At 44.0% G+C, this 144,179-nt stretch overlaps 1 protein-coding gene and 1 long non-coding RNA gene across 2 annotated transcripts in view; one reads left to right on the plus strand and one right to left on the minus strand.

Moving 5' to 3' along the window:
• Positions 1 to 11,076: 11,076 nt before the first annotated feature.
• LOC126106731 (serine protease 44-like) lies at positions 11,077 to 100,307 on the plus strand. Its single transcript, XM_049913109.1, has 3 exons — positions 11,077 to 11,381; positions 81,062 to 81,203; positions 99,972 to 100,307. The coding sequence occupies exons 1-3, from the start codon at positions 11,077 to 11,079 to the stop codon at positions 100,305 to 100,307; spliced, it is 783 nt and encodes a 260-aa protein (XP_049769066.1).
• Positions 100,308 to 138,515: 38,208 nt separating this feature from the next.
• LOC126106613 (uncharacterized) overlaps positions 138,516 to 144,179 on the minus strand; it is a 22,134-nt gene continuing 16,470 nt past the window's right edge. Inside the window, exon 3 of the long non-coding RNA XR_007523378.1 lies at positions 138,516 to 140,061. This is a non-coding gene — a long non-coding RNA (uncharacterized LOC126106613). The remainder of the gene's footprint in view (positions 140,062 to 144,179) is intronic.

Genomic DNA, 144,179 nt, shown 5'->3' on the forward strand with positions numbered 1-144,179 from the left:
AACTGCTTTTATATGTGAAGCTGAATTTAGAATGAAAACCTGACAGCATGTCGTACTGTTTAATGTAACAGTTAATCTTTTGAAGAGACGTGGGATTTTGTTTACGGTGCAGACAACACTGCCATCGCATATCCTCAGTTGTTAATCGATCGTCAGATGCGTCACTGCTGCTTACTGCGAAGTTTAATCTTTGGCGATCATACAAAACAATATCTGCGCTAAGCGATGAGAGAGTATCTTTGATGCGAAATCTAAAACTAATTCTGTAACTGTAATTTTTTTAAAATCATGATCAGAGGACTCTTGAAATTATTAAATATTGAGTACTTGACCGTCATAAAATAATTAACGTAACAGTGGAGGGAGTAACATCTTCATAGTTGTAGATTGCATGATTATTTCGTTTATGTCCGGTCACAGCCGATATATAGGGTGTCTATAATTGAAGTTCCAGTTTTAAAACTCTGTATAAAGAGAACCACTGCTCAGAATCTACATCTACATCGATACCCTGCAAATCACATTTAAGTGCCTGGTAGAGGGTTCATCAAACCACCTTCACAATAATTCACTATTATTCCAAACTCGCACAGCGCGGGGAAAAAACGAACACCTATATCTTTCAGTGTGAGCTCTGATTTCCCTTATTTTATTTTGATGATCGTTTCTCCCTACGTAGGTCGCATCAACAATATATTTTCGCATTCGTCGGAGAAACTGGTGACTGAAATTTCGTGAGAAGATTCGGCCGCAACGTCCGTAGCTCGTGGTCTTGCGGTAGCGTTCTTGCTCCCCGCGCAGGGGGTCCCGGGTTCGATTACCGGCGGGGTCAGCCTCGTGATGACTGCGTGCTGTGTATTCTTCATCATCATTGACTCTCGCAAGTCGCCGAAGTGGCGTCAAGTAAAAAGGACTTGCAATACGGCGGCCGCACTTCCCCCCATGGGGCCTCCCGCCCGACAATGCCATACGATCATTTCATTTTTCTCCGCCGCAACGAAAAACGCCTTTGTTTTAACAATGCCACTCCAATCCTGAATCATTTCAGTGACACTCTCTGCCCTATTTTGCGATAGTACAGAACGTGCTGCCCTTCCTTGAATTTTCTCGATGTACTCCACAATCCCGTCTGGTAAGGATCCCACACCGCTCAGCAGTAATCCAAAAGAGGACGGACAAGCGTAGTGTAGGCGGTCACTTTAGTAGATCTGTTACATTTTCTAAGTGTTCTGCCAATAAAACGCAATCTTAGGTGTGCCTTCCCCACAACATTTTCTATGCGTTCCTTCATAAATTTGAAGGAACGTAATTGTAATTTCTAGGTATTTAGCTGAATTTACGGTCTTTAGATTTGACTGATTTATCATGTAACAGAAGTTTACCGGATTCCTTTTAGCATTCACGTGGATGACATCGCACTTTTCGTTATATAGGGTCAAGTGCCTATTTCTGCACCACACAGATGTCTTTTCTAAATTGTTTTGCAATTTGTTTTGATTTTATGATGACGTGACTAGACGATAAACGACGGCATCATCTGTAAACAACCTAAGACGGCCTCTCAGATTTTTGTTTATATAGATAAGGAACAGCAAAGGGTTTATAACACTTATTTTGGGAAAAGCCAGAAATCACTTCTGTTTTACTCGCTTTCCGTCAATTACTACGAACTGTGACCTCTCTGATAGGGAATCAGGAATCCAGTCACATAATTGAAACGTTCCATAAGCACTTAATTTCTCTACAAGCCGCTTGTGCGGTACAGTGTCAAAAGCGTTCCAGAAATATAGAAATGGCCGACCTATGTGGCCGAGCGGTTCTAGGCGCTGGTACCGCGTGACCGGTATGGTCGCAGGTTCGAATCCTGCCTCGGGCATGGATGTGTGTGATGTCCTTAGGTTAGTTAGGTTTAAGTAGTTCTGAGTTCTAGGGGACTGATGACCTCAGATGTTAAGTCCCATAACGCTCAGAGCCATTTGAATCATTTTTGAAATCTAGAAATACGGAATCAATTTGAAATATCTTGTCAATAGCACGGAACACTTCATGTGAGAAAAGAGCAAGTTGTGTTTCACGAGAACGATGTTTTCTAAATTAATGTTGACTGTGTGTCAATAGATCGTTCTCTTGGAGGTAATTCATAATGTTCGAACACAACATATGTTCCAAAATCCTGCTGCATATCGACGTTAATGATATGGGTCTGTAATTTACTGGAATACTTCTACTACCTGTCTTGAATACTGGTGTGACCTGTGCAACTTTCCAGTCTTTGGGTACGGATGTTCCGTCGAGTGTACTATTGTGCATGATTGTTAAATATGGAGCTATTGTTTTAGCATATTCTGAAAGGAACCTGACTGGTATTCAGTCTGGACCGGGGACTTGCTTTTCTTAAGTGATCTAAGTTGATTTACTACTGCAAGGATATCTACTTCTATGTTACTCATGTTGGCAGCTGTTCTTGATCCGGATTTTGGCTCATTTACTTCGTATTCTTAGGTGAAGGAATTTCGGAAGGCTGTATTTATTAACTCTGCTTTGGCAGCACTGTCATCGATAGAACTTCCGTTGCTATCTCGGGGAAAGGGCATTGATTGTGTCTTGTCGCTAGCATACACTATTGGCCATTAAAATTGCTACACCGCGAAGATGACGTACTACAGACGCGAAATTTAACAGACAGGAAGAAGATGCTGTGATATGCAAATGATTAGCTTTTCAGGGCATTCATACAAGGTTGGCACCAGTGGCGACACCTACAAAGTGCTGACACGAGGAAAGTTTCCAACCGATTTCTCATACACAAACAGCAGTTGACAGGCGTTGCCTGGTGAAACGTTGTTGTGATGCCTCGTGTAAGGAGGCGAAATCCGTACCATCACGTTTCCGACTTTGATAAACGTCTGATTGTAGCCTATCGCGATTGCGGTTTATCGTATCGGACCATTGCTGCTCGCGTTGGTCTAGATCCAATGACTGTTAGCAGAATATGCAATCAGTGGGTTCAGGAGGGTAATACGGAACGCCGTGCTGGATCCCAACGGCCTCGTACCACTAGCAGTCGAGATGACAGGCATCATTTCCGCATGGCTGTAACGGATCGAGCAGCCGCGTCTCGATCCCTGAGTCAACACATGCGGACGTTTGCAAGACAACAGTCTGCACGAACAGATCGACGACGTTTGCAGCAGCATGGACTATCAGCTCGGAGACCATGGCTGCGATTACCCTTGACGCTGCATCACAGACTACGATGGTGTACTCAACGACGAACCTGGGTGCACGAATGGCAAAACGTCATTTTTTCGGATGTATCCAGGTTCTATTTACAGCATCATGGTGGTCGCATCCGTGTTTGGCGACATCGCGGTGAACGCAAATTGGAAGCGTGTATTCGTCATCGCCATACTGGCTGGCGTATCACCTGGCGTGATGGTATGGGGTGCCATTGGTTACACGTCTCGGTCACCTCTTGTGCGCATTGACGGCAGTTTGAACAGTGAACGTTACATTTCATGTGTTACGACCCGTGGCTCTATCCTTCATTCGATGTCTGCGAAACCCTACATTTCAGCAGGATAATGCACGACCGCATGTTGCAGGTCCTGATGGGCCTTTCTGGATACAGAAAATGTTCGACTGCTGCCCTGGCCAGCATATTCTCCAGATCTCTAACCAATTGAAAACGTCTGGTCAATGGTAGCCGAGCAACTGGCTCGTTACAATACGCCAGTCACTACTCTTGATGAACTGTGGTATCGTGTTGAAGTTGCATGGGCAGCTGTACTTGTACACGCCATCGAAGCTCTGTTTGACTAAATGCCCAGGCGTATCAAGGCCGTTATTACGGCCAGAGGTGGTTGTTCTGGGTACTGCTTTCTCAGGATCTATGCACCCAAATTGCGTGAAAATGTAATCACGTGTCAGTTCTAGTATAATATAGTTGTCCAATGAATACCCGTTTATTATCTGCATTTCTTCTTGGTGCAGCAATTTTAATGGCCAAAAGTGTATTATAAGCATCCCGCACTGAAGTCCGCGCTAAATTTCGAGTTTCTGTAAATGATCGCCAATCTTGGAGATTTCGCGTCCGTTTAAAATTGGCATGTTTCTTCGTTGCATATTGTTGACGCAGTGGGACATGTGGTGTCACCGCCAGACAGGTGGTAGCTTTAAATCGGCCGCGGTCCGCTAGTATACGACGGACCCGCGTGTCGCCACTGTCAGTGATGGCAGACCGAGCGCCGCCACACGGCAGGTCTAGAGACACGTCCTAGCACTCGCCCCAGTTGTACAGCCGACTTAGCCAGAGATGGATCACTGACAACTACGCTCTCATTTGCCGAGACGATAGTTAGCATAGCCTTCAGCTACGTCATTTGCTATGACCTAGCAAGGCGCCATAGCATTTGATATTGAGATTATAACATGTACCGTCAAGAGCGATGTACACCAATTGTGGATTAAAGTTAAGTATTATATCAACTACGTACTTTATTTGCTACTATTAATTCCCTTAACTGTTCCAGACCTCACGCCAGTCAGCGTGTAATTAAACGCGTGCATTTCGGCCTCCTCTAGCAACACAGTGTTGGCTCTTCTGCCAACACTTCAGGACACATCATGGAAAATAATTTTAACAAAAATTCTGTCATATATGGCGCTTTAAGGTCAGAATATGCACACCAAAGGGCGGGCGGCACACGGCTGTTCCTCAGTTTGTGTCCGAGACGCTTAACATGGCAGTCTCCATAAATAATCCCGCGCTGCTGGTAAAGCTCTTTTACAAGAACGCTGACGGTGAGCCAGTAGACCTGCAGAATTTCCAGTCACCCAAAGGTATGAAATATGTCATTGGTCCTAAGTCTGCTAAGGATCTCGAGAAAATGAAAACAGAATTCGAAAAGACAGGCAGAAGTGCAATATGGCAGACAGAGGAATGCAGTTGATCTGACGTCTGTCGAAGATGTGGCCACAGCAGTGCAGGAGGCATCGAGCGATGCTTGCGAGCACAGTGCCTGAAATCCTACATTGCTATCCACATAAAGTCACCCGTGTTCCGGAGTTCCATCCTGCACGGCTGCCAGCATAACATACGTTCGATCTGGAATATCTTGCTCGTGTGGAAATGGACAATGAATGGTCATGGAACATTCTGCGGACAGACAAAGACCGATTTTCATCCGAACACTCATAACTGCTTGATAAATGCAGCGGAAAACACGCACGCACATCATACAGTACTACTTCATTCTTCACAGGCGACTGTGTGGTGCGAACTGATGGCATCGTTTATCGTAGGGCCGTCCTGTTACTTCTATCGTCACTGGTAAATGCTATGCGAGTCTTTTAAGCACTAACGTCCATCCAACTTTTGAACAACATGGATGAGTGGGTATTCTAATACCGCGCGCCGCGAAATTTGAATCAACTCCAGACGTCATGCACATCGAAGACCCCTAGAGGTCTCTGCACCATCGCGCCGTAAGCTGTGGCGGCGCGCGTCTCCTGTCCCGCTTTTGGTGTGAGGGCGCCACAGTGGAACACGTGGTTGCAGCGACCAATAGCGACGCGACGTCCCTGATAGAGTACTTAAGCACCTGCCTCTCGCTCAGCCAGCACCACCTCCGCCGAAACCACCTTCTCCCCAACACCCAATGTGGCTTTCGACCTTCCTTCTCTGGCGATGACCAACTCCTACGTCTCACTCATCTCCTCTCCCTCCAGCTTAACTCCCGTCGCTCCGCCATTTTTGCCTCCCTCGACCTCGAAAAGGCCTACGAAGGTGTCTGGCATCCCGGTCTCCTGTTTAAACTCCAAACCTACGTCCTTCCTGTCAACTAAATCCGTCTGATGGCCTCCTTCCTCTCCCGCCGCCCCTCCTATGTTACCATCCATAATGCCAATTCCCACACCTTCTACCCCTCTGCAGGTGTACCCCAGGGGTCTGTCATCTGCCCTTTCCTCTACCTCCTCACCTCCTCTACACCTCCAGTACACCTCCTGCAGTATGCAGATGACACCTCATTCCTTGCCCTCGCTCCTATCCTCCTACGGTCCCAACGCCTTCTCCAGAATCACCTTCACCTTTTTGCCGCATGGTGCCACTAGTGGCTCCTGATATTCAATCCTTCCAAGACCCAGGCAATCATCGTAGGTCATACCACTCGCTCCTTCTGGCTCCTGGATTTCTCCCTTACCATCTGTGCCCGTCCTGTCCGCCTCTCCCCCACCCTCACCTACCTTGGTCTCACCATTGACCGTCACCTCACCTGGATCTCTCATCTCCGCTCCATCCAATCCAAAGCCCACAACCGCTCCGACTCCTCAAACTTGTCTCTGGCTGGACATGGGGGTTGCACCCCTCTATCACCCTCCACACCTACAAATCCTTAATCCGTCCCATCCTCTGTTATGCCAGTGAAGCCTGTATATCCACCTCCTCACCCCCAAATTTTATAAGTCCCTCCAGATCCTCGAGTGCCACGCACTCTGCCTCGCTTTCCGTATACGCCTCCCGTCCTCCACGCGGATAGTCTATGACCTCATTCCTTTCTCCCATCTGCTGCTTTTCCTCGAACATATCAGCATACTCTACACCTCCCGCCGCCTTGATCCCACTCACCCCCTGGTTGCTTCTCGGCTCTCCAATCCGCGCCCTCTGTCACGCTTTTACTGTTTTGTTCCCCCTACACTCCATCTCTACACCCTTCATCTCCTTTCCCAAGGTGGCTTCCGTCAACTCCCCCTCCCGGATGATGCCCTCTCTCCCTCCATTTATCCCTCCTATCAACTCTGATCCTCACACCCTTCCTTTCCTGTCCTTTCCCCATGCTCCCCCCTTCCATTCTGTTTTCTCCCCACCCAACCTCTCTCTGCCTCCTCCCCCCCCCCCCCCGAGTCCTTTTGAATACCCATCCTCTGCCTTTCCCCACTCCCTGTCGTGTCTGCCCAGCACTCGCCCCCCCCCCTCTTTTGGGTCCTCGTCCTCCATCGGCTCCTTTCCCCCCTCCCCACACTTCATTCTTTCCTCTCCTTCCCCCCATTTCGCTCCTTTCCCCCCTCCCCACACTTCGTTTTTTCCTCTCCTTCCCCCCCCTTTCCTTTCCCGTCCTCTGTCCAGGTTCCCCCCCCCTCATTGCCTTTGGTGTGGTATATCATATTTGCGAAAATTTTTTCGTGCAGTGTTCAAGTGAATGTTCAACGTTGTCCGTCTTTCCAAAGTGTTGCGAACAGAAACCATGCTGTCGCTGGGTGTAAATTTTATAACTCTTGCGAACAGAAACCAGACTTAATTGTATGTCTATTCCTTTACCTGTTTGCTTCATATATATTTTATTAGCATCATTAACCCTTTGTTTTATGCTTTAATTTCCACGATTTTCCGCCATTTTACCATTTAAGTCACCGATTTTATCGCCTGTTAATCTCGCGTACGTCTGTGGACACATCGCCCCGCGTTAGACGGCTTACTTTCTTTCTTGTTCTGTGTACGAGTGGACGTGTTTGTTAGGTTTCCTTGTGACTTTGTTTCGATCTTGTTGTTGTTCGTTCTGTCCTCCGTTGGTCGTGTCCGTACTCTTCCGTTGTGTTGTTGTTCGCGGGCCTCTCCGTGGGTCCCGCCGCGCTTGCCGTCATTTCATTCTACATGTTTGAAAGTTTTAGAGTGTGTAGATACATCCTTTAGGAACAATATTTTCATTTCTCCACATAATTTCCATCCCTCTCAAGTGCATTACGCCATCTTGGAACCAGCGCCTGTATACCCGCACGGTAAAATTCTGGACCAACCTCTTGGAGCCACTGTTTGGCAGCGTGCACAAGGGAGTCATCGTCTTAAAACTTGGTTCCACGAAGAGAGTCTTTCAGTTTCCCAAAGAGATGATACTCACATGGAACCAGGTCAGGACTGTAAGGCGGGCAGTTCATTGTTGTCCATCCGAGATTTCTGATAGCTTCCATGGTTTTCTGACTGACATGTGGCCGTGCATTGTCGTGCAACAGCAAAACATCCTGTTTTTGCCGATGTGGTCGAACACGACTCAGTCGAGCTTGAAGTTCAGTGTCGTCACATATGCATCAGAATTTATGGTGGTTCCACTTGGCATGATGTCCACAAGCAAGAGTCCTTCGGAGTCGAAAAACACCGTAGCCATAACTTTTCCAGCAGAAGGTGTGGTTTTGAATTTTTTTTTTTTTTTTTTTCTTGTGTGAATTTGTATGATGCCACTCCACTGATTGCCTGGCTCAAATGGCTCTGAGCACTATGGGACTCAACATCTTAGGTCATAAGTCCCCTAGAACTTAGAACTACTTCAACCTAACTAACCTAAGGACATCACACACACCCATGCCCGAGGCAGGATTCGAACCTGCGACCGTAGCAGTCCCGCGGTTCCGGACTGCAGCGCCAGAACCGCTAGACCACCGCGGCCGGCACACTGATTGCCTCTTCGTCTCTGGTGAAAAATGATGGAGCCATGTTTCATCACCTGTCACAATTCTTCCAAGAAATTCATCTCTACCATTCTCGTACTGTTCAAAAAGTTCGCTGCATACCGTTTTTATTGTTTCTTTGTGAGCCACTGTCAACATCCTGAGAACCCACCTGGCACAAACCTTTTTTTAACGCCAACACTTTCAGTATTCTGCAAACACTTCCTTCCCCTATCCCAACGTAGCGTGACAATTCGTTAACTGTGATGCGTCTGTCAGCAGTCACTAATTCGTTAACTCTAAGCACACTGTCTGGAGTGTGTGCAGCACAAGGCCTGCCGCTGCGAGGACAATCCTCAATATTGCCGTGCCCGCTTTCGTCACGTAACCTGCTTGCCCACCGACTAACTGTACTGCGATCGACAGCAGCATCTCCGTACACCTTTTTCAACCTCTTGTGGATGTTTCCCACTGTCTCGTTTTCACAGCACAGGAATTCTATGACAGCACGTTGCTTCTGACTAACGTCAAGTGTAGCAGCCATCTTGAAGACATGCTGTGACGGAGCCGTTCACGGGAACAGGTTGAACTAAGTTTGAAAACAAGCGGGAAGGATGTATCTACACACTGTAAAACTTTCACGCATGCAGAATGAAAACTGTTTTTACAAAAATAGTGTGCATTTCTTTTGGAGTGATCCTCGTGTATGAAATTTTTCACGTGTAGAAACACGTCTATCAACTTTCATTTTTATTTCACAACTCCTTCTTGATGTTACAATTTTTCTTCCGTCATTGTATTAATACCCTGTTGTCGCAAAATTTTCGTCATTCATCTTGTTTTGGATCTGAGGGCCAACATATTTTTACATGATATGTATATAATGACACTTATCATTCAGCGTGTAATATTTGGAGATAAATAAACACTTTCAAACACAAGACTTTTCGCATCTCCTTGGTAACGATATCACTCAACAGCTTCAGCCTGTAGGTTCACTTGCCGGCCGCGGTGGCCGAGCGGTTCTAGGCGCTTCAGTCAAGAACCGCGCGACTGCTATTGTCGCAGGTTTGAGTCCTGCCTCGGGCATGAATGTGTGTGATGTCATTAGGTTAGTTAGGTTTAAGTAGTTCGAAATTCTAGGGGACTGATGACCTCAGATATTAAGTCCCATAGTGATCAGAGCCATTTTTATGTTCACTTGTTTACTCTGAAAAACGTGTTTGCATATTTCTTTTCTTTGTTTGTATATGTGTGTGTGTGTGTGTTTTTTAAACACCTTTAGTTACGGAACGAAATATTACTTTGAAACCTCCTGGCAGATTAAAAGTGTGTGCGGGACCGAGACTCGAACTCGGGACCTTTGCCTATCGCGGGCAAGTGCTGTACCATTTGAGCTACCCAAGTACGACTCATGCCCTGTCCCCACAGCTTCAATTTTGCCAGTACCTCGTCTCCTACTTCCAAACTTCACAGAAGCTCTTGGCAGAGCACTTGCCCACGAAAGGCAAAGGTCCCGTTTGTCTATCTTTCACTGAAATCAAATGCTGCACAAAGCTTCACAATTGCAGTAAAGGGACGTTAAATGACTGCCATAAATTGAACAGTATTCCAGTGATCCCTGTCAGTGGATGCAGTCAGCTGATCGAGATTTTGCTTTCAATATAATGACGTCTTGTGCGGTCTGTATCATCTATGGTCTAAGCCATAGTCATCAACGTTCGAGATAACCCTTATTGTGATGATCGACTACATACTTTCTGAATGTAAATTGTATCCAAACTAGAAAATCGTTTTCACACATCAACTAATATCATCAGCAACCATCACTAACTCCTAGGCGCTACAGTCTGTAACCGCGCGACCGCTACGGTCGCAGGTCCGAATCCTACCTCGGGCATGGATGTGTGTGATGTCCTTAAGTTAGTTAGGTTTAAGTAGTTCTAAGTTCTAGGGGACTGACGACCTCAGATATTAAGTCCCATAGTGCTCAGAGCCATTTGAACCATTTTGAACTAACTCCTATACCAACTACCCTTCATCAAAATAATATCGCAGTTTTAAAACTAATTATTAAATTCATTGATAAATGCAATCTTAATCTGTAAATCGCCAAAATATTGAGAAATGGCTATATATGATCATAAGGCCAAAAGCGAAAATTGGTAAATAAATAAATAAATACGTACTATGCTCACTCCATAGAAATTCCTACCCGTGAATGGGACCAGGACCAAAGATGTTCCATGCTGCCATGCCAGAGATGTTACTCTGTAGAATGCAATGCTGGCATCAGTCGACGATATACAGAGAGTAAACAATAAATAACGTGGTGTTGCCTCCGATATTGACAAAATTCTGTGTAGCGCTTATGCCGGCAGTAAGTTTGTGGTTTTGTGGAGAAGAGTGAGATAAATCGTATCGGCGAGTCTGCTCATATATTCAATTTGGAAAGCGCATCGATCATAAAATTTTAGAGTGACGTCGAATGCAATTTTTACGTAGCAGTCTCTATAAAAATAGCATCGGTTGAAGCCAGTGACGGCAAAACTCTTTTAATGTTTTTGTCGGTCGTCCGAGAACGAAACTTGCCGTAATATCCGGACAAAAGGTATCGTGCGTCATACATGTGGCGGCATGGAGCTAGTGCATCGAGTTGTCGTGTGGAGCTCTGTCGTCGTGTCGATCCGGTGCGGCCTTAACACGCCGGAGGAACTGCGGGTGGGGAGGCAAGCCATCGAAAGCTGGCGCTCCACGAAGAAAGACGCCGCTCGGCCTGGTGACAGGCTGTTCGGCGGATTCGCGCCCCACATCGGCACCTACCCCTTTGCCGTCTTCATCATAGGCATGGAGCCCGGCAGGACCTGGGAATGCTCGGGCAGTGTATTGGCGCCCCAGTGGATCCTAACCGCGGCGCACTGCATGGGCATCACGCAATACTGGTATGGTGAGTACTCCTCTAGACGCACCTTTGTTTCCCAGAAAGAATATTTGGGTCTAGTGAAGCAGGGGATACAACCCGTCGGCTTTGACCAAGGACGTCTTACATTAGTCATAGATAGTAATGTCTGCATTTCGAGGCATAGATAATAAAACAGTTGTGTGTTCCGGATAAGCGCTATCATTGAACATTAAAATTATATGCAATGAGATTGAGGTAATTTGGAGTATTAGTTTGTTATTGTAGCATAATTTATACTGTCTTATTTTCGTTTATAGGAATGGATTTGTCTGTTTGTGGGTATGTAATTTTCGTTACTGTCTGTCTAGGCCAGCTTCGGTTATTCCCCGATATTTCTGTGTGGTAAGTTCACTTTTCCATTTGCTTCTTTCACTGTATTTCACTATTGTGACACATTTCACTGTCTTAGTCCACCAATATGTATATTTTCGTGTTGTGAAGTATGTAATAGAAATTTCTCAGCTGTCGATCTTCTTCCGTTTCCCAGCACTAGTATCAGTACGACATTTTCGAATGCCAACTAAAATTTGTATCCCGTCCTTCACTTCGCCTTTACACTGACACTATATACGCATACAAATTCTACATGTGTCGTCTTCTTGTCTCCGTGTAGACTCAGTTGTGGTACAGGTCGCAAATGTAACTTAGAGCCTATTTCCACCTTTTCGTTACCAGTGTACATATATAGAGGTCAACGGAAATCTGGTAGACATATATTACATACGTAGGTCCTTCTGTCATCAGTAGTACTGATATGTACGTAAGAAAAGACTGTTAGCAATAGCGGGGACGAAATAAACAACACATCTACAATTTGTATCCCGTGTTCCACTTAGGGTTTACTGAAGCGGAGGATACATCGTTCAAGTGAAGAACAGGACAGTAATGCTAATGAAAACGAAGAAATCGACTTACGACAAACTCGTATTTTGTACTGTACTTAAGCAACACACTTCGAGCGAGCTTTTAATTTGTATCCGGTGTTTCATTTACGGTTTAGTAAAGCAGGGGATACATAGTTCAGGTGAACAACAGGACAGCAATGCTAGTTGAAACTAAGAAATCGACGTACGCTGAACTTGTATCCCGTACTGCACTTAAGCAATACAGTTCTAAAGAGTTTCGAGATACAACTGACATACATGTAACGTGATGTATTCTTTGCTAGTAATATATTTCATTCATTTCTTTCCGTTGTATTTTGCGGAGAAATACTAAGATACAAACACGCGATATCGTTAACGTGAAAATACTACTGGCCCTTACATATGTGAAATAAAGTTTATCTCTCGCGCATTCCTTTGTTTCTCAACATTCTCCTCAGCTCTTTCATCTTTGTAAGACATGCTCTCTGGCGACTTGTGACGTCATTGTTCAAAGCCGACGGGTTGTATCCCCTGCTAAACTAGACCCGATATCGTTAACTTGAAAATACTTCTGGTCCTTGTATATGTGAAGTACAGTTTTTCTCTCTTCCATTCCTTTGTTTCTGAACATTCTTCTCAGCTCTTTCATCTTTGTAATCCATGGTCTCTGTCCAATTCTGACATCATTGGTCAAAGCTGACGGGTTGTATCCACTTCTAAACTAGACCCGAATATTTGCCTAAATTCGGTAATTTCCAAGAATGATGGCCTATCGAAGCTGGAACGCTCCAAACGATACATATCGAAGTTGCGGTAGTAAATCGATTATGGAGGTCTCGTGGCGCGCGTTACTAGTATGTTTCAAGTTGTCGCTAGAGAACGACAAAAGAAAAGCGTTAGAGAAGCACTGGTAAATTGAAAGGAGCCGACTTAGTCGCCGTCGGTGTTATCGTCTTGTGAGAGTCCGCTCGATGTATAAGCTGCAGGAACAACTACTTTTTTGCCATACCCGGGGTATACTCTACCAATAGTGCGTAGGAATATCGGCAGAGTGTCGCATGCGTCGACTTTCCCCTGGAGACGCAAGTTGTGAAAGTATAGGTACTGGACGGCCTTCTCATTTTATAGTTGACTTGACAGACTTCCACGGGCGTTCTATGTTCTGGGTATAGACACTGGCGTCATCTGAAGAGACAAACTCGACAGAGTGGTTCACAAATTCGTGCTCGCACCCTTCAGCTTTGAGACTCTGGTATGACTGAAACCCGTCGGTGATGACTTTTGTTCCTGGCAGTATGAAATGCTTTATAAGACCCACTAGAGCCCCTTATCTCGTGACTATACCCTGACAACGAAACATTTGTATGACTCCCTTTCTATGCCACCAAAAACCCAAATATGATCTACTTCAGTTTTAATAGGCCGCCCTTTCTGATTCTTTCGCCTAGCAATGTGAGACTCTCCTACTTCCACTATTTTATGCAGTCCACCAATTGGCACTATGACGTAGCACACTTCTCGGCAAAATCCGAAGTAATCACAGACGGTATTCGCCGATAGCCCAGTTTCTGGTGCTGTGGCTTGCGGAGTGTAATCACGAATCCAGCACGACACGAGAATTATGCTCGTCTCAATCGATAATTTAGAGGACTCGAACCACGTATTTTTCCTGGTGCTGGTTCGCTTTCCACGAAGCCTGCAATGAAATATTGCAATGGAATCTCTGTGTCCGCACTCCTCTTACCCAGTTTCACAGACTTGGCAGCACCACAGTCAGTATAGTCTCCCGTGATTTCGTCGGGCAGAAATCCATAGTTCCGGGAAAAAGTCAAACATTTGTCTACACTGCTTATGCATGGGATGAGAGTTCTCCATGTGAGGCAATCCGCAGACGAAACTTGAGAAGCAGCACTCACTACACTCGCTATGAAGGGAAAATGTCACAAACAATTATGGCCGGAACGTAATTTACTGAAACTGAAGAAACAACGCAAAACTGATACAAATGACGATCACAAGTAATTTATCATAACGCGCGCCACGAGACCTCCATAATCGATTTACTACCGCAACTTCGATATGTATCGCTTGGAGCGCTCCAACTTCGATAGGCAATCATTCTTGGAAATAACCCTAAATTCTCCAAACTGTACTGATCGCGGCACACAGCAGATCATTAATATGTCAAGTTGGCTAATAAATTCTAGTGCCCGATTCCACTCGTCAGCTTTGACCAATGACGTCATACCTCAGCCCAAAACGCGAGATAGAGGTGCTATTTTAGCACGGAGCTAAGAAAATGAGGGAATTGTCATTATGTCTCAAAGTTGAAGCCAACGTCCGCCGTCTTATATAGATCAAAACATTGATTGATTGATTGATTGATTGATTGATTTTAACAAGGGAGCTAGAACAGCTTAGGTCTGATCCGCCACTGCCCGCATCGAAACTAGGTTTGTTGTGCGGTATCGCTCCCTGTATATCTAGTAATCCTTGGGTAACAGAAGAAATATTGAATTTAATTGATGAAAGGAGAAAATATAAAAATGCAGTAAATGAAGCAGGCAAAAAGGAACACAAACGTCTCAAAAATGAGAACGACAGGAAGTGCAAAATGGCTAAGCAGGGATGGCTAGAGGACAAATGTAAGGATGTAGAGGCTTATCTCACTACGGGTAAGATAGATACTGCCTACAGGAAAATTAAAGAGACCTTTGGAGATAAGAGAACCACTTGTATGAACATCAAGAGCTCAGATGGAAACCCAGTTCTAAGCAAAGAAGGGAAAGCAGAAAGGTGGAAGGAGTATATAGAGGGTCTATACAAGAGCGATGCACTTGAGGACAATATTATGGAAATGGAAGAGGATGTAGATGAAGATAAAATGGGAGATACGATATTGCGTGAAGAGTTTGACAGAGCAATGAAAGACCTGAGTCGAAACAAGGCCCCCGGAGTAGACAACATTCCATTGGAACTACTGACGGCCTTGGGAGAGCCAGTCCTGACAAAACTCTACCACCTGGTGAGCAAGATGTATGAAACAGGCGAAATACCCTCAGACTTCAAGAAGAATATAATAATTCCAATCCCAAAGAAAGCAGGTGTTGACAGATGTGAAAATTACCGAACAATCAGTTTAATAAGCCACAGCTGCAAAGTACTAACATGAATTCTTTACAGACGAATGGAAAAACTAGTAGAAGCCGACCTCGGGGAAGATCAGTTTGGATTCCGTAGAAATACTGGAACACGTGAGGCAATACTGACCTTACGACTTATCTTAGAAGAAAGATTAAGGAAAGGCAAACCTACGTTTCTAGCATTTGTAGACTTCGAGAAAGCTTTTGATAATGTTGACTGGAATACTCTCTTTCAAATTCTAAAGGTGGCAGTGGTAAAATACAGGGAGCAAAAGGCTATTTACAACTTGTACAGAATCCAGATGGCAGTTATAAGAGTTGAGGGACATGAAAGGGAAGCATTGGTTGGGAAGGGAGTAAGACAGGGTTGTAGCCTCTCCCCGATGTTATTCAATCTCTATATTGAGCAAGCAGTAAAGGAAACAAAAGAAAAATTTGGAGTAGGTATTAAAATCCATGGAGAAGAAATAAAAACTTTGAGGTTCGCCGATGACATTGTAATTCTGTCAGAGACAGCAAAGGACTTGGAAGAGCAGTTGAACGGAATGGATGGTGTCTTGAAGGGAGGATATAAGATGAACATCAACAAAAGCAAAACGAGGATAATGGAATGTAGTCGAATTAAGTCGGGTGATGTTGAGGGTATTAGATTAGGAAATGAGACAAAGTAATAAAGGAATTTTGCTATTTGGGGAGCAAAATAACTGATGATGGACGAAGTAGAGAGGATATAAAATGTAGACTGGCAATGGCAAGGAAAGCGTTTCTGAAGAAGAGAAATTTGTTAACATCGAGTATAGATTTAAGTGTCAGGAAATCATTTCTGAAAGTATTTGTATGGAGTGTAGCCATGTATGGAAGGGAAACATGGACGGTAAATAGTTTGGACAAGAAGAGAATAGAAGCTTTCGAAATGTGGTGCTACAGAAGAATGCTGAAGATTAGATGGGTAGATCACATAACTAATGAGGAAGTATTGAATAGGATTGGGGAGAAGAGAAGTTTGTGGCACAACTTGACCAGAAGAAGGGATCGGTTGGTAGGACATGTTCTGAGGCATCAAGGGATCACCAATTTAGTATTGGAGGGCAGCGTGGAGGGTAAAAATCATAGGGGGAGACCAAGAGATGAATACACTAAGCAGATTCAGAAGGATGTAGGATGCAGTAGGTACTGGGAGATGAAGAAGCTTGCACAGGATAGAGTAGCATGGAGAGCTGCATCAAACCAGTCCCAGGACTGAAGACCTTAACAACAACAACATATCTAGTAAAGCCAAGCAGTGCCCTTAAATAGTGCAAGGAGTCCCTCTACCAGTTTTTTGTTAGACACAATTTTTTAAGGTCTAGTTCTCCCAAAGATTCTTATCTTTTACTCTCCAATGCCATGCATTGGAAGCTTAGGTGTGATGCAGTTTCTTCACCCTCATCACAGATCCTACATCTAGGGTCCTCTTCCGTTTTGCCCATTGTGTGTAGGTGTTTTAGCGGCCGGAGTGGCCGAGCGGTTCTAGACGCTACAGTCTGGAACCGAGCGACCGCTACGGTCGCAGGTTCGAATTCTGCCTCGGACATGGATGTGTGTGATGTCCTTAGGTTAGTTAGGTTTAAGTAGTTCTAAGTTCTAGGAGACTGATGACCGCAGCTGTTAACCCATAGTGCTCAGAGCCATTTGAACCATTTTTTTCTTGAAACATTCAATAAGTTGGTTGTCTTGGTTACTGACGCTCCAGCTAATCGGGCCCCCACAATCTGCCCTCTTTGGAACTCTGTTAGGTCTTTCATTGGATGTCGACCTCGGCCTCTTAATGCAAATACGAGGTGTGCACTACTCGTACAAAACCTGCACTGATGCCCAGTCCGTACTGAACACACACAGTCCAGTGCGAAACTGGCCTTACCTGCGTTGTTGATCGTCAGATACAACCATCCCATTATTACCACTGTCCACATTATTTTGCTGATCCCTTGTACGTGAATTATGGTTACGCTGTTTACTTTGTTTTATCCAAACCGCAAACGCTCGGACATCCGAGTCACACTGTATCAATAATCTCGTCCCCACACAACACCGCGCTGAATGTTGGTTCACCATCTCATGCCCTAAATACCTACCGCCGAGAATTATTCATTGTTCACATTCCTCGTTCTGGTTAGAACAGCCACAGACAGGGGTAATGTGTGTGTGTGTGTGAGTTTTGTGTGTATGGTTACATGAATTTGTGTGTGTGTGTGTGTGTGTGTGTGTTCTTCGCTTCCTTTCTGAAGACTTTAGCCGAAAACTTAATGAACACTCTTTTCGTCGTGCCTGCTTTCTGCTCGGCGTGTGACTGGCATATATCCGCTTCACAGTACAGTTATTTCCTCATGAAGTTTGTTGCAAACAATTCACTGCACTTCAAGAACAAGAGTGATGATGATGTTTGGTTTGTGGGGCGCTCAACAGCGTGGTTATCAGCGCCCGTACAATTACCCAATCTTTGCTCAGTCCAATTGCGCCACTTTCCTGGATGATGATGAAATGATTAGGACAACACAAACACCCAGTCATCTCGAGGCAGGTGAAAATCCCTGACCCCGCCGGGAATCGAACCCGGGACCCCGTGCTCGGGAAGCGAGAACGCTACCGCGAGACCACGAGCGGCGGACAAGAGGACAAGAGTGAAGCATATAATTACAATACCAGCAGAAAAAAATGACATTCATTAAGCCACGTTAAGGTTGACTGTAGCACAAACAGTGTTTTATAATGCTGCAACCAAAAGTTTTAATCACTTTCCCAGTGACATAAAATGCCTGAAAGGTCTAAAACGTAAAATTTGAAATTAAACTGAAAACATTTCTTTTTGACAACTCCTATTTTGCGGAAGTCTGTCCATTATAATAACGTGTAAACGTCGATGGATAGGAATTATTGACTAACATCTGGGTTTAATTAAAAAACAAATGATCAGTACGGTCTATTTATAAAAAAAATATGTTAATATAAAATGACTTGTTCCACATCATTATGATTTATGGTGGAAATGATATATGGAACCATGAAACGAACTTTTAGTATATCATAGCCCGCATCTCGTGGTCGTGCGGTAGCGTTCTCGCTTCCCACTCCCGGGTTCCCGGGTTCGATTCCCGGCGGGGTCAGGGATTTTCTCTGCCTCGTGATGGCTGGGTGTTGTGTGCTGTCCTTAGGTTAGTTAGGTTTAAGTAGTTCTAAGTTCTAGGGGACTTGTGACCACAGCAGTTGAGTCCCATAGTGCTCAGAGCCTTAGTATATCATAAAGCATGGTATAGGCACTTAGGTGCCGATACGTCCTCATGTCGAAAACATACGAATTCGTTACCTATATATATATATATTTCACATGAATGACGTGATGAGATATATATACACACACACACACACACACACACACACACACACACACACACACACATATATATATATATATATATATATATATATATATATATATTGCTCATCACGTCATTCATGATGTGTGTGTGTATATGTACATATAACACACACGGACTTCGCAGCCCGATTACTCACATAGTAGCAACACAAAAGTCTCCCACAAAATTTCGTCCCCGGCAGTAAATAGACGGTAAGGCTGGCAATCTGGCAACACTATTATCAGATGTACTGTGACTACCTCTGTTAACAACTAGTGGCACTGTTATGTAGTTGGTGCAATGGATAGTGTTTTGGGCTAGCATCCACAAGGTTAAGGGTTCGATCCTAGGTCGAGATGGATTTGTTTTTTATTCGCTAAATGTCGTCAGCGTGGTACATTATCTAGTGTCTTAATCGTTGTACAGCGATTACAGTGGGTCTCCTATAAAACATGTGCACTTACACACTGTGAACACAGAAATGGCATACAATCGTCTTCACTGGTCACCTTTTAAAGAAGCTTTGTTCCATTACAGCACTCGTGGCTGCCGCATCGCAATCGCGAAGTGGGGCCGACACAGTTTCAGATAAGTTTTTACAGTCTGCGATAATTTATGGATTTGTAGTTTTAGCTTGACGATGTCCACTATGAGCAAACGGTAGTTACATTTATTCTGAAGAAGGTTGGGTTATCCCGACTGAAACCTAGGTAAATTCTAGGTAAACAGGGCAACTGAGTCTGTTGGTTATTAAAATTAAAATTAATATTTATACAGTTGCTGACAGGGCCGCGAAATGCTGAAAATTTTTCAAGAAGCCTTTTGCATGTCGTAAACGCGAATTGTTTCACGCCACTGCACCTGTTGTTGTTGTTGTTGTTGTTGTTGTGCTCTTCACTCCTGAGACTGGTTTGATGCAGCTCTCCATTATACTCTCTCCTGTGCAAGGTTCTTCATCTCCCAGTACTTACTGCAACCTACATCCTTCTGAATCTACTTAGTCTTGGTCTCCCTCTACGATTTTTACCCTCCACGCTGCCCTCCAATACTAAATTTGCCTCAGAACATGTCCTACCAACCGATCCCTTCTTCTTGTCAAATTGTGGCACAAACTCCTCTTCTCCCCAATTCTATTCAATACCTCCTCTTTAGTTATGTGATCTACCCATCTAATTTTCAGCATTCTTCTGTGGCACCACATTTCGAAAGCTTCTATTCACTTCTTGTCCAAACTAGTTATCGTCCATGTTTCACTTCCATACATTGCTACACTCCATACAAATACTTCCAGAAACGGCTTCCTGACACTTAAATCTATACTCGATGTTAACAAATTGCTCTTCTTCAGAAACGCTTTCTTTGGCATTGCCAGTCTACATTTTATGTCCTCTCTACTTCAACCATCATCAGTTATTTTGCTCCCCAAATAGCAAAACTCCTTTACTACTTCAAGTGTCTCATTTCCTAATCTAATTCCCTCAGCATCACCCGACTTAATTCGACTACGTTCCATTATCCTCGTTTTGCTTTTGTTGATGTTCATCTTATACCCTCCTTTCAAGACACTGTCCATTCCGTTCAACTGCTCTTCCAAGTCCTTTGCTGTCTCTGACAGAACTACAATGTCATCAGCGAACCTCAAAGTTTTTTTTTCTTCTCCATGGATTTTAATACCTACTCCGAATTTTTCTTTTGTTTCCTTTACTGCTTGTTCAATATACAGATTGAATAACATCAGGGAGAGGCTACAACCTGTCTCACTCCCTCCCCAACCACTGCTTCCCTTACGTGCCCCTCGACTCTTATAACTGCCATCTGGTTTCTGTACACTGCACCTACTAGATTCCAAACCTGATTTCTGTATACCCTTCCCCAACGGCCCCATCGATTAGTACCAACCGTAATTCTTGCCACGTTCAGGTGCATTACATTTCGTTGTGGTTGGCGTCGGGCTTTGCAAATATTTCCAAACATGTACTATGTAAATGTCAGAAACATGTGGCTTAAGAAACGGTGTATACTACAGTATAATACGCCTGGACGCACAATCGAAACCTCGACCTCCTGTATGCAAACCCAAAAACTATCTACAACAGATATGCACTCTGGTGCTTCTACCTGCTGACAGTTAGTTCCCGTACATGCGATTAAAGTGTTGCCAGATTGCCAGTGTTGTAACTGCGACCAGGACGGTCGCGGGTTAGCAATGGCGGAAAGCGCGGAGAGGCCCGCAAACAACAACACAACGGGAGAGGACGGACACGACCAACGTAGGACAGAACGAATACAACAAGACCGGACAACAGAGTCACAAGGAAACAAACACGTCCACGAACCAGGAAGTAAGCAGTCTAGCGCAAAGCGAGGTGTAAACGTAAGCCAGATTAGACTGACTGGCTGAGTTCTTTTTCTTTTTTTTTCCTTTATTGTATTTCGATTCCCCTCGAGGGGGGGGGGGAGGGTTAGCAGCAGCTTATTACGCTGCTCTGCAGCCTACAGACTTTTTAAAATGTAAGGAGAAGTTAAGAAACAGTAAAAGCAGGCGATAAAACGGGGACGTAAATTGTAAAACGGCGGAAAATTGGGGAAAGTTAAAACATAAAGCAAAGGGTTGGCAAAGCGAATAAGAATACACAGGATGCAGACAGGTAACACAGTAGAGACACAATTAAAAAACATGGTGACAGTCTGGTTTCTGTTCACAAGAGATATAAAATCACACCCAGCGACAGTATGATGGCCGTTCGCAACACTTCGGGAAAGACACACAACACTGAACACTCACTGTAAACACAGCACTAAAATGTCGGCACAAAGAGGACACACCATAGCCTAGGGCAGATGGGGGGGGGGGGACTGGGGGACCTGGACAGATGAGAGGGAAAACAAGGAGGGAGAGGAAAAACGGAAAGGGGGGGACCAATGGAGGGAGAGGACCCATAAGGGGAAAAGGGCACGGCAGACGCGAGAGGGAATGGGAAAAGGCAGAGGAGGGAAATGCAAAAGGAGTCGGGGGAGAGAAGGGGGGCAGAGAGAGCGTAGGTGGGGAAAAAAGAAAATGGAAGGGGGGTAGAGAGAGCCCAAGAAAAGGACGGAGGAAAGGAGGGGGGGTGAGGATCAGAGTTGATAGGAGGGATAAATGGAGGGAGAGAGGGCATCATCCGGGAGGGGGAGTTGATGGAAGCCACCTTGGGAAACGAGATGAAGGGTGTACAGATGGAGGGTTGGAGGGGCACAACAGTGAAGACGTGGCAGGGGGCAGGGATGGGAGAGGAGAGGAGCAACCAGGGGGTGAGGGGGATCAAGGCGGCGGGAGGTGTAGAGTATGGGATATGTTCGAGAAATAGGAGCAGATGGGGGAAAGGAATGAGGTCATAGAGGAGCCGCGTGGGGGACAGGAGGCATATATGGAAGACGAGGCGGAGTGCATGACGCTCAAGGATCTGGAGTGACTTACAGAATTTGGGGGGGGGGGGGCAGATATCCAGGCGGGACTGGCATAACAGAGGATGAGACTGATTAAGGATTTGTAGGTGTTGAGGATGGTAGAGGGGTGCAACCCTCATGCCCGGCCAGAGAGGAGTTTGAGGTGTTGGAGGCGGTTGTCGGCTTTGGATTGGATGGAGCGGAGATGAGGGTTCCAGGTGAGGTGATGGTCAATGGTGAGGCCAAGGTAGGTGAGGGTGGGGCTGAAGCAGACAGGACGGGCACAGACGGTAAGGGAGAAATCCAGGAGTTGGAAGGCGCGACTGGTATGACCTACGATGATTGCCTGGGTCTTGGAAGGATTGATTTTCAGGAGCCACTGGTTAAACCATGCAGCAAAAAGGTCAAGGTGATTCTGGAGAAGGCGTTGGGACCGTTGGAGGGAAGGAGCGAGGGCAAGGAATGAGGTGTCATCGTCATACTGCAGGTGGTGTACTGGAGATGTAGAGGAGGTGAGGAAGTAGAGGAGAGGGCAGATGACAGACCCCTGGGGCACACCTGCAGAGGGGTAGAAGGTGTGGGAATTGGCATTATGGATGGTGACATAGGAGGGGCGGCGGGAGAGAAATGAGGCCATCAGACAGATGTAGTTGACAGGAAGGGCGTAGTTTTGGAATTTAAACAGGAGACCGGGATGCCAGACACGGTCGTAGGCCTTTTTGAGGTCGAGGGAGACAAAAATGGCGGAGCGACGGGAGTTAAGCTGGAGGCAGAGGAGATGAGTGAGGCGGAGAAGTTTTTTTTGTGGTTTTTAGGGCGCAAAACTGCTATGGTCATTAGCGCCCGGTCCGTGACTTAGGAAACACTAAAAAACCGAAAATGGAAATCAGCAGCAATGGGAACGAAAGTCATAAAATTGGAGAAACTAAAAACAGAAGGAAGGCTTAAAAATCCTCTACAGAAAGGGGTTGGTTGTCCCCAAAAAAAGCTTCAAATGACTGACGTCATTTCACTGGCACTAATTAATTCGAGAACGCGATCGGCTGAGCGCGTGTCATCTGCTAAAATCGACGATATATCAGGTGACAGCTGTAGACGGGAGCGTAACGGATTAAAATAGGGGCACTCAATTAAAAGGTGTCTTACCGTCCACAGCTGAGAGCAGTGGGGACAGAGTGGGGGAGGATCGCCACTTAAAAGATGTCGATGGCTAAAAAGACAGTGCCCTATCCGGAGTCTAGTTAAAATTACCTCCTCCCGACGACGCGTTCGGGAGGAAGAGGTCCAAGCACAGGGAAGAGCTTTCACGTCCCGCAATTTATTATGGGGAAGTGTCGACCAATGTGCGTGCCATAAAAGAACAACATGACGACATAAAACGCTCCGTAGATCGGCGACGGGAATCGATTGAATAGCTGGCCGGAGAAGAGAGACTACAGCCTTGGCCGCAATATCGGCCGCCTCATTTCCACAGATACCAACGTGTCCCGGGAGCCAGAGGAACGCCACCGAGACGCCCCCCAAGTGGAGCAAGCGCAGGCAGTCCTGTATCCGGTGGACCAGAGGGTGCAAAGGGTAAAGAGCTTGGAGACTGAGGAGAGAGCTGAGAGAATCGGAGCAGATAACGTACTGTATCCGCTGATGGCGGCGGATGTATTGGACAGCCTGGAGAACAGCGTAAAGCTCCGCAGTATAGACCGAACACTGGTCTGGAAGCCGAAAGTGATTTGGGGTGTCGCCAACAACATAGGCACTCCCTACACCTAACGATGTTTTCGAGCCATCGGTGTAAATAAATGTGGCTTCCGTCATTTGTGCACATAGAGCAGCAAATGCCCGACGATAAACAAGTCAAGGGGTACCATCCTTGGGAAATCGACAAAGGTCACGGATCAGGCAGATCCGGGGACGGAGCCAAGGCGGTGCTGTACCCCAAGTTGTCAAGAAGGTTTTAGGAAAGCGGAAGGAAAGAGAATGGAGCAGTTGACGGAAGCGGACTCCCGGTGGTAGTAGGGAGGAGGGGCGGCCTGCATACCCTACATCAAAGGAGGCGTCGAAAAATATGTCATGGGCTGGATTAGCAGGCACGGAAGACAGATGGCTAGCATAACGACTCAGAAGGACTGCTCGCCGATTGGACAGCGGAGGTTCAGCAGTCTCAGCATAAAGGCTTTCCACAGGGCTGGTGTAAAAAGCTCCAGACACTAAACGTTATCCACGGTGGTGGATAGAGTCGAGACGCCGAAGAATAGACGGCCGAGCAGAGGAGTAGACTATGCTTCCATAGTCCAATTTCGAGCGCACTAAGGCGCGATAGAGGCGGAGAAGGACCACTCGGTCCGCTCCCCAGGAGGTACCATTCAGGACACGGAGGGTGTTGAGGGATCGCAGACAGCGAGCCGAAAGATACGAAATGTGGGAGGACCAGCATAGTCTTCTGTCAAACATAAGACCCAAGAATTTAGCGACGTCTGAAAACGGAAGTTTGACAGGTCCTAGATGTAAGGACGGTGGAAGAAACTCCTTACGTCGCCAAAAATTAACACAAACGGTCTTACTGGGAGAAAAACGGAGGCCGGTTTCGATGCTCCAAGAGTGGAGGCGATCGAGACATCCTTGAAGACGTCGTTCAAGAAGGCTGGTCCGTTGAGAGCTGTAGTAGATCGCAAAATCGTCCACAAAGAGGGAAACCCGAGACATCAGGAAGGAGACAATCCATAACTGGATTTATGGCAATGGCAAACAGTACAACACTCAGCACGGAGCCCTGGGGTACCCCGTTTTCTTGGGAGAAAGTACGGGAGAGAGTAGTGTTCACCCGCACCCTAAATGTGCGCTCTGCCATAAATTCGCGAAGAAAAAGGGGCAGCCGACCTCGAAAGCCCCAAGAGAACAGTGTGCGGAGGATGCCTGTCCTCCAACAGGTATCGTATGCTCTCTCCAGATCAAAAAATATTGCTACTGTTTGGCGTTTCCGGAGAAAATTGTTCATGATATAAGTGGAGAGAGTAACAAGATGGTCAACTGCAGAACGATGCTTTCGGAATCCGCATTGGGCAGGTGTTTAAAGACTGCGGGATTCCAGCCACCAAGCTAAACGGTAATTCACCATACGCTCCAAAACCTTACAGACACTACTCGTGAGAGAAATGGGGCGATAGCTAGAGGGGAGATGTTTGTCCTTTCCAGGTTTCGGAATAGGAACGACGACAGCTTCCCGCCATCGTCGGGGAAAAGTACTGTCGGTCCAAATTCGATTATAAAGGCGAAGGAGGTAACGCAGACTATGGGTTGATAAATGCAGCAACATTTGGACGTGGATACCATCCGGTCCTGGGGCGGAGGAGCGAGAAGAAGAGAGTGCATGTTGGAGTTCCCGCATGGAGAAAACAGTATTGTAGCTTTCGCGATTTGGAGAGGAGAAAGCAAGAGGTCGCGCTTCCGCTGCACGTTTCTTCGGGAGAAACGCTGGCGGGTAATTGGAAGAGCTCGAAATCTCAGCAAAGTGCCGACCCAATGAGTTAGAAATTGCGACGGGGTCCACTAATGTATCATGCGCGACAGTGAGCCCAGAGACCGGGGAGAAACTAGGCGCGCCTGAGAACCGTCGAAGCCAACTCCAATCTTCCGAGAAGGGAGTGAAAGTGTTAAATGAGCTAATAAAGAATTTCCAGCTTCTTGCTATCGCGGATGACACGACGGCATCGCGCACGGAACTGCTTATAGCGGATACAGTTGGCCAAAGTAGGATGGTGGCGGAAAACGCGAAGAGCACGTCGCCGCTCACGTATTGCGTCACGGCATGCCTCGTTCCACCAAGGAACTGGGGGGCGCCGGGGCAATTCGGAGGTGCGTGGTATTGAATGTTCCGCAGCTATAAGAATAACGTCGGTAATATGTGTGACCTCATCATCGACGCTGGGAAAGTGACAGTCATCGAATGTCGCTAGAGACGAAAAAAGTGTCCAATTGGCTTGGGCAAACTTCCAGCGTCGCGGGCGCATACATGGCAGTCGAGGCTGCAGTCTAAGGACACATGGAAAGTGGTCACTCGAGTGTGTGTCATCAAGGGCGAACCATTCGAAGCGCCGAGCTAGCGGAACAGTACCGACCGCAAGGTCCTAATGAGATAAATTTGTCGTGGAGGCAGACAAAAATGTAGGGACCCCAGTGTTGAGGCAAACTAGATCCACTTGGTGGAAGACGTCTAGCAATAGTGAGTCACGTGGACAAGGATGTGGAGAACCCCAAAGCGGGTGGTAGGCATTGAAGTCCCCAACCAGCAAATACGGGGGTGGAAGCTGACCAAGAAGATGAAGGAGATCAGCTCGCGCCATTGGTGTGGACGATGGAATGTATACAGTACAAAGAGAGAACGTGTATCCAGAAAGGGAAAGACGGACGTGGACAGCTTGGAAGGAGGTGTTTAAGGGGATTGGGTGATAATGGAGAGTATCATGGAGAAGAATCACGAGTCCTCCATGGGCTGGAGTGCCTTCAACAGAGGGGAGATCATATCAGACGGACTGAAAATGAGGGAGAACAAAGCGGTCATGGGGACGCAGCTTTGTTTCCTGAAGACAGAAGATGACCGGCGAGTAGAATCGTAATAGGATCGACAATTCATCCCGATTGGCTCGAATGCCGCGGATATTCCAGTGGATAATGGACATAGGGTGAACAGAAAATGGAGGAGTGTGACCAAGGTTGCTGTCAACTCAACGACTGCTCAGAGCTTGCGACCGACAGCATGGAATGGCATTCAGCCGAAGGCAGAAGATCCTGATCCATAGGTTGTTCAGGAGCAGCTCCTGCCACCAGCGATCGGCCGGTTGATCGGCCGCCAGCAGTGCGCCTCGACGACACAGAAGACGGCCGAGGGTGATTTCCGCCAGGTGGTGCTGTAGATGGGGCACGCCTTGGCGGAGAAGGAGATGAACTGGGTTTCTGTGTAGCCTTCTTGGAATTATGATGTTTAGATGAAGGAGGAACCGATGGTTGTGAAGTTGGGGTACGTAAAAAATCTTCACGAGTATGCTCTTTTTTCGAAGTCTTGGTGTCTGACTTTTGGGCTCGAGATTTAGCAGAACCCGATGAAGGGTGAGCCATAGAGTGGGCAGGCGAAAGTGGTGAGGTTGAACGGGCGATCTTTGCACTGGCCGATCTGACGACCGTGGCACTAAAGGTGAGGTCGCAAGTCTGCGTGGCCGCCTCCTTTGTTGGCCGAGGAGAAGCAAGGACAGTGCTGTATTTTCCTGTCTGAGGCACGGTGGGCTGTCGACTGGCGAATAATTTTCGAGCAGCAAAGGTCGACACCTTTTCCTTCACTCTGATTTCCTGTATGAGCTTTTCGTCCTTAAAAACGGGGCAATCTCGAGAGGAAGCAGCGTGGTCACCCATACAGTTGATGCAGCGAGGGGACGGAGGTGGACAAGCACCCTCATGGGCATCCTTGCCACACGTAACACATTTGGCCGGATTGGAACAGGAGTGGCTGGTGTGATTGAACCGCTGACACCGATAACAACGCGTAGGGTTTGGGACGTAAGGGCGAACGGAAATTATCTCATAGCCTGCTTTGATTTTCGATGGGAGTTGAACTTTGTCAAATGTCAAGAAGACAGTGCGGGTTGGAATGATGTTCGTGTCAACCCTTTTCATAACTCTATGAACAGCCGTTATGCCCTGGTCAGACAGGTAGTGCTGAATTTCTTCGTCAGACAATCCATCGAGGGAGCGTGTATAAACGACTCCACGCGAGGAATTTAAAGTGCGGTGCGCTTCAACCCGGACAGGGAAGGTGTGGAGCAGTGAAGTACGCAGCAATTTTTGTGCCTGGAGGGCACTGACTGTTTCTAACAACAAGGTGCCATTCCGTAATCTGGAACAAGACTTTACAGGACCTGCAATTGCGTCGACACCTTTCTGAATAATGAAAGGGTTGACTGTGGAGAAGTCGTGACCTTCGTCAGACCGAGAAACAAGGAACTGTGGCAACGATGGAAGATCCGTCTGTGGCTGAGACTCAGTATACTTACGCTTGTGAGCAGACATAGTGGAAGGTGAGGAAACCATTGCGGAAGAATCCCCCATGATTACCGGCGTCTCCGATGGCGCGATCCTTCCTTGTGGGTGCCCTCTCTGAGGGCACTCCCGCCTTAGGTGATTGTTCACACCTCAGGTCACACCTCCAGACAAACGGACGGAGGGACCAATCGGCACTTTCGGAAGGTATCAGCTCGGGTAATCACCCCTCCCTGGGCCTGGCCGTTACCAGGGGGTACGTACGTGTCCTACCTGTCTACCCGGGGCGGGAAATTACGCATTACCCCGTCACCGGCTACGCACAAAAATGCGTGGGTCGGCCTTCAGACACGCACAGGGAGGAAGAAAGAGAAAGGGAAAGGAAAGAAGAGGGGGTCTCAAACGCGGCAGCGGAGAAAAGGGTAAAGAGAAGAGGTAAGGAAAAGAAAAGGACAAAGGAAGGAAGAAGACATATAAGCAAAGAAGGCGAAGAATGCGTTACATTTTCGAGCGTCTGTCTCTGGACGTAGGCACAAACCATACTCCCAGATGGGGAGAAAGGGAAAGAAAGAGCCAGAGGTGAGGGGAGGAGGGGTGAAGATGGGGGATGGGGAAGGATGCGGAAAGGGAAGGTATGCAGCCCGGAAAGGAAGGAGGGCCACATATCCACAAAAGAGTTGTGGACCCCCTGGGGGGGGGGGGCGGAGGAGTTGGTCATCGGCAGAGAAGGAAGGTCGAAAGCCACATTGGGCGTCGGGGAGGAGGTGGTTTTGGTGGAGATGGTGATGGATGCGCCGGGAAACTGGCTGAGCGAGAGGCCGGTGATTAAGTACGCTATCGGGGGCGCCGCTATATGCCGCTGGGACCACGTGTTCCACTGTGGCGCCCCCACACTTAAGCGGGACAGGAGGCGCGCGCCGCCACAGCTTACGGCGCGATGGTGCAGAGACCTCTAGGGGTCTTCGACGTCCATGAAATCTGGCGTAGATTCAAATTCCACGGCGCGCGGTACCAGATCCAGTCCTTAATGTTCATTTGCTGCCGGAAACATGCGTTGGACGAAATTTTGTAAGACATATTTTTGTATTGCTACTGTGTGAGGAATCGCACTGAGAGAAGTCGGAGTGCGCGAATTTTTCTTCGTCCTGTATATACAGAAATGGTCAGGCGCAATTTCTTTTGAGTTTTGGCAGACTGGGAAGAGAGTTAGCAGTTGTCACGTTATGCAGGGGCAGACATTTACTGCTGTGAGAGAGAACAGAGCGAGAGGGCAGTGGTTCGCAACACTACAGCCCGCAGGAACCCCATAGTGCAGACAGTGTGGGTGGGAGGTTGTACTCTGGTGGGACAGAAAAAAAATTTCAAAATAGCGGTCCTGACTGAAGAGCATCAGGTGCAGGGTAAGGTGAAAAGACATACCTTTTAGACCGAAGGAATGCGCGGTATCACAGACGGTGGTCACGAGCTGACCTCTGAAGAATCTTCTCACAGAAATCGCCTAGGCATGCTTCCCACTGAAAAGCAGAGACTCATATTTGCTTGGATGTAGGAGGTGTAAGGTGTCAGGCAAATCCAACACCTTCCATGAAAACCCTGACATGATAGCAAATCCGGCAATATGTCACATAGCTCCGAATAAATCCTGAAATTAAATTAACCAAAGTAATACGATCAACGAGTGAGCAAATTGAATACCACAAACTAACACAAGAACGTCTAAATGCACGTCATACCTTCCCACCATGAAACAGACGCAGTTCCGAGGGGAGAAACGAGAACAGAAGCCGAGAGCAGAGCTGTGTAGGCTAGAAGGCCCTACGATAAGAGTGGGACAATGAGACACCCGCATCTGACCGCTGACCGCTAACAAGGGGAGGCCACAATGTTGGAATACCAGTTTCTTTGGAGCTACAGTGTATGTGTAGGTACTTGGTAACTCCCTATTACTGTCATCTAAGAAAAAAAAACTTCATCGGCCTTTTTTTTAGCCTCCCCCACATGATATATCTATAATTTTGCGGTCTTGCCCTCCCATGTTGTGAATAATGGTGAGGTGGCTCCAGCAGAATGCTTCCCATACAGATATGTCACGCGCAAAATTAGAGCTGGAACGGTACCTCTCCAGGAGAAGTCCCATTTCTGTGGGCCAGGGATATATCGTAGAGGATTCTTTCTACATAAAACTGTAGGTATTGCCTTCATAATCACGAAAATATGACATATCCATATAGTGTCAAAAAGTGGAAAAGTGCTGTTTTTGCAATATACGATTCACACCTTTTGCACGTAGGCGCTAACTTTTTTACCCCAAAACCTCTAACTAAAGACCTGAAAAAGCTAATCTGTAAGCTATGACTTACGACTTTATACTGATAGTGGCTGAAAGCCTAGAATAAGCTTTAGGATCATTCCATGGTTAAGTGTGAAACATTTGTGTAAATTACACTGCAGTATTAACATGAAGATAATGAAACCGATAGACCTGAATATGGCACTATACAGGATGTCCCAGAAATCTTTCGACGAACTTCCAATCTTTCGACGAACTTCCAGTGGTGGAAGAGAGTCTCTTGAGGAACAAACTGGAAATAGGATTCCATGTCTGGAAACGTCTAATGACATTACTGAGACCGGAAGTTATGGGCGCCAGCGCTTGCCCCTAATACAGAAACCTCTAGATGTCAGATACTCAAAAATGGTTGGTTCAAATTGCTCTGAACACTATGGGACTTAACATCTGTGGTCATCAGTCCCCTAGAACTTAGAACTACTTGAACCTACCTAACCTATGGAGATCACACACATCCATGCTCGAGGCAGGATTCGAACCTGTGACCGTAGCGGTCATCAGACACATCTGTACCAAACATTATACACTACTGGCCATTAAAATTGCTACACCAAGAAGAAATGCAGATGATAAATGGGTATTCATTGGACAAATATATTACACTAGAACTGACATGTCATTGCATTTTCATGCAATTTGGATGCATAGATCCTGAGAAATCAGTACCCAGAACAACCACCTCTGGCCGTAATAACGGCCTTCATACGCCTGGGCATTGAGTCAAACAGAGCTTGGATGGCGTGTACAGTTACAGCTGCCCATGCAGCTTCAACACGATACCACAGTTCATCAAGAGTAGTGATTGGCGTATTGTGACAAGCCAGTTGCTCGGCCACCATTGACCAGACGTTTTCCATTGGTGAGAGATCTGCAGAATATGCCGGCCAGGGCAGCAGTTGAACATTTTCTGTATCCAGAAAGGCCCGTACAGGACCTGCAACATGCGGTCGTGCATTATCCTGCTGAAATGTAGGGTTTCGCAGGGATCAAATGTAGGGTAGAGCCACGGGTCGTAACACATCTGAAATGTAACGTCCACTGTTCAAAGTGCCGTCAATGCGAACAACAGGTGACCGAGACGTGTAAGCAATGGCACCCCGTAACATCACGCCGGGTGATACGCTAGTAAGGCGATGACGAATACACGCTTCCAATGTGCGTTCACCGCGATGTCGCCAAACACCGATGCGACCATCATGATGCTGTAAACAGAACCTGGATTTATCGGAAGAAATGACGTTTTGCCATTCGTGCACCCAGGTTCGTCGTTGAGTACACCATCGTAGTCTGTGATGCAGCGTCAAGGGTAATCGCAGCTATGGTGTCCGAGCTGATAGTCCATGCTGCTGCAAACGTCGTCGAACTGTTGGTGCAGATGGTTGTTGTCTTTCAAACGTCCCCATCTGTTGACTCAGAGATCGAGACGTTACTGCACGATCCGTTACAGCCATGCGGATAAGATGCCTGTCATCTCGACTGCTGGTGATACGAGGCCGTTGGGATCCTGCACGGCGTTCCGTATTACCTTCCTGAACCCACCGATTCCATATTGTGCTAACAGTCATTGGAACTCGACCAACGCGAGCAGCAATGTCGCGATACGATAAACCGCAATCGCGATAGGCTACAATCCGACCTTTATCAAAGTCGGAAACATGATGGTACGCATTTCTCCTCCTTACACGAGGCATCACAACAACGTTTCACCAGGCAACGCCGGTCAACTACTGTTCGTGTATGAGAATTCGGTTGGAAACTTTCCTTATGTCAGCACGTCATAGGTGTCACCACCGGCGCCAACCTTGTGTAAATGCTCTGAAAAACTAATCATTTGCATATCCCAGGATCTTCTTCCTGTCTGTTAAATTTCGCATCTGTAGCACGTCATTTTCGTGGTGTAGCAATTTTAATGGCCAGTCATGTATAGAGTACATTTGTGTAGATAGGTGTGGTGCTCTGCCGGACATGTGCGACAGAACAGACATCACTCGTGATGAAGCAGCTAGTGCATTTGAGTCTGACAGAATAATCATAAGCAGTGGAGCAGTAGAATAAAGAAACAACTGCCTCACACGTCCACATAATAGTTTGACGCGTAATACAGTAAAAAAAAAAAATCTGTCATTGGAATTTGAATCCAGGTCTCTTGGTACGACGCTTAAACGCTCTACAAACTTCGCCACGGAAGCTATACGTATTAGCTCCTCATAGTTATGCTTTTCCTGTGGTCCGTATTTCTGAAATTACGAGGGTCATTCAATAATTAAAGAGAAATTGGTCTAGAGAAAAGAGCGTTTATTTTTACAAAACAATAATTTTTCTACTTTTCAGCATAAACCCCTTAAACATTTACACACTTGTTCCAACGGACTACGAGCTTTGTTATTCCGGCTGCAAAGATCTCTCTATCTTGATGTTTGAACCAATTTCCCATAAACTTTTTCACGTCCGCGGGTCTCTTGCCACATAATGCCTGCTTCTGTGCACGAAACGAATGTAAATCACTAGATGCTAAATCAGGACTGTAAGGGGGATGAGGCAGTTCTTCCCAGCCCATCTTGTCGATGGCTCCACGGGTTAGTTGAGCAATGTCAGGACATGCGCTGTCTTGCTGGAGATCACACCTCCCCTCTGAGATCCACGACGTCTCTCTCTCATGGCTGGTTTCACCTTTTTTAATAGCAAATCCGAGTAGTACTGGCTGTTCATTGTACGCTGCTCTTCGAGATAATCTCAAAAAACTGGACCTTCAGCATCCCAAAACACCGGCAACATGACTTTTCTTGCTAATGCTTGGGTTTTGAATTTTTTTTCTTGGCAGGTGAATTGCTGTGCTTCCACTCCATGCTTTGTGTTTTTGATTCTGGCTCATAATAGTGAACCCAAGTTTCATCACAAGTTAAAATTTTGTTAAGAAAGTGCTCACCTTCTCTTTCATAACGTTCCTTTAGCTCTGTGCACACTCTTAACCTTTTTTCCTTGTGTAGCCGTGTCAACTCCATTCGTACCCATCTTGCTCAACTTTTGCGGCACTTGAGATTGTTACAGATAATTTTATGAACTGTACCAGTACTAACTTGAAGCTTATCAAATAACATTTCCACAGACACACGGCGGTCAGCACGGATAATGTCATCAATTTGAGTTTTAAGTGAGGGAGTTGAAACTGCAGCTGGTGGGCCAGAACGATGTTCGTCGGTCACAGAGTCGCGGCCGTTTTTGAACTTCTCTACCCACTTGTAAAAGTTTACACGATTCATACAACCTTCACCATAGACTTTACACATTCTACAGTATATATTCAATGGTTTCTCGCCTTCAGCAAGAAAAAAACGAACAACAGAACGTTGTTCAACTAACGTGGACGTTTCAAGCGGACTCGCCGTCTTGAAATGTATTTTTGAGGTTATAAACAAAACAATATTGCTACATCAGCTAATCAGGGCTCATCCCAATGATGCCAACTTAAAGCCATAAAAGTACCAAACTTGCCCTACCAACAGTTTTTTCTCCGGACCAATTTGTCTCTTCAATTATTGAATGACCCTCGTACTTTTAATTAACGTTTACGCCCGTTATGCAGAACGACAGCACACAGTACGAACTAAATCGGAGTTTTGGTTGATTCTCTATCGACATACAACGTTCGGTACCGACCTGAGTTTTTGATATCTGGAGGTTTGGGTGTTAAAGCCACCCCTTCGGCAGCAAACGTGACTTTGTGCGCTGCTGGACCATAGGCGTAACGTCTCGCAAATGTTTGTTATGGAGTGATTACCACTGATTGCCGCAATCGCTAGTGTGTGGAAAGGCCTTGCCTCCTATGAATTTGATGCTCTGTTGCCTTGGAGGACGAAGGTATCGGACAAGAGGTTCCTTCTACTGTTTGGTTTTCTCCTTGAACTCTCTAAAGCAGGGCTTCACAACATACGTGCTCGCGGAGCAAGCTGTGGAGCAGAGCGAGCACGCTACCCCCACTACCGGACCAGAGCGGAGAGTGGGGAAAGTCACGTGGGGCACACTACAGCTGCCGCCAGTCAACGTAAATCCGCGGCCACCTGCAGGGATATCACTCACGAATTATTACTGCGACAAATGAAACCAATAAAGGAGCATGTACACATGCCACATAATTTTATTAGCTTAGTGTATGCCTCTACATTCGCATTAATTTGTGAACTGTTACACAATAAAAGGTGTCACTGAAGTGTGGGATTCTCGGTTATCTTGTACTTTTTGCCCTTTACAATTGCGTCTATGTTCGGAGTAATTGTGCTTGTGCATTTTAGGCGCAGCGTGCAGTTTAAATTTCGATCAGACAATGCATTTCTCAGGCGCGTCTTGTTACATTTCATTGCAGAGAACAGTTGTTCACAAACATATGTGGAACCGAACATTGATATTGTAGCCGCCAGTTTGTACAAACGAGGAAATCTATCCTGAGGGAAGTGTCTGTAGAATTCCAAAATGTTTTTCTTGTTCTGAAATTTGTCTCTGTATTCTCTGTCACACTGCAGGTCAATAATTTCTTGCTGCAGCTCAGGACGAATCTCTTAAATATTCGCTGAATATGGAGAGAACAGATCAAAATCACTGTATAGTGCTGTCAGATCTTGAAAGCGCTGATCAACTTAACTATGTGAATAACGTTCACAGTCTTTGTGAACATCTTGTACGGATGATAATTTAGGAAAATGAGCTAGGTTTCCTGTTTCCAGCTGACTCACCCAAAGTGTCAATTTCGTTTTAAAAGCTCGTATTCGATCTATGAAATGAGTAATTAGCAGATCTTTACCTTGTAGTAAAATGTTCAAAGCAGTCAGATGGCTAGTTAAATCTGCTAAGAACGCGAGATCACGTTCAAACGTGCGCGCGCATTTCCCCTCCCTCCCTACTCTGGGTCCTTGCACCTGCTCGCGAGCACGTGCCTGAGCAGACGCGAGTACTCGCGCTCAAAACCGGCCAGTTGTTAAGCCCTGCTCTAAAGTCTACGATGTTTCTCGACATACAGGAGAAAAATAAACTGCAGGTAGAAGCCAGTGTCAGAAATCATCATCCACCGATGAAACAGAGCACCACATTACAGAGGACAATGCCTGTCTAAGCTGGCTCCATCTTCTCCACGGGCGATCGTGGCAATCAGATGCGATCACTGAATAACAAACAACACTGCGAGACGCTCCGCCTACGGTGCGTCAGCGTACGTGGGTGGTTGGAAAAGTTCTCGGAATCACCACGAGAGGTCGGTACTAGCGCAACGAGCTGTTCACGTGATATTCATTGGACTGTTGCCTGTAAAGACGTGCCACGTCGGTGCCCTTGGAAGAGAGCTGTGGCGGCGATGTGACTCTGTTGTTCCCGCGTAGTGATTTGCGAAGAGGGAAAAAAAAATCGAGATCCGAGCAGTGATTAACTACTTCGTAAAGAAAGGTGTGAAATCAAAGGACATTCACGCCGATTTCCAGAATACACTGGGGGACTCAGCTCCTTCACATTCAGCTGTTGCCAAGTGCACAAATGAATTTAAATTTGGTCAGGAGAGCTTAGATGATGATCCGCGCAGTGGTCGGCCAAGATGTGTCACTACTCCAGAAATCACTACAAAAGAACACAAAATGGTCATGGAGGATCACCAACTGAAAGTGGGTGAAACTGCTCACGCTTTGCAGATGTCATCTGAAAGGGTATATCACATTTTAACTGAAGAATCAGAAGTGAAAAAAATTATCTGCAAGATGGGTGCCGCGACTCTTGACACTGGATCAAAAACGCACGAGAATGGACATATCGGGACAATCTGTGGCCTGTTTCAGGAGAAACGAACTGGATTTTTTTGCGCCGGTTTCTTACCACAGATGAAACTTGGGTGCACTGCTATACCCCAGAGATTAAACAACAGTCAAGGCAGTGGAAACATGATGAGTCTCCGCCAGCAAAGAAAGCAAAGACAAGTCCTTCAGGGGGAAAGGTCATGGCATCAGTATTCTGGGATGCGAAGGGGATCCTGTTTGTTGATTGTCTCCCCACTGGGCAAACAATTGCTGGAGAATACTATGCTAACCTCCTTGACAAATTGCAACAAAAGATACGCGAAAAAAGGCCACGTTTGGCAAGGAGGAAAGTCATCTTTCATCAAGACAATGCGCTTCCGCACACAAGTGCCGTCGCCAAGGCATAATTACACGAACTGAGGTATTAATTGTTGCCACACCCGCCTTACTCACATGATATGGCTCCGTCGCACTTCCATATCTTCCCAAAACTGAAAATTTTCCTTGGTGGACGAAGATTCACTTCAACTATTTTGCAGGCCTGGAGGAAACTCATTTTCGAGATGGGATCAAGGCACTGGCACATAGTTGGACCAAGCGCATTAGTCTACAAGGAGACTATATTAAAAAATTAAAAAAGCTTATGTCATGTAAGTACACTACTGGCCATTAAAATTGCTACACCAAGAACAAATGCAGATGATAAACGGGTATTCAATGGACAAGTATATTATACTAGAACTGACATGTGGTTACATTTTCACGCAATTTGAATGCAAAGATCCTGAGAAATCAGTACACAGTACAACCACCTCTTGCCGTAATAACGACCTTCATACGCCTGGGCATTGAGTCAAACAGAGCTTGGATGAACTGTACAGGTACAGCCGCCCATGCAGCTTCAACACGATACCACAGTTCATCAACAGTAGTGATTGGCGTATTGTGACAAGCCAGTTGCTCGGCCATCATTGACCAGACGTTTTCCATTGGTGAGAGATCTGGAGAATGTGCTGGCCAGGGCAGCAGTCGAACGTTTTCTGTATCCAGAAAGGCCTATACAGGACCTGCAACATGCGGTCGTCCATTATCCTGCTGAAATGTAGGATTTCTCAGGGATCGAATGAAGGGTAGAGCCACGGGTCGTGACACATCTGAAATGTAACGTCCACTGTTCAAACTGCCGCCAATGCGAACAAGAGGTGACCGAGACGTGTAACCAATGGCATCCCACACCATCACGCTGGGTGATACGCCAGTATGGCGATGACGAATACAGGCTTGCAATGTGCGTTCACTGCGATGTCGCCAAACACGGATGCGACCATCATGATGCTGTAAACAGAACCTGGATTCATCCGAAAAAATGACGTTTTGCCATTCGTGCACCCAGGTTCGTCGTTGAGTACACCATCGCAGACGCCCCTGTCTGTGATGCAGCGTCAAGGGTAACCGCAGCCGTGGTATGCGAGCTGATGGTCCGCGCTGCTGCAAACGTCGTCGATATGTTCGTGCAGGTGGTTATTGTCTTGCAAACGTCCCCATCTGTTGACTCAGGGATCGAGGCGTGGCTGCACGATCCGTTACAGTCAAGCGGATAAGATGCCTGTCATCTCGACTGCTAGTGATACGAGGCCGTTGGGCTCCAGCACGGCGTTCCATATTACCCTCCTGAACCCACCGATTCCATATTCTGCTAACAGTCATTGGATCTCGACCAACGCGAGCAGCAATGCCGCGATACGATAAACCGCAATAGCGATAGGCTACAATCCGACCTTTATGAATGTCGGAAACGTGATGGTTCGCATTTCTCCTCCTTACAAGAGACATCACAACAACGTTTCACCAGGCAACGCCGGCCAACTGCTGTTTGTGTATGAGAAATCGGTTGCAAACTTTCGTCATGTCAGCACGTTGTAGGTGCCGCCACCGGCGCCAACCTTGTGTGAATGCTCTGAAAAGCTAATCATTTGTATATCACAGCATCTTTTTCCTGTCGGTTAAATTTCGCGTCTGTAGCACGTCATCTTCGTGGTGTAGCAATTTTAATGGCCAGTAGTGTACTTTTTTCTATTCTGTTCAGAGAACTTTTCAAACCAACCTTGTACAAAGACATGTTTGTTTCCAAAGTGATGACCTAGTGGAATTCGCCGGTTTCTATAACTTGGAAGCTCTGTTGCGTCGTTGGATGACGTTTCTGGACAGGAGTTCCTATTTTCGTTTTGTTCCTCAAGACGCCCTCTACAACCTCTCGCAGTTTGTCGCAACGTTTGTGAGACACCCTGCCTACAGTGGAGGTTTGATGACGTGAGATGTGTTGATTCGCCACCAAAGAAAGGAACATCAAGTGTTACAGGCGCAACAAAACCTTCCATTTTCATGGAATGACTCTTTACCACCGTAACGTTGCTTTCTCATAATCCTTTTTCCTTTTCCACAGGGGTCATTTTCGGCGGCGACATAGACTTTTCAACCGACAGAGTCTTCACTAAGTACAACATCCAGATCCGACTTCTCCAACAAGCCTATCAGTACGTTGTGAACGACACCTACACTAATGACATCGTGTTGTTTAAACCTTTCAGAGGTTTCACCTTAGAAAGGGGATTCGTCGAAACCATTCCTTTGACGGATCAGAGAACGTGAGTAATGACGACATTTGTTTTCACAGTAGATAGATTGTGGCTGAACTGAAGAATGCGATACTGCTACCGGTTCTTGACTTTGCAGACAACATTAACAGTAGTCCATTAAATTTCGGGCATGTAGCCGCGCAAATAAAATTTATTCCACTGATATTTCGGCCGTGTATCGTCCGGCCATCCTCAGGGTGAGTCACAAGACAAGACAAGATGCCAACTGCGGCTTTACATGCTCCACCGCGGCGGACATGCCGTATATTGGAAGCCAACACACACAAATCTATACCTACATGCCAATACCTGCCGTCACCCTTCACTGATCACAGGTGTCCTTAATACCTTAGCGCACAGGGCGCACTGTATATCGATAAAGATAATTTGCAGGAAGAGCTCACATACCTCAAGAGCGAATGGATTTTCTCCGCAACAGATTCGTAGAGCATTCAATGCAAAACCTAGAATGCAGATATGTGATGGGGAAGAAGACAGTAATTCCTTCAGATCAAGTGGGTTTTTGCCCTATGTGGGCACTCTTCCCTCGAAGATAGGCCGTATTCTCGTGGAGCACGATTTTAAGGTGATCTTCTGGCCTTCCACGAAGGCTCTGTATAGGAGATTTATTGCTCCGAAAGGCGATTGCTTGCGGAAATTGTGAGAAATCGTACATAGGTCTGTAAGAGGTCCATGACTAAGGAATTTGTTGCTAGCGCACTCGACCAGATGTAATTTGGATGGATTGCTCACGGTCTGCCTGCGATATGTAAGCAATAAGAGAAACTCTAAAGGAAACAAAAGAAAAATTCGGAGTAGGTATTAAAATCCATGGAGAAGAAATAAAACCTTTGAGGTTCGCCGATGACGTTGTAATTCTGTCAGAGACAGCAAAGGACTTGGAAGAGCAGTTGAATGGAATGGACAGTGTCTTGAAAGGAGGATATAAGATGAACATCAACAAAAGCAAAACGAGGATAATGGAATGTAGTCGAACTAAGTCGGGTGATGCTGAGGGAATTAGATTAGGAAATGAGACACTTAAAGTAGTAAAGGAGTTTTGCTATTTGGGGAGCAAAATAACTGATGACGGTCGAAGTAGAGAGGATATAAAATGTAGACTGGCAATGGCAAGGAAAGCATTTCTGAAGAAGAGAAATTTGTTAACATCGAATTTAGATTTAAGTGTCAGGAAGTCATTTCTGAAAGTATTTGTATGGAGTGTAGCCATGTATGGAAGTGAAACATGGACGATAAATATTTTGGACAAGATGTGAATAGAAGCTTTCGAAATGTGGTGCTACAGAAGAATGCTGAAGATTAGATGGGTAGATCACATAACTAATGAGGAAGTATTGAATAGGATTGGGGAGAAGAGAAGTTTGTGGCACAACTTGACCAGAAGAAGGGATCGGTTGGTAGGACATGTTCTGAGGCATCAAGGGATCACCAATTTAGTATTGGAGGGCAGCGTGGAGCGTAAAAATCGTAGAGGGAGACCAAGAGATGAATACACTAAGCAGATTCAGAAGGATGTAGGTTGCAGTAGGTACTGGGAGGTGAAGAAGCTTGCACAGGATAGAGTAGCATGGAGAGCTGCATCAAACCAGTCTCAGGACTGAAGACCACAACAACAACAACAACAACAAGAGAATCTCAGACCAGAGAGCAGTGTTGTATGCAGTAGGAACTGTGTGGCAGTAGCAGTAAGTAGTAGCTAGCAGTCTGGTGTATCGAGTTGGCTGGGCCGGTCGTGGTGGAGCGATGGCGGAGTCGGAGCGTTGTAACATAAGGTAAAAGCAGCCTCGCGCATATTTAGTATTGTTATATCAAGTCCCATGTAAATGTTTTTAAAAAATATCTTAATAATAATCTTTCTTATAAAAAAATTACTTTTGACAATCATTCATCTCAATTTAAAGATTTTATTAATTTCTCCAATCCATGGTCATCACGATTATTGTAAAGAATAATCAGTTTCTTTTTATGCATGACAAAGCCGTCGATTAACATTACACTGAGCTGTGCCAGAAAAATTTCTTATAGGAGCAGATATGTATGAGGTATCCGGCGACCTTATTGAGGTAAGAATTTTCATTTATTCAGTAGGATCTTTCAGGGCCATGACGCAGCACTCCTGACGTCCAAATTTACCAGTTTAGATTCACAGTCAGTTAATTATTGAAAGTTTATAAGTAAGCCACAATTTTATTGAGAGATTAGTCACATTGTATTATTGGTACGTTACGGAAATTTTTCTGTCGGGAGGTCAAGTATATTTTTTTTTATAAGAAAGATTATTATTAAGATATTTTTTAAAAACATTTACATGGGACTTGATATAACAATTGTACATATGCGCGAGGCTGCTTTTACCTTATACTAGATCGCTCAGGCACCGCCATCGCTCCACCACGAGAGGCCCAGCCAACTTCATACACACGACTGCTAGCTACTACTTACTGCTACTGCCACACAGTTCCTACTGCATACAACACTGCTCTCTGGTCTGAGATTCTCTTATACCTTACATATCGCAGGCAGCGCGTGAGCAGTCCATCGAAATTACATCTGCTCGAGTGCGCTAGCAACAGATTCCTTACAGGTCAAACAACACGCACCGTTCACGAGATATGTGTGGGGCAACGAAGATACACACGCTTATCACAGCCAGACAAGTCAGCTGTGGCTGAACATTGTATTGATTCAGAGCATTCCATGAATTACAGTGATATAAACATTTTAACATCCACCTCTTCCTTTTGGGAATCTGTCTACAAGGAAGCTATAGAGATTATATTAGCTACTAATTTAATAAATAGAGATAATTGTTTTAATACGGACAAAGAATGGAATCCGGCTCTTGGGGTAATTAAAGTGGAGAGAAGTCGTCATGGTGTCACCGCCGCCGATCATACATCGATAATCGAATCGAATGTCTGTACGCCTTCGGCACAGGCGGCGCATGTGTGAGCGTATTTCTCTGCCGCCGACCAGCATCTGTGACCCGCACACGCAATACCGCTGCGGTGGAGCGTATAAGGCCGCGCTTGGCATCTTGTCGTCAGTCTTGTGACTCACTCTGAGAATGGCCGGACTGTACACGGACGAAATATCAGTGGAGGAAATTCTATTTGCGCGGCTGCATGGCCGAAATTTAATGGACTATTCATTACGCCGTGAGAAGTTGAAAATACACAACAGTAACTTCACACTTTTCGCATGCGATGCAATTAAGGTACCTTTAGCGTAGTGCTTTCTAAAAAATTATACTCAAATATTCAGTGAGATGGTGATAAGGATTAGAATTGGGACACTGCTTTAGCTGTTCAGAAAGGTAAAATTGTGCACAAAAAGAACAAAAACGTAGCACGTTATGACTCCGGTATCAACGAGTCACAACAGAATCCTGTCAACTCATACAGAGAGCGGCGGTTGGGAAAAATATGGAGAAACAGCGAAAAATGCCTGTTTGAACATACACTACTGGCCGTTAAAATTGCTACACCAAGAAGAAATGCAGATGATAAACGGGTATTCATTGCACAAATATGTTATACTAGAACTGACATGTCATTACATTTTCACGCAATTTGGGTGCATAGATCCCGAGAAATCAGTACCCAGAACAACCACCTCTGGCCGTAATAACGGCCTTCATACGCCTGGGCATTGAGTCAAACAGAGCATGGATGGCGTGTACACGTACAGCTGCCCATGAAGCTTCAACACGATACCACAGTTCATGACGTGTAGTGACTGGCGTATTGTCACGAGTGAGTTGCTCGGCCACCATTGACTAGACGGTTTCCATTGGTGAGAGATCTGCAGAATATGCCGGCCACGGCAGCAGTCGAACATTTTCTGTATCCAGAAAGGCCCGTACAGGACCTGCAACATGCGGTCGTGCATTATCCTGCTGAAATGTAGGGTTTCGCAGGGATCGAATGAAGGGTAGAGCCACGGGTCGTAACACATCTGAAATGTAACGTCCACTGTTCAAAGTGCCGTCAACGCGAACAAGAGGTGACCGAGACGTATAACCAATGGCACGCAACACTATCACGCCGGGTGGTACGCCAGTATGGCGAGGACGAATACACGCCTCCAATGTGCGTTCACTGCGATGTCGCCGAACACGGATGCGACCATCGTGATGCTGTAAACAAAACCTGGATTCATCCGAAAAATGACGTTTTGTCGTTCATGCACCCAGGTTCGTCGTTGAGTACACCATCGCAGGCGCTCCTGTCTGCGATGCAGCGTCAAGGGTAACCGTAGCCACGGTCTCCGAGCTGATAGTCCATGCTGCTGCAAACGTCGTCGAACTGTTGGTGCAGATGGTTGTTGTCTTTCAAACGTCCCCATCTGTTAACTCAGAGATCGAGACGTTACTGCACGATCCGTTACAGCCATGTGGATAAGATGCCTGTCATCTCGACTGCTGGAGATACGAGGCCGTTGGGATCCAGCACGGCGTTCCGTATTAACCTCCTGAACCCACCGATTCCATATTGTGCTAACAGTCATTGGGTCTCGACCAGCGCGAGCAGCAATGTCGCGATGCGTTAAACCGCAATCGCGATAGGTTACAATCCGACCTTTATCAAAGTCGGAAACGAGATGGTACGCATTTCTCCTCCTTACACTAGGCATCACAACAACGTTTCACCAGACAACGCCGGTCAACTGCAGTTTGTGTATGAGAAATCGTTTGGCATCTTTCCTCATGTCAACACGTTGTAGGTGTCGCCACCAGCGCCAACCTTGTGTGAATGCTCTGAAAAACTAATCATTTGCATATCACAGGATCTTCTTCCTGTCGGTTATATTTCGCGTCTGTAGCACGTCATCTTCGTGGTGTAGCAATTTTAAAAATGGTTCAAATGGCTCTGAGCTCTATGCGACTCACCTTATGAGGTCATCAGCCGCCTAGAACTTAGAGCTACTTAAACCTAACTAACCTAAGGACATCACACATGTCCATGCTCGAGGCAGGATTCGAACCTGCGACCGTAGCAGTCGCTCGGCTCCAGACTGTAGCGCCTAGAGCCTCACGGCCACTCCTGCGGCCTAGCAATTTTAATGGCCAGTAGTGTAAAAGAAGATGACAGCCAAGCCTAGAGGCGACGCTATTGTACTTTACCACCAAGGACATTGAGCAATGCTCTTACTACACTCCTGGAAATTGAAATAAGAACATCGTGAATTCATTGTCCCAGGAAGGGGAAACTTTATTGACACATTCCTGGGGTCAGATACATCACATGATCACACTGACAGAACCACAGGCACATAGACACAGGCAACAGAGCATGCACAATGTCGGCACTAGTACAGTGTATATCCACCTTTCGCAGCAATGCAGGCTGCTATTCTCCCATGGAGACGATCGTAGAGATGCTGGATGTAGTCCTGTGGAACGGCTTGCCATGCCATTTCCACCTGGCGCCTCAGTTGGACCAGCGTTCGTGCTGCACGTGCAGACCGCGTGAGACGACGCTTCATCCAGTCCCAAACATGCTCAATGGGGGACAGATCCGGAGATCTTGCTGGCCAGGGTAGTTGACTTACACCTTCTAGAGCACGTTGGGTGGCACAGGATACATGCGGACATGCATTGTCCTGTTGGAACAGCAAGTTCCCTTGCCGGTCTAGGAATGGTAGAACGATGGGTTCGATGACGGTTTGGATGTACCGTGCACTATTCAGTGTCCCCTCGACGATCACCAGTGGTGTACGGCCAGTGTAGGAGATCGCTCCCCACACCATGATGCCGGGTGTTGGCCCTGTGTGCCTCGGTCGTATGCAGTCCTGATTGTGGCGCTCACCTGCACGGCGCCAAACACGCATACGACCATCATTGGCACCAAGGCAGAAGCGACTCTCATCGCTGATGACGACACGTCTCCATTCGTCCCTCCATTCAGGCCTGTCGCGACACCACTGGAGGCGGGCTGCACGATGTTGGGGCGTGAGCGGAAGACGGCCTAACGGTGTGCGGGACCGTAGCCCAGCTTCATGGAGACGGTTGCGAATGGTCCTCGCCGATATCCCAGGAGCAACAGTGTCCCTAATTTGCTGGGAAGTGGCGGTGCGGTCCCCTACGGCACTGCGTAGGATCCTACGGTCTTGGCGTGCATCCGTGCGTCGCTGCGGTCCGGTCCCAGGTCGACGGGCACGTGCACCTTCCGCCGACCACTGGCGACAACATCGATGTACTGTGGAGACCTCACGCCCCACGTGTTGAGCAATTCGGCGGTACGTCCACCCGGCCTCCCGCATGCCCACTATACGCCCTCGCGTCAACTGCACATACGGTTCACGTCCACGCTGTCGCGGCATGCTACCAGTGTTAAAGACTGCGATGGAGCTCCGTATGCCACGGCAAACTGGCTGACACTGACGGCGGCGGTGCACAAATGCTGCGCAGCTAGCGCCATTCGACGGCCAACACCGCGGTTCCTGGTGTGTCCGCTGTGCCGTGCGTGTGATTAATGCTTGTACAGCCCTCTCGCAGTGTCCGGAGCAAGTATGGTGGGTCTGACACACCGGTGTCAATGTGTTCTTTTTTCCATTTCCAGGAGTGTATGTTGCAAGCGTCAGTCGGGGTTATAGCAGTGTTCTGTGTACACGTCGCAACTAAGTGCATTCGACCGTGCGCAAAATTGTTGGTGGTCGGATGGTGGGTGCCTTAGTAAGCAAGGTAGTAGAAGTGTATGGTGTTTCAAGAGGCACCTCATCGAAGAGTTGTACCGCATACAGGGAAAGCGGAAAAACACCCTGTAACAACTCGGACGAAAGTCTGTTTTTGGGTGATCTTGACGAATGGTCATTGAACAGTATCGCGACGAAAAATAAGAGGACGACAACTGCAATAGTCACTGCAGAACTGAATGTCTCACTCACGAAACCTGTCAGCATCAAAGTGAACAAAGCTTCATAAACAGCGAATTGCAGGGCGATTTGGAATTCCAGAACCACTCATCAGGGATACAACTGGCCGTAACAGGGAAACGCGGTGCCGAAGTCGAGTACTGTTTCACGCTGTTTCCAACTTTTGGCCCAGTTTACGTCCAAAGACGACTTTGAAAGCCATATCGTGGTATTCTGTGGGCCCCATAGTTACTATGCAAGGTCGCATTACTGCCACAATTTGAGAGATCATTTTGGCTGATCAGGCCCATCCCATGATACAGTGTTTGTTCCCCAGTTGTGGTGCTAAGTGATATGTCTGCGTAGCAGAAGAAACTAACGATCAAAGTCCGAAAACAATTTATTGGACTGTTCAATTAACCAAAACAAATTCTCAAAGTATAAAACCATCACAAAACAGTGATCCGTCTTCGAATCATAACTACATACAAGAATAAGGTAGAAAACAACTGAAATAATTTCCTACTAGTCTCCGTCAGAGACTTCTCCGATATACCAAGCCTAATCCAGAGATCAGCGAGAAGATCCGAGCCGGGCTGCCGGGGCGGCAGCTATCCAAGTCTGCTGGCGGTCGTTGAACTGCCGATGTGCGGCTTTTTTTTTCCTTTATTGTAATTTTAATCACCTGATACAGGCGGGCTGGCAGCAGCATGGTACGCTGCTCTTCAGCCTTAAGTGGAACAATTATATGACATATACGTGATACAGACAAGACAGTAAAAACGGCGGGCAAAAAAAAGGAGATACAAAAAAAAACAATAAACAAGAAGCCGTTCACGCTGGACGCGAAAAAACAGTAACACTTGGGGACACGGCGCACAGAACACGGATGGCGGCGATGGCACACGTGAACAGTTGAGGCGTGACGGTGACAGAAGACTAAACACAAATCGAGGCACACACACAACACACAGATGGCGATGATCTCCGGCGCGCGAAAGTCCACTGAGCATGTACGAGTCCGGGGACCTGCCAAGAGTGGAGGAGGAGGAGGAGGGGAATGGGAGAGGGGAGAGAAGAGATTCCATGGGCAGAGGAGAGAGGGGGAGGGAGGAAGGGGGAGGGGAAGCCCGGGGGAAGAGGGGAGGAGGAAGGGGGAGAGGAAAGAGAAGGGAAGGGAAGGGAAGGGAGGGAGGGAGGGTGCCTGAAGGAAAGGACACAGGAAGTGGGGGGGAGGGTCAAAGTCGATAGGAGGGGTAGATGGAGGGGAGGAGGACATCATCAGGGAGGGGGAGCTGGCGGAAGCCACCTTGGGAGAGGGTAAGGAGGGTGGGGAGATGGAGACCGGGTGGGACGTGGGAATACAGGCGCGGCAGCAGGCGGGGGTGCGAGAGAATCGGGGAGACGAGCGGGTGAGGAGGATCAAGTTTATGGGAGGTGTACAGGATCCGCATCCTTTCAAGGAAAAGGAGGAGGTGGGGGAAGGGGATGAGATCGTACAGGATCCGCATGGGGGAGGGGAGACGGATGTGGTAGGCAAGGTGGAGAGCATGGCGTTCAAGGATTTGGAGGGATTTATAAAAGGTAGTGGGGGCGGAGATCCAGGCTGGATGGGCATAACAAAGGATAGGGCGGATGAGGGATTTATAGGTGTGGAGGATTGTGGAGGGGTCCAGACCCCACGTATGGCTAGAAAGGAGCTTGAGGAGACGGAGGCGGGAACGTGCCTTGGCTTGGATTGTCCCCAGAGATGGGGAGTCCAGGAGAGGTGATGGTCGAGGATGACGCCAAGGTACTTAAGGGTGGGAGTGAGGGCGATAGGACGGTCATAGATGGTGAGATAGAAATCAAGGAGGCGGAAGGAAGGGGTGGTTTTGCCTACAATGATCGCCTGGGTTTTGGAGGGATTGCCCTTGAGCAACCACTGGTTGCACCAAGCAGGGAACCGGTCAAGATGGGATTGGAGAAGGTGTTGGGAGCATTGCAGGGTGAGGGCAAGGGCAAGGAAGGCGGTGTCATCGGCAACCGATGTGCGGCCGAGCGCCGGCCTTTATAGCGCTTCGGTGGACGAGTACCTCGGAACTATTTTCTATCACGTGGTTTGACGTGTGAAAATAGTTCTTGGATCTGCAGCGACCTCTTCCTTATGTTTATGTGGGCCGGTAGTGGCCCCTGGTGGCCGCTGGTGCCTCTTCTGTGTTGTTGTTGTTGTTGTTGTTGTTGTGGTTGTTGCTGTGGCCGTTCATCAATACTGCCTGTCGGTTGTGTAGTGCTTCGGTGTGCCTGCGAGGCGGGCATCCCGCCGCCACAGCCTGTCAGTTTGGTTGCTGATACTCTAGGCGCCGTGATGTCTGGTGGAGAAAGCCACAGCACTAAGTTTCCAAGACAAGATGGCCCTTTTCACACACCTTCCATCACGCTGGACTAGTTTTTCGAGTACGAGGATGAACTGTCGCACCTGTCTTGACAACTACAGTCACCAGATCTCATTATTGGTGGGCTTTTGTGGCCTACTTTGGAGACAATGGTGCACAGTCACTGTCTACCTCCATCGTAGCTACCTAAGTCACAACTACATTGCAGGAAGAATCGTATGAATCCCTGGAAAACCAGGCAGGGCCAGTATTTACCCAGTTGGAGAGGACTGAGAACTATTTTTAATGCCAACGCTTTTCCTACACCGTATTAGGCACGGCAACGTGTAGCGTTTTCGGTGTTCCCGTATTTTTGTCTACCCACTGTACCTAAGTGTATAACACTATACCCCAACAGAACAAATAGTCCTGTTACGGGAACAACCACGTAAAACACTATTATAATGGGAATTATGCGTGTAGTACATACTTCATAAATGTTCCTACTTTCCACAACTGTCGCATAATGTTACCCCTTTTTAACCGTTTAATAATCTCGTGAACTATACTTTTCCTCATGTTCACTATTGCGGCAATTTCCCTGCAGGTTTTCCCCTTCGCGTGATAATGAACGACAAGTGGCCTTTCCTCGAACGTAGGACACTTCCCTCTGCGTCCCATCGTCGACCTGCACAGGCTCGCTATACGTGTTCGCTAATCATCGCTATCGTCTCGCGGAAATGTCGGACACACTGCAGTCGCTTCACCCTCCGTGCGTCTCGGAATGAACTATTCCCTCACGTTGTCCGTTTTTGTCCGAATACTTTTGTTGCACCTTCCCATGCCGTTTTCAGGAAATATTACGTAACAGACACATGTCCGACAACAATTCTTCGTATTTGACGCGTGTTTCACGTTGCGACATCGTAAGAGTCCCAAATACATTACGAAGTGCAATTTCTGTATTTGTTCATGCGGCAAACTGCAAAATTAGCGCCGTTACGTGTTGTGTGAATACTTTTGCGACTCAGTGTATGCAGGGTGAGTCACCTAACGTTACCGCTGGATATATTTCGTAAACCACATCAAATACTGACGAACCGATTCCACAGACCGAACCTGAGGAGAGGGGTTAGTGTAATTGTTTAATACAAGCCATACAAAAATGTACGGAAGTATGTTTTTTAACACAAACCAACCTTTTTTAAATGGAACCACGTTAGTTTTGTTAGCACATCTGAACATATAAACAAATACGTAATCAGTGCCGTTTGTTGCATTGTAAAATGTTAATTACATCCGGAGATATTGTAACCTAAAGTTGACGCTTGAGTGCCACTCCTCCGCTGTTGGATCGTGTGTATCGGAGAGCACCTAATTACGTAGGGATCCAAAGGGAACGGTGATGGACCTTAGGTACAGAAGAGACTGGAACAGCACATTACGCCAAATTACGTCCACATGCTAACACCTTTTTATTGGTCTTTTTCACTGACGCACATGTACATTACCATGAGGGGTGAGGTACACGTACACACGTGGTTTCCGTTTTCAATTACGGAGTGGAATATAATGTGTCCCGACATGTCAGGCCAATAGATGTTCAATGTGGTGGCCATCATTTGCTGCACACAATTGCAATCTCTGGCGTAAGGAATGTCGTACACGCCGCAGTACATCTGGTGTAATGTCGCCGCAGGCTGCCACAATACGTTGTTTCATATCCTCTGGGGTTGCAGGCACATCACGGTACACATTCTCCTTTAACGCGCCCCACAGAAAGAAGTCCAGAGGTGTAAGATCAGGAGAACGGGCTGGCCAATTTATGCGTCCTCCACGTCCTATGAAACGCCCGTCGAACATCCTGTCAAGGGTCAGCCTAGTGTTAATTGCGGAATGTGCAGGTGCACCATCATGCTGATACCACATACGTCGACGCGTTTCCAGTGGGACATTTTCGAGCAACGTTGGCAGATCATTCTGTAGAAACGCGATGTATGTTGCAGTGCACTCCGATACACACGAGCCAACAGCGGAGGAGTGGTACTCAAGCGTCAACTTTAGGTTACAATATCTCCGGATGTAATTAACATTTTACAATGCAACAAACGGCACTGATTACGTATTTGTTTATATGTTCAGATGTGCTAACAAAACTAACGGGGTTCCATTTAAAAAAACGTAGGTTTGTGTTAAAAAACATACTTCCGTGCATTTATTTATGGTTTGTATTAACCAATTACACTAGCCCCTCTCCTCACGTTCGGTCTGTGGAATCGGTTCGTCAGTATTTGATGTGGTTTACGAAATATATCCAGCGGTAACGTTAGGTGACTCACCCTGTATAAAATTACAAACACGAACATTTTCATTTTATTAGTTCGTGGCAAAATATTATTTAGTAAATTATACGTTTCAAACATTTCTGTATATAAGTTACAAACATGTATTAGCAAAGCACTCTAACGTCACATACACTGGTAGACCTGCCTAATATCATGTAGCGTCCCCACGAGCTCGCAGAAGTGCCGCAACACGAAGTAGCAAGGACTCCACTAATGTCTGAAGTACTGATGCAGGCAACTGACAGCATGAATCCTGCACGACAGTCCATAAACCCGTAATAGTACGAGGGGAAGAAGATCTCTTCAGAATAGCACGCTGCGAGGCATCCCAGATATGCTCAATAACATTCATGTCTGATAGGTTCAGCGGCCAGCGAAGCTTTTAAACTCAGAAGAATGTTCCTCGACCCACTCTGTAACAATTATGGATGTGTGGGGTGTCGCATTGTCCTGTTGGAATTGCCCAAGTCCATTGTTTTTACCAGTCTTCTGGAGGGAGGCTGTACCGTACACGAAGCGGTGCACAAATGGTGTGGGAGTGCTTTCCAAATTCGCATTTGGTAGTTTAAGCTTCTAGGCGCAAAATTCCACTAGGAGCTTTCTGAGGACTTGCGTACAGTGTGAGGAGCAGAGGATTGGATCGTTTTGGCGGAGGAGACCAAACAGCGAGGTCATCGGTCTCATCGGATTAGGGAAGGACGGGGAAGGAAGTCGGCCGTGCCCTTTCAAAGGAACCATCCCGGCATTTGCCCGGAGCGATTTAGGGAAATCACGGAAGACCTAAATCAGGATGGCCGGACGCGGAGGAGCAGAGGTTCAGAACGTGAACTGCAGAGGTGTGAGGTTGAATTTAGGCGTGAACTGAGGAGGTGATTTGGTTTTGGATTTGGAGTGTGAAAGCGAAGATGGATCTAGACAAGAGGAACAGAATGCCACCTGACCCGACGCCGAAGCAAACTGGCTGCTACGTTTCTAGTTTTCTACATGTGTATGCTGATTTGCAACACCAGCACTAGAAACCTTTAGAGTGAATTTCTCCTACTTTAATGTATGCCCACCGTAGCAGCTGTTGTTGTCCGATTTAAATGCGTTATGGTACTTTGCTTCAGGGTTCAGTTTGTGACACCATTATCGATTGTAATTAATTTATACAGTGTTGTTATGTATATGTAACTATGGAGTGAATTCTCTGTACTAGTTAAGATCTTTGAATTGTCAGAGGAAAAGTGGAAGCTTGTGATGTATATATTGTAAAGATTTACTAACGTTTAAAAGTAATGAAACTTTGTAAAACATGTATGCTCGTAAAAGAGAAATTGTACTGTGGTGTCTCCGCCAGACACCACTCTTGCTAGGTGGTAGCTTTTAAATCGGCCGCGTTCCGCTAGTATAAGACGGACCCGCGTGTCGCCACTGTCAGTGATGGCAGACCGAGCGCCGCCACACGGCAGGTCTAGTGAGACGTACTAGCACTCGCCCCAATTGTACAGCCGACTTTGCCAGCGAAGCTACACTGACAAATACGCTCTCATTTGCCGAGACGATAGTTAGCATAGCCTTCAGCTACGTCATTTGCTACGACCTAGCAAGGCGCCATTACCCGTTATATTGAGATTCAAATTATGTACCGTCAGACCGATGTTCTCCAATTGTGGATTAAAGTTAAGTATTCCAAGAGCTTCGTACTTTATTTACTAGACTCAACTCCTTTAACTGTTCCAGACCTCACGCCATCCTGCGTGAGCTTATAGAGTGCATTTCGGCCTCCTCTAGCAACACTGTGTTGGCTCTTCTGCGAACACTACATGTACTTTACTGATTAATATTTAGGGAAGTTGTATTATATTAGGGAACCCCATCCACTGCGGAAGGGGCATGGCGCGCGGGAATAGGTGGATTTGGCGGTCAGTCTGGGTGGCAAGAGAGAGAGAGAGAGAGAGAGAGAGAGAGAGAGAGAGAGAGCACATTACGCAGTCAGTGGCCAGCGATTGTACAGTCAACACTGTAGGTGCCAAGTGAGGCATTCGGAAGCTGATTTATGTTGAAATTGCCTGAGATGTGGTTTCGGCTGTAATATGGTGCTCTCGTCTTATGGAATGGTTCTGAAATGATTAATACGTCGCCAAGAAGAAATTTGAAAAGAGACTTAAACTGCAAGAGGTGAGGCCAGATAGCCGCCACGTACTTGCACCAGTATTGCCCACTGATCGCCAACTTCACGAAATCAGATATGTATCTTAGTATGGACCAGTAAGTTGGTGTGTGTGCTTTTTCAATAATAATTCAAGTGATAAAAACACGTGTGTGAACTTTGAAATTGTCGTGATCATAAAACCGTTTTAGGGTCCTATCCTAAACGTGCAAAAGACCGAGTATCCTGTTTCTGAATAACCATTGAATTGTTTGTAATATGAATGTGCCACAGTTTCAGTGTTAAAGTGTATAAACGTGGCTAGTTAAACCACCTGCTTCACAGGTAATGAAAAAGGCACATAATTTGATTTACAGGAAATTTGATTTTGTCTTGACTATTACCATAAACTAATTTGTGAAGTTTTATTTGAGAATAACATTTGAGCAAATTGCTATATAGTCTGAAAATATAAATAAATTCAAGTGGCGTTAGAAATCCACATTAGTGTAGTGCAATTTGTCTCTGGAATAGTTACAGAATTTGCCTGTAGAGTAAATGACAGTTTATGGGCCCCACTATATTCTTCTCTACAATGAGAAAGTTAAACTAAATATTGCTTTTGCTAAAGGAATCTGAAGTATTTCCATAAAAGAGAGAGTACGAAAAAGTATTTATTTTATTGCATTTGTGATGTTTATGGGTTAGTTAAACCAGGACTCTTGTCATGCTTCACTTAGTCTCGTGAAGTCTTTGATAATATTTTAGTGTTGAATTAATTAGTGATTGAGAAGGTAATTATCAATAGAAGTAAAATGCCATTTATCTTACTGTGATTGCCAATTTATGCAAATGTTAACTACTGCTGTACACTGTTCAGTTCGTCTGGTAATCATGTGTGTTTATTACACTTTACAAAGAGAAAAAGAATGAAAATCCCTTTTACAAAATTATATTTAAATTCATTGAACTTTATGTTTCAAAATTATTGTGCCTAACTAGGCTGGCGACCGTTTATTATTTCATTCACGAAAACTTTCACTACTTTCATTATTTCCAAAATTAAAGTCTTTCTACTAATTGCCATTTATACGAAATTCATGTTCGATACCCTCTGTCCATTAGGTAAACACACGGTAAAACCTCAAAATTCCTCACAGAGGGTAACGCTTATTGTATGTTAAGGTCATATTTGGCACAAAGCGCATATATGTGTTATGAGTTCACAGCTAATGTCATTTGTATTAATCACAGTTGGATCAGATTATGCATTTTTTTAAAAGGCAAAACTAAAACCAAGTCACCACCCTTGGTTCAATATTGTTAACTGTCTATCAAAACACCTTACTTCACTAACACGAGGTAGGATATGATCAATGTGTTATGTTGACTTACGTTCCATTTAACTCGTATTTTTTGAATAACTCTCACAGTAATAAAAGTGACAAAGAAGTCTTTCGCGACGACCCTGATATGAAAAATATTCTCGCTTTTCTTGCCTCGTCGATTTGGGATAAAATCTCAAGCTTACGACGATAGCCTCCATCGTCATCATCAGGAGCAAATGACTGTCTTCAAAGCTGCTGTGGTGGTCTTTTATAGCCCGTGGACGGCTTCTGATTGGTCGGCTTTTGATTGGTCGGCGATTACGTACTGCTGTCGCCGACGGTGTCAATGTCTGCGCTGGTGGCGCCACCGCTTCCGTGGGACCGTAAACCCGCCTACGACTGTCTCTGCTGCTTCTCTGCATACAGCGCTCGTTTCCATGCACCACTCAGATAGCATCCGCTATCACAGTTAAAGTTCTTCTCGCTCATTCTAATTTCAACAGCCTCCTTAATAACAGAACCCCAGTATGTGGAGGCATGGGACAAAACTTTTGTTTCGTAGTACAGTATTTTATATTTGTTCGTGAGGCTGTGCTCCGCAACTGCCGATTTCATTAAAAAAAAAAAAAAAAGGTTCAAATGGCTCTAAGCACTATGGGACTTAACATCTGAGGTCATCACTCCCCTAGACTTAGAACTACGTAAACCTAACTAACCCAAGGACATCACACTCATCCATGCCCAAGGCAGGATTCGAACCTGCGACCGTAGCAGCCGTGTGGTTCCGGACTGAAGCGCCTGGAACCGCTCGGCCACAGCGGCCGGCTGATTTCTCCAGTTCTCTATTTTTAATATGCCGTTGGTGTTCTGCACAGCGGTTGTAAACGATACGAATGGCCTTACCTATATAATTGCTTCCACACTCACAGGAGGTATTATAAATTCCAGAGACCCCGAGGCCGATACTGTCCTTAACAGGGCGAATCATCTACACTACTGGCCATTAAAATTGCTACACCACGAAGATGACGTGCTACAGACGCGAAATTTAACCGACAGGAAGACGATGCTGTGATATGCAAATGATTAGCTTTTCAGAGCATTCACACAAGGTTGGCGCCGGTGACGACACCTACAACGTGCTGACATGAGGAAAGTGTCCAACCGATTTCTCATACACAAACAGCAGTTGACCGGCGTTGCCCTGGTGAAACGTTGTTTTGATGCCTCGTGTAAGGAGGAGAAATGCGTACCATCACGTTTCCGACTTTGATAAAGGTCGGATTGTAGCCTATCGCGATTGCGGTTTATCGCATCGCGACATTGCTGCTCGCGTTGGTCGAGATCAAATGACGGTTAGCAGAATATGGAGTCGGTGGGTTCAGGAGGGTAATACGGAACGCCGTGCTGGATCCCAACGGCCTCGTATCACTAGCAGTCGAAATGACATATCCGCATGGATGTAACGGATCGTGCAGCCACGTCGCGATCCCTGAGTCAACAGATGGGGACGTTTCCAAGACAACAACCATGTGCACGAACAGTTCGACGACGTTTGCAGCAGCATGGACTATCAGCTCGGAGACCACGGCTGCGGTTACCCTTGACGCTGCATCTCAGGCAGGAGCGCCTGCGATGGCGTACTCAACAACGAAACCTGGGTGCACGAATGGCAAAACGTCATTTTTTCGAATGAATCCAGGTTCTGTTTACAGCATCATGATGGTCGCATCCGTGTTTGGGGACATCGCGGTGAACGCACTTTGGAAGCCTGTATTCGTCATCGCTATACTGGCGTATCACCCGGCGTGATGGTATGGGGTGCCATTGGTTACACGTCTCGGTCACCTCTTGTTCGTATTGACGGCACTTTGAACAGTGGACGTAACATTTCAGATGTGTTACGACCCGTGGCTCTACCCTTCATTCGATCCCTGCGAAATCCTACATTTCAGCAGGATAATGCACGGGCCTTTGTGGATACAGAAAATGTTCGAATGCTGTCTTAGCCAGCACATTTTCCAGATCTCTCACCAATTGAAAACGTCTGGTCAATGGTGACCGAGCAACTGGCTCGTCACAGTACGCCAGTCACTACTCTTGATGAACTGTGGTATCGTGTTGAAGCTGCATGGGCAGCTGTACCTGAAACGCCATCCAAGCTCTGTTTGACTCAATGCCCAGGCATATCAAGGCCGTTATTACGGCCAGAGGTTTTCTTGGTGTAGCAATTTTAATGGCCAGTAGTGTACTTCATTTTCTTAGGAGGACGAAAAATCGGTCTTATACCTCGTCTACTCTGGACTCTTCTGATTTTTCTGGATATAGCACCACAAAAAGGAAGAACCGTAATCGATGTTTCAGCCTGTGAGTGTGCAGCATTTTCACGTTTCCTTTTCTTGGAGAACGCTGCCTTTATATCTCGTGCACCATAGCCATTCTTTCGGAACACATACTTCATATGATTAATTTCAGAGTTCAAGTGGTCCTCGTCAGCTACAGTTTTTGCTCCATATACCAACGTGTTCAAAGCGGATGTCTTCTGAACAGGATGATAGATACTTTGTGCAAAAAGGTATAAATCTGTATGCGTCGGCTTGCGGTACACGGAGTGGCAGAGGCGCCCGTCCACTGTCGTTGTACTAAAACGTCTAAGAAAGGCAACCATCCTTCCTTCTCCATCTCGACAGTGAACCGGACGTTCGGATGTTTGCTGTTCATGTGTTCCATGAACTGCTCGAGTGCTTCTGTCAGTCAGTTCCTCCTGACGATGACGATGGGCGCTTTCGCCGAAAGCTTGAGATTTTTATCCCGAATTGACGCGCCAAGAAAACTGAGAATGTTTTAAATAACAAAACCCACTGACTATTATGCTGTGGCCGAATGTATTTCACCTTAGAACCTAAATTTCATCCCGATCTGCGGAGGACATTTTCAAGGGGATCGTAGCTTCGTTGAATGTCCAATTCACTCCGTGGCTTGCTACGTATTACAGCAAAACTCCGCTTGCGCGTTCCTCCGCACAGGGGCGTGACGTCACATTCTTTGAATACGAGGTGCGACACGTTTTGACTCTTGGAAATAGAAAAAAGTCCTATAAAGAGATATCAGGTGAATAAGGTGGCTGTGGTAGTACTGAAATTTGTTTTGAGGTTAAAAATCGCTGTACTTACAGAGCAGTATGGGATGGCGCATTATCGTGCTGCAGAATCCAATTATCAGCAATGTCGACACAGACATGAAGAACTCTTTTACGAAGTCTTTCTAAAATTTCTTTGTAGTAGTATTGCTTACCTGTTTTTCCAGGAGGCACCCACTCTTTATGAACAATTCCCTTGGAATCAAAGAGGTTGATGGTCATCCACTGCGGTCTTCATCTTCAACATTCTTTCTGCCTTCACTAAACATTTTATGCCAACGAAAAACTTGAGTTCTTGACATAACCTCCTCTCCCAAAGCCTTCTGAACCTTACCGTAAGTTGTCGTTGCGTTTTCACCCAATTTAACGCAAAAAGAAATGGCATACCGTTGCGCAACATTATGCAGTTCAATTTCCGTGACGAGAGACACAAACACGTGTTAACTTATTACAGCACAACTCACGACTGAGCAGTTGCATCGATGTGCTGCTTGGACTAGAAGCAGCTTATAGACCGAGGTCAAAGATATTGTGACTTCGCAAGCCTGCATGGTTGTCAGTCTCATTACTTTATTGTTGCACCTCATACGCGAGCGCAACTGACCGTTGTCGATTGCTGTCATCCGCTGTTGCTATCACCTTATAGTGGAAGACTGGTACACATCTTCTTCAGCACCGGAATCCAGATATCATTCAGTTTCGTGCCCTCCTCCTTCCTACTGAAATTCCTGGGGTGTTTTACTATCTATATGGCTTGACCGTATAGTCTTCCATGGTGTCTGTTAGTACTCGAGTCCTATTAAAATGAATATGGTGGTCTCCTGGCTGCAAAGAGTGTTCTGCAACAGGTGATGCATCGATCTCCCAGCTTCAACAACTGCCATTATGCTCTTCTACTCATTTTCTGACCGTTGATTTTGTAGTACCCACGTATATCTCTCCACTACTAAACTACTGGCCATCAAAATTGCTACACCACGAAAATGACGTGCTACAGAAGCGAAATTTAACCGACAGGAAGAAGATGCTGTGATATGCAAATGATTAGCTTTTCAGAGCATTCACACAAGGTTGGTGCCGGCGGCGACACCTACAACGTGCTAACATGAGGAAAGTTTCCAATCGATTTCTCATACACAAACAGCAGTTGACCGGCGTTGCCTGGTGAAACGTTGTTGTGATGCCTCGTGCAAGGAGGAGAAATGCGTACCATGAAATTTCCGACTTTGATAAAGGTCGGATTGTAGCCTATCGCGATTGCGGTTTAACGTATCGCGACATTGCTGCTCGCGTTGGTCGAGATCCAATGACTATTAGCAGAATTTGGAATCGGCGGGTTCAGGAGCGTAATATGGAACGACGTGCTGGATCCCAACGGCCTCGTATCACTAGCAGCCGAGATGACAGGCATCTTATCCGCATGGCTGTAACCGATCGTGCAGCCACGTTCGACCCCTGAGTCAACAGATGGGGACGTTTGCAAGACAACAACCATCTGCATGAACAGTTGGACGACGTTTGCAGCAGCATGGACTATCAGCTCGGAGGCCACGGCTGCGGTTAGCCTTGACGCTGCATCACAGACAGGAGCGCCTGCGATGGTGTACTCGACGACGAACCTCGGTGCACGAATGGCAAAACGTCATTTTTTCGGATAAATCCAGGTTCTGTTTACAGCATCATGATGATCGCATCCGTGTTTCTCGACATCGCCGTGAAAGCACATTGGAAGCGTGTATTCGTCACCTCGGGCGCTAATGACCACTGCAGTTGTGCGCCCTAAAACCACAAAAAAAATCTCCATATTGGAGTATCACCCGGCGTGATGGTATGTGTTGCCATTGGTTACACGTCTCGGTCACCTCTTGTTCGCATTGACGGCACTTTGAACAGTGGACGCTACATTTCAGATGTGTTGTGACCCGTAGCTCTGCCCTTCATTCGATCCCTGCGAAACCCTACATTTCAGCAGGATAATCCACGACCGCATGTTGCAGGTCCGGTATGGACCTTTCTGGATACAGAAAATGTTCGACTGCTGCCCTGGCCAGCACATTCTCCAAATCTCTCAGCAATTGAAAACGTCTGATCAATGGTGCCCGAGCAACTGGCTCATCACAATACGCCAGTCACTACTCTTGATGAACTGTGGTATCGTGTTGAAGCTGCATGGGCGGCTGTACCTGTACACGCCATCCAAGCTTTGTTTGACTTAATGCCCAGTCGTATCAAGGCCGTTATTACGGCCAGAGGTGGTTGTTCTAGGTACTGATGTCTCAGGATCTATGCACCCAAATTGCGTGAAAATGTAATCACATGTCAGTTCTAGTATAATATATTTGTCCAATGAATACCCGTTTATCATCTGCATTTCTTCTTGGTGTAGCAATTTTAATGGCCAGTAGTGTACATCGAGTACTATAAGTTGCTACTTTTCCCAGCGGTTGGCGAGCGTCCTTAGCAAATTTTAGGTGTTCTTGTATCTTCCACGTCGGTTTGTAGATTACTGTGATGTTCTGCTTTTTCAAGGTTTTGCCTAAGTGGTCAGTAACGTCCTTAATGAAAGGCAAGAAAACTTTCAATTTCACTAGCGCTTGAGCATCGTTATGATTTCTCCACGGTGGTCTTAACACTCTTTTCACCGCAGCAAACGAATAACCATTCCTGAGCAGTACATTGGAGAGATGTTTTAATTCTGTGTCGTGCAGCTCTGGTTCGTAGATTTTCTTTGCTCTATCCGCCAACGTTTTCATGATGCCTCGCTTTTGTTGTTGCTGGTGGTTCGTCTGCGGGTGTAGGTAACGGTAACCAGAAAAGATTATACAGATAGGCCATAGAAAGTGTAAAACCCCAGGAATTTCAATAGGAAGGAGGAGGGTGTGAAATTGAATGACATCTGGATTTCAGTGCTGAAGAAAATGTGTACCAGTCTTCCACCATGGGGTGATAGCAACAGCAGACAATGGCAGTCGACAACGGACAATTACACTAGTCTGTTCAAAACATGTGACGTCACACCATCGCGCGGAAGCAGAAATTTGCTGTAGTCAGTAGCGAGCCAGGGTGTGAATCGGACATTCAAAGAAGCTACGATATTCCTTGAAAATGCCCTCCGCAGACGGGGACTAAACGTTCGATTTTAAGGTGAAATCTGTTCGGTCATAGCACAATAGCCCGGAACATTTTATTAACTGTGACAATTTGGCCGTAAAAGTTTACATTTTACATGAATAAGTCTGTTGTGATGTTGAATTCTATCTATTATTCAAGCGACCTGATGAAAACCTGGTAATATGAGAGGAAAAATATCTGCCTTGAGTCATAGATCGTAGTGGCTTATTGAAAAGAATAATAAGACGCTAACCCTGATGCTTACTACGAGGGTGAGTCAAATGAAAACCTTAAATATTTTTTTAAATATTATTTATTGTGCAGAAGTGGTACAGAGCTGTATCACTTTTCAACATAATCTCCCCCACGCTCAATGCAAGTCCTCCAGCGCTTACAAGGAGCATAAATTCTTTTAGAAAAAAATTCTTTTGGTAGTCCGCGCAACCACTCATGCACCGCGTGGCGTACCTCTTCATCAAACCAGAATTTCTTTCCTCCCATTGCGTCTTTGAGTGGTCCAAACATATGGAAATCACTTGGGGCAAGGTCTGGTGAGTATGTTGGATGAGGAAGACACTCAAAATGCAGGTCCGTGAATGTTGCAACTGTTGTACGGGCACTGTGGGGCCTTGCATTGCAATGTTGCGAAAGGACACCTGCTGACAGCAGTCGAGATGACAGGCATCTTCTCCGGATCGCTGTAACGGATCGTGCAGCCACGTCTCGATCCCTGACTCAACAGATGGGGATGTGGCAAGACAACAACCATCTGTACGAACAGTTCGACGACGTTTGCAGCAGCATGGACTATCAGCTCGGAGACCATGGCTGCGGTTACCCTTGACGCTGCATCACAGATAGGAGCGCCTGCGATGGCGTACTCAACGACGAAACCTGGGTGCACGAATGGCAAAATGTCATTTTTTCGGATGAATCCAGGTTCTGTTTACAGCATCATGATGGTCGCATCCGTGTTTGGCGACATCGCGGTGAACGCACATTGGAAGCGTGTATTCGTCATCGCTATTCTGGCGTATCACCCGGCGTGATGGTATGGGGTGCCACAAGTTACACATCTCGGTCACCTCTTGTTCGCATTGACGGCACTTTGAACAGTGGACGTTAAATTTGAGATGTGTTACGACCCGTGGCTCTACCCTCCATTCGATCCCTGTGAAACCCTACATTTCAGCAGGATAATGCACGACCGGATGTTGCAGGTCCTGTTCGGGCCTTTCTGGATACAGAAAACGTTCGACTGCTGCCCTGGCCAGCACATTCTCCAGATCTCTCACCAATTGCAAACGTCTGGTCAATGGTGGCCGACCAACTGGCTCGTCACAATATGCCAGTCACTACTCTTCATGAACGGTGGTATCGTGTTGAAGCTGCATGGGCAGCTGTACCTGTACACGCCATCGGAGCTCTGTTTGACTCAACGCCCAGGCGTATCAAGGCCGTTATTACGGCCAGAGGTGGTTGTTCTGGGTACTGATTTCTCTGGATCTATGCACCCAAATTGCGTGAAAATGTGATCACATGTCAGTTGTAGTATAATATATGTGTCCAATGAATACCCGTTGATCATCTGCATTTCATCTTGGTGCAGCAATTTTAATGGCCAGTAGTGTAGTAACGTTTGTTCTGTTTAAGGAGCTTTAAGAGATTTCACATAAAAATTTGGAGGCACTACTTTTCAGCTCAACCTCGTATCTTCTACATCTACATCTAAATTCATATTCAGCACACCAATGTGAAGAGCGTGGCTGTGGGTCCATTCCATTGTACCATTTGTTAGTGTTTCTTCCAGTTACATTATGTATGGAGCGCAGGAGGAATGATAGTTTGATTGCTCCTGTGTGTGCTGTAATTATTCTTATCTTGACTTCACGTTACTCTATCTGAGCGATACGTAGGTGGTTGTAGTATATTCATAGAATCATCATTTGAAACCGGTTCTTGAAACTTCGTTAGTACACTTCCTCGGGATAGTTTATTTTTAAGAGTGTGCCATTAAGTTTCTTCAGCATGTCTGAAACACTTTCCCACGGGTCAGATAAACCTGTGACCATTCGTGCTGCCCTTCTGTGTGTATGTACACTATCCCCTCTTAGTTCTATTTGGTGCGGGTCCCAATGTTCTAGAATCTGTCGCACAAATCTCCTTTGTAGACTGACTGCACTTCATCAGTATTCTACCAATAAACCGAAGTCTATCATCTGCTTTGCGCACCACTGAGGCTATGTGATCATTCCATTTCATATTCTTACAAAGTGTGACATCCAGGTATTTGTATGAGTTGGTCGATTGCGTCTGTGACTCATTGATATCACAGTCATAAGATACTACGTTCCTTCGTTTTGTGAAGTGCACAATTTTACATTTCTGAACATTTAGAGCAAGTTTCCAGTCTCTGCACCACTTTGAAATCTTAGCAAAATCTGAATATTTATGCAGCTTCTTTCAGACAGTACTTCACTGTAGAAAACTGCATCATCTGCAAACAGTCTGAGGTTACTATGAATATTGTCTCCAAGATCATTAATATACAACAGGAACAGCAAACGCCCCTACACATTTCCCTGGGGCATACTGAAAGTTAACACACTTCTAGATTACATTAGATTAGATTACTACTTCTTCCATAGATCATGAATATGACACTTCGTAATGATGTGGAACGTGTCAGGTTAATAAAAGTTGTTTATACAAGTTATTACATTACACAAAATATTACATGACATTTAATTTTTTTGGGTGGGGGTGGGGAAATTACCCACTTACTGTGTCCAAAAATTCATGTAATGAATAAGAGGTATTGCCATTCAGAAATTCTTTTAATTTCCTTTTAAATGCTATACGGCTATCTGTCAGACTTTTGATGCTATTAGGTAAGTGACCAAATACTTTTGTGGCAGCATAATTTACCCCCTTCTGAGCCAAAGTTAGATTTAACCTTGAGTAGTGAAGATCATCCTTTCTCTTAGTATTGTAGCCATGTATACTGCTATTACTTTTGAATTCGTTCAGACTGTTAATAACAAATTTCATAAGTGAATATATATATTGTGAGGCTACAGTGGAGATCCCTAGCTCTTTAAATAAGTGTCTGCAAGATGATGTTGGATGAGCTCCAGCAATTATTCTGATTACACGCTTTTGTGCAATGAACACTATTTTTCTCAATGATGAATTACCCCAGAATATGATGTCATACAGAAACGGAGAATGAAAATAGGCGTGGTAATCTAATTTACTCAGATGTATATCGCCAAAATTTGCAATGACCCTAATAGCATAAGTCGGTGAACTCAAACGTTTCATCAGATCTTCAGTGTATTTTTTCCAGTTCAACCCCTCATCAATGCATACACCTAGAAATTTTGAATATTCTACCCTAGCTACCGATTTCTGATCGAAGTCTATATTTATTAATGGTGTCATTCCATTTACTGTGTGGAACTGTATATACTGTGTTTTGTCAAAGTTTAATGAGAGCCCATTTGCAGAGAACCACTCAATGATTTTCTGAAAAACATCGTTTACAATTTCATCAGTTAATTCTTGTCTGTTGGGTGTGATAGCTATACTTGTATCATCTGCAAAAAGTACCAGCTTTGCATCTTCGTGAATATAGAATGGCAAGTCATTAATATATATTAAGAACAGCAGAGGACCCAAGACCGAACGTTGCGGCACGCCATTATGTGAACTGCTTATTTCAATTTTCTGCATTCTTCCAGTTAGGTATGATTTAAACCATTTGAGCGCTGTCCCATCCATACCACAGTACTTGAGCTTATCTAGAAGTATTCCATGATTTACACAATCAAAAGCCTTTGAAAGACCACAAAAAACCCCAACGGATGACTTCCGGTTACTCAGAGCATTTAATATTTCATTAGTAAAATTATATATAGCATTTTCCGTTGAAAAACCTTTCTGGAAACCAAACTGACATTTTGTTAAAACTTTATTTTTACAAAAGTGTGAAGCTACTGTACAATACATTACTTTTTCAGGAATTCTGGATAAGGCAGTCAGAAAAGAGATTGGGCGGTAGTTGTTGACATCAGACGTATCCCCTTTTTTATGCAGTGGTTTAACAATGGCATACTTCAGTCTATCTGGGAAAATACCCTGCTTCAGAGAGCTATTACATATGTGGCTAAGAATCCCATCTACATCTGATGATGGCTCTCCATCCAAGATAACGTGCTGTGTCCTCCCTACCAGAAAGTCCTCAATCCAGCCACAAATTTCGCTTGGTACAACAGGTGATTGAACTGTCAACGATAAGTGTAGGTGCAGCACTGGGTCAAATGCTTTTCGGAAATGAAGAAACGCTGCATGTACCTGGCTGCCTCGATCCAAAGCTTTCGGTATGTCATGTGAGAAAAGTGTGAGTAGAGTATCACATGATCCATATTTTTCAGAATCCATGTTGGCTGGCATGGAGGAAGTCATTCTGCTGAAGATATCTCATTATGTTTGAGCTCAGAATATGTTCTAAGATTCCAAAACAGATCGATTTCAAGGAATTTGGACAGTAGTTTTATGGATCATTTCTACTATGCTTCTTGTACACAGGTGTGACCTGTGCCTTTTTTCAAGTACTGGGCACGGTTTCATGTTCGAGGATTGTACGATAGATTATGTTAGAGGAAGCGCTAACTCAACCACAAATTCAGTACAGAATCTGATAGGAATTCTATCGGACCCAGTAGCTTTGTACAGTTTTAACGATTTCAGCTGTTTCTCAACAGCAGTGATACTAACACTGACTTCACTCATCTTTTCAGTGGGACAACGATTAAATTGAGACAATTATCCAGAGTTTTCCTTTGTAAAGGAACATTTGAAAACAGTATTGCTACTTCCAATTTCAGTTCCTGTCTCATTCGCTAGGAACTGGACACTAACTTTGGTGCCACTAACAGCCTTTACATACGACAAGAATCTATTTGGGTTTTGTGAAAGATTACTTGACAATATTCTGCTATGGTAATCATTGAAGGCTTCACTTCCCAGAAACTTAGAGAGCTGAAAGTTTTAACACAGCTCAGAACTGGAGTACAGTGCATTACTAACTCGTTTTCTTATCTGGTGTTTCAGAGGGAACTTCATTTACCTTTACAAATTCCGCTTTTCTTGTTCAATTCACGAATGGTTCACTGGAAGAACGATTGCTGATAAGCCTCCTTGTGTAGTCGAATCTCTCTAATTTTTACCTTCATGGGCTTTCTCCCCCCCCCCCATGAACCATGGACCTTGCCGATGGTGGGGAGGCTTGCGTGCCTCAGCGATACAGATGGCCGTACCGTAGGTGCAACCACAACGGAGGGGTATCTGTTGAGAGGCCAGACAAACATGTGGTTCCTGAAGAGGGGCAGCAGCCTTTTCAGTAGTTGCAGGGGCAACAGTCTGGATGATTGACTGATCTGGCCTTGTAACATTAACCAAAACGGCCTTGCTGTGCTGGTACTGCGAACGGCTGAAAGCAAGGGGAAACTACAGCCGTAATTTTTCCCGAGGACATGCAGCTCTACTGTATGATTAAATGATGATGGCGTCCTCTTGGGTAAAATATTCCGGAGGTAAAATAGTCCCCCATTCGGATCTCCGGGCGGGGACTACTCAGGAGGACGTCGTTATCAGGAGAAAGAAAACTGGCGTTCTACGGATCGGAGCGTGGAATGTCAGATCCCTTAATCGGGCAGGTAGGTTAGAAAATTTAAAAAGGGAAATGGATAGGTTAAAGTTAGATATAGTGGGAATTAGTGAAGTTCGGTGGCAGGAGGAACAAGACTTTTGGTCAGGTGATTACAGGGTTATAAATACAAAATCAAATAGGGGTAATGCAGGAGTAGGTTTAATAATGAATTAAAAAATAGGAGTGCGGGTTAGCTACTACAAACAGCATAGTGAACGCATTATTGTGGCCAAGATAGACACAAAGCCCATGCCTACTACAGTAGTACAAGTTTATATGCCAACTACCTCTGCAGATGATGAAGAAATAGATGAAATGTATGACGAGATAAAAGAAATTATTCAGGTGGTGAAGGGAGACGAAAATTTAATAGTCATGGGTGACTGGAATTCGTCAGTAGGAAAAGGGAGAGAAGGAAACATAGTAGGTGAATATGGATTGGGGGGAAGGAATGAAAGAGGAAGCCGCCTTGTAGAATTTTGCACAGAGCATAACTTAATCATAGCCAACACTTGGTTCAGGAATCATAAAAGAAGGTTGTATACCTGGAAGAATCCTGGAGATACTAAAAGGTATCAGATAGATTATATAATGGTAAGACAGAGATTTAGGAACCAGGTTTTAAATTGTAAGACATTTCCTGGGGCAGATGTGGATTCTGACCACAATCTATTGGTTATGAACTGCAGATTGAAACTGAAGAAACTGCAAAAAGGCGGGAATTTAAGGAGATGGGACCTGGATAAACTGAAAGAACCAGAGGTTGTAGAGAGTTTCAGGGAGAGCATAAGGGAACAATTGACAGGAATGGGGGAAATAAATACAGTAGAAGAAGAATGGGTAGCTCTGAGGGATGAAGTAGTGAAGGCAGCAGAGGATCAAGTAGGTAAAAAGACGAGGGCTAATAGAAATCCTTGGGTAACAGAAGAAATATTGAATTTAATTGATGAAAGGAGAAAATATAAAAATGCAGTAAATGAAGCAGGCAAAAAGGAATACAAACGTCTCAAAAATGATATCGACAGGAAGTGCAAAATGGCTAAGCAGGGATGGCTAGAGGACAAATGTAAGGATGTAGAGGCTTGTCTCACCAGGGGTAAGATAGATACTGCCTACAGGAAAATTAAAGAGACCTTTGGAGAGAAGAGAACCACTTGTATGAATATCAAGAGCTCAGATGGCAACCCAGTTCTAAGCAAAGAAGGGAAGGCAGAAAGGTGGAAGGAGTATATAGAGGGTTTATACAAGGGCGATGTACTTGAGGACGATATTATGGAAATGGAAGAGGATGTAGATGAAGACGAAATGGGAGATAAGATACTGCGTGAAGAGTTTGACAGAGCACTGAAAGACCTGAGTCGAAACAAGGCCCCCGGAGTAGACAACATTCCATTGGAACTACTGACGGCCGTGGGAGAGCCAGTCCTGACAAAACTCTACCATCTGGTGAGCAAGATGTATGAAACAGGCGAAATACCCATTGACTTCAAGAAGAATATAATAATTCCAATCCCAAAGAAAGCAGGTGTTGACAGATGTGAAAATTACCGAACTATCAGTTTAATAAGTCACAGCTGCAAAATACTAACACGAATTCTTTACAGACGAATGGAAAAACTGGTAGAAGCCGACCTCGGGGAAGATCAGTTTGGATTCCGTAGAAATGTTGGAACACGTGAGGCAATACTGACCTTACGACTTATCTTAGAAGAAAGATTAAGAAAAGGCAAACCAACGTTTCTAGCATTTGTAGACTTAGAGAAAGCTTTTGACAATGTTACCTGGAATACTCTCTTTCAAATTCTGAAGGTGGCAGCGGTAAAATACAGGGAGCGAAAGGCTATTTACAGTTTGTACAGAAACCAGATGGCAGTTATAAGAGTCGAGGGGCATGAAAGGGAAGCAGTGGTTGGGAAAGGAGTAAGACAGGGTTGTAGCCTCTCCCCGATGTTATTCAATCTGTATATTGAGCAAGCAGTAAAGGAAACAAAAGAAAAATTCGGAGTAGGTATTAAAATTCAAGGAGAAGAAGTAAAAACTTTGAGGTTCGCCGATGACATTGTAATTCTGTCAGAGACAGCAAAGGACTTGGAAGAGCAGTTGAACGGAATGGACAGTGTCTTGAAAGGAGGATATAAGATGAACATCAACAAAAGCAAAACGAGGATAATGGAATGTAGTCAAATTAAGTCGGGTGATGCTGAGGGAATTAGATTAGGAAATGAGACATTTAAAGTAGTAAAGGAGTTTTGCTATTTAGGGAGTAAAATAACCGATGATGGTCGAAGTAGAGAGGATATAAAATGTAGACTGGCAATGGCAAGGAAAGCGTTTCTCAAGAAGAGGAATTTGTTAACATCGAGTGTTGATTTAAGTGTCAGGAAGTCGTTCCTGAAAGTATTTGTATGGAGTGTAGCCATGTATGGAAGTGAAGCATGGACGGTAAATAGTTTGGACAAGAAGAGAATAGAAGCTTTCGAAATGTGGTGCTACAGAAGAATGCTGAAGATAAGGTGGGTAGATCACGTAACTAATGAGGAGGTATTGAATAGGATTGGGGAGAAGAGAAGTTTGTGGCACAACTTGACTAGAAGAAGGGATCGGTTGGTAGGACATGTTTTGAGGCATCAAGGGATCACAAATTTAGCATTGGAGGGCAGTGTGGAGGGTAAAAATCGTAGTTGGAGACCAAGAGATGAATACACTAAGCAGATTCAGAAGGATGTAGGTTGCAGTAGATACTGGGAGATGAAGAAGCTTGCACAGGATAGAGTAGCATGGAGAGCTGCATCAAACCAGTCTCAGGACTGAAGACCACAACAACAACAATGGGCTTTCTGGGAGACATACATAGGAGGGAGCAATATATTGGCTGAGTCAGTTGATGAGAAACTGAAACAAATCTGAAATTTACCACATTTCTTTAACCTCATCAAAATGTGTAACACCGTTTGAAAAAATTGAGATAATCAAGACTAAAAACAGAAATTAATAATTAAAATAAAAATCATTTGATAACGTACCAGGTTTTAACATTGGACTAAAAAGTATGAAATAATTTCTCCTCGCCCCATACAGATTCGTAGCTCCAAACAAACATTCATGAATATTTGTGATCGTGATATTCTAATAGCAATGAAAACACCTGTAAGCTTTAAAACGAAAAATTTGTGGCCTGTGTAATACATAGTTGATGCATGAGAAGTTCACATCCTTAATATTGCACTGTTTACTAAATGATGCAAGAATAGCTCACCTCTTACTTTTAGATTTTGCATGCTTCCTGCATTTTACGTTTTAAGTCTTAGAAGTATTGTCATAACGGTTAAGGTCCGCCCCTGGTAGCTGAGTATTCCCGCGACGGAATGTCGTACCTAACGGCCCGGGCTCGATTCCAAGCCGGATCGGAGGTTTTCTCCACTCAGCGACTGGGTGTTGTGTTGTCTATATCATCATCATTTCATCCCTATCGACACGCAAGTCGCCGAAGTGGCGTCAACTCGAAATACTTGCATCAGGCGAACGGTCTACCCGCCGGGAGGCCCTAGCCACGCGGCATTTCCATTTCCATAACTGTTAAAAATTCACAACCACAGATTATGGGATTAGGAGATAATATTCTGGATTTTTTAGTCCTGTTTGACACCGTGGTGAATTCACCTTTATTAAAATATTTTCCTTTCATCTTTCGCTACGACTTTATTTGAAACAAGCTGTTCTCGGTCACGTGTTTGGGTGGCTGTCTGCATTAATGGTAAATGTAGAAAAGAGAAGGCAGACGTCTTTAATATACGAAGAATTGGATATAACTTCTAATCTCCTTCTGCCCCCTCCCATTTTTCTGTCCATCTTCACTTCCTCCCTCACCTTGTCCTCCTCCTCGTCCTCTCCCCTCTCTCCCTCTCCTACTCCACCCTTTCTTTTCATAATCTCCTTCCCAATCTCTCTGTATCTAGTCCTCCCCCTCTTACACCCATCTCTCTATCCATCACATCCTCCCCCCTCTCTCTGTCCATATTCTCCTCCACCTTCTCTCTATCTGCTACTGCCTCCTCTCACACCGATCTCTCTATCACCACCTTCCCCCCTCTCTCTGTCCATATCCTCCACCACTTTCTATCTCCTCCTGCCCCCACTCACACCCATCTCTCTGTCCATCATCTCCTCCCCCTCTCTCTGTCTATATTCTCCTCCACCTTATCTCTATCTCCTCCTGCCCCCTCTCACACCCATCTCTCGGTCCATCACCTCCTCCCCCCTATCTCTGTCCATATCCTCCACCACTTTTTGTCTCCTCCTGCCCCCTCTCTCAGAGTAGGTGATGGACCGAAAGATGGGTGAGAGAGGGGGAAGGAGGAGATAGAGAGAAGGTGAAGGAGAATATGGACAGAGAGAGGGGGAGGAGGTGATGGAAAGAGAGGTGGGTGTGAGGGGGAGCAGGAGGAGAGAATGTGGAGGAGAATATTGGCAGAGAGAGGGGGAGGAGCTGATAGAGAGATCGGTGTGAGAGCAGGCAGTAGCAGATAGGGAGAAGGTGGAGGAGAATATGGGCAGAGAGAGGGTGGAGGAGGTGATGGAAAGAGAGATGGGTCTGAGAGTGGGCAGGAGCAGATAGAAAGTGGACGAGAGTATGGACAGAGAGAGGGCGAGGAGGTGATGGACCGAGAGATGGGTGTGAGAGGGCGCAGGAGGAGATAGAAAATGGTGGAGGATATGGACAGAGAGAGGGGGTGATAGAGAGATCGGTGAGGCAGTAGCAGATAGAGAGATGGTGGAGGAGAATATGGACAGAGAGAGGGGGGAGGATGTGATGGATAGGAAGATGGGTGTGAGTGGGGGAGTACTAGATACAGAGAGATTGGGAAGGATATTATGAAAAGAAAGGGTGGAGTAGGAGAGGGAGAGAGTGGGGAGGACGAGGAGGAGGACAAGGAAAGGGAGGCAGGTGGGCAGGTGTCGCCCTCTCTCTGCCCATACTCTCCTCCACTTTCTATCTGCTCCTGCACACTCTCAGACCCATCTCTCTGTCCATCACCTCCTCCACCCTCTCTCTGCCCATATTCTCCTCCACCTTCTCTCTATCTACTCCTGCCCCCTCACACAAACAACTCTCTGTCCATCACATCCTCCCCCCTCTCTCTCTGTCCATATTCTCCTCCACCTTCTCTCTATCTGCAAGTGCCTCCTCTCACACAGATCTATCACCTCCTCCCCCCTCTGTCTGTTCATATTGTCCTCCACCTTCTCTCTATCTCCTACTGCCTCCTCTCTCTGTCCATCTGCTGCTTTCCGCTTTGGATGTCCATTTTCTCTCACCCTTCTGCCTATTTCCTCTTCCCTTTTCTCTCTGAGTTTGAGCCATGTTACTGCAAAGTCAGTTTCTGTATAGCTTCTAATCATAAACTGATAAGCAATAAATACAAGTTACCAGTTTGCTAACTGTGTGATGGCCTGGATATATGTCTGCCTATTAAACTTTACAGCCCTCTTCAACTGTCGGCGGTCTCTGTCAGTCAACAGACAAGGTCGGCCTGTACGCTTTTGTGCTATACGTGTCCCTTCACGTTTCCACTTCACTATCACATCGGAAACAGTGTACCTAGGGATGTTTACGAGTGTGGAAATCTTGCGTACAGACGTATGAAACAAGTGACACCCAATCACTAGACCACTTTCGATGTCCATGAGTTCCGCGCAGCGCCCCAATCTGCTGACTCACGATGACTAATGACTACTGAGTGGAGGAGAGTATGGGCAGAGAGAGGGCGAGACCTGCCCACCTTCCTCCCTCTCCTTGTCCTCCTCCTCGTCCTCCCCACTCTCTCCCTCTCCTACTCCACCCTTTCTTTTCATAATATCCTTCCCAATCTCTCTGTATCTAGTACTCCCCCACTCACACCCATCTTCCTATCCATCATATCCTCCCCCCTCTCTCTGTCCATATACTACGCGATCAAAAGTATTCGTCCCCGCCCAGAAGCATACGTTTTTCATATTAGGTGCATTGTGTTGCCCCCTACTGCCGGGTACTCCATATCAGCGACCTCAGTAGTCATTAGTCATCGTGAGTCAGCAGATTGGGGCGCTGCGCGGAACTCATGGACATCGAAAGTGGTCTAGTGATTGGGTGTCACTTGTTTCATACGTCTGTACGCAAGATTTCCACACTCGTAAACATCCCTAGGTACACTGTTTCCGATGTGATAGTGAAGTGGAAACGTGAAGGGACACGTATAGCACAAAAGCGTACAGGCCGACCTTGTCTGTTGACTGACAGAGACCGCCGACAGTTGAAGAGGGCTGTAAAGTTTAATAGGCAGACATATATCCAGGCCATCACACAGGAATTGCAAACTGCATCAGGATCCACTGCGAGTACTGTGACAGTTAGGCAGGAGGTGAGAAAACTTGGAACTCATGGTCGAGCGGCTGCTCATAAGCCACACATCACGCCGGTAAATGCCAAACGACGCCTCGCATGGTGCAAAGAGCGTAAACATTGGACGATTGATCAGTGAAAAAACGTTGTGTGGAGTGACGAATCACGGTACGCAGTGTGGCGATCCGATGGCAGGGCGTGGGTGTGGCGATTGCCCCGTGAACGTCATCTGCCAGCGTGTGTACTGCCAACAGTGAAATTCGAAGGCGGTGGTGTTATGGTGTGGTTGTGTTTTTCATGGAGGGGACTTGCGCCCCTCGTTGTTTTGCGTGGCGCTATCACAGCACAGGCATATATTGATGTTTTAAGCACCTTCTTGTTTCCCACTGTTGAAGAGCAATTCGGGGATGGAGACTGCACCTTTCAACGCGATCGAGCTCCTGTTCATAAGGCACGGCCTGTGGCGGAGTGGTTACACGACAATAACATCCCTATAATGGAGTGGCCTGAATCCTATAGAACACCTCTGGGATGTTTTGGAACACCGACTTCGTGCCAGACCTCACCGAGCGACATCGATACCTCTCCTCAGTGCAGCACTCTGTGAAGAATAGGCAGCCATTCCCCAAGAAACCTTCTAGCACCTGATTGAACGTATACCTGCGAGAGTGGTTCAAATGGTTCAAATGGCTCTGAGCACTATGGGACTTAACTTCTGAGGTCATCAGCCCCCTAGAACTTAGAACTACTTAAACCTAACTAACCTAAGGACATCACACACATCCATGCCCGAGGCAGGATTCGAACCTGCGACCGTAGCAGTTGCGCGGTTCCAGACTGTAGCTCCTGGGAGAGTGGAAGCTGTCATCAAGCCTAAGGGTGGGCCAACACCATACTGAATTCCAGCATTACCGATGGAGGGCTCCACGAACTTGTAGGTCAGTTTGGGCCAGGTGTCCGGATACTTTTGATCACATAGTGTATATATATGTATGTGTGTGTGTGTGTGTGTGTGTGTGTGTGTGTGTCTGTGTCTGTGTCTGTGCGTGTCAAAATATACGTATATCCTGTCCGTTTCCAACCGTTTATAACAGTTGCAAGTAAAGATTTAAAATACATCACTGGAGCACTTTTTTGAGATTTTTTGGTTAGAATGTTTCCGCTTTACATATTACATATACATACTTCTGTATTAAAAGTATATCGCTTATGACCGTCAATATATTCACTAGAGTATTGTGTAAAAATTTTAATTAAATCGGTCAAGAATTGATCGAAATTTTTGTTATTAGTGTTTCCCCTTTACATATTACATATTTAATTATAAATGATTAGTGACAAAAAATAAGCACGTATTAGAATGCAACGTTGTGTCGTAATTTAGAAACCATTCAGTGAAGAGCTTTCGGAGATTTAAGATTTTCAGTGAACGATGATTTAGATTTTCATACATATTTCCCCTATAATTATTTTATATACGTTTACCTAACACACAGCCGGAAAAAAATTAGTACACTATTGTAGAGGTTTCCAATTCACTGAAGATTTATTGTTGCAACGATGTTGTTGGAATAAGTGAAATGAGCACTTATACACTTCAATAGCATAAACGGTTCTGACGTACCAGGTATCGACCCCAGCTGGACCACGCACAGCCGGCAATCCTGTCACTGACTGCGGCATCCAGTCGATCGTACAGATGGCGAATACAGTCCTGCGATACGTTATTCCACGCCTGCTCGTCTTGGTCGCGTAGTTCTGTAAGTGTTGTTGGTTGACGAGCCACACATGTCATTTCTCATCCCATCATATCCCACGATGCTCAGTTGGAAACAAGTCCGGAGATCGTGCTGCCTAGGGAAGTTGGTGCACGTCTTGCAGAGCTCATTAAATTTCACAGGCACTGTCCGGGCGAGCGTTATCCTGTTGGAACGACACATCCCCTTCCTGCTGCAAGAGCGGCAAAAGGATGGCTCTAACAACATTTTGTATCTACCGAGCGTTGGTAGCGTCTCCTCCAGAAACACCAAAGATGAACGAGGGTTGTCGCTTATCGCACTCCAGAACATAACCTTGGGTGGAACCAGTGTGTCTTGGACAACTACACTCTGCGAGACGATGCTCACCAGGCCTACATTGTAGAGGCAAACGATCATCACTTTCGCGCAGTGTATCAGCCCTTTTTCTGTTTTCGCTTTTTCGTCTAATAGGTGGAAGTTTGATTTTATTTTTTTACATATTGACTGTCATTGAAGGGTTTTACTTTTATTTAATATTGTCCCGGCTAAGTATCAGTTTGATTACTTTTAAAACCCAATGTTAAACGTGGGTCACTACACGTATAATCTTCCCAACTCTGAGAGAAAAAATCTTTAGCAGCTTAACTACCAATGTTTACAGACGACGATACTTTAACCTTTCGTTCAATTGTTTTAGTTACGAATCGCTAGTATGTTCTTGGCATAGATCACGTAACCTCAACGTTTATTAATCTAAGTTAAATTAATGTTCAAGACTTGCATTATGTTTCAAATTAACAACGTCAGTTTATTGACAAGAATTATTAATAGATACGTTCACCCATACTTTCTCATTCAAAGAAGTTCTTTAATTAGATGTCTAAGTAGGATTCCCGCTAGCATCAGAGATGTTAGATAATATCCTGTCACTTTCGGTAAATAAGTTATTTCTATGTAATATCTGCAAACTGTCATTAACTATGATCATTAGTCGCGTGAAGTTAAAGTTTCCCACTATCACAATTCAAAGTCCGAATCCGGTTAAAATTCTCAATTCAGTAAAGCGTTTAAATATTCACACGAATTGACATTAAAGCCAAAGAGAGTACTATTCACCTTCCCGTTTATCTAATCTGATAAATGTCCAAATTAAAGTCTTGAATTGACAATCCTCAAAAGCAATCTCGTCACGATCTATTCTTGATCCCCGTTTAATAAAGTCCCAATTGTTGTTCTCTGCCGGCCGGAGTGGCCGTCCGGTTCTAGGCGCTACAGTCCGGAACCGCGTGACCGCCACGGTCGCAGGTTCGAATCCTGTCTCGGGCATGGATGTGAGTGATGTCCTTAGGTTAGTTAGGTTTAAGTAGTTCTAAGTTCTAGGGAACTGATGACCACAGCAGTTGAGTCCCATAGTGCTCAGAACCATTTGAATCATTTTTTTTGTTCTCTAAACCTGTACATCCTAAATAACTTCCGAACTAGAACAGACTAGAGATTGGAGTATCGTAATTACAGCGTGTGGCTATTTATACTTCAATAAACACTATCTTTGGTGTCCCAGACCTACGTTCTATGACTATAATATTGATTTTCTTACGCATTGGAATAACTAATATTTTAATATTTTCTACTGTTTTCCCCCATTCCAATGTTTCTAAAATTTATAATTAAATTTTCCTTTCCTTTTCTTTTGCTTTCTATACTAGATATTTCCCTCCGTTTGTATTTTATTTATTTTTCGTAATTACTACTTGTGGAGGGACTGGGGCCATTTTGTGAATTGATAATTTAAGGACATGGGAGCTAATTTGGGAGCTATTTTTGTTTTTTCAACACCGAGAGGCGCTGTAGGTGTTACAGGAGGCAGACTCTGCTTTCATCGCTGGTGACCACAGCGTGCCATTCCATCTTCCACATGATCCTCTGGTGACACCAGTTGAGCAATGCACGTTGATGCCGTGGCCTGTGTGGAATCCGGGCTAGAGGTGTGCATATTCATAGTCCCACTGCTACAATAACTGATTCACAACACTTTGTGTTGACACACCTGGACTCACAAGACCCCTTACCGGTGCTGTGGTAGCTGTACGATCTGACACTGCTACCTTTAAAATATGACGATCCTGGTGGATCTGTGCTGAATGGATGTCCAGAACCTCGTTTACGAGTGTGAGAACGTGCACGTGATCACTGATACCAGCATTGTTGCACAACTGATGAAGCACGTCCATCTCGTGTGGCAGTTCTCTGATAGGAGCATACCACCAATCTGTCACAGTTTGACCTCTTTCAAACTCTCTCAGCTGGCTATAGCAAGCACGAATGCGTCTCTGTGGCGTGGTTGACTGCATGTTTCGCAGGCTTGTCGTAACGGCCCCTTAATAGTTAGAGGGCCCGCACAACCGACACGCAAGATGGGCTGCCAACCTGCTTTCAGGAGCACAGAGAGAAACATCGCTAGCGGATATAAACAATAACAGGCTTTCCAAATAAAAACGGAACTACTTCGCCAGACAACACGTGACAGTGTTCCACCAATTGGAACTCATATGACTCGTGTAGCACTCCATCAACCCGGCTTTGTAAGCACGCCCGGACAGTCAGACCGGCAGTGTTTATGTACCGCTAGGAACAGCTTCGGCCAGTAATTTCGTCGGCCCTAGCATTGTATACACTCGCCGTAGCAATGTAGTAGCACGTTGTATTTTGTAATTTGTAGAGTAGATTTTGGTCAATGTTTTCTCCTATTGTCTTGTTTCGTTATCTGGTTTGCCACCACAAGAGTTGTGGGGTTTTCTTGTTGTTATTGTGTTTAAAACTTATGTCGTGTCCTGACATAAGTGGGAGAGGGAAAAAAGGGGTTACTGATCAGTCTGCGCTACCGAGCGGTACAGAGCAGAAGGCAGAAGGACAATTCACAGTGAAGGCATTTGATTGTTTTCTTCTATCCGAGCCAACACTGGTACAGGCATTTACTAGAAATGCAGGTGGTGAGACTTGGTAGGGAATTCGTTGTGGAGACTCTTGGACAGACAGGGTATTGAAATAGTTGTCTATTCCAGACAGGACTAACTAATACACTGGAGGCTAGTTTAGGGTTAGAAAAAGCACGAATAACACCGTTACAACAGAAGCCAGTGCAGAAGTCCCTGGAGTGGATGCTAACCACAGTAGCAAACACTAGCAGCGTATTAAGGCAACAACTTAGTTGCAAAACAAAACATACTGAATGTGACACTGTTCACTGAGGCACTCCAAGTGAAAGAGAGCAGACTTAAGCGGAGATGGACTGAGGCTGGAGTCAACGGACGCGGATTCGGCGCCCAGATCGTCTGACTGAGAACTCCGCCAAAATGCCAGAATCTAGGGGTTTTAAAGAGTCGCGTGGGGGAACTGTTTTTCCCATTTAAAGCCATCCAGCCAATCTCGCAGGTCTCTTGCATGCGTCTGTCAATCACGGTTTAGTTAGGTGCCCTCTACTGCTCCTAAGGCGGGGATTTTAATGCAGTTGCACTAAGTCCGTATTTGGTATCAACATTGTTCAGCTGAAAGCTAAACATTACTGCTCTGCCAAATAAGGCTTGCAACATTATTGTTATACGTCATTTAGTTCCCCCCGCCCCCCTCGGGCTCCCAGGAGTAGGGACTGCTAGGTCAACAATTTTTTGGCGTCTTCGCTCTCTTTCTAACCCTTGTGAGTCTACTGAAGTTGCTGTTCTCAGGGCTGGTATCAAGCTGGCTTCATACGCTGGTACGTGCCTGTTGGTTACAAAGTTCTACGGTGGCAACCTACCACAGCGTCTAGATGACATATGAAGTTATATGTTAATACCTTGAAGAGTAACTAACGCCCAGGGACCACATCTGGGGGGCGTCTGCATTTTCGCAAGGCTCTCCCCTTACGGCTTACTTCATGTACGAATATCTCTCATACTTTTGTCTGCCCTCAGCATCGTCTCTGCTTCCGCGCCTTGCAGCACCTGTCCTCCTTTCTCATAGCTTCAAGATAACACTACAGTAGCAAGGAATAATCAATATGTTACACTTAGTGTGTTCCAAGAAGCCGGTTTTTCTTTAATTATAATAAAGTGTGTTCAAATTGAGTGTTAGTTCTTTCCGGCCGACAGCAGGAAACTTCAATCGTTAGGAGACAGGTACCATAAGCCTTGTTTGGTATTACACCAATAGAGAATGTACGAAATGCTATTATATCTCTCTCGTTATAACTCTCCAGTCCTCCAAGCTGTGTCTCTCCTCCTCATAGTATGGCAATAGTCATCCACGAATTACCACTCACAGCCTCTGTAGTTGTACAAGAAAAATTAATCTTGCATCCTACAAAGGTAATTGGACCTCCCAGTAGCTGCTGTTGTGCTGTTGGTTTTGGTTTAAAGTCGAAAGTATCAACATTCTTGTAGACAGGCATCTGTCTCTTTCTGATGTATCTTCTCCTTCTGTACTGCATTGCTGTGTGTACTGTGCGGCTGCCTCGAGTCGAATGAGCATGCTGTTGCCTCACGAGCACTGCTGGGCAGATGTGGCTACTGATATGAGCTTCCGGGCGCCCCAACAGCCAATCAGCGCACGCTGGACGGGCGTTGCCGCAACGGAAGTTAGTCTTTTGCAGCGGATCGCGCTCTGTTAAAACTAGAGCGTGATCCTGCCAGGCGCCTCGTGCAGCGGCTAAGTCCCGTTCAAGGCCAACCGCCCTGCGCAACAAGATGGCGGCCAACACAGCCATGCTGTGTCCTCCAAGCGGTCTCTCTCCTCCTCGTAGTATGGCAATAGTCATCCACGAATTACCACTCACAACCTCTCTAGTTGTACAACAAAAATTAATCTTGCATCCCACAAAGGTAATTGGACCTCGTGGTAGCTGCTGTTGTGCTGTTGGTTTTGGTTTAAAGTCGAAAGTATCAACATTCTCGTAGACAGGCATCTGTCTCTTTCTGATGTATCTTCTCCTTCTGTACGGCATGGCTGTGTGTACTGTGTGGCTGCCTCGAGTCGAATGAGCATGCTGTTGCCTCACAAGCAGTGCTGGGCGGATGTGGCTACTGATAAGAGCTTCCGGGTGCCCCAACAGCCAATCAGCGCACGCCAGAAGGGCCACGCTGAGCCTTCTGGCTGTGAGCAATCCCTGTTATAAGGTAGGCACAGATGACCCTCTAGTTGCTATGCCACTAAGCTATCTGTTGGCGGACGACGTTGTAACCATTATCAGTATATCTACTATCCCGCAGGTGCCGTACACCGTCATCGGATCAAAATCGGCGTCGTCTTTCCAGGTGTACTTATTTTTTACCTGCAGGGTGCATGTGGTGCTCCACTGGACACTTGACAAACACAACAACAACAACAACAACAAAAAACACTCCCCTATTCGAATGCAATGTGGTGTCATGATTACAAAGTAATCGATGAAGAAGTTTCAAAGATACAGGATTTTGAACAAATGAACACTTAAATTTCTATTAACACTACAGGCCATTAAAATTGCTACACCACGAAGATGACGTGCTACAGACGCGAAATTTAACCAACAGGAAGAAGATGCTCTGATATGCAAATGATTAGCTTTTCAGAGCATTCACACAGGGTTGGCGACACCTACAAGGTGCTGATATGAGGAAAGTTTCCAACCGATTTCTCGTACACAAACAGCAGTTGACCGGCGTTGCCTGGTGAAACGTTGTTGTGATGCCTCGTGTAAGGAGGGGAAATGCGTACCATCACCAAATGCTTTGATATAGGTCGGATTGTAGCCTATCGCGATTCCGGTTTCTCGTATCGCGACATTGTTGCTCGCGTTGGTCGTGATCCAATGACTGCTAGCAGAATATGGAATCGGTGGGTTTAGGAGGGTTATACGGAACACCGTGCTGGATCCCAACGGCCTCGTATCACTAGCAGTCGAGATGACAGGCATCTTATCCGCATGGCTGTAACGGATCGTGCAGCCACGTCTCGATCCCTGAGTCAACAGATGGGGACGTTTGCAAGACAACAACCATCTGCACGAACAGTTCGACGACGTTTGCAGCAGCATGGACTATCAGCTAGGAGACCATGGCTGCGGTTACCCTTGACGCTGCATCACAGACAGGAGCGCCTGCGATAGTGCACTCAACGACGAACCTGCGTGCACGAATGGAAAAACGTCATTTATTCGGATGAATCCAGGTTCTGTTTACAGCATCATGATGGTCGTATCCGTGTTGGGCGACGTCGCGGTGAACGCACATTAGAAGCGTGTATTCGTGATCGCCATACTGGCGTATCACCCGGCGTGATGGTATGGGGTGCCACTCGTTACACGTCTCGGCCACCTCTTGTTCGCATTGACGGCACTTTGAACAGTGGACGTTGAATTTGAGATGTGTTACGACCAGTGGCTCTACCCTCCATTCGATCCCTGTGAAATGCTACATTTCAGCAGGATAATGCACGACCGGATGTTGCAGGTCCTGTAAGGGCCTTTCCGGATACAGAAAACGTTCGACTGCTGCCCTGGCCAGCACATTCTCCAGATCTCTCAGCAATTGAAAACGTCTGGTCAATGGTGGCCGAGCAACTGGCTCGTCACAATACGCCAGTCACTGCTCGTGATGAACTGTGGTATCGTGTTGAAGCTGCATGGGCAGCTGTACCTGTACACACCATCCAAGCTCTGTTTGACTCAGTGACCAGGCGTATTAAGGCGGTTATTACGGCCATTGGTGGTTGTTCTGGTTAGTGATTTCTCAGGATCTATGCACCAAAAATTGAGTGAAAATGTTATCACATGTCAATTCTAGTACAATATGTTTGTCCAATGAATACCTTTTTATCACCTACATTTCTTCTTGGTGTAGCAATTTTAATGGCCAGTAGTGTATGTAGATTGTTGAGTAACTGCACGTCCCAGTGTCTGGTTTTGATTGTTGCCTTGTAGGTACCCATCGGACTGGAAGAAAACCTGCACAGTAGTGGGATTTGGCTTGCGTGGCAGGGACCTCCATCCACCAGTTGGCATCCAGAGAGCAGGCAGCTTCCTGATGGAGCCTGGGTGGAAGTGTGGCGTCCGCGGCATCAGGGTGAGTAAAGTAGTGTAGGCCAGCCCTACCACCTACCAGCGTCCTCTCAAAACGTTTGCACACGGCACACACTCTTACCAGAAACTAATCAAAGCTGCGTCGTCACAGGAAAGTTTAGATTATTTTCTTTTCTTGCATGTTCCGCAGATCACACTCAAAACAACCCACCATGATGTTTGTAAAGTGGCAGAATAAACGGTCAGATTCGCACCTTACACGAGACCTTTACAAATCGCAATGAGAATGTGAAGATGACAACTAACGTAAATCGACAGTTATGAGAACATATGCCGATCAATATGTAATGCAAAAAGGGATGACAGTCAATCGATGGTAATTAACACACCATTCCTATACAATGCCTGTCTTTGAGCTGAAGGTAGAACAGGTAACGCGAGTCGAGTCGCTTTTAGTTTTGAAAAGCCAACTCCACAACGGCATAGCGAAGCCACACTGTGGGAGTTACGCCAGTAACCACTTAAAGGGGTGGCAGGAAGGAGGACAGCGACCCCGGGCCAGATGATGCAAGCTGGAGACCCACCTGTAGCGAGGCATCTGCTCAAGGGCAAACAAGAAGCTTTAGAAAACTGCGTTTCGGAATTCCAACGGGATACGAACAAAAGAGTGATGCAGTTTGGTCCAGCGAGTGCAACACATGGAAAGGTCAATCTACTTTAGGCGTCTAGAACGGGCACAAAACGTCCGATTGGCGGAAACTCACTAGGAAGGAGAAAACTACTGAAGTTTCGACGCAGTTTGATAGAAAGGACGTTGCAATTGGTAGAGGGTGTTTCTACAAAATAAGAGGAACGCTCCTATTCGTCGATAAAAGCCATGACGTGAAAAAGGAACCCAAGTGTAGGAAGGCAGTTCTGCCATGAGTAGGACAAGAGAGAAATTTTGTGGGGGGACTCTTCTCTGAACTGGCCTCAATTGCAGAATGGAGCGCTTAACGCCCTGTACCAAGCAGAGATGAAATTGGTGTGGACACTGCCTCCACAGCAGCTGCACTCCAGCTGAAAGTAGCTGTAGCAACGTTTAGCTCCAACTGTGGAGAAACGAACCACCCAAATTAGTTTACTGTTCTTGCGAGAACTGAGAGGGCACTACAATATGCACACTGCTCCAACCATGCGGGTGTATATCGCCAGATAATAAGACCAGGGCTGAGTACAGGTTTTCTCGTATAACAAGAAACATAGGGAAAGTTTCTGCTGGAAAGTTCAGCAAAGGCCAGATTAGTTTTGTAGGAATTTCAGTGGGAGATAGTGGCCTTGCAGACAGCAGCACGTCGCAGCTTAAGGTAAATGCCGCGTGCAGAGGCGTAAACTTTGTTGGTTCACCAGCTTGCGTCTACTGTAAACTCGAGCGGCCTTGGGTAATCTTGCGCTCAAATTTGTCACTTGACTAACCATCCACCGTAGACTTGATTGTCATCTTAAATAGTACCGAACTTTGAACCGGAATCGGACAATTGCCGACCGGTGTGGCCTTGCGGTTCTAGGCGCTTCAGTCTGGAACCGCGTGACCGCTACGGTCGCAGGTTCGAATCCTGCCTCGGGCATGGATGTGTGTGATCTCCTTAGGTTAGTTAGGTTTAAGTAGTTCTAAGTTCTAGGGGACTGATGACCACAGACGTTGAGTCCCATAGTTCTCAGAGCCATTTGAACCATTCGGACGATTTTCGTAGTACTGACCAACAGCATAACGTATGTGTGGGAGCAATTTTGTAAAGAAACGTTCAATTAAACTTTCGTATTATTGTGCTTAGGATTAATGTAAAGAAACTTCCAAATTAAACTTTCATAATATTGTGCTAAGATTAATGTTCTTTCAGAGAGTTAATATTTAACATTGTTGTGTATACACTTATTTCACTTTTTGATGTTGGCAAGGTGCGTTATCCTTTGCGCTGTTTTTATGTTGGCGAGTTGAAAACTGTGTGAAAAGCTGTAATTAGGTGAGAAATATTGCGACATTAAACTTGTCATTTCACTTCACACAGTTGTTCTCAATTCAAGAATAAGCAAAAAACAAACCTCACCCTTACATGTTTAACATCGGTAATTTTTCGTGAATTCAAATGGAAATCCTTGGAAAAAAGATGACGTTCTTTTCGCGAAACACTACTGGCAAAATTTTGACAACTGGCATGAAGTTGACTGCAGAACGATCGTATTTTCACCAACGTACATTTCATGTAAAAACCAGGAAGACAAGATAAGAGAAATTTGGGCTGGAACGGGAGGGGTATTGGCAGTCTTTCCTGCCTTGCACCATTTGCGAGACGAACAGGGAAGAAAATGGCAGGTAGTGATATAAGCTACCCACTGCCATACACCACAGGTGGCTTGCGGAATATGTATGTAGACGTAGATGTAGAAATTCTAGTAGCAGCCGTGCTTACACGTTGAATTATAAGAATCCTGGTCCCCCTGCTATGCAAACAAATGAACAATGAAATGCAAACTACACCCTTGCTTTACTGGCGTGTGGATAAAGATTTTTATGTATAGGTTTAGGAGGCGAGTAGCTGCCATCACCCTTCACTGATCATAGATGGCCTTAAGACCTAAGTACATAGGGCGCAATGTATAAACGGCAAAGATAATTTGCAAGAAGAGCTCACCTACCTCAAGAGCATTTTTACAGCGAATAAATTTTCTCCGCAACGAATTCGTAGAGCATTCGATGTAAAACCTAGAATGCAGGTATATGATGGGGAAGAAGATAGCAATTCCTTCAGATCAAGTGCGTTTTTTCCCTGTGTGAGTGCTTTTTCCTCAAAAATAGGCCGTATTCTCGAGGAACACTCTGTTAAGGTGAGCTCCCGGTCTCCCAGTAAGATTGGAACTTTACTCGGCTCTGTAATGGACGATTTACTGCTTCCTAAGGCGATTCCTTGCGGAAATTGTGAGAAGTCATCCATAGGTCAAACAACACGCACCGTTCGTGAGAGATGTGGGGAACATCGAAGATACACACGCTTATCACAGCCACACAAGTCATCTGTGGCCGAACATTATATTGATACTACAATGATGTAAAGATTGTAATATCCACCTCTTCGTTTTGGGATTCTATGTTCAAGGAAACTATAGAGATTAGATTAGCTAATAATTTCATAAATAGAGATAATGGTTTTAATTCGGACAAAGCATGGAATCCGGCTCTTGGAATAATTAAACTGCAGAGAAGTCGTCATGGTGTCATCGCCACCGAACATACATCGTTGTTTTTGTTGTGGTCTTCAGTCCAGAGACTGGTTTGATGCAGCTCTCCATGCTACTCTATCCTGTGCAAGCTGCTTCATCTCCCAGTACGTACCGGAACCTACATCCTTCTGAATATGCTTAGTGTATTCATCTCTTGGTCTCCAACTACGATTTTACCCTCCACGCTGCCCTCCAATACTAAATTGGTAATCCCTTGATGCCCCAGAATATTTCCTACCAACCGATCCCTTCTTCTAGTCAAGTTGTGCCACAAACTTCTCTTCTTCCCAATCCTATTCAATACTTCCTCATTAGTTATGTGATCTACCCATCTAATCTTCAGCATTCTTCTGTAGCACCACATTTCGAAAGCTTCTATTCTCTTCTTGTCCAAACTATTTATCGTCCATGTTTCACTTCCATACATGGCTACACTCCATACAAATACTTTCAGAAACGACTTCCTGACACTTAAATCTACACTCGATGTTAACAAATTTCTCTTCTTCAGAAACGTTTTCCTTGCCATTGCCAGTCTAAATTTTATATCCTCTCTACTTCGACCATCATCAGTTATTTTCCTCCACAAATAGCAGAACTCCTTTACTACTTTAAGTGTCTCATTTCCTAATCTAATTCCCTCAGCATCACTCGGTTTAATTCGGCTACATTCCATTATCCTCGTTCATCTTATATCCTCCTTTCAAGACACTATCCATTCCGTTCAACTGCTCTTCCAAGTCCATAGCTGTCTCTGACAGAATTACAATGTCATCGACGAACCTTAAAGCTTTTATTTCTTCTCTATGGATTTTAATACCGACTCCGAATTTTTCGTTTGTTTCCTTTATTGCTTGCTCAATATACAGGTTGAATAACATCAGGCCAGCCGAGGTGGCCGAGCGGTTCTGGTCACTATAGTCTGGAACCGCACGACCGCTACGGTCGCAGGGTCGAATCCTGCCTTGGGCATGGATGTGTGTGATTTCCTTAGGTTAGTTAGGTTTAAGTAGTTCTAAGTTCTAGGGGACTGATGACCTCAGAAGTTAAGTCCCATAGTGCTCAGAGCCATTTGAGCCATTTTTGAATAACATCAGGGAGAGGCTACAACCCCGCCTCACTCCCTTCCCAATCACTGCTTCTCTTTTGTTGTGTACATAGTTCCGCGTAGTCAGCGTGTACACAACTTTCACACTAGAGCGCGCCCCGCTAAGCACAACAGTGCAGGCGCAGCACTCATTTGTCTCCGCACAACAAGATGGCGCTGCCTTAGAGACAGACCAAATTCTGCTTCCGCCGATCCACGTATTAATATGTAACGCAGCCAATGAGGTTACTGCTAACATAGAACCTTTTCTCCTCGCGGATCACACTCGCGCAGTGATACCTGAATATGCGAGGTATTATAACGAGTGTACAGACCTCCGATTAGTCAGTCTGCATTAGTCTGCATTAGTCTGTATTTATCTGCACCTGTCTGTACCAGTCTGCACTTAGTCTGTACCAGTCTATAGTCAAGTTTCAGTCTGCGCCTCATAAGATTACCATATTCCTGTACATAGCCATGAAGATAAATGTATAGACACTTTGTCAAGTATCAGAGACATGTGAGAATAAGATTAACGTACCACGACCAAAGGAACTTCAGATTGTCAATTGTAAACAGCATCCAGAATCAAGTTACATGATGTCTATGCTTTTTATTATTTTAATAAATGCGTGTGAAAATTAATCAAGTTCTGTTTAAAGTTGGTCACCGTCAATCTGCTACTCTAAGCGTTCAAGTGGCATTTCTATCGTCTGACCTAATGGCAGAAGATAAACACGCCACGATAAGACCACGAGACATATTGCTGACACTCGCCTACTTCGTTAGAGCAAAGAGTCAAATAATCCGATGGTGTGTGTACCGAAGGTCTTACAGTACGCACACCGCACCTTTCATGTCTCTCGACTCTGTTAACTGCCATCTGGTTTCTGTACAAATTGTAAATAGCCTTTCGCTCCCAGTATTTTACCCCTGTCACCTTCAGAATTTGAAAGAGAGTATTCCAGTCAACATTGTCAAAAGCTTTCTCTAAGTCTACAAATGCTAGAAACGTAGGTTTGCCTTTTCTTAACTAGCTTTTAAGATAAGTCGTAAGGTCAGTATTGCCTCACGTGTTCCAACATTTCTACGGAACCCAAACTGATCTTCCCCGAGGTCAGCTTCTACCAGTTTTTCCATTCGTCTGTAAAGAATTCGCGTTAGTATTTTGCAGCCGTGACTTATTAACACTTTCAACACTGCCCCCTTTACACCTGGCACTTGGCTGTGAACTGGCATATTTAATGAATGTTTGAAATTAGATTGCAAAGAACAGGAAAACGATAGGAATATGGTTCTTGCATCATTTGAAAGGAAAATGTAAGAGCTTTACATGATAGTGAGTTTATTTTACAATATAAAATACAAATGGGTGTTATAATTAAAAAAGAAAACACAAAAATATCGTGGATAAAAAAGTTTTACATGATCTCTCTCTTGAGTAATGCCATTATTACTGTATCTAAATTTTAAAAAATATCGCTTGACTGTCTAACTGCCGGTACCTGTAAACTAGAGTATTTTAATAGTTCAGATGTAGTTAGCCTTCGTGTGAAAATCCTGGAAACACTGTGGGACGCAAAGGCCAACGCCACAGTCCTTGCACCACCATCTACTTCCTTCCTGATGCGCTTACCCATCTCTTTCTTCCCCCTGTGTGAATATACTTTGCAATACCTAGTAGTATTCACCTTGTTTGCAGTGGGTGGGACTTTATCTGGAAAGTGCCTTGCAAATGTCCTCTCAATTTGTGAGGATGAAGCGGCTTGTTGCTGAAAAATATTTCCGCCCTTCTCAGCCAATTTCTTCCCCACTCTGCGAATAAAGTCTACTAGGAATACATTCTGCCTAGTGTTCTCTTTATGTAAAATAAAACTGTTGACAGTTGACACTATAAACAAGTGGAAAAACAGCATTTACCGCCACTCAAAAGTTTTTCGGGCAAACGGGCTCTTCACTTTATGAACAATTGAGACATATACATACCTGAATCGTCACTTGTACTTTCGTCTGGAGAGTACGAATCCTCTTTGTCAGAATCATCAACTTCAGATCCTTCATCTCCATAAAGAATATCTAAGATCCCTGCCTCCGTCAACTCGCTGCGCGATATTTTCACGATCGTAAACACCTGTGAATGAACTGCAGGTAACTTCGACTTTGCAGTGCTCACAGCCGCTCCGAGGACGAGATAGCCGATAAGTGCTTGCCTCTTGCGGAAGAAGAACGAAATACGTCCACATTAGTTGGCGAAACTGCTTCGGAGACGCGCTAAACGCGCTTACGGAGCCAAATAAAGGCTCGCCCGTACGGTATACGTCGCCAACGTCAGGGCGGCCGTGCTGTAAGTGTTAAACTGATAGTTCGGTAATTTTCACATCTGTCAACACCGGCTTTCTTTGGGATTGGAAATGGAAGGGAATCGAATGTCTGTATGCGTATGTAAGCGTATGTCTTAGCTGCCGACCAGCGTCTGTCTGTGATTCGCAGGCACGTACTGCCGCGGTGGAGCATGCAAGACCGCACCTGGCACCTTGTCGTCAATCTTGCGACTTACTCTGTCGATGGCCGGACGATACGCGGCCGAAATATCAGTGGAAAAAATTTTATTTCCGCGGTTGGATACCCGAAATTTAGTGGACTATTCATTACGCAGCGAGAAGCTGAAAATGTACAAAATACAGAAAAATCACTCGTTATTATAAGAACAGAATACAGAGTAATAAATTATTGTTACAACAACTGAACATTCAGTAGGTCAATAGTTCACAGGAGGTGCTGGAAATGTTCGCCATAAACCTCGATACACAAGTCAGCACGTTTCAGCATGTTTCTGAAAAGTATTGCCAATTCAATTGCTGTGACTTCCACATTCGCAATGCAAATGCTTGTTTTCAACTCTTCAATTGTATGGCTGTTTCTGTAGACTTTGCACTTTAAATTATTCGACGATTAAAAATCACAGTTAGGCGGATCTTGTGATCTGGGAGGCCACAAATCTGCGGAAACGGGGAAACGGTATGTTCTTCTCCGAAAGCTTCATGGACGTGTGACTCAAAACCGTGAAGTGTGCGCAGTAGCTCCATCTTGCTGTACTGTTGTTCTTTCTCCATTAGCTGCGCTATAAATGGTTGCCACAATTCCGTTATATACATACACACACACACATACATTAATCCTTGTTCCATAGATCATAAATATTACATTTCGAATGATGTGGAACGTGTCAGTTTAACAAGTTTTCTTTAATTAATTAATTAATTAATTTTTTACAGTTACTACTTCGTATCTAAGAATTCATCTATTGAGTAGAGGGCGTTGTCATTCGGAAATTCTTTTAATTTGCTTTTAAATGTTGGTTGGCTACCTGTCAGGCTTTTAATACTATTTGGTAAATTACCAAAGATTTTTGTGGCAGAATAATTCACCCCTTTCTGTGCCAAAGTGAGATTTAATCCACAATAGTGAATATCATCCTTTCTTCTAGTGTTGTAGCTATGCAACTCGCTGTTATTTTTGAATTGTGATGGGTTATTAATGGAAAATTTCATAAGTGAATATATGTATTGCGAAGGTACTGTTAATATCCCGAGTTCCTTAAATAAATTTCTATAAGACGATCTTGGGTAGACTCCAGCTATTATTCTGATTACAAACTTTTATGCAATGAATACTTTCTCTCTTAATGACGTATTGACCCAAAATATGATCCCATATGAAAGCTGTGAATGAAAATAGGCACAGTAGGTTAATTTACTGATATGTTTATCACCAAAATTTGCAATAGCCCTAATAGCATAATTAGCTGAACCTAACCATTTCAGCAGATGATGGATGTGTTTCTTCCAGTTCAATTTCTCATCAGTGCACACACCCAGAAGTTTTGAGTATTCTCCCTTAGCAACACACTTCCGTTCATAGTCTATATTTATCAATGGTGTTATGCCATTTACTGTACAGAACTGTATAAACTGTTTTCACAAAATTTAGTGACAGTCGATTTGCAGAGAACAACTTAACAATTTTCTGAAAGACATTATTTGCATTTTCCTCAGCTGATTCTTGCTTCTTGGGTGTGATTACTATACTTGTGTCATCAGCAAAAAGAACTAACTTTGTGTCTTCATGAATACAGAGTGGCAAGTCGTTAATATATATTAAGAACAATAAGGGACCCAAGACTGAACCCTGTGGGACACCATTCTTGATACCTCCCCAGTTTTGAGGACTCTGCTGCTTTTTGCAGAGTATCTGTATTGTTAATTTCAACCTTCTGCCTTCTTCCAGTTAAATATGAATTAAACAATTTGTGCACTGCCCCATTCATACTGCAATATGTAAGCTTATCTAGACAAATTTCCTGATTCACACAATCAAAAGCCTTTGAGAGGTCACAAAATATTACAATGGGTTATGTTCGATTTTTCAGTGCATTTAACATTTGATCAGTGGAAGCATTATAGCGTTTTCTGTTGAAAAGACTTTCTGAAAAAAAAATTGACATTTTGTTAGTACTTCATTTTTACATGCACTTAAGAGTGTTGTTAGGCCAGTATTACACTATCATATTTCTGTGTCAAAGTTGATATGTCAAATATTTGTCAAAGGAATTTGATAGTGTAATAGCGCACTTTGTCAAATCACGCCTGTCGTCAAATAAATGTGATCAAATCTAGGGCCTTGCCGCAGACTTGATCATAAAAGTCGTTCGTCTTCTGTTCAGTGCAATGTGAAGAATAACCGCTTGGAGCGCTGGCGTCGCTTCAGCTGTTTGTCGTCTCTGTAATGTGTTTGTAAACATGGCTTCAAAATTTGTGTGTTCCTTCAACTTCTTTTTTTCTTTTTCTTTTTTTTTTTTTTATAAACTGTTTTGACTAAGGTGAGGGGTGAGCAAGGGACATTATTAATTGTGTGTTGTTAGGCAAGTGGAATATGCTGCAGGCGACTTCGTGTCCAAAATCACTGCTGCAGCCATCCACCTCTACATTGCGAAACATCTAAGGCAGAGGATGAAATCACACACTAAAATAAAAAATTTTTTCTTAGCTTTCCATTCTAATTTATTTTTGAACTCTTGGTGCCACAAGTTAAAAATCGCCTCATCTGTTTCGTACCTTTTATTAATTCTGTAGTTGTTGGAACACTAATTCCATTAAGTAAATTATTCAGAAATAAAAATTGTTCTTATTTCCCATATAGTGTACTAAACATTTATTTACCTTTACATACTCCCCCTTCAGTGCTTTATAAATCGCTTCACACGTTTCTGGAATTATTTTGGTCTATGTCAAATGTGATATGCCAGTGTTGTGTTGTAAATTAAAGTAGCTCTCTCCCATACCAGAGATCAGCGTGTCACAGTTTACCAGTCATCTGCACATATAGCATTTTTCAAGAGAGTATTCTGTTTTATAATATGAGAAACCACTTTACTGAGCAAATACTGACATATACTCTCATTTATTCGCAATTAATTTATATATAAGATTTGATGTCTTCCACTAGCAGCTTTCGTAACAAATTTTGCTGAATGCTTTCACTATCTCGACGTAATACCTATGGCTTCATCCAAGTAGACTATGTTTCCTTTTTTACCGCCACTTTTCTTCCAAATATACACACACAGTGCAGCTGTGGTACTAACAACTGCAGCGCATAATTACAAGTTGTTGTCCACCGTCTTGAAATTTGATGAAAAATACGACGAATGTGTAATACCCCTTTTTGCCCCAAGTCAAAGATTTTTGTCAAAAACATTTGACAAATATTTTATCATATTTCTTTGTCAAAGAAATATGATACTGTAATACCGGCCTACAGAAAAAGGAGCTTACAATCCGTTGGCCTGAACTGTTCACCAAACACCTACTTTCAAATCTTGCGAAGGTAACTCAGAACGTTCCCTGGGATTGTCTGTTGACCAATAGCGTGTGTTTTTAGAGTTCACGTACTTGCTATCTACATCTACATGACTACTCTGCAATCCACATTTAAGTGCTTGGCAGAGGGTTCATCGAACCACAATCATACTATCTCTCTACCATTCCACTCCCGAACAGCGCGCGGGAAAAACGAACACCTAAACCTTTCTGTTCGAGCTCTGATTTCTCTTATTTTATTTTGATGATCATTCCTACCTATGTAGCTTGGGCTCAACAAAATATTTTCGCATTCGGAAGAGAAAGTTGGTGACTGAAATTTCGTAAATAGATCTCGCCGCGACGAAAAACGTCTTTGCTTTAATGACTTCCATCCCAACTCGCGTATCATATCTGCCACACTGTCTCCCGTATTACGTGATAATACAAAACGAGCTGCCCTTTTTTGCACCCTTTCGATGTCCTCCGTCAATCCCACCTGGTAAGGATCCCACACCGCACAGCAATATTCTAACAGAGGACGAACGAGTGTAGTGTAAGCTGTCTCTTTAGTGGACTTGTTGCATCTTCTAAGTGTCCTGCCAATGAAACGCAACCTTTGGCTCGCCTTCCCCACAATATTATCTATGTTGTCTTTCCAACTGAAGTTGTTCGCAATTTTAAAACCCAGGTACTTAGTTGAGTTGACAGACGAGAATTTTACTATTTATCGAGTAATCGAATTCCAACGGATTTCTTTTGGAACTCGTGTGGATCACCTCACACTTTTCGTTATTTAGCGTCAACTGCCACCTGCCGCACCATACAGCAATCTTTTCTAAATCTCTTTGCAACTGATACTGGTCTTTGGACGACCTTACTAGACGGTAAATTACAGCATCATCTGCGAACAACCTAAGACAACTTCTCAGATTGTCACCCAGGTCATTTACATAGATCAGGAACAGCAGAGGTCCCAGGACGCTTCCCTGGGGAACACCTGATATCACCTCAGTTTTACTCGATGATTTGCCGTCTATTAGTACGAACTGCGACCTTCCTGACAGGAAATCACAAATCCAGTCGCACAACTGAGGCGACGATACCCCATAGGCCCGCAGCTTGATTAGAAGTCGCTTGTGAGGAACGGTGTCAAAAGCCTTCCGGAAATCCAGAAATACGGAATCAACCTGAGATCCCCTGTCGATAGCGGCCATTACTTCGTGTGAATAAAGAGCTAGCTGCGTTGCACAAGAACGATGTTTTCTGAAACCATGCTGATTACGTATCATTAGCAGCTGCTATGGTGAAACTATTCTTCGTCTGAAACTTCCTGGCAGATTAAAACTGTGTGCCCGACCGAGACTCGAACTCGGGACCTTTGCCTTTCGCGGGCAAGTGCTCTACCAACTGAGCTACCGAAGCACGACTCACGCCCGGTCTCACAGCTTTACTTCTGCCAGTATCTCGTCTCCTACCTTCCAAACTTTACAGAAGCTCTTCGTCTGATTCGAAGCAAAGATTTGGTTCCAGATAACCATCGGCGGCTGGCGGGAGCAACCATTCAAAAAAATGGTTCAAATGGCTCTGAGCGCTATGGGACTTAACATCTATGGTCATCAGTCTCCTAGAACTTAGAACTACTTAAACCTAACTAACCTAAGGACAGCACACAACACCCAGTCATCACGAGGCAGAGAAAATCCCTGACCCCGCCAGGAATCGAACCCGGGAACCCGGGCGTGGGAAGCGAGAACGCTACCGCACGACCACGACCTGCGGACGGAGCAACCATTCGCAACAATGTTGTCGCAGTGCGTAATCCGTAGGTTTTAATGCTTGCATCGCTCTTACTGTTTATGGTCGCATGTGTAACAGTTTCGACTGATGACCTCCGATGTTAAGTCTCATAGTGCTCAGAGCCATTTGAACCATTTTTGTAACAGTTTCAACACGTTCTGGCATGATAATCGTTTGACGGTTATTTGGAAAGATAGACATCTAGCTGATTTCCGTTTACTTCTTACCATAGGCTCGTGAACACGTTCAATATTTTTCGGCAAATAAACTTCCATTACGCTGTTAGTTTGGCGTTAGCGACTGAACCTGCTGCTCTAAATTTAGTGAGCAATTTCCGCACAGCAAATTTGACAGGAGTAGCTTTCTCTGGACACTTTATCGTGAACCTTTCATGCAAGAAAAGTCTCGATAATAAACACTCTTTGTTCGACTGAAAAAGGCATTCTGCAGAACTACATTCACAGCAAGCTTCAAACTGACTACTGAAGACGCAGCACTGATCGCTAAATCATCGCTCGACGTCACGTGACCTAGCGTTAAGAAATAACGTCACCCTTAGCATCGAATATGACTTTCAGCATGACACACGGCCTCTTTTATCCTGGTCACCCCGTACAATAACAGCTCCCAATAACGAAGAAAATCAGATAATAGCCACAAGAGACATAAAATGTTTCTAATCATAAATCTCGTTAAAGTAATTACTACTTATAACATATCTGCATTGTCCGCCCCCGGTAGCTGAGTAGTAGACGGCACTGTAGCTCAGCGTGTTCGGTCAGAGGGTTTACCTATCCTCTGTAATAAAAAACTCAGTGAACGGATCAATGAACAACCAGAACAAGTGTCATAGGACGTCCGCCACGAACAAAGTCAACGAACAATATAGAACAAAATGAGATTAATAAAAAAAAAAGTAGTCAGCGCGATAGAATGTCAATCATAAGGGCCCGGGTTCGATTCCTGGCTTGGTTGGAGATTTTTTCCGCTCAGGAACTGGGTGTTGTGTTGTCCTAATCATCATCATCTCATCCCCATCGACGCGCAGGTCGCGGAAGTGGCGTCAGATCGAAAGACGTGCACCTGGCGAACGGTCTACCCGACGGGAGGCCCTAGTCACACGACATTTTATTTTTTTTATATCTGCATTTTACAAAACTGCATAAAAGTACTCACTGATGACGTCACAAAGGCGCTGAAACAGGTATGCACACTTATAAACAACAGTTGTTTGTTTAATACGCGAACCTGCATTCACAGGAGACACATTTTCTCTATGAAAACGTGACTGCTCACTGGCCATTTACATAACTGGATTTTTTTGCTTTAGTCTTAACTAGCGACTTGTACTGGCTTCGCAGGGGTAGCATTAAGTACCTACGGCTAGAAGAATTCTGTGGCTTAACGGTAAAAAATTATATACACAACCCTTCAAAAATGGTTGAAATGGCTCTGAGCACTATGGGACTCAACTGCTGAGGTCATAAGTCCCCTAGAACTTAGAACTACTTAAACCTAACTAACCTAAGGACATCACACACATCCATGCCCGAGGCAGGATTCGAACCTCCGACCGTAGCGTTCACGCGGTTCCGGACTGAAGCGCCTAGAACCGCACGGCCACTCCGGCCGGCTACACAACCCTTCTCTGGGAATCATCTACATTAGAGAAAATTGTATCAAAATCCCTACAGTAATTCCTGAGATTGCCGTTCATGTATACACAGAAAAAAAGCAGTGGTAGACTTGAATTTATAATATGTATATCTTCCAGTGAAGTTTTGCTGGTCTCTGGAGTTGCAGCAGCTGTTAGTTTACCACTTCCCCGCCAGATACCGCCACCTCTACAGCTGACCAGCCCGTAGCTTCATCAACTGCCACGTTACTTCGTTCCAAATGCCTATTAAATACGGAACAGACAAGAAGACATATATTATACACTCATCATTACTATGATTATAAATTATACAAACAAACCTTTGCTGTAAAACAATCTGTCAGTTAATGAAGACCGCATCAAAATCTCTATGGCTTTTACTGAGATTAGCGTACACATTCAGAGAGTAAAACGAGGTCTGGGATTTCGGTTCATCATAGTCCAGCCATAGTCCAGTAAATAACTAGCTATACCGAGTCACACTTGGCTGTAGCTCAGTTTGCTCAAATGGAAAAGAAAAAGCAAGAAAGCACACGTTTCTGATGTGTATAGGAACTGGATATACATCATAACCTCGTTCACTCCCCTGTCTCCGTCCATCTCCCCTCAAACTCTCCTTGTCCATCTCTTCCTCCTCCCCCCTCTCTCCATCTTCTCCTCCTCCATCCCTCTCTCTCTCTTTCTCCCCCCCCTCTCTCTCTCTCTCTCTCTCTCTCTCCATCTCCTCCTGCCTCCTCTCTCTGCCACTCTCTCAGTTCATCTCTTCCTCTCCATTTCTGTGTCCATCTTCTCCTCCTTCCTCTCTCTCACTCCATCCCCTCCTGCCTCCTCTCTGTGTCCATCATCTCCTTCCCATTTTCTTTGTCCATTTTCTCTCACCCCTCTGTCCATCTCCTCTTCCCCCCCCCCTCCCCTCTGAGCTCAAGCCTTGTTAATTGTCATTCAGAAGTCAATTTCTGTAGTAGTTTCTAATCATAAACCAGTAAGCCACAAACAGAACTTTTCCAGTTGCTAACAACATTTCACTATTACATGTATGTATGTGTGTTACAAATATAGGCGCTGTATGTGTCCACACGTTAATTACAGTCATAATGTCATACTGTAATATATGTATATTTTAATACATGTAATACATAAATATGTACATGCAATATACAGGACGAGTCACTAACTATTGCCATCTAACTCTGAAAGTATGATAGTAGCTGAAAAGTTTGTGGGACAAATGTTGCATGGGACAACAGGGGCCACAATATGACGTTGGATTTTTGTTGCTAGGTGGAGTCGCATCAGAGATATGAAGGGCAACTTTGTTTTTTTAAATGGGATGCTATAGTTTGGTACTTATTTTCTGATAGCGGCTATCAAGACGAATCCAATGATGTGTAACAGTAAGGTCTTTGAAGATCACCAAAGGTCAAAAGGTGGCTAAAGACAACACACATACCCCATGCCCAAGGGAGGACTCAAACCTCCAACAGTGGGAGCCACACTAACCATGGCAAGGCGCCCCAGACCGTGCAACTACCCCATGTGGCCTGTTGTTGGGTGGACTGTGAGAGGGTTTCCTCGAGTCATAGTTATTACTATTAGTAATAGTGTCGAAATAAAACAGTATCTCTGTCTTGAAAAAAAAAGTTTTACAAGACAGTTCCAGACTGCATCAGTATTGTGAAAAAGAACCCATAGTATCTGAAGAGTCGAATTCTATCAGTATTGTGAAAAAGAACCAAATTGTATTTCAAGAACCAAACTATCTATACATCTCTGAGAACTGAATAAATGAATTTCGTTACCATGTATCTTTGTGTTATTTACTGAAAACCTATCCCCACTGCACTGTATATATAAAAAAGTGTGCAAGACACCTATATGACATTAGTTTTCAACATGAGTGCTGTTAAGGAGGTGAAGTTTAAGATGGAGAATAACAAAATATATGTAAGGGGTAAGACTGGAAAATTAAAGAGACCTTTGGAGAAAAGAGAACCACATGTATGAATATCAAGAGCTCAGATGGAAAACCAGTTATAAGCAAAGAAGGGAAAGCAGAGTGGTGGAAGGAGTATATAGAGGGCTATATAAGGGCGATGCACTTGAGGGTAATATTATGGAAATGGAAGAGGATGTAGAGGAAGATGAAACTGTAGCTATGAAACTGCGTGAAGAATTTGACAGAGCATTGAAAGATGTAAGTCAAAACAAGGCCCCGGGAGCAGACAACATTTCATTAGAAATACTTATAGCCTTGACAAAACTCTTCCATCTGATGAGGCAGGTGAAATACATTCAGACTTTAAGAACAATATAATTATCCCAATTCCAAAAAAACTATCAGTTTAATAAGCCATGGTAGCAAAATACTAACACAAATTCTTTGCAAACGAATAGAAAAACTGGTAGAAGCCGGCCTTAGGGAAGATCAGTTTAGGTTCTGTAGAAATTTTGGAACACATAGGGCCGTACTGACCGCACGACTTATCTTAGATGATAGGTTAAGGAAAGGCATTTGTAGACTTAGAGAAAGATTGTGAGAATGTTGACTGGAATATGCCCTTTCAAATTCTGAAGGTGGCAGGTGAAACATACAGGGAGCGAAAGGCTACTTTCAAAAAATGGTTCAAATGGCTCTGAGCACTATGGGACTTAACATCTGTGGTCATCAGTCCCCTAGAACTTAGAACTACTTAAACCTAACTAACCTAAGGACATCACACACATCCATGCCCGAGGCAGGATTCGAACTTGCGACCGTAGCGGTCACGCGGTTCCAAACTGAAGCGCTTAGAACCGCACGGCCACACCGGCCGGCGGCTACTTTCAATTTGTACGGAAACCAGAGGCAGTTATAAGAGTCGAGGGGTATGAAAGGGAAGCAATGGTTGGGAAGGGAGTGAGACAGAGTTGTAGTCTCTCCCCAATGTTATTCAATCTGTATATTGAGCAAGCACTGAAGGAAACAAAAGAAAAGGTCGGAGTAGGTATTGAAATCCACGGAGAAGTAATAAAAACTTTGAGGTTCGCCGATGACATTGTAATTCTGTCAGAGACAGCAAAGGAGCTGGAAGAGCAGTTGAATGGAATGGACAATGTCTTGAAAGGAGGATATAAGATGAACATCAACAAAAGCAAAACGAGGATAATGAAATGTAATCGACTTAAATCGGGTGATGCCAAGGGAATTAGGTTAGGAAATGAGACACTCAATGTAGTAAATGAGTTTTACTATTTGGGGAGCAAAATAACTGATGATAATCGAAGTAGAGAGGATATGAAGTGTACACTAGCTATGGCATGAAAAGCGTTTCTGAAGAAGAGAAATTTGTTAACATCGAGTATAGATTTAAGTGTTAGGGAGTCTTTTCTGAAAGTATTTATATGAAGTGTAGCCATGTATGGAAGTGAAACATGGGCGATAAACAGTGTAGACAAGAACTTTTTGAAATGTGATGCTACAGAAGAATGCTGAAGATTAGAAGAGTAGATCACATAACTAATGAGGAGGTACTGAATAGAATTGGGGAGAAGAGGAGTTTGTGGCACAGCTTGAAGAAGGGATCGGTTGGTAGAACATGTTCTGAGGCATCAAAGGATCACCAATTTAGTACTGGAGGGAAGTTTGGAGGGTAAAAATAGTAGAGGGAGACCAAGACATGAATACACTAAGCAGTTTCAGAAGGATGTAGGATGCAGTAAGTACTGGGAGATGAAGAAGCTTGCACAGGATAGAGTAGCATGGAGAGCTGCATCAAACCAGTCTCAGGACTGAAGACCACAACAACAAATACCCTGGTTCCACTAGGCACAGTCCTTGATGGTGTTGCATTTTTTTTCTGGCAGTGTGTTTCAATTAGTAACATTTATCATCAATACTTTATTTTGATTGCTGTTGTTGTTGTGGTCTTCAGTTCTCAGACTGGTTTGATGCAGCTCTCCATGCTACTCTATCCTGAGCAAGCTTCTTCATCTCGCAGCACCTACTGCAACCTACATCCTTCTGAATCTGCTTGGTGTATTCATCTCTTGGTCTCCCTCTACGATTTTTACCCTCCACGCTGCCCTCCAATACTAAATTGGTGATCCCTTGATGCCTCAGAACATGTCCTACAAATCGATCCCTTCTTCTAGTCAAGTTGTGCCACAAACTCCTCTTCTCCCCAATCCTATTCAGTACCACCTCATTAGTTATGTGATCTACTCATCTAATCTTCAGCATTCTTCTGTAGCACCACATTTCGAAAGCTTCTATTCTCTTCTTGCCCAAACTATTTATCGCCCATGTTTCACTTCCATACATGGCTACACTCCATACAAATACTTTCAGAAACGACTTCCTGACACTTAAATCTATACTCGAAGTTAACAAATTTCTCTTCTTCAGAAACGCTTTCCTTGCCATTGCCAGTCTACATTTTATATCTTCTCTGCTTCGATTATCATCAGTTATTTTGCTCCCCAAATAGTAAAACTCATTTACTACTTTAAGTGTCTCATTTCCTAATCTAATTCCCTCAGCATCACCCGACTTAATTGGACTACATTCCATTATCCTCGTTTTGCTTTTGTTGATGTTCATGTTATATCCTCCTTTCAAGACACTGTCTATTCCGTTCAATTGCTCTCCCAAGTCCTTTGCTGTCTCTGACAGAATTACAATGTCATCGGCGAACCTCAAAGTTTTTATTTCTTCTCCATGGATTTTGATACCTACTCCGAATTTTTCTTTTGTTTCCTTTACTGCTTGCTCAATATACAGATTGGACATCATCGGGGAGAGACTACAACCCTGTCACACTCCCTTCCCAACCATTGCTTCCCTTTCACACCCCTCGACTCTTTATAACTGCTATCTGGTTTCTGTACAAATTGTAAATAGCCTTTCGCTCCCTGTATTTTACCCCTGCCACCTTCAGAATTTGAAAGAGAGTATTCCAGTCAACATTGTCAAAAGCTTTCTCTAAGTCTACAATTGCTAGAAACGTTTTTTTTATAAACCTACTCAAAAAATTATAAAGTTACATAAATCTGCTTAGGAAGAACTGCAGGTAACTTTGGCAGTCTTTCAGGGTCGCAGGGTCACCCTGATACGGTTGACCCTTTTGTCTGTTGGTAAATGAATCGGACTGACCCCCCTGTCCGTGCCCCCAGGATAATGGCCTCTGCACCCACGACGTGAAGACCAAGTCCGCCTGTACTGGCGACTCCGGCGGCCCGGTCTTCTGCGAAGGACAGTTCATCCAGTTCGGACTCGTCGTGGGCGCCCTCTACGAGAACTGCACGCATTGGTACTGCGGCGCGCCGGCTGTATGGAACATCTACATGTTCGTCGGCTTCTACCGCGACTGGATCGACTATACGATGCACAGGTACTCCGAGGCTCGGTCGGCCAGCCACCGGCGACGAGCCAGCTCGCTGCCAACTCTGCTGGCCGGCTTCCTGATGGCGCAGCTCAACCCTCCAATAAACACTCATACGCCTCTCTGATCTGTCGCTCATTTATTTCTACATCTACATCTACATACATACTCCGCAATCCACCATACGGTGCGTGGCGGAGGGTACCTCGTACCACAACTAGCATCTTCTCTCCCCGTTCCACTCCCAAACAGAACGAGGGGAAAATGACTGCCTGTATGCCTCTGTACGAGCCCTAATCTCTCTTATCTTCGTGGTCTTTCCGCGAAATGTAAGTTGGCGGCAGTAAAATTGTACTGCAGTCAGCCTCAAATGCTCTCTAAATTTCCTCAGTAGCGATTCACGAAAAGAACGCCTCCTTTCCTCTAGAGACTCCCACTCGAGTTCCTGAAGCATTTTCGTAACACTCGCGTGATGATCAAACCTACCAGTAACAAATCTAGCAGCCCGCCTCTGAATTGCTTCTACGTCCTCCCTCAATCCGACCTGATAGGGATCCCAAACGCTAGAGCAGTACTCAAGAATAGGTCGTATTAGTGTTTTATAAGCGGTCTCCTTTACAGATGAACCACATCTTTCCAAAATTCTACCAATGAACCGAAGACGACTATCCGCCTTCCCCACAACTGCCATTACATGCTTGTCCCACTTCATATCGCCTTGCAGTGTTACGCCCAAATATTTAATCGACGTGATTGTGTCAAGCGCTACACTACTAATGGAGTACTCAAACATTACAGTATTCTTTTTCCTATTCATCTGAATTAATTTACATTTATCTGTATTTAGAGTTAGCTGCCATTCTTTACACCAATCACAAATCCTGTCCAAGTCATCTTGTATCCTCCTACAGTCACTCAACGACGACACCTTCCCGTACACCACAGCATCATCAGGAAACATCATTTATGTAGACACAAAACAACAGCGGACCTACCACTAAAAAAAAAAAAGGTTCAAATGGCTCTGAGCACTATGGGACTTAACAGCTGAGGTCTTCAGTCCCCTAGAACTTAGAACTACTTAAACGTAACTAAGGAGATCACACACATCCATGCCCGAGGCAGGATTCGAACCTGCGACCGTAGCAGTCGCGCGCTACCGGACTGAAGCGCCTAGAACCGCTCGGCCACCGCAGCCGGCTGACCAACCACACTTTCCTGGGGCACTCCAGATGATACCCTCACCTCCGATGAACACTCACCATCGAAGACAACGTACTGGGTTCTATTACTTAAGAAGTCTTCGAGCCACTCACATACTTGGGAATCAATCCTATACGCTCGTACCTTAGTTAGCAGTCTGCAGTGGAGCACCGAGTCAAACGCTTTCCGGAAGTCAAGTAATATGGCATCCGTCTGATACCCTTCATCCATGGTTAGCAAGATATCATGTGCAAAAAGGGCGAGTTATGTTTCGCAGGAGCGATGCTTTCTAAAGCCATGCTGATGCATAGACAGCAACTTCTCTGTCTCAAGGAAATTCATTATATTCGGACAGAGAATATGTTCGAGAATCCTGCAACAAACCGATGTTAAGGATATTGGTCTGTAATTTTGAGGATGCGTCCTTCTACCCTTCTTACATACAGGCGTCACTTTTCCAATCGCTCGGGACTTTACGTTGGGCAAGAGATTTGCGATAAATGCTAGCTAAGTAAGGAGCCAATGCAGTAAAGTACTCTCTGTAAAACCGAATGGGAAACCCATCAGGACCTGGCGATTTATTCATTTTTAACCCATTCAGGTTCTTCACAACCCCATGGATGTCTATCACTACGTCTTCCATACGGGAATCTGTACGAGACTCAAAAGGCGGTATGTTTGTACGATCCTCCTGCGTGAAAGATTTCTCAGACGCTAAATTTAAAATTTCAGCTTTCGTTTTGCTGTCTTCCGTTTCTAGGCCAGACTGATCAGTGAGTGACTGGATGGAAGCCTTCGACCCGCTTACCGATTTTACGTAAGACCAGAAATTCCTTGGGTTTTCAGCAAGATCTTTTGCTAAGGTATGACGGTGGTAGTGGTTGAATGCTTCGCGCATCGCTCTTTTTACAGCAGCACGAATCTCTACTAACTTTTGCCTGTCCTTATTCTTCCGATCTTTCTTGTACCGCAAGTGTAACTGCCTTTGCTTCCTGAGCATTCTCCGAATTGCGCTGTTAAACCATGGTGGATCTTTTCCGTCCGTAACCCACTTTTTCGGCACATACTTGTCCAATGCGTGATTTACAATGTGTTTAAAATTTGCCCATAATTCTTCCACGTCCATCGTACCGCAAGAAAATGAAGTCGATTCATTTACCAAGTGGGATGCTAAGTTGTTACTAGTATTTCGTAAATCGGTAAATTTAAAAGTATGGCATACTACTCGTCATTAAAAGTGCAACGCCAGGACAGGTTAGCAAATAGCGAAATTTTACTTATTCTTTGTACACATAATAACTGGGTGAATAGAAGTTTTACGAGGGTCACTCCAAAAGAAATGCACACTATTCTTGTAAAAATACAGTTTTCATTCTGCATGTGTGAAAGTTTTACAGTGTGTAGATACATCCTTACCGCTTGTTTTCAATCTTAGTTCAACCTGTTCCCGTGAGTGGCGCCGTCACAGCATGTCTTCAAGATGGCTGCTACACTTGACGTTCGTCAGAAGCAACGTGCTGTCATAGAATTCCTGTGTTGTGAAAACGAGGCAGTGGGAAACATCCACAAGAGGTTGAAAAAGGTGTACGGAGATGCTGCTGTCGATCGCAGTACAGTTACTCGGTGGGCAAGCAGGTTACGTGATGAAAACGGGCATGGCAATATTGAGGATTGTTCTCGCAGCGGCAGGCCTCGTACTGCACACACTCCAGACAATGTGCAGAGAGTTAACGAATTGGTGACTGCTGACAGACGCATCACAGTGAACGAATTCTCACGCTACGTTGGGATAGGGGAAGGAAGTGTTTGCAGAATACTGAAAGTGTTGGCGTTAAAAAAGTTTTGTGCCAGGTGGGCTTTCAGGATGTTGACAGTGGCTCACAAAGAAACAAGAAAAACGGTATGCAGCGAACTTTTGGAACAGTACGAGAATGGTATAGACGAATTTCTTGGAAGAATTGTGACAAGTGATGAAACATGGCTCCAATATTTTTCTCCAGAGACGAAGAGGCAATTAATGGAGTGGCATCATGCAAATTTACCCAAGAAAAAAATTCAAAACCACACCTTCTGCTGGAAAAGTTATGGCTACAGTGTTTTTCGATTCCGAAGGACTCTTGCTTGTGGACATCATGCCAAGTGGAACCACTATAAATTCTGATGCATATGTGAGGACACTGAAGAAACTTCAAGCTGGACTGAGTCGTGTTCGACCACATCGGCAAAAGCATTATTTTTTGCAATTGCACGACAATGCACTGCCACATGTCAGTCAAAAAACCATAGAAGCTATCACAAAACTCGGATGGACAACACTGAACCACCCACCTTACAGTCCTGACCTGGCTCCATGTGACTATCATATCTTTGGGAAACTGAAAGACTCTCTTCGTGGAATAAGGTTTGAAGACGATGACGCCCTTGTGCACGCTGCCAAACAGTGGCTCCCAGAAGTTGGTCCAGAATTTTACTGTGCGGGTTACAGGCGCTGGTTCCAAGATGGCGTAAGGCAGTTGAGGGGGATGGAAATTATGTGGAGAAATGAAAATATTGTTCCTAAAGGATGTATCTACACAATGTGAAACTTTCAAACGTGTAGAATAAAAGATGTATTAAAAAAAAATAGTGTGCATTTCTTTTGGAGTGATCCTCGTAAATATGTAATTGATTTAGACCCTGTACATCTCATCCATACTCTGCAAATCACTGATAGAGAGTGCCAATTACTAAACTATGTGAAGTAAAATCGTCATAACTTCTGTACAGTTCGCGTTAGTACGTTCACACTGCACTGTTGGCTGTGGGGCATGGTGGGAATAAGTGTGCGTTGTATGGTTTGGTTTAGTGACGAAGCCCACTTTCATTTGGATGAGTTTGTCAATGAGCCAAATTGGCACGTTTGGGGGACTGAAAATCTGTATTTCGCTATCAAGAAGTCTCTTCACCCTCAACGGATGACTATGCGGTGTCCAATGTCCAGTCACAGAATAATTACTGCGATATTCCTTGATGACAAAGTGACTACCGAACGGTATATGTAGGTTTTGGAAGACGATTTCATCCGCCCTATGCAAAGTGACCCTGATTTCGACAATATGTGGTTCATGCAAATCGGAGCTGGACCCCATCGACGCAGGAGAGTGTTTGGTGTCATGGAGGAGCACTTTGGGGAGGACATTCTGGTTCTGCGGTACTCAGATGCCACTGGCATGGGCCTCGATTGGCCGTCGTATTCTCCGGATCTGAACACATGGGACTGCTTTGGTTGGTTGGTTGGTTGGTTTGGGGAAGGAGACCAGACAGCGAGGTCATCGGTCTCATCGGATTAGGGAAGGACGGGGGAGGAAGTCGGCCGTGCCCTTTGAAAGGAACCATCCCGGCATTTGTCTGGAGCGATTTAGGGAAATCACGGAAAACCTAATTCAGGATGGCCGGACGCGGGATTGAACCGTCGTCCTCCCGAATGCGAGTCCAGTCTGCTAACCACTGCGCCACCTCGCTCGGTGGGACTCCTTTTTGTGGGGTTATACTAAAGACAAGATGTACAGCAATAACCGCAAAACAGCTGCTGAGCTGAAAACAGCTATTCAAGAGGTCATCGACAGCATCAACGTTCCGACACTTCAGCAGGTCATGCAGAATTTCGCTGTTCGTCTGCGCCACATCATCGCCAATAATGGGAGGCATATCGAACATGTCATAACCTAAATCCGAATATCTGTAATGACGTTTGAATGGTGAATAAAGTGTGTGCACGCCGTAGTTTGTAAGCAAGTTCCTTTTTTCTTCATATAGTTCAATAATTGTCGCCCTTAAGTGGGTGGCAGAGGATACGTCCATTGTACCAGTTACTTTTCTCTTTCAATTCACGTACGGAGTGCAGGTATAATGATTTCTTTAACGGCTCTGTATGTTCTGTAATCAGTCTGGTCTTACCTTCGCTTTCGCAGTGGGAGCAATACGTAGCGAGTTGTACTATAAGGGCAGTCAAATGAAGACGAGACAGGTGGGAAAAAATTAATCAGCTGTTCATTATTTCAAAAATAATCTGCATGACTATCAACATATTTATCCCAGCGTCAGACAAGACTGTAAATGCCTTCGTGGAAAAATGTTTGCAGCTGCCTAAGTGACTGTACCCAGGCACACATCTCTTCGTCCAAAGCAATCCGGCAGCTACAAATGTATTTCTCCAGGACTCCAAAAACATGGAAATCATATGGGGAGAGATCAAGGCTGTATGGAAGGAAGGACTTCCAAGCAAAACTTCTGCAGCGTAATCTAAACAATAGGCACACCAGCTCGATGAAAGACAATATTCTAGCAATAGACTGAAACTTACCACCCACTGAGCCTACACAGCCATTCAATTTCATGTCATTGCTAACTTTTACACCAAGGTATTTGAATGAGTTAACAGATGTTAGCTGTGATGTTTTTTTTTTCGCTTTATGAAATGCACAGTTATTCACTTCTGAAAATTTAAGGCAAGTTTCCAGTCTTCAAACCACACTGATATCTTATCAAGATATCACTGAATATTTGTATAGCATCGTTCGGACTGTACTTCATTGTAGATATTATTAATCAGTCGCACCTGACTACCTCTGTAGCTTGGAGAATGCTACAGGGCTATTCAAAAAGAAGGAACATATTTCAAACATTTATTGCTTCCAAACTACAAAAGATAGAAACACAGTTCCAACGTTCCTGGACAGAGAAAAGTTAAAATTTTTGTGCGTTCAATGTGGGCACCATGTGTTTCACGACAAATATGAGAATGGTGGCTCATTAACTGCCAAACACGAAGCAGCTGGTCTCTCGTTGTCGATTTCACAGTTTCAAGAATGCGATGTCGCAGGCTTCCAAGAGTGTCAAGCGTAGGGGGAATGAAAATGCGGTCTTTTACACAACCGCACAGACAGAAGTCACTAGTTGTGAGGTCTCCACGAGAGGTCACCTCCTCTTCCAATCCGACGTTGTTGAACGGTGCCATTCAGGTAACATCAGATGTGCATGGAGAAGGTGCATGGTGGCAAATGAATATTTTAAACACTCAGCCGGTTCGTAAATACTTCCACCCTTGACCTGAAAACATGCCGTTTTGGACGTGATATAAACCGCTCTGTTTCCTCATTATGACGATGCCTGCACTGTTGCCGGCCGGGGTGGCCGAGCGGTTCTAGGAGCTACAGTCTGGAACCGCGCGACCGCTACAGTCGCAGGTTCGAATCCTGCCTTGGGCATGGATGTGTGTGATGTCCTTAGGTTAGTTAGGTTTAAGTAGTTCTAAGTTCTAGGGGAGTGATTTGATTACCTCAGAAGTTAAGTCCCATAGTTCTCGTTTGAGTCCTCCCCCAACTTTTTCTTAATTTTTTTTTTTTTTTTTTTTAGAGGTGGAGCCCCTCCACGCCCAACCGGCATGATGACCAACTCAAAAGGTCTACTGCCATCTCTGCATGAGGTTAGTTTCCACTAGAGTGAGTTGTCGCAGCATGTGGGTACCGCGATGTTTGCGTACGTCTGGTTAAGGTTAACAAGTAATACGCGCTCATCTGGAGACAGATTGGGTCGAAGTCGAACGAAGGGTAGCGGTTTGAAGGGCAGAGGAAGAAAATTGGAAGGCGAGAGCCAAGGGAAAAAAACCTCTGCGATAGTTGGGTCGGGTGGTAAGACCAGAAGCGGATGTCTCGCTGCCTGCGATAGGTCGTGCTAGGGTAGGCTTTGTTAGTAGTGGGTATCATGCATGTCGATAGCTTTGACGTTGTGCGTTGCTGTTGCTCGGCGGCTGCCACTGGGAGCCGGATTTGAGCTCTCGATCAGCGTCAGCAACCTGCAACAGTTAGGTCTGTCATCGTTTTGTGTCCGATAGGTCATATGCCGGATTCACAGTGTAGGGTGACGTTGGCGATTTGTTTGTGCATCAGTGGGCGAGTTCGTCGGTGTCCCTGCTGTGGCCTGTTGGTCGGCTCTAATAGCACCTGGTAATTTCCAGTCAACGTCGCTGATATGCAGGGGCTTCCCGACGTTTGTCGCTTGTTGGTGTATGTTAGCTTGCCGTAGGTGGCTATGCCCTAGCTAGTGTCTTTGGCCGCTTATGCTTCCACTTATGGTTGTGATCGTAGCTTCCCAGAGTAAGGATGAAAGGATTGTTCGAGTGTCTCGAGTTCCTGTATGGTCGTGTGGCGTGTTTTTTGAATACGAGGCGTGTTTCTTACATAAGTACCGTTTTGCCACACCGCGGCCGCAGCGCTGCGGTCGGCGTTCTGCACATGCGCACTGGGTACCTACATCTGTTGTCTACGCCCCGACGCCATTACAGTCTGATTCTTCTTGTTTACGTTGTGTACTGAGTGTTTAAGATGCCTCCGATAATCGTGAGTCCCGCCGACAGTGAAGTACGGGCTGTTATAAGATTTCTTAGTGCTAAAGGCCTAAAAGCGATAGATATCCATCGCGAGATCTGTGCCGTTTACAGAGAAAACATTATGAATTGTGGAATGTTAAGAAAGTGGGTGAGAGCATTTAAAGATAGCCGCACAAATGCGCACGATGAACAATGGAGTGGGCGTCCTTCAGTCGTTAATGAAAGTTTGGTGCAGGAAGTGGACAACAAGGTGAGAGAATACAGACACTTTACGATTTCCTCCTTGCGGGATGACTTTCCTAATGTTTCTCGTAGTGTTTTGTATGGCATTGTGACCGAGCACTTGAATTACCGAAAATTGTGCGCACGTTGGGTACCGAAAATGTTGACGGATGTGCACAAAACCAAACGTTTAGACAGCGCATTGACTTTCCTTGAGCGGTACCACAACGACGGTGATGATTTCTTAAGCCAAATTTTTATGGGTAGCCTACGTCACACCAGAATCAAAGCAACAGTCCATGGAATGGCGGCATTCAGATTCACCCAGAAAAGTGAAGTTTAAGCAAACAATTTCTGCCCAGAAAATCATGTGCACAGTTTTTTGGGACAGAAAAGGAGTATTGCTTGTGGAATTTCTGCCTCGTAATGAGACAATCAATGCAGCAGCTTACTGTATGGCACTGCACAATCTGCGGCGTTCAATTCAGGACAAAAGACGTGGCAAGTTGAGCAAGGGCATCGTTTTGCTGCAAGACAATGCCCGTCCGCATGTGGCGAATCAGAACAAAGATCTCATCACACCTTTTCGATGGGAAACTCTAGAGCTTCCTCCGTACAGCCCCGATCTTGCGGCCAGTGACTACCAATTGTTCCTGCACTTGACGAAACACCTGGGCGGCCAGCGTCTTCAAGACGATGACGAAGCCGAAACAGAAGTGATGCAGTGGTTAACAAGTCAGGCGGCAGACTTCTATGAGGAGCGTATTCAAAAACTGGTACAACTTTATGACAAATGCCTCAGTATTGACGGAAATTATGAAGAAAAGTAGATTAAGGTACAGGCTTTCGTGTAAAAATAAAATTATTGAGATATCTTTCAAGGGAACCTCCCCATCGCATCCCCCTCAGATTAAGTTATAAGTTGGCATAGTGGATAGGCCTTGAAAAACGGAACACAGATCAATCGAGAAAACAGGAAGAAGTTGTGTGGAACTATGAAAAAAATAAGCAAAATATACAATATAGTCCATGCGCAACATAAGCAACATCAAGGACAGCGTGTGCTAAGGAGCGCCGTGGTCCCGTCGTTAGCGTGAGCGGCTGCGGAACGAGAGGTCCTTGATTCAAGTCCTCTCTCGAGTGAAAAGTTTACATTTTTTATCTTCGCAAAGTTATGATCTGTCCGTTCGTTCATTGACGTCTCTATTCACTGTAATAAGTTTAGTGTCTGTGTTTTGCGACCGCACCGCAAAACCGTGCGATTAGTAGACGAAAGGACGTGCCTCTCCAATGGGAACAGAAAACATTCGATCGCAAGGTCATAGGTCAACCGATTCCTCCACAGGAAAACACGTCTGATATATTCTATACGATACTGGTGACGGCATGTGCGTCACATGACAGGAATATGTTGTTGACCCACCTAACTTGTACGATTGGCGAATGGGTAAAAAGATTCTTCTACCTTTCCCGATTTAGATTTTCTTGTGGATGTGATAATCACTCCCAAAAAAGAGTTGAAAACAAAGCGGACGGACAGATAATAATTGTCTGAAAATTTTTCACGCGACTCGACCGTGTATGAGCTCACGTACAACTCTTGTCAGGACAAATATGCAGAAACACCTAAGAGCCCAGAAAAGTAACAGCTCTAATAGTACATTTTCTGATCACTTAATAACCAACCAACTATCGCCTAACAGGCACAGATGCAAATATACCAAGGCCCGGAAACAGGCTATACACCAAAAATTTACAATAGAAGAACACTTCCAAATACAAAAGGCATTAGCAGAAGGAAAACAGGCAATAAACAACTAAACCACATTATGCAATGGCACGCTGTTTAAACACATTATAGGAACATGTGGAAAACAGACGACGCAAAAAAAGGGAAAGAGAAAGGTGCAGTCAAAAGCTCTCTGGTGCCCCATGCTGAAATTGCCCATTGTGAAGCAGAGAATGGCAGGATGTGGCACGGCCAGCATTTACGACTTGGAGTCCCCGCTGTCCTCCTTTTACGCTGGCTAGCAGCTCTCTGCTCAGCCGTGGCTAGCCGCTCGTTTACCGTCCGGAACACACACTTACACTACCTGCTAGAAAGTGTGGTGCTGCGGAGCAGCTGAGATCGCATGGCGAACACGTGTCATCCCAATATAATTTTAAAAAAATGGGATGGGTAAATATATAATGTAAATAGTACTAACATTAATATTAATGAAATTTAAAAGGTATCTTAAATATTTGAAATGAGAGTAATGCAATAACTATTGTGACAATTTCCACCAGGTTCTCTTTCTTACTCATTTATTCATGATGTTCAGTCAGGGAAGAAATCATTTACCTTGTAACATTCTCACTTTGGCATTAAACAAATCGGATGCCAATACAATAAAACGGCTACATTTTGCTTTAACACAGAACAACACATCTTCAGTAACGTGGTCTGAAGGAACAATAATACAAAGAACGAATACTGGAAAGTTAGTAGTCTTAAAAAATTATGTTCAATGAAATTTTCTCACGACAAAAAAAAAGGGTATCACAACACCACTGAGAGCATATGCAGATGTCAAAATACTACTGTGTACTACTGAAAATATAATCTATGACGAATAATTCTGGGACCAGTAGCACTTGTGTCCTAACTGTAATGAAGCTACAAGTGAAAGTAAGTTTGAAACATTACAAACTTATCGACTGGCTGTCTACAATTCTCTTCATACTTAGAGTATCTGAACGTCATTGTGTGCACATCAGTTTCCTAAATAGGTATGACACAATTCTGAGTAAAAGGATTCAAGAAAATCACCTTTATACAATAGAAGACTCCCCATGAACCAAGGACCTTGCTGTTGGTGGGGAGGCTTGCGTGCCTCAGCGATACAGATGGCCGTACCGTAGGTGCAACCACAAAAGAGCGGTATCCGTTGAGAGGCCAAACAAACGTGTGGTTCCTGAAGTGTTATAGTCAGCGAGCGAACGATGGGACACAACATCTCCAAGGTAGCGATGAAGTGGGGATTTTCCCATACGACCATGTCACAAGTGTACCGTGTATAACAGGAATCCGGCAGAACATCAAATCTCTGACATTGCTGTGGCTGGAAAAAGATCCTGCAAGAACGGGATGAACGACGACTAATGAGAAACGTTCCACGTCGCAGAAGTGTAACCTTTCTGCAAGTTGTTGCAGATTTCAAATCTGGACCATCAACAAGGGTCAGCGTGCGAACCATTCAACAAAACATCATCCATATGGGCTTTCGGAGTCGAAGGTCAACTCGTGTATCTTTGATGACTGCATGACGCGAAGTTTTATGTCTCCCCTGTATCCATCAATACCGACGGTGGACTGTTGATGACTAGAAACACGTTGCCTGGTCGGACGAATCTCGTTTCAAACTGTATCGAGCGGATGGACGTGGTCAGGTATGGGGACAACCTCATAAATGCAGTGACTCTGCATGTCAGCTGGTGGAGGCTCTGTTATGGTGTGGGGCATGTACAGTTGGAGTGATATGGGACCGATGATACGTCTAGATACGACTCTCACAGCCTGGTGACACGTATGTAAGCATCTTGTCTAGTCACCTGCAACTGTTCATGTTCATTGGGCATTCCGACGGTCTTGGGCAATTCCAGCAGGACAATGCGGTACCCTACACGTCCATAATTTCTACAGAGAGGCTCCAGTGACACTCTTCTGACTTTAAACGCTTCTGCTGGCCGCCAAACTCCCCAGAGATGAACATTATTGAGCATATCTGGGATGACGTTCAGAAGAGATCTCCAGTCCCTCTTACTCTTACGGATTTATGGACAGCACTACAGGATTCATGGTGTCAATTCCCTTCAGGGATACTTCAGACATTAGTCGAGTCCATGCCACGTCGTGTTGCGGCACTTCTGCATTCTTGAGGGGGCTCTACACGATATGAGGCACGTGTACTAGTTTCCCTGGGTCTACAGTGCAGTTTCTGCGTTAAAATGTGTTAAAAAGGGAATGTTCAATTATAAACACCTGGTATATGTAAAATAGGGTATAATATCATATTACGTACAACAATATCCCCCCCCATGAACCATGGACCTTGCCGTTGGTGGCGAGGCTTGCGTGCCTCAGCGATACAGATAGCCATTCTGTAGGTGCAACAACAACGGAGGGGTATCTGTTGAGAGGCCAGACAAATGTTTGGTTCCTGAAGAGGGGCAGCAGCCTTTTCAGTAGTTGCAGGGGCAACAGTCTGGATGATTGACTGATCTGACCATGTAACACTAACCAAAACAGCCTTGCTGTGCTGGTATTGGGAACGGCTGAAAGCAAGGGGAAACTACGGCCATAATTTTTCCCGAGGGCATGCAGCTTTACTGTATGGTTAAATGATGATGGCGTCCTCTTGGGTAAAATATTCCGGAGGTAAAATAGTCCCCCATTCGCATCTCCGGGCGGGGACTACTCAGGAGGACGTTGTTATCAGGAGAAAGAAAACTGGCGTTCTACGGATCGGAGCGTGGAATGTCATATCCTTAATCGGGCAGGTAGGTTAGAAAATTTAAAAAGGAAAATGGATAGGTTAAAGTTAGATATAGTGGGAATTAGTGAAGTTCGGTGGCAGGAGGAACAAGACTTTTGGTCAGGTGAATATGGGGTTATAAATACAAATTCAAATAGGGGGAATGCAAGAGTAGGTTTAATAATGAATAGGAAAATAGGAATGCGGGTAAGCTACTACAAACAGCATAGTGAACGCATTATTGTGGCCAAGATAGATATGAAGACCACGCCTATCACACTAGTACAAGTTCATATGCCAACTAGCTTCGCAGATGACTAAGAGATTGATAAAATGTATGATGAGACAAAAGAAATTATTCAGATAGTGAAGGGAGACGAAAATTTAATAGTCATGGGTGACTGGAATTCGATAGTAGGAAAAGGGATAGAAGGAAATGTAGTAGGTGAATATGGATTGGGGGGAAGAAATGAAAGAGGAAGCCGCCTGGTAGAATTTTGCACAGAGCATAACTTAATTACAGCTAACACTTGGTTCAGAATCATGAAAGAAGGTTGTATGCATGGAAGAACACTGGAGATAATAGAAGGTATCAGATAGATTATATAATGGTAAGACAGAGATTTAGGAACCAGGTTTTAAATTGTAAGACATTTCCAGGGGCAGATTTGGAATTTGACCATAATCTATTCGTTATGAACTGTAGATTAACACTGAAGAAACTGCAAAAAGGTGGCAATTTATGGAGATGGTAGCTGGATAAACTGAAAGAACCAGAGGTTGTAGAGAGCATCAGGGAGAGCATTAGGGAACGATTGACAAGAATGGCGGAAAGAAATACAGTAGAAGAAGAATGGGTAGCTTTGAGAGAAATTAGTGAAGGTAGCAGAGGATCAAGTAGGTAAAAAGACGAGGGCTAATACAAATCCTTGGGCAAATATAAAAATGCAATAAATGAAGCAGGCAAAGAGGAATACAAACGTCTCAAAAAGGAGATCGACAGGAAGTGCAAAATAGCTAAGCAGGGATGGCTAGAGGACAAATGTAAGGATGTAGAGGCACATATCACTAGGGGTAAGATAGATACTGCCTACAGGAAAATTAGAGAGACCTTTGGAGAAAAGAGATCCACATGTATGAATATCAAGAGCTCAGATGCAAACCCAGTTCTAAGCAAAGCAGGGAATGCAGAAAAGTGGAAGGAGTACATAGAGGGTCTATACAAGGGCAATGTTCTTGACGACAATATTATAGAAATGGAAGAGAATGTAGATGAAGAGGAAATAGGAGATATGACACTGCGTGAAGAGTTTGACAGAGCACTGAAATACCTAAGTCGAAACATGGCCCCAGGAGCAGACAACATTCCATTAGAACTACTGATAGCCTTGGGAGAGCCAGGCCTAACAAAACTCTACCATCTAGTGAGCAAGATGTATGAGACATGCGAAACACCCTCAAACTTCAAGAAGAATGTAATAATTCCAATCCCAAAGAAAGCCGGTGTTGACAGATGTGAAAATTACAGAACTGTTTAATAAGCCAAGGCTGCAAAATACTAACACGAACTCTTTACAGACGAATGGAAAAACTGGTAGAAGCCGACCTTGGGGAAGATCAGTTTGGATTCTGTAGAAATGTTGGAACACGTGAGGCAATACTGACCCTACGACTTATCTTAGAAAATAGATTAAGGAAAGGTAAACCTACGATTCTAGCATTTGTAGACGTAGAGAAAGCTTTTGACAATGTTGACTGGAATACTCTATTTCAAATTCTGAAGGTGGCAGGGGTAAAATACAGGGAGCGAAAAGCTATTTACAATTTGTACAGAAACCAGACGGCAGTTATAAGAGTCGAGGGGTACGAAAGGGAAGCATTGGTTGGGAAGGGAGTGAGACAGGGTTGTAGACTATCCCCAATGTTATTCAATCTGTATAATGAGCAAGCAGTAAAGGAAACAAAAGAAAAATTCGGAGCTGGTATTAAAATCCATGGAGTAGAAATAAAAACTTTGAGGTTCCCCGATGACATTGTAATTCTGTCAGAGACAGCAAAGGACCTGGAAGAGCAGCTGAACGGAATGGACAGTGTCTTGAAAGGAGGATATAAGATGAACATTAACAAAAGCAAAACGAGAATAATGGAATATAGTCGAATTAAATCGGGTGATGCTGCGGGAATTATACTAGGAAATGAGACGCTTAAAGTAGTAAATGAGTTTTACTATTTGGGGAGCAAAATAACTGATGATGGTCAACGTAGAGAGGATATAAAATGTAGACTGGCAATGGCAAGGAAAGCGTTTCCGAAGAAGATAAATTTGTTAACATCGAGTATAGATTTAAGTGTCAGGAAGTCTTTTCTGAAAGTATTTGTATGGAGTGTAGCCATGTATGGAAGTGAAACGTGGATGATAAAACAAGAAGAGAATAGAAGCTTTTGAAATGTGGTGCTACAGAAGAATGCTGAAGATTAGATGGATTCATCACATAACTAATGAGGAGGTATTGAATAGAATTGGGGGGGGGAGACGAGTTTGTGGCACAACTTGACTAGAAGAAGGGATCGGTTGGTTGGGCATATTCTGAAGCATCAAGGGATCACCAATTTAGTATTGGAGGGCAGCGTGGAGGGTAAAAATCGTAGAGAGGAATACACGAAACAGATTCAGAAGGATGTAGGTTGCAGTAGGTAGTGAGAGATGAAGAAGCTTGCGCAGATTAGAGTAGCATGGAGAGCTGCATCAAACCAGTCTCTGGACTGAAGACCACAACAACAACAACAACAACATCCTTTTTTTTATAAATCCTGAGATAACATACTCCCATTATATTCCAAATCCATGCCTGGTTTCTGAGCTTCCTTCCATGCTGTTTTCAATGTACTCCACTGTGCATAATTACTGATTATCTACTCATGTGCTTCTGTAACTCTTAGTCCATTCATATACGTATCTTTGAGTAATAGGAAAAGGGTGATAGCATCTTAAATATATGTTGTTGTTGTTGTTGTGGTCTTCAGTCCTGAGACTGGTTTGATGCAGCTCTCCATGCTACTCTATCCTGTGCAAGCTTCTTCATCTCCCAGTACCTACTGCAACCTACATCTTTCTGAATCTGCTTAGTGTATTCATCTCTTGGTCTCCCCCTACGATTTTTACCCTCCACGCTGCCCTCCAATACTAAATTGGTGATCCCTTGATGCCTCTGAACATGTCCTACCAAACGATCCCTTCTTCTGGTCAAGTTGTGCCACAAACTTCTCTTCTCCCCAATCCTATTCAATACTTCCTCATTAGTTATGTGACCTACCCATCTAATCTTCAGCATTCTTCTGTAGCACCACATTTCTAAAGCTTCTATTCTCTTCTTGTCCAAACTATTTATTGTCCATTTTTCACTTCCATACATGGCTACACTCCATACAAATACTTTCAGAAACGACTTCCTGACACTTAAATCTGTACTCGATGTTAACAAATTCCTCTTCTTCAGAAACGCTTTCCTTGCCATTGCCAGTCTACATTTTATATCCTCTCTACTTCGACCATCATCAGTTATTTTGCTCCCCAAATAGCAAAACTCCTTTACTACTTTAAGTGTCTCATTTCCTAATCTAATACCCTCAACATCACCCGACTTAATTCGACTACATTCCATTATCCTCGTTTTGCTTTTGTTGATGTTCATCTTATATCCTCCCTTCAAGACACTATCCATTCCGTTCAACTGCTCTTCCAAGTCCTTTGCTGTCTCTGACAGAATTACAATGTCATCGGCGAACCTCAACGTTTTTATTTCTTCTCCATGGATTTTAATACCTACTCCGAATTTTTCTTTTGTTTCCTTTACTGCTTGCTCAATATACAGATTGAATAGCATCGGGGAGAGGCTACAACCCTGTCTTACTCCCTTCCCAACCACTGCTTCTCTTTCATGCCCCTCGACTCTTATAACTGCCATCTGGTTGCTATACAAATTGTAAATAGCCTTTCGCTCCCTGTATTTTATCCCTGCCACCTTTAGAATTTGAAAGAGAGTATTCCAGTTAACATTGTCAAAAGCTTTCTCTAAGTCTACAAATGCTAGGAACGTAGGTTTGCCTTTCCTTAATCTTTCTTCTAAGAGAAGTCTTAAGGTCAGTATTGCCTCACGTGTTCCAGTATTTCTACGGAATATATAAACAAATATAGAAACAAATTATTTATAAGGGCATACGTCCCTTCTTTCTCCTGTCAAATGGGATGGTGCCAACAGCCAGTACTACTCCGACGAAAGAACTCACTTTGGTTTCATAGTTTATCTGTTGGCCAATGTTTGATGACTTCTATTTCAGGCTTTACAAATCAATTATCAGTAATTCAATGGTACATTATTGATATCATTTCTTACAGCTTTTCTTTACATTTGTCGTAACAAATACAGATGTGAATGCAACGCTATGTCACACCAGTTACACATGAGTACTTAATTGTACATTAATTCGATATCTTACGGTTTAAAGCTTACGCAGGCACTGAAGCCTGGTAATCTGCGTGTCTTACTCGTTCCAGTCACAATCCTGTAAACTCTTAATTTCTTTTTCTATAGCCTTGTTTATCATTTATTTGAAAAGTGTAGGATAGTTAACAGAAATTATAGTTTTAATGAAGACAGCACGAGGGAAAGGGTACATTTATGCTGCAGCCTCACTGTTGAAGACATCGCTACTAGCCGGTAGTGTGATACATTTATGCTGCTCGTCGAGAGTAATTACAGTGCTGCTGTTTATATAGCTAGCAGAGTCAAATCTGGTGATGCTGCAGTGACTTTGAAGTAGCCAATCATGGCTCAAGTTTCAGGACATATGCCGATGGTTGCAGTGAGAAACACAAACCAGTTTGATATCATTGCTTGGCGAGGATCGTAGCGAGAGGTGGTGGTGCAGGTTAAATGGACTGGTGAGATGTTGGGGGTTAGATTAATCACTGGCAGGCAATGCCGGCATGCAGCAAAAGCCAGCATCAACGCACCCTAAGAGACTGCTATATGGAAATCTAGTTGTGAAACAGTGTGGCAGACTACTAAGTGCCTAGTGGGGATCAGTCTGCTTAGTCCACCCAGAATGTGAAATTACACTATGTGATCAAAAGTATCTGGATACCTGACTTCCAAGTTCGTTGCGCCCTCCATCAGTAATGCAGGAATTCAATATGGTGTTGGACTACCCTTAGCCTTGATGACAGTTTCCACTATTGCAGGCATTAGTTCAACCAGGTCCTGGAAGGTTTTTTGGGGAATGGCAGCCCATTCTTCAAGGAGTGCTGCACAGAGGAGAGGTATCAACGTCGGTAGGTGAGGCCTGGCACGAAGACGGCGTTTCAAAACATCCCAAAGGTCTTCTATAGGATTCGGGTCAGGACACTGTGCAGGCCAGTCCATCACACGGATGTTATTGTCGTGTAACCACTCCGCCACAGGCCGTGCATTGTAAACAGGTGATTGATCGTGTTGAAAGATGCGATCGCCATCCCCGAAATGCTCTTCAACAGTGGGAAGCAAGAAGGTGCTTAAAACATCAATTTAGGCCAGTGCTGTGATAGTGCCACGCAAAACAACAAGGGGTGCAAGCCCCCTCCATGAAAAACACGACCACACCAGTACACCACCGCCTCCGAATTTTACTGTTGGCACTACACACACTGGCAGATGACGTTCACAGGGCATTCGCCATACCCACAACCTGCCATCAGATCGCCACATTGTGTACCACGAACCGTCATTCCACACTACATTTTTCCGCTGTTCAATCGTCCAATGTTTACGCTACTTGAACAAACGAGGTGTCGTTTGGCATTTAACAGCGTGATGTGGCTTATGAGCAGCCACTCGACCATGTTTTATAACCTCCCGCCTAACTGTCATGGTACCTGCAGTGGATCCTGATGCAGTTTGGAATTTCTGTGTGATGGTCTGGATATATGTCTGCCTATTACACATTACGAACCTCTTCAACTGTCGGCGATCTCTTGTCAGTCAACAGACAAGGTCAGCCTCTACACTTTTGTGCTGTATGTGTCCCTTCACGCTTCCACTTCACTATCACATCGGAAACAGCGGACCTCAGGATGCTTAGGAGTGTGGAGATCTCATGTACAGATGAATGACAAGTGACACCCACTCACCTGACAACGTCTGAAGTCCATGTGTTCCGCAGAGTGCCTTATTCTGCTCTCTCTTTACGTCTAATGACTACTGAGGTAGCTAATATGGAGTACCAGGCAGTAGTTGGCAGCACAATGCACCTAATATGAAAAACGTATGTTTTTGGGGTGTCCAGATAATTTTGATCACATAGTGTATTTGACCCCCCCATGAACCATGGACCTTGCCTTTGGTGGGGAGGCTTGCGTGCCTCAGCGATACAGATAGCCGTACCATAGGTGCAACCACAATGGAGAGGTGTCTGTTGAGAGGCCAGACAAATGCGTGGTTCCTGAAGAGGGACAGCAGCCTTTTCAGTAGTTGCAGGGGCAACAGTCTGGATGATTGACTGATCTGGCCTTGCAACACTAACCAAAACGGCCTTGCTGTGCTGGTACTGCGAACGGCTGAAAGCAAGGGGATACTACAGCCGTAATTTTTCCGAGCATGCAGCTTTACTGTATGGTTAATGATGATCGCACCCTCTTGGGTAAAATATTCTGGAGGTAAAATAGTCCCCCATTCGGATTTCCGGGAGGCGACTACTCAAGAGGACGTCGTTATCAGGAGAAAGAAAACTGGCGTTCTACGGATTGGAGCGTGGAATGTCAGATCCCTTAATCGGGCAGGTAGGTTACAAAATTTAAAAAGGGAAATGGATAGGTTAAAGATAGATATAGTGGGAATTAGTGAAGTTTGGTGGCAGGAGGAACAAGACTTTTGGTCAGGCAAATACAGGTTTATAAATACAAAGTCAAATAGGGGTAATGCAGGAGTAGGTTTAATAATGAATAAAAAAAATTGGAATGCGGGTAAGCTACTACAAACAGCATAGTGAACGCATTATTGTGGCCAAGATAGATACGAAGCCCACGCCTACTACAGCAAAGGACTTGGAAGAGCAGTTGAACGGGATGGATAGTGTCTTGAAGGGAGGATGTAAGATGAACATCAACAAAAGCAAAATGAGGATAATGGAATGTAGTCGAATTAAGTCGGGTGATGTTGAGGGTATTAGATTAGGAAATGAGACAATGTAGTAAAGGAGGTTTGCTATTTGGGGAGCAAAATAAATGATAATGGTCGAAGTAGAGAGGATATAAAATGTAGACTGGCAATGACAAGAAAAGCGTTTCTGAAGAAGAGAAATTTGTTAACATCGAGTACAGATTTAAGTGTCAGGAAGTCGTTTCTGAAAGTATTTGTATGGAGTGTAGCCATGTATGGAAGTGAAACATGGACGGTAAATAGTTTAGACAAGAAGAGAATAGAAGCTTTTGAAATGTGGTGCTACAGAAGAACGCTGAAGATTAGATGGGTAGATCACATAACTAATGAGGAGGTATTCAATAGAATTGGGGAGAAGAGGATCTTGTGGCACAACTTGACTGGAAGAAGGGATCGGTTGGTAGGACATGTTCTGGGGCATCAAGGGATCACCAATTTAGTATTGGAGGGCAGCGTAAAAATCGTAGAGGGAGACCAAGAGATGAATACACCAAGCAGATTCAGAAGGATGTAGGTTGCAGTAGGTACTGGGATATGAAGAAGCTTGCACAGGGTAGAGTAGCATGGAGAGCTGCATCAAACCAGTCTCAGGACTGAAGACCACAACAACAACAACAGTCTTCACTTAAAACTTCCAGGCTGATAGGCCGTGGTCGAAGTATAAAACTGTCTCCTGACGTTTCATCTCCGACTGCGGGAGACATCCTCGGAGACGAAACGTCAGGAGACAGTTTTATACTTCGACCACGGCCTATCAGCCCGGAAGTTTTAAGTGAACACAATACCGGCCGTGAAAGTTTACATTGTATGATCAAACAACAACAGTGTATTTGAGGATGTTGACGCTTAACTAGTATTCTTCTGTACCAGTGTGGTATCAAAAATGTACCCTAGGATTCATTTCTGGATTACATCTATCGGCCTGCCCATCTCAGTTTTTTTAATACACACATAAAAAAAAAGTTTTACATCTTCCCGGCACCCAGAACTCGTGAAGATAGAGGTTGAGTGTGGATATTGTATCACAGACACAGTCCCTTTGGCTGTTCAGAGATGACACTCAACCCACCCAAAGATGAACACAACCATGCATGAGCAGTGCCTATTAGACGGAGGGGGTCCAACATCCAATCAGTTCCAGTCATTCCATCAGGGAGGAGGTACACGGCTTGTATTGTCTGCAGTTCAACCATGCCTAGATTGTCAATACCGCAGTTCCATCACGTCCGCATTGTTACTTCGTGCCAGGAAGGGCTCTCAACAAGGGAAGTGACCAGGAGTCAAGGAGTGAACCAAAGTGATGTTGTTTGGGCATGGAGGAGATACAGAGAGATAGGAACTGTCAGTGACATGATTCGCTCAGGCCACCCAAGGGCTGCTACTGCAGTGGATGACCGCTACCTACGGATTATGGCTTGGAGGAACCCTGACAACAACGCCACCATGTTGAATAATGCTTTTCGCGCAGCCACAGGACGTCATGTTAGGACTCAAACTTTGTGCAATAGGCTGCATGATGCACAACTTCACTCCCGACGTACACGGCGAGGTCCATCTTTGCAACCACAACACCATGCAGCACAGTACAGATGGGCCCGCAACATTCCGAATGGACCACTCAGCATTGGCATCATGTTCTCTTCTCCGATGATTGTCACGTATGCCTTCAACAAGACACTCGTTGGAGACATGTTTGGTGGCAACCCGGTCAGGCAGAAGGCCTTAAACACACTATCCAGCGAGTGCAGCAAGGTGGAGGTTTCCTGCTGTTTTGTGGTGGCATAATGTGGGGGCGACGTACGCCGCTGGTGGTCATGGAAGGCACTATAACGGTTGTACGATACGTGAATGCCATCATCTGATCGATAGTGCAACCATATTGGCAGCATATTGGCGTGGCATTCGCCTTCATGGACGACAATTCGCGCCCCCATGGTGTGCATCTTGTGAATTACTTCTTTAAGCCTAACATCATCTCACGACTAGAGTGGCCATCATGTTCTCCAGACATGAACCCTATCAAACATGCCTGGGGTAGATTGAAAACTGCTGTTTATGGACGATGTGACCCACCAACCTTTCTGAGGGATCTACGCCGAATCCCCATTGAGGAGTGGGACAATCTGGATCAACAGTGTCTTGATGAACTTGTAGACAGTATGCCACGACGAATACAGGTCTGTATCAATGCAAGAGGACTTGCTGCTGGGTATTAGAGGTACTGATGTGTACAGCAATCGGGACCACCACCTCTGAAGGTCTCGCTGTATGGTGGTACAACATGCAATGTGTGGTTTTCATGAGCAATAAAAAGGGTGGAAATGATATTTTTGTTGGTCTCTATTCCAATTTTCTGCACAGTCTGGAACTCTCGGAACCGAGGTGATGCAAAACTTTCTCTGATGTATGTGTATGCATGAGGTCATTTGCATTCATCTTCAAACCTACCATGTTGTTTTCTTTTAAAACCCCCAAATACTTCAAATCTGTAAAGAAAGTAGCGTAGAATTCAAAGGTAAATGTATAATTAATTCTGTTTCTGTTATTTTTGTACATAATCACTTTTACAAATGTTAACATTAAATCACAGGTACTAAATCTTACGAAAACGTAAGACAGGTAATGTAAATTAATACCAAAAGTACTCAGCATGTCATCTAAATTAACACTAGACGATAGTAGATCACTTAAACTTACACAATTATCACAAAATTGTTGACTACAATCTGTCAGATAAATGTTCCACCAGTTAAACTGTAGTTGTTCATGAAACCCGATAATATTTCCCAAGTAGACTTATTAGCAATAACGTCTGTCAAAGGAGGTGCATTAATAGTAAATTAATCATCCTGTTGCAGATTTAATTCGGATAAATGCTGGCAAAGATGACAAAGCAGAATACAAAACATCTACCTGTATCTTGGATTGGTGTACCTAGACTGACACACATTTGAATTTAGTCTCTTTCGTCTTTGTCCCGCAGAGTCAGCACTCAGCACGGTTATTAGCGGATTTGGCATGGTTATTTTCAAATGGTGGCTGGATGCTCTGCTGTAGCCACCCACACACGTCCTGGGGCGGAATATGTGTACCTGCGACTGTCATGTGGAAGTGACCAAAAGTTTTCTAAATCTGAGGCAGAACTGTGATCCTAGCAGGGTATTCACCTGGTGGGGTGTGGGAAACCACAATAAAACAACATTCAGGCTGGCCTGCACAGACTCTCATCGTCAATCTGCCGGGAGGATTCAATCTGGGGCTGGCACACCTCCCTATCCTGGAATTGGCGCTTTAACATGCACGGCTATCCAGGCGGGTTCGTGTCTGTAGTTGTTTTTAACTTAATAGTCACGTCTACAAATTCCATAGTTAATACGCTTGGGACAGACTCAAACTGTTCAGCTACAAGTATAATAGCGTCTAATTTCCATTTCATCTGTATCCCCACAAGAAAGAGGTGTACTTTTTGCCAAACTTTTTTTTTTTTTTTTCGATTAACTTGCTAACTCACTCCTCCAGACAAGCAAAAATAAGAGCCTTGAATGGCAGCGACATCAGAATTTTTGCTTTGTTTCAACAATTTTAATCTTAATTGTGCGTTTCAGATTTGTTTGAGTCCTGTTTTAAACTCATGTGCAGTTACTTCTTTTAACTGTGTTAAGTCCTCATTACACCTTTAAATTGCTCATTCACTTCACTGCAGACAAAATCACGCTGTTAAATTACCTCTGAATTTAACTCCTTTGTTAAAGTAGTTGTTCGTAATTGAGATATTTTATCATTAACGTCGGTTTTCCTTATGCGACTCTTAAGTTATTCAGAGGACATTGTATGTCCTATGTCGCCAATGTTAAATTATCGAATTTTGTGACCCACTATCTTGGAAACTTTTTAAGAGACCAGCTTACAATTTTCCATAATTATTGAATGCACCTTTCTAGATACACTGAACTAGAAGTATTACTAAAATTGTATCGTGGAGCATGTTATCCTTTTTTTTCAAACACTCAATTTTTTGACAGAATTTTGTAAATAAATGAACATAAAACAAAACAACTCAGGATATTTTAATTATTCTAGTTCTACATGTGTTGAATCTCAGATTTACCATGCTGTGAAAATTTCATGTCTCTACCATCAGTACTTTTTTAGAAAATGGGTCATTTATTGCAAAAAATGTAGTTCAGAGATATTGAGGTTTAAAACTTTTTTATTGCAAATTCTTATACAGACTTACATTTCTGCATCTTTTATGCACTAGAATTGCCCTGGCCCATAGTCTGTGTCTTCTTCAGTGTCACAACAGCCCAGAGCTTGCCGCTTTCTTTTCTTTCTTGCTTTGTTTGTCATTTGCTCAGCAGCTAACTTTGCTTCACATACACGAAGCTCATCCAGTTCCGCGGTCCTGCAGCTGTGTTCTGTCCAACTCTTACCCCTAACTTCTCCAGAACCTTAAGCCTTTCATAGTTCCCACCATTAAAAGTTATTACAGCATCAGCCACTACTAACTTTAGTTATAAGGCCAACAAATACATTTTTAGGTACACAACACCACACATCATTGAAGGACTCATTCACATTCTGGGTCTTCACATGTAAACACTTCTTTAGTATTTCAGGATTTGCCAATCTCTGTAAATAGGTTCGATTGCCTACCTTACTGCCAAAGGAAGAGAATGTTCATGTGTAAATTCATGCAGGGTGCCAGAAAATTCAGTTTGCCTATATTTACACCAAGTTTTTAATGGAGGTGGACACAAAGCATGACATGGCTTTTCATTGGTTGATATTAGATGAAATTAGTCCTTCAGAAGAAAATGTAGGTCTCACATATCTGTTACCCGCAAATTTGCATTTCTTTAAGTTACTTTTACGCTTAGTCATTTTACTTACGTATAAAAAGAAATAGAAGTTAGCTTACTACAAAAATAGCCAATAATCACACTAATTTCCAAGAAATCTAGTATCAGAAACAAAGGACAGATTTGTTTATTCATAATGCCAACTTCTGAGATGTAGTGGTAGTCACTAAACAGAGCAATTCACAGCCTTCTAGAATGTGTGGTTCCCAAAATATGACTGCTCAACTGTGGCAGTAAATGCGCAGCGGCGAAATTTGATAGTCACACGCCAATATTCAAAATATTATTTGAAGGTCTCACAATTGTCTGATTTTTATGTATTACATACCAAAATGTTCAGGAAAGTCCCAAGTACATTAAGGAGTCGAAAACAGAAAATGTCTCATTTCAACAAATTTCACATACAATGTCCCCTAGTTATTACATGTACAATCTATCATATCTGCACGTTCATCCCTATCAGCTTTTATAGTAGCATTATTATTGTCTAATTAGCATGTAGCTTCTTATTTCAAATCTGCATTTGCTTCTGCAGTAGCCTTTGTATTGGCGCTGAAATATGCACTAAAATCTTTCAACCACTCTTGTTCATTCACATCCATGGCTCTCACCACGATGGGCACACAATGACTATAAGAATACATTTATAGTTTACTTAGGTTCCTTCTATGACAGAGCCAGCCTGCACTACACCCCCAAATTTGGCTGTCAAATCACTTATAGTTTCCCCCAAAAGACAAACACACCACTACAACCAACCACAAAGATCCTTCAGTGAGGGCTGAGTACAGCTCACTGAATTTCTTGCAGCACTCGCCAGGTTGTGATGCCACTGGAGAGCCAGACCGATATGACGTACTGCGTGACCGGAGGCTGCCACATGGCAGAAGCCGATGCTGTCGGTTGACGAACCACAGATGTGATCTTGTGATGGTTGCTGTGGAGTTGTCGGACTTATGACACAAGTGAAACCCTCGAGAGTTGCAGTCAACAATCATACACCACACTGCGGTGTTAACATGGGATTCTTTGAAATAACATGTTCCACTTTTATCCTCTTAGGCTGAAGAAAAATGTTTGTGAGAAAGGAAAACGTAGTTCAGGTAGTTATTAGTTGGGGAATGTACAATTTTCACACTCTCTTTTTATGTATGTGCAGTAGAAGTGTAAGTCATGTCAACTCCAGGCAAGGCGTGACTGCGAGGAAAGCTTGGTTAACACACACAACAAAAGTGTTGCCAAAGCTAGTGGCCTACTGCAGTTGCACATGTGAACTCCCAGTTTTTAGTGGCACAACTTGGGAGTTGCCATACCACAAAATTTTCAACTTGGTTGTGAGACCAAGCATTGTATGAATTAAGGATTATATGCAGGAAATAGCTCCGTACTGTAATGTGGCAGCTGTCAAACTAAAAATTAGTTATTTGAATACAAGAACACTCTAAAATCTTCACATGCCAGCTATTGGGTAGTTTGCCACTGCAGACAGCATTTTTGGCTCTGAGTGTTATTTCTTTTATAACTTTGTTTGTGGCCTCTGATTTTTCCTGTGCGACACCCTTTTTAGATCCGAGATGAGGGATTTAGCTTCCTTGTGTTTAACTCTTGTCATAGCTCTAACGCCATAACCAGCACTATAACATTCATACCCACCCCTATGATTTCAACTTAAGTCATACTGAAATCTGGGCAACTACATAGAATTTGTGGCACCCTGTGTGAATGGTAGCTCAGGATGCCAGTACAGAAAGCCACGGGCTATGGCGCCACATTAGTTGTGTGTGTTAACTCCGCTTAAATCTCTCCACCTGCTGTGGTGGAGCGCTTTGTCTACAGGTGTTGCGGCCTGCAAGTGCGCGCAAGAATTTAAACTATGACAAACACCAAAAAATCAATATAAAATCCGTCATTCGTTCAGCTGATAATATCAAATAATATAATATCAAAGCTAGACGTTATAACGCTACAGCCTCTCCCAAGATTATTATGAAGTGTCTGATACCACCACTTTATATATATATAAAGAAAGATGATGAGACTTACCAAACAAAAGTGCTGGCAGGTCGATAGACACACAAACAAACACAAACATACACACAAAACTCTAGCTTTCGCAACCAATGGTTGCCTCGTCAGGAAAGAGGGAAGGAGAGGGAAAGACAAAAGGATTTGGGTTTTAAGGGAGAGGGTAAGGAGTCATTCCAATCCCGGGAGCGGAAAGACTTACCTTAGGGGGAAAAAAGGACAGGTATACACTCGCACACACACACATATCCATCCGCATATACACAGACACAAGCAGACATTTGTAAAGGCAAAGAGTTTGGGCAGAGATGTCAGTCGGGGCGGAAGTACAGAGGCAAAGATGATGTTGAAAGACAGGTGAGGTATGAGCGGCGGCAAATTGAAATTAGCGGATAGCGAGAAGAGAGGATATGCTGAAGGGAAAGTTCCCATCTCCGGAGTTCAAATAGGTTGGTGTTAGTGGGAAGTATCCAGATAACCCGGACGGTGTATCACTGTGCCAAGATGTGCTGGCCGTGCACCAAGGCACGTTTAGCCACAGGGTGATCCTCATTACCAACAAACACTGTCTGCCTGTGTCCATTCATGCGAATGGACAGTTTGTTGCTGGTCATTCCCACATAGAACGCTTCACAGTGTAGGCAGGTCAGTTGGTAAATCACGTGGGTGCTTTCACACGTGGCTCTGCCTTTGATCGTGTACACCTTCCGGGTTACAGGACTGGAATAGGTGGTGGTGGGAGGGTGCATGGGACAGGTTTTACACCGGGGGCGGTTACAGGGGTAGGAGCCAGAGGGTAGGGAAGGTGGTTTGGGGATTACATAGGGATGAACTAAGAGGTTACGAAGATTAGGTGGACGGCGGAAAGACACTCTTGGTGGAGTGGGGAGGATTTCATGAAGATGGATCTCATTTCAGGGCAGGATTTGAGGAAGTCGTATCCCTGCTGGAGAGACACATTCAGAATCTGATCCAGTCCCGGAAAGTATCCTGTCACAAGTGGGGCACTTTTGGGGTTGTTCTGTGGAAGGTTCCGGGTTTGAACCCCAAAAGTGTTTGTGTGTCTATCGACCTGCCAGCGCTTTTGTTTGGTAAGTCTCATCATCTTTCTTTTTATATATATATATATATATATATATATATATATATATATATATATATATATATATATATATATATATATATATATATTTTTTTTTTTTTTTTTTTTTTTTTTTTTTTTTTTTTTTTTTTTTTCACTCTGCAGCAGAGTGTGCACTGATATGAAACTTCTTGCCAGTTTAAGGTAGGAGACTGAGGTACTGGCAGAACGAAAGCTGTGAGGACGGGGCGTGAGTCGTGCTTGGGTAGCTCAGATGGTAGAGCACTTGCCCGCGAAAGGCAAAGCTACCGAGTTCGAGTTTCAGTCCAGCACACAGTTTTAATCTGCCAGGAAGTTTCATTATCGAGATTGTTGTCATTAACAAAATTATGTGCATATGCCAAATTATATATTGAATCAAGAAATTTAAGTAATAAATGTTTAGCAACAAATATTAAGAGAGTTTGGAAATGTTGGCATAAGTAACTAACGACTCTAATTACCATAATTGCAATTGGCACATTAATTAACACAAAAAATGTTATTCCGATTCAAATCAAAATAACAATTATCATCCAGTAATGCAAATTCATTCGTTATTCATTTTTACATAATTCATTGTAATTAATAGTACTTGTAAATTATGCTGATAATTACCTCTTGTTAGTTACACTGCCCAAATTTACAAAACTCTGGCATATAAGACAAGTGTGTATTTAATTTATGTAATCTGGCGAAGCACGATGTGTATACTTCGAACTAAATTCGTACAATCACTAATTACGAAATTAAAGTAAAATCAAAATAATTGTTGAAATCAAATTGTAAATTAATTTTCACACAAAAGACCAAATATGATAAAAAATATGTTATTCTACATTGTATGTTATAATCTGTACAAATGCAACAGCAGTTAGTTTTGATGAAATTTTTTTAATTCTTAGTTACGTTTTGTAATAAATAAACAATGTAGCAATTGTTAAAAATTGTATTTAAAGCGACACAGCGAGGCTGTAGGGAGGTCAGTCAGTCAGTGTGTTTTGTTTATCTCAGGAGCCTGTGCACTTAAATTGTCAAGTCAATAAATAATTTTGTGAAGCTTGAAACTTTCGTGATGTTCTTTTCGATCATCAATGAACCAGGCAAACGCAAAGTTAAGTAACATTCAAAAATAAAATCATTACAACGTGTGAATATTGTAATAGTCTGTCATGAGCTAAGAGATTTGTTTAGCCATCATTACAATTGAAGCTGTATACGAAGAACAGTGTGCAATAAATAAAGAAGACTTGTTTACACCATTTAGTAGCTTGGACAGATAGGAGCTCTCTTCCGGCACCAGCACATTGCAAACAAGGTGCGAGTCCAACAGAACTGTCACTTGGCACTGCATACCAAGATGATGAAAGGAATGAACTTTGAGAATGGTGACCACAAAGTATTTTCAAGGTAAAGTTGACACATGCATCAGGGTGACATATCATACATGGAGTTACAAATTCACCACGTAACAAGTCATTTTGACTTAGTCCTGCAACAGGACAGCTGTGTTACATTCCAGCGTGGACTAATTAGTTTCGATTGATTTATCGATTGTTCATCGACTACTCGAATCTTCTCACAATCCTAAAGATGCAGGGTTGTAAATTGCTTTGGACTAACGTGGGATAGTGGATGTCATCCTTCGTTGCTGCAGACAACTGTATGATTTACTCAGAATTCCTCCCGACGAAATTTATTAATTTCTTCTTCTGATCGAATACTTACAGCTGTCCAGCACAGAAATGTTCTCGCAAAGATGAGGTGCTATTCCGTATATTATGTGGTGTGACATATTCGCCAATAAACTTATGTTTGCCGTTAATTAATAATTCTGACCTCATGTTGGAACCGATAAGTCTGAATAACTACGCATGACTTAAGAACTGAGAAGTCAGAATAACCACTTATGTCTTCATTAATGTAGATTTTGTCTCCTTTTGCGATTTCTTCTGTGCTGGAAGCTGATAAGGTCTCTTACAAATCTCAACTTTCAAAAAAATGATGCAGTGGCCTTCGTTAATATAAATATATTGATCTATTTGGTACAACAGTCGAATACCTCATGCAATATTTTATGACAATAGCGTGTGCTCAATACAACTTCATTTGATAGCAACTGATTCTCGTTTGCTCTTGAATGACAGCTACCAGAAAATCCTCTAACTCTCCAGATATCCGTGATGTCACCTCGATTGTCACTGACATCCTCCTTCCATGGAAAAGGCCATATCTCCAAGTCAGGTGGTGCTAAGTGTGATAAACTAGCTATTGTCGTCCTGGCTGGCAGATATGTAGTGCCATTCCACACCGGATTACATGCAAAAACAAATTTACAAAAATACATTTCATGGTGGCAATCAACATTCGTTCGTTTGGTAGACATTGTGCAACGCATCTGCAACACATCACTTCACCAAAATGATATTTTATACTTCACAGCATGTAAGTGTAATTAGCCCCATATCCCTGAATAGGCTTCTCCAAGTTATGCCATGGACTTAACACAACATTCTTGCTGCTTGCTTTTGTAAAATAAATACCTTTCATCTTAGGTGCACTGTTCCACAAGATTATGCAATAGGACAGTATAGTGTAAACGTATGTAAAGTATGCTATCAAATTTGTCTGTAAGATCAGCAAAACGAGAGAGATAGCTAAATCTAAAGCAACTAGAACTGAGCTTTCTGGTTTACCGTACTTATCCACTTCTCATGCGACTTTATTATCCATTTGGATGTCAAGGAACTTTACACACAGAGTCTCATCCAGTGTATGTGCATTGGTCTCTATTTCTGGTACCTGTAAGCTGTTTGCATGGTAAACCGTGATAAAAAGCGCTGCTCCTGCTGGTATAGTGGGATGTGTGCAATTGCTAGAACGTGCTTGTATAAGTGTTTGATGAGTGGTTTTGAGAATTCGTATCAGCTGGCCAATAATTACAATAAAATGTTTTATTTACATAAGGGAAAAATTAATAGATTTTTATGTTACAGGGAAATTAAAAATATAATTGTTATCACCTCGTAACTTTAGAATAAAATTGTGGGCGAATGTATGCATACTTTTGCTGGACACATTTGTGTCTGACCGGGAATGCAATATCGTATTTATCTGCTGACACTGGGCAAGCAACTTTTACACACACACACACACAAACACACACACACACACACACACACACACACACACACACACACACACACACTATCCATTTGTTGGAGAATCATAGAACATATTCCAAGGTCGAACGTAATGATGTATCATGAACAGAGTGACCTCCTCCAGCTAATAAAAATGGATTCTAGGAACACTGATCATGAGAAAAGCCAACTTGTGCTTTTCTCACGTGATGTAATGAAAGTTACGCATCAAGGCATCTGGAGAACATCTATTTTCTTTTGTTGTACTGCATCAGAAACAGCAGACTGTGTCTAAAGTTTACTTCTTCAAACAACCAAAGTTTAATTACACCTGCTTGTGATCTTGTGGAAGTATTCAGAGCAAGTAATACTTTAACAAGATTGAATAGAAATATGTCAACTTACTGATTTGCCTCTCCCCAGAGATTTGCAATGATTTCAAGCACATATGTGCCTGAACTAAGTTGTTTTAGAAGTCCCAAAATGGGCTTCTTAGTGTAAAGTCTCATAATTACGGACACCTAACATCTCTAAAGTTACCACCGTATTTATTATTTCCTCACCATGTGTCACAAATTCATCATTGATGTAGTACTTCTAGATGCGCAGAAGTGAATATGCTGTGTCTTTTTAAAACTGAAAAATATTTTCAAACAATGGTGTGAATTTATTATGAAACAGATTAAATTTTATCTCAGCATCTGGTTAGTCATAAATTTCATCCCAGGACATCTCTTATAAGCTACTTTTAAAAATATTTGTTCTATAGTCATTAACTGTTCTGATTTCCACTGTAAGGCACTATCTTAGAATATCGTAACTGTGCATCGTGATAAGAGATTATTTGTTAGTGGTTATAAGGTTAATTTACAGCTTTGAGCTTCATCAAACAAAACATTATCAATTCATGTCCTACTATCTTTATCCACCAGTGGTGGAAAGTTAATTACTGACATTATATTGTAGCATCCAAACAAGATTCCCAGATCCTTTTTTCCATAAGAATACTTTACAAAAATCATCACGGACTACTAGCTATTTGCTGCTGTCTGATAGATAGCACAGTACGGAATCCAAATTCCTCATAAACATTTCAAAATTTACTCATGCAGATCTACACTCATGCTCATAAATTAGGGATAACTGCTGAATGTGGTGCCACACAATGTGGCACTACACGACACAGATATGTAAGTCCACTATATTGGTGATAAGTTGAGAAAACCCTCCCAAAACACTACTACAAAACGCCACTGTTTCCTGCGCATGTACCCACATAAATATGGGATATGATCACCATGCACACGTATACAGTTCGCACAACTGGTTGGTATATTCTGGACCAGGTGGATGAGCAGCTGCTGGGATATAGCCTCCCATTCTTGTACCGGTGCCTGTTGGAGCTCCTGAAGTGACGTTAGGGGTTTGAAGACATGCAGCGATACGTTGACAGAGAGCATACCAGATGTGCTCTATGGGGTTTAGTTCTGGAGAACAGGCAGGCCACTCCATTCACCTGATATCTTCTGTTTCAAGGTACTCCTCCATGATGGCAGCTCGGTGGGGGGCGTGCATTATCATCCATCAGGATGAAGGTGGGACCCACTGCACCCCTGAAAAGTCAGACATACTGGTGCAAACTGAAATCCTGATACACCTAACCTGTTACAGTTCCTCTGTCAAAGTCATGCAAGGGTGTGCATGCACCAATTATAATCCCAACCCACACCATCAAACCACGACCTCCATACAGGTGCCTTTCAAGGACATTAAGGGATAGGTATCTGGTTCCTGGTTCACACCAGATGAAAATCCGGCGAGAATCACTGTTCAGACTATACCTGGACTCATCCGTGAACATAACATGGGACCACTGTTCCAATGACCATGTACTGTGTTCTTGACACCAGGCTTTACGGGTTCTCCTGTGACCAGGGGTCAGTGGAATGCACCTTGCATGTCTCCAGGTGAATAAACCATGTCTGTTCAGTTGTCTGTAGACTGTGTACCCAGATACAACTGTTCCAGTGGCTGCGGTAAGGTCCCGAGCAAGACTACCTGCAATATTTCGTGGCCGTCTGCGGGCACTGATGGTGAAATATCGGTCTTCTTGTGGTGTTGCACACTGTGGACGTCCCGTACTGTAGTGCCTGGACATGTTTCCTGTCTGCTGCTCGAATCGTTGCCATAATCTTGAGATCACACTTTGTGGCACACGGAGGGCCCATCTACTACCAGTCACCCTAGTATTCTACGCCTCATAATGTCATAAATATGTGTTCTTTGAGCTATTTTCAACACACAGTAACCATTAGCATGTCTCGAAATGTCTGCACACTTACTCGCTGCACAGTACTCTGACATGCACCAACACACCTCTGCGTATGTGGACTGCTGCCAGCACCACCGTGCGACAACCACAGGTCAAATGCACTGCATGGTCATACCCAGAGGTGATTTAAACCCGCAAACCGCCCACCAGAGTGTTGTTTCACCATGTATCAGCATTATCCTTAATTTATGAGCATGAGTGTATATGTTTACAATTAAAAGTGAATTATGTTTCAGTATTAATTCACAAGTATACAGTTCTATGTGCTGATCATTGCAAAATCTACTTCTCTCACTGTTTTTGAACTTAATGTTCTGCTTTAATGTATGTAACAACTCATTTCCCCATATTAGTTCTACATGAGTAGGATGCTAGAGTGTAATCTTTTATGTTTATCTTTTCAAGCCCTGTAATTATGTGGTGCTCACATAGGCACAGAATGTCTATCTTTTCAGAACTCTCTACATTTTCCTAACAGACAAGAAGCTCTTCTACCTTATAACTCAAGCCTCTAATATTCTGGTGAAATAAGATAACCTTCCATTTCTGGGAGTTTTTAAGTACTTTGTGGGGTTCTCCTGTTAATTTAACTTCTTTCATAACAGCAGGGTGCCTGAACCCTGATTCTAACCTAAAAAAGGTACCTCTCTGACACCAGTAACCACAGGGATCTTGGCTCAGGTGATGGTGGGTCCCATAAAACTTTCAGTAACTGTAATATATACAGTGCTACACTTCCTGGACAATTTTACATGACAAAATTTGAGACCAACTACATAACATATGTGTAAAAAGTTCATTTCATGTCAGTTACAAATCTTTTTGTTCCCTATTGTCACCTTCGCAATGTGTGTGAAATAAATCAGAAAGAAAATAAAATAAAATTTAAAATGGAACTGGTAATGTGATGGTCGTCCTCTTTACACTTATATATTTTAAGCTATAATGATAAAACATGAAAACAACCATGATAACTTTGGTACTGAATTTGTACACAAGACGACGACCTAGAAGCTAAACTGTCTGCGGCCACCGATGAAATTGAGCAGTATCAGCGAAGGAACAGCTTGCGCTTGTTTGGGGTAGCTGAAAACGATTGTGGAAACAGCGACGACCTGGCCATTAGCCTCGTGCGTGAGAAACTTGGCGTGCAGGTCGACATGGCCGATATTGACAGAAGCCACCATCTTGGGCGCAGGATGCCACGTGCCATGAAACCCAGGCCCATAATAATTAAATTTGTGTCATACCGGAAAAGAGCTGAAGTGTTTGCTCAGAAAAGAAAACTCGCCAAGAGTGGGGTTACCCTGAGGGAAGATCTGACGCGCGAAAGACTAAAAGTTTTGAATGCTGTGATGATACAGTTTGGCCTTCAAAATGTATGGACCCAGGATGGCAGGATCGTAGTCAAGACGGAAGGAGGGAGAAACACGGTGACGAACATGTTCGAACTGAAAGACTTGTACTCTGTCTAATATAAGTCAATTTTTATTCTTTCTTTTCATTTTTTAACGTAAATATTGCTTCGTTATTTCTCTAAGTACCATAAGTACTCTATTTAAAATCCGTCAATTGTTTCACATAAATATTGCTTTTTTATTTGTCTATCATAAGTGCTCATGTGTATTCATATTGTAAGTCAAACGGGAATTAACATTCTCCATTAACAGGAATCTCCTTAAAACTACCTTTCTATATCTGTTATTTTCATCCTCGTCACTACCACTACTACTACTATTATCTTTTTCGTAACCACTACTGCCACTTTACATCTTTCTTTTCGCTCCCTTCTCCGATACCTCCAGCCTGTTTTTCACCTTTATCCCACAGACGCTTGAGTCAGCATCGACCTTGGGCACACCTGCAAATATGTCTTCCCCCGTGAATTCCAGCTTTTGTCCCTCTTCCGGCCAGCAGGTAAACGGAGCGCGCTCGGTCCTACAGGCGGCCACAACGGAACGGACCAGTTCTGGCGGCGGGCTTTTTGTGGTCCACACGAACGCGCAGTCGCTAACGGCTCACTTTGACGAGTTCTGTGACCTGTTCTGCCAGTCGCTGTTCCATATTATCCTCGTCTCTTAAACTTGGTTGAAGCCAAACATTTCTTCCAACGCTATCCGAACCACTAGTTACTCCCTCCTAAGGGCAGATCGTGAAACACAACGCGGGGGTGGTGTGGGTGCCTATGTTCGCTCTGATCTGAAACCTACTATACTATGCACATCGGATGCAAAGGGTGAAGGAGAAGCAGAGTTCTTGTTTTTCAAAATAAGTACATCAAATCAGAAAGTGCTAATTGGAGTAATCTATACCTCCAAACGTCGGTGCTATGTCCTCCTTTCAGTCTGCCCTGTCCCCACTCGTGACACAGTATGAACACACAACCATTATGGGCGACACAAACATCCACTTACAGTTAAAATCTCCTTCTTCAGAAAAACTACGGAGACTGTTCCACTCCAATGATATGAGTTTAACACCGCTGGACCCAACTCATCACACGCCACACAGCCATACTCTCATAGATATAATAGCAACAAAGCGACCAGATAAAATAATTCGCGCCAATCAGACATCCGCTCCAGGACTCTTTGCTCATGAAGTGATATTCTTAAATTACTCAATGCATACTACCAAAGAAAAATATCACCTGGTAACCCACAGAAACCTAAAAAATGTTAACCATGACGCTCTTCAAAAGGACTGCTCAGACATCCCTTGGCATGATATAAGCAATGAACCGACTTTAGACGGAAAAATTTGGGAATTATGTCGCAAAATTATTGCACTGTATGACAAACATGCTCCTCAATGCACTGTCAAGGTAAAGAGAGCTCCCGCTCCGTGGCTCACCACTGCCATACGCCAGTTAATGAATAAACGTGATGCTGCACATAGGGCCTTCAAGCGTAACCCAACTCCCGAGGCGTACAAAGCTTATAGGAAACTCCGAAACAGAACCAAGCAAAGTGTGAGGAATGCCAAAATCAGACATGCCCACTCTGTCATATGCGGCATATCGAAACCTGCAGCACTGGGGAAAAAGCTGCGCAGTTTCAGTATAGGGAAGCGAAGATCTGACGCTGTTTATCAAGCGTCTGCAGAAGAATTAAACGATTTCTTCTCAACAGCTGTAAACTGCCACGCAGCGACAAATTACCAGCGCGAAGATATCAATCTCTCGAGAGACAAGTTTTTCCTAAAACATGTAACTACCGGCACAGTGCACAAGGCAATTATGAGAATCTCTTCCGAGGCAGTAGGAAATGATGGAGTGTGCAGTGGCATGATTAAGAACCCTGTAGACACTATTATTCCAGTTATCACAGACATCTTCAACCTGTCTCTTGTCAGTAGTACATATCCTACTGAGTGGAAGCAAAGTTTAATTCAACCTATACCCAAGACTGACAACCCTAAGTCGCCAGGTGACTACAGGCCGATCAGCATACTACCTGAAATATCTAAAGCCCTAGAATACATCGTCCATGAACAGCTGACGGATTACCTCAAAACTCATAACAGCCATGATAATTATCAGTCAGGCTTCCGAAAGCACCATGGTACAGCAACTGCATTAATCAAAGTAACTGATGACATTAAACATGCTATGGACAGACGTGAAGCTATCATGCTAACACTGCTTGACTTTAGCAAGGCTTTTGATACAGTTGACTTTGATATATTACTAATTAAAATGAAACAGCTGAATTTCTCAAACAGCGCAATACACTGGTTCGAAATCTACCTCAAAAACAGAAGTCAACAAGTCGTTTATGGGTCGGAAAAGTCATCATGGAAAAATGTGTGCTCTGAAGTTCCCCAAGGCTCCGTCCTTGTTCCATTACTCTTCTCACTGTACATTAATGATATTTCTTCAGTGATTCATTCCTGCAACTACCATCTATACGCCGACGACATCCAACTGTACATAAGTGCAAGCCCCAAGAACATTGCTGATGCAGTAGCGAGTATGAACGCAGATCTTTGCTCTGTTTCTCGATGGGCACAGAAACTAGGTCTGAAACTAAACCCCAAGAAATCCCAGGTCATACTTATATCTCATCTAAAGTTAATCAGCCGGTACTTTCGCAAAACAGTCCCTCAAATACTCCTCAATGGTACCCAACTACCATACCAAAAAACAGTAAAAGACCTTGGAATAATCTTGGATGAACACCTAAACTGGGAAGAACAAACAGTCACAGCTTGCCGGAAATCGCTCTCCTCCATACATGCAATTCAAAAATTTAGAAAAATATTTCCAACCCATGTTACACAAAAATTAGTCAAAACACTAGTCTTGCCTAATCTTTACTACTGTGATGTAGTTCAACAAGGCACAAATAGTGAAAATTCGAGATGCCTTGAGCTAGTGATGAATGCTGGCGTTAGATACGTGTGCAATATACGGTTGTATGATCATATCAGTCCTTCATACTCCCAGCTAGGTTGGATACGCCCACGTAAGGCACGCGATCTCCACACGATGTGCTTACTTCATTGATTTCTTAGCCACTGGTGCCCCCAATACTTATCTTCTCACATTAAACACCTATCATCATTCCACAACCGCAATACCAGATCAGATACGTCTAGCATCTTGGCTGTACCTTTACATAACACAAAATCTTTCTCCGTGTCATTCTCCATCTCAGCCATATGACTATGGAACGCGCTCCCCTGTGATCTGCGTCTTATCCAGAACCACTCAACATTCAAGAGGGAACTCAAAACTTACATATTAGGGACGGCACAGCCAGCATTGTTGTGCCCCTCTCATCTCTTTCTTTCTCCTCTCCATCATAGTTTCGAATTTTACCATTCTATTTCTCTTCCTCTAACCTAGCTATCTCTTCTATATATCTTTCACCCCATTCTATTGTCTTATGTCTCTGCTCGATGAGAATAACTCACAAGCTGCAAGAACATAACGAGAAAATTCCCAACTAGCAATAGGACTGACATTCATAAAAGAAAATATGTTTACTTTCATATACATAGTCATTACTATTATTATTATTATTATTCTTGATTGTTATAATTATTTTTTTGATTGTTACAGTTATCATTGTACTACTGTTATAAGCTCTATTTTTTTCTTTAACATTAATACTGTATAACTTGTTATATGTCCTTAATGTTCTGTACAAACTGAAATTCGTCCAATCTGAGTATGCCTGGTTAGGTGTAAGAGAGGGCCTGAAGGCCCTAATCTTGCCAGGTAAAATAAATGAATAAATAAATAATAAATTAGAAATTATCCTCTCTGCTCTTGGTGCTTTAGTTGTTAAAATCATTTTATGTATGGTACATTAACAGAATTTTAAAAATAAGCCAGTTGTGTGTAATTTCATTTATTTTCAAATCGTCCTCAGTATCTGTACAATGTCACATGACAAAACAATATGCAAATCTTCATTCTGACTCATTTTTTACATTTAGTTTTTAAAGTCTGTTTCTGTTTTCAGGTTGTATTTCGACACAGTTTACCTTTTTTTCTATTTTGATAATCTTAACTTCAATCATTCAAATAACAAGATTAAAACGTAACATAAAGAACAGAAACATGCACTAAAAACTGAAAAAACTTATCCTCAATCTAAATGTAAGTAGTAGGTTCAAAACTGCCAATCACCTCCTGCTATCTCCATGCATCTGACATTACTGAATACATAACTGAGTATTTTCATTGTATCAACATTCACACCAATTTCAGCTTTATTGAAAATCAATGAAGATCACTGTTTATCTGCATGATGGAAGTTATGAAAATTACTACTGCTTTAAAGTGTAATGGATTATCAGCAACAAATTTAACTAAAAACACAATTTACTGTAAATCTGTGATTACAATGGATAATTTGTTTAGAATATTTATTTTAGATTATTGTTGGTTAGCATTTATCACTTATTTAATTTCTTTTCTCCGAGAGTCACAATGCAATGTAGGAAAGTTTCTGCTAATCATAGAGCTTAAATTCTCACCTACATTTAAACTTGGAAGATCCTTGATATGTCTTGTGTTTACCGTGAGACATTGTGCCCTCTTTATGTAAAAGTGAATATCTGTCAGTATCTGCCTTCATTTGACCTATGTCAGTACTACCTCTTGTAATGAGAAAGTTTAGTGCTTTACTTGTTTGAGACTGCGAAATAAGGTACTAGTTGATGGAAAAGTTTACACTTGACTACAATGGTGGATACTCTGAGCAAATTATTAATGTCAGACAAATAATTGAGATAAAAGTTAAACTTTTTATAGATGTTCGCAACATAATACCCATAAATATTGTTAGAAAAATAGCAATTCTGTACGCTTCCTGACGCAAGAAGGAACCATTACTTGGATGGTCGTTCATAAAAAAAATTTATAACTCAAATCATAAATTACAGACTTTGCTCTATTACATCTATCCCACACAATATTCACAACTGTTGCAATTTACAGTCAACAATTCACATTGCAAAAATATTTGCATGTACTGTAAACCATACCTATTTCCAATATCGATGAATCATTCGCAGAAAGCAGTGAAACGGACTAGACCAATGGTGAACAATGTTAAAATTACATTTCTCTCCAAGGAAGAAACACTGAAAAATAATAAACTAAGCACCTATTTTAGTGATTTTCTAGTCATGGCTTCATTTTAATGTAAAATTACAACTTTTCTACGATTTAAAGCTTACTGAGCAAGCATATAAGAAGCAATTCTCCAAATAATCTGGAGATGTGACTTAGAATTAGTTGTGGTGCAATTAGTAAAATAATATTTGATTATGCTGCATCTGATGCTCTTGGGCACCAATTCTTCTTGATGCTCAATCGTCACAAACTCAGGTCAACCTTTGCTCATCAACTGTTCACCATGTTTTAAAGTTCATTTTCTGCTGCTGAAAAATGGTGTAAAGGAAAGAATAAACTCACAACACGTTCAAACAAAAATGTCTGCAGCAAAGATAAATGATACAAGGTATGTCCAGAAATCAAGTGCCATTAATATTTCTTTCCACAAAGCATTAGAGTCATAACTTTGCAGATATGATGTGGTCATGTTGAGTCAAGGAGAAGGAGATAGCATCATTTAGAGTACAATCTGTGTTATTTCAACTGTATGGTGCCTGTTTAGAATTATGTTCATTGAAAATCCCACCGCATAACAGATTAGATCTGTAATTTGTTTTGTGAATACAAGATCATTAAATCAGTCAGCATTCATCAAAAGATTTCAGAGGTTTAAACGTGGTTAATTGCAGAAGTACTCGCAACAAAGTGCCAGCCAGAGTTTGAAGCGCTCACAAAAAACAGCAAAACTCAAACAATACTAGGTACAAAAAGCAGGTTGAATTTTATAACAGTGAGATCTTCGGGTAAAATTTACATGTATATTGAAAGGATAGGCTAATGGGAAATGGAAGTGATGTATTTGTCACAGTAGAAAAGAAGCTTAAATCCACTGAGATAAAAACTGAAGCTGCTTGTGAGATCTCTGGGTAAGACTCGGTATCAAGTGGGCACAAAATGGTAATTGGATCTTCCTATTGCCCACCAATCTCCTGATGGAACCGAAGACTTTACGGAAAACGTCAGTTCACTAGTAAGTTCCCCAATCGTACTGTAATCATCAGTGGAGGCTTTAATCATCCAACAATCACTTGAAACAATTACAGTTTATATATATATATATATATATATATATATATATATATATATATATATATATATAATAGAGGGAAACATTCCCAATCCTTTTGTCTTTCCTTCTCCTTCCCTCTTTCCTGACGAGGCAACCGTTGGTTGCGAAAGCTAGAGTTTTGTGTGTATGTTTGTGTTTATTTGTGTGTCTATCGACCTGCCAGCGCTTTTGTTGGGTAAGTCTCATCATCTTTCTTTTAAATATATTTTAAATATATATATATATATATATATATATATATATATATATATATATATATATATAATAGAGGGACACATTCCACGTGGGAAAAATATATTTAAAAAGAAAGATGATGAGACTTACCCAACAAAAGCGCTGGCAGGTCGATAGACACACAAATAAACACAAACATACACACAAAACTCTAGCTTTCGCAACCAACGGTTGCCTCGTCAGGAAAGAGGGAAGGAGAAGGAAAGACAAAAGGATTGGGTTTTAAGGGAGAGGGTAAGGAGTCATTCCAATCCCGGGAGCGGAAAGACTTACCTTAGGGGGAAAAAAGGACAGGTTTACACTTGCACACACACACATATCCATCCACACATACACAGACACAAGCAGCTTTGCCTTTACAAATGTCTGCTTGTGTCTGTGTATGTGTGGATGGATATGTGTGTGTGTGCAAGTGTATACCTGTCCTTTTTTCCCCCTAAGGTAAGTCTTTCCGCTCCCGGGATTGGAATGACTCCTTACCCTCTCCCTTAAAACCCATATCCTTTCGTCTTTCCTTCTCCTTCCCTCTTTCCTGACGAGGCAACCGTTGGTTGCGAAAGCTAGAGTTTTGTGTGTATGTTTGTGTTTATTTGTGTGTCTATCGACCTGCCAGCGCTTTTGTTGGGTAAGTCTCATCATCTTTCTTTTTAAATATATATATATATATATATATATATATATATATATATATATATATAAAAGAGAAAGATGATGAGACTTACCAAACAAAAGTGCTGGCAGGTCGATAGACACACAAACAAACACAAACATACACACAAAATTCTAGCTTTCGCAACCAACAGTTGCCTCGTCAGGAAAGAGGGAAGGAGAGGGAAAGACAAAAGGATTTGGGTTTTAAGGGAGAGGGTAAGGAGTCATTCCAATCCCGGGATTTTTGTGTGTATGTTTGTGTGTCTGTCGACCTGCCAGCAATTTCATTTGGTAAGTCTCATCATCTTTCTTTTTAGATATATTTATCCCACGTGGAATGTTTCCCTCATATATATATATATATATATATATATATATATATATATATATATATATATATATATTTAAAAAGAAAGATGATGAGACTTACCCAACAAAAGCGCTGGCAGGTCGATAGACACACAAATAAACACAAACATACACACAAAACTCTAGCTTTCGCAACCAATGGTTGCCTCGTCAGGAAAGAGGGAAGGAGAAGGAAAGACAAAAGGATTGGGTTTTAAGGGAGAGGGTAAGGAGTCATTCCAATCCCGGGAGCGGAAAGACTTACCTTAGGGGGAAAAAAGGACAGGTTTACACTCGCACACACACACATATCCATCCACACATACACAGACACAAGCAGACATTTGTAAAGGCAAAGAGTTCGGGCAGAGATCAACTTTGCCTTTACAAATGTCTGCTTGTGTCTGTGTATGTGTGGATGGATATGTGTGTGTGTGCGAGTGTAAACCTGTCCTTTTTTCCCCCTAAGGTAAGTCTTTCCGCTCCCGGGATTGGAATGACTCCTTACCCTCTCCCTTAAAACCCAATCCTTTTGTCTTTCCTTCTCCTTCCCTCTTTCCTGACGAGGCAACCATTGGTTGCGAAAGCTAGAGTTTTGTGTGTATGTTTGTGTTTATTTGTGTGTCTATCGACCTGCCAGCGCTTTTGTTGGGTAAGTCTCATCATCTTTCTTTTTAAATATATTTTCCCACGTGGAATGTTTCCCTCTATTATATTTATATATATATATATATATATATATATATATATATATATATATATATATATATATCTAAAAACAAAGATGATGTGACTTACCAAATGAAAGTGCTGGCAGGTCGACAGAAACACAAACGAACACAAACATACACACAAAATTCAAGCCTTCGCAACAAACCGCCGCCCCACCAGGAAAGAGCCTAGGGTGGGTCTTTCCGCTCCCGGGACTGGGGTGGCTCCTTGCCCTCTCCCTTGGGGCCCGCATCCTTTCGTCTTTCCCTCTCCTTCCCTCTTTCCTGGTGGGGCGGCGGTTTGTTGCGAAGGCTTGAATTTTGTGTGTATGTTTGTGTTCGTTTGTGTTTCTGTCGACCTGCCAGCACTTTCATTTGGTAAGTCACATCATCTTTGTTTTTAGATATATTTTTCCTTCGTGGAATGTTTCCTTCTATTATAACCATATATATATATATATATATATATATATATATATATATATATATATATATATATATATATATATATAAAAAACAAGAAAGATGATGAGACTTACCAAACAAAAGTGCTGGCAGGTCGATAGACACACAAACAAACACAAACATACACACAAAATTCTAGCTTTCGCAACCAATGGTTGCCTCGTCAGGAAAGAGGGAAGGAGAGGGAAAGACAAAAGGATATGGGTTTTAAGGGAGAGGGTAAGGAGTCATTCCAATCCCGGGAGCGGAAAGACTTACCTTAGGGGGAAAAAAGGACAGGTATACACTCGCACACACACACATATCCATCCGCATATACACAGACACAAGCAGACATCTGTAAAGGTAAAGAGTTTGGGCAGAGATGTCAGTCGGGGCGGAAGTACAGAGGCAAAGATGATGTTGAAAGACAGGTGAGGTATGAGCGGCGGCAAATTGAAATTAGAAATTAGCGGAGATTGAGGCTTGGCGGATAGCGAGAAGAGAGGATATGCTGAAGGGCAAGTTCCCATCTCCGGAGTTCTGACAGGTTGGTGTTAGTGGGAAGTATCCAGATAACCCGGACGGTGTAACACTGTGCCAAGATGTGCTGGCCGTGCACCAAGGCATGTTTAGCCACAGGGTGATCCTCATTACCAACAAACACTGTCTGCCTGTGTCCATTCATGCGAATGGACAGTTTGTTGCTGGTCATTCCCACATAGAATGCTTCACAGTGTAGGTAGGTCAGTTGGTAAATCACATGGGTGCTTTCACACGTGGCTCTGCCTTTGATCGTGTACACCTTCCGGGTTACAGGACTGGAATAGGTGGTGGTGGGAGGGTGCATGGGACAAGTTTTACACTGGGGGCGGTTACAGGGGTAGGAGCCAGAGGGTAGGGAAGGTGGTTTGGGGATTTCATAGGG

This window comes from Schistocerca cancellata, chromosome 10, assembly GCF_023864275.1.
Source record: "Schistocerca cancellata isolate TAMUIC-IGC-003103 chromosome 10, iqSchCanc2.1, whole genome shotgun sequence".
NCBI lineage: Eukaryota > Metazoa > Arthropoda > Insecta > Orthoptera > Acrididae > Schistocerca > Schistocerca cancellata.

What these genes read in the sequence shown, in the direction of transcription:
- LOC126106731 (XM_049913109.1), top strand. Translation starts at nt 11,077, where the DNA reads ATGGAGCTAGTGCATCGAGTTGTCGTGTGGAGCTCTGTCGTCGTGTCG. An exon ending in ATGGGCATCACGCAATACTG is followed by an intron (nt 11,382 to 81,061) that starts GTATGGTGAGTA and finishes GTTGCCTTGTAG; the next exon opens with GTACCCATCGGACTGGAAGA. An exon ending in GTGGCGTCCGCGGCATCAGG is followed by an intron (nt 81,204 to 99,971) that starts GTGAGTAAAGTA and finishes CCGTGCCCCCAG; the next exon opens with GATAATGGCCTCTGCACCCA.